The 142,539-nt window shown below is 47.6% G+C and overlaps 2 protein-coding genes across 8 annotated transcripts; both read left to right on the plus strand.

The window, feature by feature from the left end:
- The first annotated feature begins 31,950 nt into the window (after positions 1-31,950).
- Positions 31,951-96,174, plus strand: LEMD1 (LEM domain containing 1). Of its 5 annotated transcripts, XM_010362463.2 has the most exons (6): positions 60,507-60,603; positions 62,015-62,134; positions 63,239-63,361; positions 66,602-66,666; positions 92,253-92,329; positions 95,693-96,165. In XM_010362463.2, the coding sequence occupies exons 2-6, from the start codon at positions 62,053-62,055 to the stop codon at positions 95,889-95,891; spliced, it is 546 nt and encodes a 181-aa protein (XP_010360765.1). In that variant the 5' UTR covers positions 60,507-60,603; positions 62,015-62,052; the 3' UTR covers positions 95,892-96,165. The 5 variants fall into 5 exon arrangements, with proteins under 5 accessions (XP_010360767.1, XP_010360765.1, XP_010360766.1 ...); XM_010362464.2 differs by lacking the exon at positions 63,239-63,361 and having other exon boundaries at positions 60,537-60,603; positions 95,693-96,174; XM_010362465.2 differs by lacking the exons at positions 60,507-60,603; positions 66,602-66,666; positions 92,253-92,329 and adding an exon at positions 31,951-32,008 and having other exon boundaries at positions 95,693-96,169.
- Positions 96,175-121,101: 24,927 nt separating this feature from the next.
- KLHDC8A (kelch domain containing 8A) lies at positions 121,102-142,476 on the plus strand. Of its 3 annotated transcripts, XM_010362459.1 has the most exons (9): positions 121,102-121,204; positions 121,623-121,658; positions 129,524-129,738; positions 133,989-134,324; positions 134,665-135,229; positions 138,743-138,907; positions 139,142-139,357; positions 139,942-140,043; positions 140,951-142,476. In XM_010362459.1, exons 5-9 carry the CDS (start codon positions 134,854-134,856, stop codon positions 141,142-141,144), a joined length of 1,053 nt encoding a protein of 350 aa, XP_010360761.1. In that variant the 5' UTR covers positions 121,102-121,204; positions 121,623-121,658; positions 129,524-129,738; positions 133,989-134,324; positions 134,665-134,853; the 3' UTR covers positions 141,145-142,476. The 3 variants fall into 3 exon arrangements, with proteins under 3 accessions (XP_010360761.1, XP_010360763.1, XP_010360764.1); XM_010362461.1 differs by lacking the exon at positions 133,989-134,324; XM_010362462.1 differs by lacking the exons at positions 129,524-129,738; positions 133,989-134,324.
- The last annotated feature ends 63 nt before the right edge of the window (positions 142,477-142,539 follow it).

Below are 142,539 nucleotides of genomic sequence, written 5' to 3' on the forward strand. Positions count from 1 at the left end.
ACTGAACCTCTCCGTGCCATGGTTTTCTCACCTATGAAATCGGCATTTTAAGATTACCTGCCTCATAGACTCGTTGTGAAGATTGAATGAGTTTTTCTGTGTAGAAGCAGTTAGAACTGGGATTATTACCCCCCTACTCCTGCCAACCTGGCTTCTTCTCCTGCCCCTCTCTGTCTCACATGTTTGCGTCTGCGGCTCAGCTTTTCTTGTAATTCTCTCTCTAGCAATTGTGCCATTTCTCAGCTCGGTGTCTGGGCCCCTCAAAGGGATAATTTCACCCTGCAGTCTTCACTCCACCCCTAAGAGTCAGCCACTGGTCTCCCCCGTGACTTGGCTCTCCCTAGTGTGTGGCTGCCTGCTTTCTTCTTTATCTCCCCTGCTGCACTAGAGCTCCTTGAGGGCAGATCTGGGTTCCTGGTGCCTAAATCCTGCATGATACACAGTAGGCCCTTGATAAATATGTGTTGAATGAATGGATGCAACATTGTTCCCGGAGAGTTCTGGGAGCTCTCTGAGAGTTTGTAGTGAGGATGCTTATGTAGATGTAGGAGGATTTTTCCCGGGTATCACCATGGTCCTGGGGATACATGTTAACATTCGTGCCCTGGCCAGGTTTGATGGCTCATGCCTGTACTCCCAGCACTTTGGGAGGTCGAGGTGGGAGGATTGCTTGAGCCCAGGAGCTCCAGACTAGCCTGGGACACATAGCAAGACCCCACCTCTACAAAAATAGTCCTGGTTATGCCAGAGGCTGAGGTGAGAGGATCACTTGAGCCTGGGAGGTCGAGGCTGCCGTGAACCATGATTGCGCCACTGCACTGCAGCCTGGATGACAGAGTGAGAACCTCTCTCAAAACAAAAAACAGGGCCAGGTGTAGTGCCTCATGCCTGTAATCCCAGCACTTTTGGAGGCCCAGGCAGGCAGATCACGAGGTCAGGAGTTCAAGACTAGCCTGGCCAACATGGTGACACCTCATCTCCACTAAAAATACAAAAAATTAGCAGGGCGTGGTGGCAGGCACCTGTAATCCCAGCTACTCGGGAGGCTGAGGCAGGAGAATCCCTTGAACCCAGGAGGCAGAGGTTGCAGTGAGCTGAGACCACACCACTGCACTCCAACCTGGGCAACAGAGCGAAACTCCATCTCTAAAAAACAAAAAACAACCCCACATTTGTGTCCCCCAGGCCATTTGTCTGCTCCACTACTATGGGTTTCAAGCACACAGTGACGGGCCAGGCCAGGGAAAGGGACTACGGCCTCCTGGAGGACCCAGCAGAGGGAGGGGGCGAAAGGGAAGGAAAGTGGGAGCTGTCATAGTGAGAGGTCTCCACCCCCAACTTTGTTTGGGCCTTCACTGGTTCCTATGACGGTAGGGACCTGCCTCCAGAGTGACCCAACGATGTTTCCTGGACTAGAATCAGAACAGGGATCTGGTCCCATAGCTCTGCCATGCCACTGCCCAGGGCCCATTACATGGGGATAATAATACCTACTCCACTTCCCAGGGTGATTGGAAGGCTCACGTTCATCTATTCGTCCATTCTTCACCCATCCATCCATTCATTCGGCAGCTTCATTAAGTCATTATCTTCTATGCCAAGCATGGTACTAGTTGCAGGGGACACGACCTTGGTTAATACACACACAGCCCCTGCTCCCGGAGAACTTGGAGACTTAGGAGATAGACAGGCAATGAAGTAAGTGTGGCGAGTTATGATCAAGAAAGTATAGAGTGTAATGGAATGAATAAAACAAATGGGGGAGAGGCCTCATTAGGACCCCCAGGACTGCCCTCTGTTCATGTGGTGATATTGGTGCCAAAGACAGGGTGTCTTAGCCAGGAGTAGTGGCTCACTCCTGTCATCCCAGCACTTTGGCAGGCTGAGGGGGAAGGATTGCTTGAGCCCGGAGTTCAAGACCAGCCTGGGCAACATAGCAAGACTCCACCTCTGCAAAAAATTAAAAAATTAGACTGGCATGGTGGCACACACCTGTAGTCCCAGCTACTTGGGAGGCTGAGGTGGAAGGACAGCTTAAGTCCAGGAGTTTGAGGCTGCAGTGGGCCAGGCCTGTGCCACTGCATTCCAACCTGGGCAACAGAGCAAGATCCTGTCTCTGAAAAAAATTTTTTTTGCCGGGCGCGGTGGCTCAAGTCTGTAATCCCAGCACTTTGGGAGGCCGAGACAGGCGGATCTCGAGGTCAGGAGATTGAGACCATCCTGGCTAACATGGTGAAACCCTGTTTCTACTAAAAAATACAAAAAACTAGCCGGGCGAGGTGGTGACGCCTGTAATCCCAGCTACTCGGGAGGCTGAGGCAGGAGAATGGCGTAAACCCAGGAGGCGGAGCTTGCCGTGAGCTGAGATCCGGCCACTGCACTCCAGCCCGGGCAACAAAGCGAGACTCCGTCTCAAAAAAAAAAAAAAAAAAATTTTTTTTTAAAGACACGATGTCTTGTGGTTACAGATTCTTGGCACTATGGCCCTCCTCCTTCCCTGCCCTCCCATGTCAAGGGCCAACATTGCCGCTCTTTAGTACCTGGAAGGGCTTTACATCATTAAGGGCTTAATACTGTGAGGCCCCAAGGCCCCTGCCAGCTCACTGTGTTTACAGCCATATTTAAATCAGTTCAATGTCTCTGGGAAGAGAAAGCTAGCCGCCCGGTGATCCCTCATGACCTCTCCAGGTAGCTGAGATGCCCTCTGAGCTTCTTCCTCCTGGGTTCATCTGGAAGCAATCTAACGTTGTTTAAAAGCTAGGCTCAACAGGCAGATCACTTGAGGTCAGGAGTTTGAGACCAGCCTGGCCAACATGGTGAAACCCTGCCTCTACTGAAAAATACAATAACTAGCCAGGTGTGGTGGTGCATGCCTGTAATCCCAGCTACTCTGGAGGCTGAGGCATGAGAATCACTTGAACCCAGGAGGCAGAGGTTGCAGTGAGTCAAGATAGCGCCACTACACTCCAGCCTGGGTGATAGAGTGAGACTCAGTCTCAAATAAATAAATAAATAAATAAATGCTAGGCTCGAGCTGGACAGCTGGACAGCCTGGGTTTGAATCCTACCTCAACCCTGTAGTAGCTGGGTGGCCTTGGACAAATGTCCTCACCTCTCTGAGCCTCAGCTTCTGTATTTATAATGAGACCTGCACCATAGAGCTGCGCAACTACATGACCTAATGTACATAAAGTGCTTACAGCAGTGCCTGCACGTGGTTAGCTCTGTTTTATGAACAATGCCCTTGCTTTTACTACATTGCGTTCTGTGTTACTTACATTCCTCTCCCAAGTCCTTGTGGGCAGTACCCTCTAGCTTCCTCATTCATCTTGGTATCCCCAGGGCCTGGCACAGTGCCTGGCTCAGAGCAGCGAGGCCAAAAATATTTGTGGAGTGACGTCTGACTTAACTGTACGAATGAGCACTGGGATGGGCTGGGGCCAAGAGCCAGTGCTGCCCAGAGGTAGGCGGGGGGCACGCTGCCTGGGGAGGGGTCTGAGGGAAGCAGGCCAGGGCCAAGGGAGGCCCAGTCAGGGGACGCTTGGTGCTGCTTTTCCTTCTTGCAGATCCCAAGGTGCAGGGGCCATCTGCCAGGGGTGGGAAAGGCAGGCCCGTCCTCTGAAGCAGGTGCCCAGGCAGGTAGAGTCTGGAGCCAGCCTAGAGGATTTACAGTTCTGCCACTGAGCGCCTGGACCAGGGACAGCTAGAGGGAGTCCACATGGCCCTGCAGAATGGAGGGGGCAGCTGGCCAGGCCAGGCCTGGGGCAGAGGGCACCCCTGGAACTGCCAGGTTTGAGGAAGAGGGGCAGTCCTGATGGCTACCCCCTCATGGGGAAGGGCAGAGGATGTACCCTATTGGAAGGACTCAGAATGTCAGCAGACGGCCAGCCCCGTGCCTCACCACACTCCGAGGAGACCGGGGCCAAGGTGGGAAGGAGACTGCTCTGCACCTTACGGGGCCTCTACAGGCCCAGGGCTCACACCCTGCTCACCAGTGCACTCCTCACCCCACATACAGCCTCGCAGGGCATACATGGGGCCACGTGGTCTTCACCCTTGGAGCTCAGCTAGGCCATGGCGGGTAGGGGTAGAGGATGGGGGCAGGGACCTGACAGCCTCGCTCAGTTGAGGGAGATGTTGAGTGACAGATGTTGGGAAGCACATTCTAATGGTGACTGGAGTGTTCTAAGTCCCTCAAGGACTGGCTTTCTTGCTAACAGATGAGAAAGGGTCTGGCATGTTGGATCATGGGTGAGGGGTGTCCTCTGCTCTAAACCTGTTCAGAGTCGGGCTCCATTTTCTCTTCTCAGCCTTTGAACCCCGAAAGATGGGACTGGCCAATCAATGGACGACTGAGGAAGATGGCCAAACCCCTGTGGGTGGGGACACCCTGCAGAGTGACAGTGACCTGCTGCAGGAGCCCCATACCACACACATATAAACACACTACATGAATACACACACACACCACACATACACCACATACATATATACACCACACATGCATATGTACAGCATCATATATACACACCATACACACTGTATATACACACTCTACACATACGCGCACACACACACCACACTGCACACATATACACACACTACACATATATACACACACAACATTCACACCACACATACTACACACACATCACACACACACATCCCCAACCCCATACACAGCACACACATCCCTTTCCCTCCCTCAGCATCTCACTAACACACAAACACACCACTCCGCTCCTTTCGCAAGCTAACATAATTCCAAACAGACATGCCTGCAGACTTGATGTTTCCAGTAGAGAATGAGGTGGCAGTTGAGGCCTGGCTTATGGGAATGGAGGTATGGTTCTATTAGCAGTTGTGTGTGTGTGACATATTAAACCTGAGTTTGCTGTTGTTCAATATTCAGTCAGTCATTCAACATGTATTTCCACGTCGATTAAACACCTACTATGTGCTAGTCACAATTCTAGGTTCTAGGGAATCCTAGTTTAGATTTCCCAAGAAGTGAACCTTGAGACAAGGTCTTTAAAAAAATTTAAAAGCTGGCCGGGCACAGTGGCTTATGCCTGTAATCCCAGCACTTTTCGAGGCTGAGGCAGGCAGATCACTTGAGGTCAGGAGTTTGAGACCAGCCTAGCCAACATGGTGGAACCCCATGTCTACTAAAAATACAAAAAATTAGCCAGGTGTGGTGGTGGGCATCTGTAATCCCAGCTACTTAGGAGGCTGCAGCAGGAGAATCACTTGAACCTGGGAGGTGGAGGTGGCAGTGAGCTGAGATCGCGCCATTGCACTCCAGCCTGGGAGACACAGTGAGACTCTGTCTCAAAAAAAAAAAAAAAAAAAAAAAAAAAAAAAAAAAAAAAAAATTTAAAAAGCTTTATGAGCTATAACTCACATACCATATAATTTACCCCTTCAAAGTGTATAATGTGGTGATTTTTAGTATATTAAGAGTTGTGCAACCATCACCACGATTTTAGAACACTTTCATCACCATGTAAAGAAACCTCATACACATTAGCAGCTAGTCCCATTCTCCTCTTCCCCTGACCACTAGCAATCGCAAATATACTTTCCATCTCTATAGATTTCCCTATTCTGGACTTTCATATCAATGGAATCATGCAATATGTGGCCCTTTGTGACTAGCTTCATTCATCTAGCATAATGGTTTCAAAGTTCATCCATGTTGTAGCACATATCAGCACTTCATTCCTTTTTATGGCTGAATACTATTCCATTGTATGGATGTACCACATTTAGCTTATTCATTCACCATTTGATGGACATTTGGGTGGTTTCCACTTTTTTGCTATTATGGATTATGCTGCTCTAAATATTTATGTACAGGTTTTTGTGTGGACATATGTTTTCAATTCTTTCAGGTATAGATACCTAGTGGAAATGTTGGGTCATATGGTAGTTCCATATTTAACATTTTGGGAACCTGCCAAACTATTTTTCAAAGCAGCTGCACCATTTTACATTTCCACCAGCAATGTATGAAGCATTCCAATTTCAAATACAGTTTTAACTGTAGAATTTTACTTAGGAAGTGATCCCAGGAAATACCAGGAGTAGAATAGGGAAGGGAAACTGGGAAGGGAAGGCAGCCAATAAAGGATCATTATCAGGCAAATTACCCCTGGGAGTCATCAAAGCTCAAGGCCACTGAGTAACTCTGGGAGCCAGGTTAGAACTTGCACCACAGAGTCATTTTACCTGGGAAGCAAAGGGGCAGAGGTATGTTATACACCAGCTCCCAACAATGATTAGTTTCTACCCTAATCATCATCATCCACTGAGGCAACCAACGAGAACACCTCAATCCAAGCTCATACTTCTTATTTTACACACTAGTAGGATCCTTTCCTCTACTTGTAACACTTGTTTATACTCAAAATACCTCAGGTTCATGAAATATGCTATTAATAATACTTGCTACCCAAGAGCTATTAACCACCATTGGTTGAGGGTTTCTGGGGTGTGTGTTAGTTTCCTGAGAATTACCTTTTGCTGGATGCAAGGTGTATTAGTCCGTTTTCACACTGCTATAAAGAACTACCTGAGACTGGGTAATTTAAAAAAGAAAGAGATTTAATTGACTCACAGTTCCACAGGACTTGGGAGACCTTAGGAAACTTACAATCATGGCAGAAGGGGAAACAAACATGTCCTTCTTCACGTGGCAGCAGGAAGGAGAAGAATGAGAGCTGAGCAAAGGGAGAAGCCCCTTATAAAACCATCAGAGCTCTGGTGAGAACTCACTCGCTATCATGAAAACAGTATGGGGGAAACCACCCCCATGATTTGATTATCTCCACCTGGTCCAGCCATTGACACATGCGGATTATTACAAGTCAAGGTGAGATTTCAGTAGGAACACAGAGCCAAACCATATCACAAGGCAAGCAAAGCAGGCACAGCAGGAGAAAGCCATCTGGCAAAGAAATGCAGATGCTGGTGGATGGTTAAGCACAGCTCTGTAGTTAGAGCAAAGGAGGTGAGCAGAGTACCAACAGCACCTACTACCTGGGGTGAACCAAAGTTCCTGCCCTCATGGAGCTTACACTCTAATGAAAGAGCTACAAACAAACATAAGTACTATACAGTCAGGTAGCCCCAGAAGGGAAAAAGCAGGTCAGGGGATGGAGAGGGATGGGGGATGCTGTGTTAGCTCAGGTGGTCAGGGCAGGCATCTCTGAGGAGGTGAGATTCTAGCTGAGACCTAAATAGAATGAGGGACAGGCTATCTGAAGCCAGTTGCCTGCCTGTATTTTTTTTTTTCTGAGACGGAGTCTCACTCTGTCGCCCAGGCTGGAGTGCAGTGGCACAATGTCGGCTCACTGCAACTTCCACCTCCTGGGTTCCAGCAATTCTCCTGCCTCAGCCTCCCAAGTAGCTGGAATTATAGGCTTGCACCACCATGCCCAGCCAAAATAGGGCTCCCGAACAGGCACTTGAACCCTGGACCTTCAGATTGAAAGCCTGATGCTCTACTAACTGAACTCTCCGGGCTCACCTGCCTGTATTCAAGTCTGGGCTGTGGTGCTAAAACATTGAGTGGGGAATAACCTTGGTAGGTTGTGACAAGGGTTGGAGAAGCTGCAAGAGGTCCACAGTGGCTTCTGCAGAGTGAAAGAAGCAGAGCTTAGCAGGAAATGAGATGAAAAATGCAGCCAGGGGCCTCATAAAAGTTGGGCCAGGTTGGGAAATAGTTTGAGTTTTACTCTAAAGGTAACAGAGGCCACTGGATGGGTGAGAATCAGAGGAATTTTTAAATCTGGTTTCTGCTTTTGTTTCTTGGTAATGAAGCCATTGGATCTTAGTACTGAAACTTTCCTATCCCAGTCTTTAGTGAACCTGTTAGGCACCCATAAGGTGCCAACACTTTGCTGCTGGGCGTCCAAACCCAACACTGCAACACTCATTCATTCTACTTATGTTCCCAGCACTGTCCTAGGTGTGGGTATGCAGCAGTGAGCACATCTGACATAAGCCCCGCCCTCCCAGAGTATTCTACAAGGAGGAGACAAATAAACAACATAAATATGCATTATAGGTAATACATACAAAGTCCATACTAGAAAATGTTCAAGGGTTTAGACTAGAGAAAAATGAAGTAGATGCAAGGGATACCAAGTGCTGGGGGGTGCTTTGAAATTTCAAACACAGGGGTCAAGGATGGCTTCCCCATGGGGCTGACACACTGAGATAGCACCTCTCAGCCTGGCTGACTTGCGGGAAGCCTTCTTCCCAGCTCCAGGGAATGTGTCCATTTCCTCCCTAGCAGGGACCTTGCAGCCAGGAGGGAGGGTCATGGCTGGATCTGCCGAGGAGAGAGAGGACAGCAGGGACCCTGGAGTGGAGGACTGGGGTGTGCTCATCAGATGGTCCAGGCACATGGCCTGGGAGGACAGTGGAGGGGGGTTGGGGTGGGGGCAGGGGAGGAAGGGGGCTGGGTCTGACAAGCCACAGGGGAATATTGATGAGTTTTCTGGCAAGACGTGACGGGGCTGGTGGGGACGGTGTAATGAAGACAGATGATCCCAGGCCAGCTCTGCTCATCTTCCTGCGGGAGGAGGAGGGGCACAACCCGGGCAGGGGGTGGGGAATGGGTTTGCCAAGTGCCCACTGTGCCCTCTCCTCTGGTACCTTAGCGCTCCAGCTGCCCCAGCTTCTCCCTGCTGCCTCTCCTTCCTCCTCTCACCTCAGCCCACCCTCTTCTCTCCTTCCTGCCCTGCTTTCTCTGGAGAGAAGGCCCTTTCCCCTGCCCCACTTTTCTCTCTTCTTTCTTGTGTTTTACCCTGTTTCTCCCATTTGCCTGTCTCTCCACAGCTCCCTTTTCTCACTTCTTTTTCTCTCTGCCCCTTCTGCCCCCAGCCTCCTGACTGACCTCCAGAGCAATGAACTGTCTTTTCTCTGGGGATTTCCTACAATTCTCTAAAACAGCGGCCACTCCCGATTCTATCAACAATTTATTCCACGCCCCCTACGTGGTAGGTAATGCTGTGCCAGCCTGAGGACCGGGGCTGCACAGTACCAGGGAGGAGGGAACACGGAATATTTGATTTTCACTGACTTCCTTCCTTCCTTCCTTTCTTCCCTCCCTCCTTCCTTCCTTCCTCTTTCTCTCTCTCTTCTTGCTTTCTTCTTCTTTCCTTCTTTCCCTCCCTCTTTCTTCCCTTCCTTCCCTTCTTTCAATTGCAGTAAAATACACAGAACATACAATTTACCACTAGTGACATTTACTTTGTATTTATTTATTTGAGACAGAGTCTTGCTCTGTTGCCCAGGCTAGAGTCCAGTGGTGGAATCTCGGTTCACTGCAACCTCCACCTCCCAGCTTCAAGCAGTTCTCCTGTCTCAGCCTCCCGAGTAGCTGGAATTACAGACATGTGCCACCACTTCTGGCTAATTTTTGTATTTTTAATAGAGATGGGGTTTCACCATATCAGCCAGGCTGGTCTCAAACTGATCTTGTGGTCTGCCCACCTCAGCCTCCCAAAGTGCTGGGATTACAGGCATGAGCCACCATGCCCGGCCACTAGTGACATTTAGTACATTGGATGTGTGTCATCACCACCATCTAGTTCCAGCACATTTCATCCCTGCAAAAGGAAACCCCATTCCCCTAAGCAGTCACTCCCTATTGCCCGCTTCCTCTCAGCCCCTGGCGACCACTCATCTGCTTTCTTGTTGGTGGACTTGCCTATTCTAGATATTTCATATAAATAAACATGTGCTTTTTGTGTCTGACTTCTTAAACTTAGCAGAATGTTTTCAAGGTTCACCATGTAGCATGTATCAGTATTTCACTCCTTTTTCTGGCTGAATAATATTCCACCATAGGGTTATGCCATATTTTGTTTATCCATTCACCCATCAGTTGATGGAATTTCAGTTGTTTAGGACACTGAATTTTGAAGCAGAAGCCCTAGTGTTGAGTTCCACACCACTCCTACCTGTGTGGCCTTGAGCAGCCATGTTTGTCTTGGAGCACTGATAATTTCACCTGTGAAATGGAACTGTAAAATTTTAAGTCTCTATGCTCTTTTAGAGCATAAGAAAAATGACCTATGATCTTCTAGCTTGATAAGTTGGAAACTGCCTCTCATCTCTCTCCTTTTGTACCTTTCCCATTTGCTATTGAATTTGGGATCAATGTTGAGTAAAAGAATTCATGTGCCAGCCGGGCGCAGTGGCTGACGCCTGTAATCCTAGCACTTTGGGAGGCCGAGGCAGGCGGATCACAAGGTCAGGAGATAGAGACCATCCTGGCTCACACAGTGACACCCCATCTATACTAAAAATACAAAAAAATTAGCCAGGCGTGGTGGCAGACGCCTGTAGTCCCAGCTACTCGGGAGGCTGAGGCAGGAGAATGGTGTGAACCCAGGAGGCGGAGCATGTAGTGAGTCGAGATCGTGCCACTGCACTCCAGCCTGGGCAACACAGTGAGACTCCATCTCAAAAAAGAAAATTCATGTGCCAAAGTCAGGTGGACTAATGTTTATTGTTGTGTTCATTGTCACCTAAACCATTTTCCTGATTTATTTATTTATTTTTATTTATTTATTTATTCTTTTTTAGATGAAGTCTTGCTTGTTGCCCAGCCTGGAGTACAGTGGTGTGATCTTGGCTCACTGCAACCTCCACCTTCCAGGTTCAAGCAGTTCTCCTGCCTCAGCCTCCTAAGTAGCTGGGATTAGAGGCACCTGCCACCACACCCGGCTAATTTTTGTATTTTTAGTAGAGACCAGGCTTCTCCATGTTGGCCATGCTGGTCTTGAATTCCTGACCTGAAGTGATCTGCTTGCCTCGGCCTCCCAAAGTACTGAGATTACAGGCGTAAACCACTGTGCCTGGCCCATTTTACTGATGTCAACATGCATTATTTTTCAAATTTTAGTATCTTTGAAATTGGCACATAGTTTACAAGCAATGGTTGTATAGTAACTAATAAAGCTCTTTATTTTTCTAGTGGTTTGTAAAATGATTGTGCTTATTCCAATCAGCGGTTCAAGGTTAGTGTAATATGCTAGGAATAGGTCAGTGACCATCACCATGAACAATAAGAGAAATAAAAACTGACTTCCTAATGAAACATTTTTGATGTAAGTTAACTGATATCCTGGTATGTGAACTCCCAGCTAAATGAGCTGGTTGACATGGAAATATTGATTTACTTGAGCTGACATAATGTCAACATCATTTAAAACACCACGCAGGCACACCTTGCTGGCACAAGTGGTTCTAAACCACTTGGCCGCCGTGGTAAGGCCATAGATTCCATGAGAAAATACATGTGAATAGACTTTGTGAACTGAGACGCTAGATGGTAGTGCAAGGTGCGGTTATTAGTCTCTCATTCTCCCAAAGCACTGCCTCCCCGCCCTGCCCCCTCCAACCGTCTCCAACATGGGAGAAGTCGCATACAAATACTGAATATTTTTGCCTTCATTAAAACAGGCCAGATATTGTAATTACATCCCAGAGAGCAGAGGGTTTCATCTGAAGGGAGAAGAGGGAGGTGGATGAAAGTCAGTCAGACATGCAGAATTCATGAGCTTGGCTAATTGGGCACCTCCACTAAGAACAGATCTTAGCTGACTGGGGAAGAAAACTATATCCGGTTGTCCTGGCCCTGCTCAAACCTTGTCTCCTCCTGGAGCCTCGAGCTGGGCCAGCCTGCCTCTGAACTCCCATGGCAGCCCCTCGGTCAGGACCTGAGCACTAACTGCTCCTGTGGCTGTCCTCTTTCTCCAGCTAGACTGTGAATTAGTTGAGAGCAGAGGCGTTCTGTGAACTCTTTTCTGTGAGTTTTCTCATGGGTATGTGGCAGGAATGTAGTCGAAATATGGAGAGGAGTCAGGAATCAGGGCAGTGTTCCTCAAAGTGTCCACCCAGACCACCTGCATGGGCTATCACCTGCTGGAGCTAGTTACAAATGAAATTCCTGGGAATCCACCCAAGAGACTGTATTTCAGTAGGTAGGGCCCTGGAAAATGCAAAAAATTAGCCGGACATGGCGGCGGGCACCTGTAGTCCCAGCTACTCGGGAGGCTGAGGCAGGAGAATGGCGTGAACCCGGGAGGCGGAGCTTGCAGTGAGCCGAGATCACACCACTGCACTCCAGCCTGGGCGACTGAGCGAGACTCTGTCTCAACAAAAAAAAAAAAAAAAAAAAGAAAGAAAGAAAGAAAAAAAAAGGACTCTGCATTTAAACAATTTACTCCAAATAATTCTATGCTCAGTAAAGTTAGAAAACCACCAAGTCTAACAATTAAACTAGGTGATCCTGTAGGTGCTTTCCAACCCAACAGCCTGTGATGTACTTTGCTGTCTTCTAAGCATTCAGTCCTCCTCCTCCCTGTCCTTGAAAGCCTACTGTGTGCCTTGCTTCTGCCAGTGTAGGAAACTGATGCTCAGCCAATGTTCAGGAAGAGTCAAAGGGGAGACTAGCATTGCTGTCCCTGCTCCCAGCAAGAGAGCAAGGAGGGTGGAGGAGGACAAGACGGGGATGTGGGCTGGGGAAGGGAAAGGACCAGGACAGGAGGGGGCTGAATGAGCCAGCAGGAGGTGCCTTGGACCTTGGCAGTCACTGGGGGCCCTGCTGGTCCCATGCCCCCCGCACTCCCTGCTCACCCAACTAGCTTGCCCAGAAGGAGGGAAAGCTGCTAGCCAGACACTTCTCCGCTTTGATCACCAAGAGAACTTACTGCCACCCAGAAAATGGGCTGCTGAGGTTTAACAGGACTCACGTCAGAGGATGAGGAACAACTTGTGGAGCCTTTGGCTGCACTAAGCTACCACACAGAGCCAGTGGCTCTGGACCAATGCCATGGAGATCCCTGTCCTTGATCCTCCAGCCGTGTCCCTGATGCACCCCTTGTCTGAGGTGAGCATGCTCAGGGTTTAATAATGGCTGGTGCAGCTAACGTTTATTATGTCCGGCCCTGAGCTAAGCACTTTACATGCATTACCTCATTTAATCTCTATGCCAACCCTACTAATAAGCCCCTTTTGCAGATAGGAAAACTGAGGTTGTGATGTATGATGTAACTTGCACAATGTCACCTGGTTCTTTCTCTTTTTTTGGTGACAGATACTCTCCATTGCCCATGCTGGAGTGCAGTGGCGCAATCTTGGCTCACTGTAACCTCCATCTCCTGGGTTCAAGCAATTCTCCTGCCTCAGCCTTCCAAGTAGCTGGGACCACAGGTGCCCACCACTGCACCTGGCTAATTTTTGTATTTTTAGTAGAGACAGGATTTCACCATGTTGGCCAGGCTGGTCTCGAACTCCTGACCTCAGGTGATCCACCTGCCTCGACCTCCAAGAGTGTTGGGATTACAGGCATGAACCACCATGTCTAGCCTGGTTCTTTCAACTGGTGAGTGTTTTACCTCTTCCTCAGATGTCCATCTCTATCCCTGTCGCTCTCCTCTTTATCCTCTCTGGCCTGGCCCTGTCCCTCTTATAGCAAGGGGCCTGGAATTCAACCTAGCGCAAATGCTCTAAGTGTTCTGCCCTGGTGTGGGACACTTCCCTTCTGTTGATGCAGCCCTGTGGTGGGCTTTTCCGGAAGCCTCACCACGCTAGTGTTCAACCTGAGCTTGCTGTCAGGTGAAGCCCCTAAATTGATGCTTTTTGATCCTAACTCCCTATTCTATTTTTATATAATGGGGATTCTGTGCCCAGGTACAGGAATTTACATTCATCCCTATTAAGTATTTTCACCTACATGCTTCTTGGTTCTGTCTGTTACCTGTTACATCCCCTATGGACACACACACACACACACACATACACACACACACACACTCCTCTTTCCCAGAAGACAGATGTATATTTTGAACAATCTACTCCAAGGGGACTATCTGTTTTCCACTCTTATCCTTCAAAGGAAGGAAGCATGAGTTGTGTACATGTTTCCCCCAGGGTTTTCCTGGTCACATTGCATACTCAGGCAAGAAGGCTTCATGACCAAGCGTGCAGGCTCTGGGTCAGACCGTGTGAGTTGGAATCCCAACCTGAGCATGTAGCCCTGTGGCCTTGAGATATTAATGTAGCCTCTGCACTTCAGTGTTCTTCTCTGTAAAATGGAGATAACTATATCTATCTCACTTGTTATTCTGATAATTAAATGTGATAGTTGGCCGGGTGCAGTGGCTCACACCTATAATCCCAGCACTTTGGGAGGCTGAGCAGGTGGTTGGCTTAAGGCCAGGAGTTCGAGACCAGCCTGGCCAACATGGAGAAACCCCATCTCTACTAAAAATAAAATAAAATAAAAAAATAGCCAGGTGTGGTAGCATGTGCCTGTAATCCCAGCTACTCAGCAGGCTGAAGCATGAGCATCACTTGAACCTGGGAGGCAGAGGTTGCAGTGAGCTGAGATCGCATCACTGCACTCCAGTCTGGGAGACAGAGTAAGACCCTGTCTCTCACACACACACCCCAAAAAATGTGATAGTAATTAGGCAGTAAATGTGTCCACCTCCTTGTTGCCTCTTCTGGCTTCTCTGGGTCCCCCAATCTTGCTTTCCCATCCTGACACCCTCCCACATCTGTTTGACCTTAGTTACAAAGGGGAACACAGAATTTCTGCAATGAAAGGGCTTCAGACGCAGTCCAATCCAGCCCCTTTGTTGTACAGATGAGAAAACTACAGTCCCTCCTGCCATTCCTCTGCTGCTTCATTTTTGTTCCAAAGTCGTCGTATTTCCAGCACTCCAGTTACCACCTTTTCTCTCTCCAGCTCACATAGCAATCAGATCAGGCTGCTTTTCCCCAGTGCAATCAGTGAGCTCCCAGCCTCTAGCTTGCTGGATTTATGGCTCTCTGCTGGCTCACGGGGTCCTTAGGGGTCTGTGCAGCTCAGGAGTTATGGGCCAGCCGAGACAGGGCTTTCAGTGCACTTGGCCCAACTTGTCAGTCACCTCCTGGGGCCGGTTGCATAGAAAAAAGAAAATCAAATACCAAGGCCAATATGCTGACCACATTTTTATGCTCTTCATTCAAATCCAAAATGTTCCCCATGGGGCATGCTGGGAGATGTTCAGAAGAGAAAGGCAGAGATCATTCTCCAACCGGCCAGGAAAGGAGGACTACAGGGAGGATGCTGCATGTCTGAGCAGTTTGTGTCCCTTCTCAGAAGACATTGTGCCCATGTGCCAGGGCAGTGCAATGACAGAGGGTGGCAGGGTAGAGGCTCTGATTTCTCGGAATTCCCCATTAATTCCTTCAAACAAAGGTTAATAGTTATGTAACTAGCTTTTAGACAATTCCTCAACTTCCTCTTCCTAACCAAAGCACCAACTTTAGCCCCTCTAATACAGAAATTCTGGGGCCAGCCTTCTGCCAGAGATAAGGAGGGGCAGCCTACTTAGGCTGTTTAGGCAGTTTTGTAATGGAGAGGGTGGATGTTGTATAGCTAGCTTTCTTTCCACATAAGGAAAAACTACAACAATCATTTCTTGAGATAAAGAACATTCTAGGCTGGGCACAGTGGCTCACATGTGTAATCCCAGCACTTTGGGAGGCCAAGGCAGGCAGATCACTTGAGGCCAGGGGTTCAAGACCAGCCTGGGCAACATGGCAAAACCCCATCTCTATTAAAAATGCAAATAATTAGCTGGACATGGTGGCACATGCCTGTAGACTGAGCTATTCAGGAGGCTGAGGTGGGTGAATCACCTGAGCCCAAGGCTGCAGTGAGCCGAGATCGTGTCACTGCACTCCAGCCTGAGCGACAGAGTGAGACCCTATCTCAAAAAAAAGAGAGAGAGAGAGAGATAAAGGACATTCTAACAACACTAAGGGCGGTAGGGAGACGGGGAGAGAGAGAGAGAGAGAGAATGGACAAAATGTCAGACTAAGGAACAATCTTTAAATTGAATTAATTCACATTATTAAAATGCCAACAGATTGTCTTCGCATTTGCTTTTTACAGTAGCAGCGCGATCCCCTGGGGCTGGAGTCTGAGATATGAAATTAACTCAGGGCCTGTCACTTAGCAACATGTGACTTTGGGCAAATTAACTGACAGACTTGAACGTCAGTAGACTTGCCTTCAGTTTCCTCATCTGTAAAACAAGAAGGATAGCACTGATCTCATCAGGTGGCTGGGGAGAGAGGGGCAGAGAAAGGAATGGACCATTCACTGAGCAATTATGAAAAGACAGGCATGTTGATATAGGATGTTTCGTTTGACCCTCAAGACAACCTAATGAGGTAGGTGTTATCATGACCATTTTACAGATGAGGAAACTGAGACTCAGAGGTTAAGTAATTTGCCCAAGGTCACTCACAAACCCACCGTTAGCTCCTGTGTTTGCTTGAATGCAAAGCCCACACTCTCTCCAGAAGGTCAGGCAGAAAGGAGGAAAAGGAAGGAAATAGGTTGGAGCAACAGTTCCTGGTCCAGACCTAAATTTTCTCTGCAAAGTAGAAAGCAAGATCATCTACTGAGATGGGGAGGCAGGGAAGTGTTAGGAGTGGTGTAAGTTTGGAGAAGCTTCTGTGGCCCCAAGACAGAGAACTTACCCATCCTCAGAGATAATGTTGCTAACAAGTTGTTTGGCACCTGGTTTTCTCTGGGACATGCTCCTCAGCGGAAGGGTTGCTGTCTCAGTTTCTACAGAAGAAACATATTTTATTGTTTGCTTATTACAAAAGCAGTACCTAGTACAGTGCTTGGCATGTAGTAGTAAGTTTATGTATTTAATAAATAATATGGAGTCCCAGACCGGGCACGGTGGCTTTTGCCTCTAATGCCAGCACTTTGGGAGGCTGAGGCAGGCAGATCACGAGGTCAAGAGATCGAGACCATCCTGGCCAACGTGGTGAAACCCTGTCTCTATTAAAAATACAAAAATTGGCCGGGCGCAGTGGCTCACGCCTGTAATCCCAGCACTTTGGGAGGCCGAGGTGGGCGGATCACAAGGTCAGGAGATCGAGACCATCCTGGCTAACTCGGTGAAACCTCATCTCTACTAAAAACACAAAAAAATTAGTCGGGCGTGGTGGCGCTCGCCTGTAGTCCCAGCTACTCGGGAGGCTGAGGCAGGAGAATGGCGTGAACCCGGGAGGCGGAGCTTGCAGTGAGCGGAGATCACGTCACCGCACTCCAGCCTGGGCGACAGAGCGAGACTCCGTCTCAAAAAAAAAAAAAAACAAAAAAAAAAAACACAAAAATTAGCTGGGCATGGTGGTGCATGCCTGTAGTCCCAGCTACTCGGGAGGCAGAAGCAGGAGAATTGCTTGAACCCAGGAGGTGGAAGTTGCAGTGAGCTGAGATTGCACCACTGTACTCCAGCCTGGCAACAGAGTGAGACTCCATCTCAAAATAATAATAATAATAATAATAATAATAATAATAATAATATGGAGGCCCTGCTGTGTACTGACTCTGCTGTAGGTATTGGGGCCCCTTACATTCTAATAGGAGAGTCGGAGAGTAACACAGAAGCCAATAAATAAAACATTCTCAGTTAGAAATAAAACTACGAATAAAGAAAGATAGAGTAAGGGGATAGAGAGTGCCTGTTGCAACAGGGAGCTTCTCTCAGGGGGTAACATTTGAGATACACCTGGAATGATGAAACAAAGTTATCCATGCCAAGATAACGGAAGGGTGTTCCAGGCAGAAGGAACAACAAGTGTGAAGCCCTAAGTGAGAACAATCTTGGAATGTTCAGGGGAGCCAGAAGGAAGCCTTGTGCAGCTGGAGAGGAGGTGAGTGTGGGGGAGAGTTGTAGTAAACGAGAGAAGAAGGGTCAGACTGTGTAAAACCTCATAAGCCAAGTTAAGAAGCTTGGATTTTATTCTAATTCCAGTAAGAAGTCTTTGGAAGGTTTTAAGCAGTAGGAGGGATGTGATCTGATTTGTGTTTTAAAACACTCACTCTGGCTTTTAGATGGAAAGTAGACTGTAGTGGGAAGAATGAGTGGAAGCAGGAGGACCAGGGAGGAAGCTGGCATAGTCGTCCAGGAGAGGGGTGAGAACACTAGACTCAAGGGGCAGCCAGGGAGACAGAGAGAAGTGGTTGGATTTGAGCAATGGGTCTGGCTGATAGATTAGCTGTGGGAGGGTGAGAAAAAGAGAGGAATCAAGGATGTTATCTATGTTTTTGGACAGAGCTGAAGGTCCTATTATTGGAGGAGGAAAGATTGGGAGCAAAAGGTGTAGAAATAAAGAATTCCATCATGGACATGTTCAATTCGAAGTTCCTAGTAGACATCTGTTATGGGTTAACTTGTGTCTCTCCAAAAAAAGTCCTAATTCCCAATACCTGTCAATGTGATCTTATTTGGAAATAGGGTCTTTGCACATGTAATAAGATAAGGTCAGGAGGGTGGCCCGAATCCAATATAACTATCATTTTTATAAAAAGAGATCGGCCTGATGTGGTGGCTCATGCCTGTAATCCCAGCACTTTGGGAGGCCGAGGGGGGCGGATCACCTGAGGTCAGGAGTTTGAGACCAGCCTGGCCAACATGGCGAAACCCCATCTGTACTAAATATACCAAAAAATTAGCCGGGGGTAGTGGTAGGTACCTGTAATCCCAGCTACTCAGGAGGCTGAGACAGGAGAATCACTTGAACCCAGGAGGCAAAGGTTGCAGTAAGCCAAGATGGTGCCATTGCACTCTAGCCTGGGCAACAAAAGCAAAACTCTGTCTAAAAAAAAAAAAAAAAAAAAGGAAGAAGAGATCAATTAACTGGGCAGAGTGGCTCACGCCTGTAATTCCAGCTACTTGGGAGGCTGAGGCAGGAGAATTGCTTAAACCTGGGAGGTGGAGGTTGCAGTGAGTCGAGATCGCTCCATTGCATTCCAACCTGAGTAACAGGAGTGAAACTTTGTCTCAAAAAAAAGAGAGAGAGAGAGAGATCAATTTCAGCAAAAACACACAGAGAAGAACAGCATATGAAGACATAGACACATAGAGAAGATGATCTCACAGTGATGAAGATGGCAGAGACTGGAGTGACGCTGCTACAAGCCTAGGAACGCCTGGGGCTAGAAGAGGCAAAGAAGGATCCTCCCCTAGAGGGTTCAGCCTGGCCCTGCCAACACCTTCATTTTGAACTTCCAGCCTCCAGAACTGTAAGACAACACATTTCTGACATTTTAAGCCACATAGTTTGCAGTACTTTGTTAAAGCAGCTCTAGGAAGCTAATACAACAGCTGAGTGAAGAGGTCAAATGAGCATTTGGATATGCAAGCCTGGAGCTTAGGAGAGAGCTTGCTTTCTAAAGCCATAGGAATAAAATTGCCTACAGAGTGAGTTTGAGAGAATTGAAAGGAGAAAAGAGCCCAGGGAGAGACAGGAATGGCCAGTGAGGCAGGGGTACCAAGAAGTGTCTCAGGGGAAGAGTTGGAAGGAGGAGAGAGCAGTCAATTATGACGATCGGTGAAATGGAACTGGCTTCAGCCTTTGGATTTTGCAAGATGGAGACTGTCGGTGATTTTGACAAGAGAAGTGTCAGCAGGGTGGTGAAGACAGAGAAATCAAACTGGAGTGAGCTGAGGAGTGAATAAAGGTAAGAAAGTGTAGAGTAATTACAGAGAACTATCTTGAGTTTTGCTGTAAAATGACAAAAAAAAAAAAAAAAAAGGCTATTACCTAGAAAAAGGTGTGGGAGCCAAGAAAGGTTTTTTTATTTTATTTTAATTTTTATGAGACGGAGTCTCACTCTGTCACCCAGGCTGGAGTGCAGTGGCATGATCTCGGCTCACTGCAACCTCCGCTTCCTGGGTTCAAGTGATTCTTCTGCCTCAGCCTCCTAAGTAGCTGAGATTACAGGTGCGTGCCAACACGCCCAGCTAATTTTTTTGTATTTTTAGTAGAGGTGGGGTTTCACCATGTTGGCATGTTGGCCAGGCTGGTCTCCAACTCCTGCCCTCATGATCCGTCCACACCTCAGCCTCCCAAAGTGCTCGGATTACAGGCTTGAGCCACCGCACCCGGCTGTTTTTTTTAAGATAGGCAACATTAAGGAATGTTTTTCTGTATGTGAGGATGATCTAGGGTTGAAGGGGAAACATGATTCAGGAAAGACAGGGTATAATTTCAAGGAGCAAAGACACAGAAGAAGTGAGAGTGAATGGGATCCAGTGCAAAAATGCAGGAGTTGGCCCTAAGTAGGAATGGAGACTTTTCATCTATTACAGCTGCAGGGAAGGCAGAGAATATGAGCAGATATTATGTAGACAGGTTGGTGGATTGTGATGGCAACATGAAGTAATTCTCATCTGTTTGCATCCATTTGTATTTATTATATCAGTGAAGTATGGGTTGAGGGATGGTATTACCATGCTTGATACGGTCATCCAGGAAAGTGGATGGTCAGTTAAAGCTACACACAGTCCAAACTCTTAGGTGGCAATGAGGACTCTCCTGAAGAAAAGGATGAATGAAATGAATCGTTGTATTCATGAAGTGTCTGGGGCTGTGCTAGGTACATGACATATTCACTGATGAAAACTGTGGCTTTCTATCTGGGTCCCAGAGCTGATGCTCTGGTGACTGTAACAGGGACAGGCTCTAGTCCACTGTGCTACATACAACAGACTCAGGACGCTGTGAGTGACGGTAATTTATAAGTACTTCTGATTGCTTAGCAAGGAAAGCATTTGCATTTTGTCCCTTCTGATGAAAGTTATCCCTGTTTTCAAGACTGACCAGGGACTGGGTTACAGTGTGTTTCGTGTTAGTTAGGAGAAGGGGGACAGGAGGCAAAGGCAGGGGTCAGTAAGGTGACCTGTCCAAAGTTGGAGCTGCAGGATATCTCTGCCCCAGACTAAAACACCGCACCCTCTGCCTCGGAAGGGAAACAGAGAGCTTCCTTTCTCTGGAAGCTCAGAGCAGAAAAAGGAACAGCCATATTTTTTCTTTAGATGAAAATATGGCCACTCCAGTCCTGGGCCTTTGCCTTCCCTTTCTTTTCCTTCTTAGTTGCTTCTTCTCCAGAATAAATTATTTCTATTTCTTTTTTTTTTTTTTTTTTTTTTTGAGATGGAGTCTCGGTTGGTCGCCCAGGCTGGAGTGCAGTGGCGTGATCTTGGTTCACTGCAACCTCTGTCTCCCAGGTTCAAGTGATTCCCCTGCCTCAGCCTCCCGAGTAGCTGTAATTACAGACGCACACCACCACAGCTGGCTAAGTTTTGTATTTTTAGTAGAGCTGGGGTTTCACCAGGCTGGTTTCAAACTCCTGACCTCAGGAGTTCAAGACCTCAGGTGATCTGCCCGCCTCAGCCTCCCAAAGTGCTGGGATTACAGCCATGAGCCACCATGCCCGGCTATTTCTATTTCTTTTAACTCTTTTTTTTTTGGGAGGGGGGCGGGTGGAGACGGGGTTTCACCATATTGGCCAGGCTGGTCTTGAACTCCTGACTTCAAATGATCTGCCCACCTTGGCCTCCCAAAGTGCTGGGATTACAGGCATGAGCCACTGCGCCCGTCCAACTCCTATTTTTCTAGCTTTTCTGATTCCACCTGCCCTCCCCCATTTCACTGAAGCTGGGGCCTGTCTTTGCCTTTTCCTCCCCAGGATCTCCCACAGAATGCTTCGTTCCTGTCCCAACCCTTCCACCAATACCACTAGATGTGAGACTCCAAAGGTTTTTTTTTTTTTTTTAAGATGCCTCTAAAGTTCCCACTGATGTTATGCCCCAGTGTCTGAGGTGACTGGACCTGGTCTCCATGTGGCTGAGAGTGTCTCTTTGTGCTGGCTGATGAATGGCTGCCCTGCACCGTCCCAGGACCTCAATCCCTGGAGGGTAACAGGAGAAAGCCCACTCCCCTCCTTAGGCTCTGCACCTGCTGCTCTCAGCTTTCTTTGGGGCCGCAGGGTGGCTGGGCAGGGAGCTAACTCACTAAGCCACAAAAGAGCAGTACCAGGTCAGCAGATCAGGAGTCTCTCTCTGACTTATCCTCTCTGGACAGAATGGGGCCTGCTGAGGGGTTGCCCAGACCCACAGCCTTTCCTCCCCATGACTCCTGCTTTGTCCCCACACATCTCCTATTACCTGCAGGGATTTGGATCTCTCAATAGAAAGTGAGCCTGCTGGGATGCTATTTACCTCTGTGAGCGAGGGTTTGAACTGTAGAATTTCTGGGCTGGAAAACATCTCACCTGGTTAGCCATCTTCACCCTTGCCTGAAGACACGGCACTGTGCAAACCTTCAGGCCAGCATCACTTTCTGAAGGAGACTCTGTGATTTTCCTCGCTAATACATCTCGGTACTTCAAACTACAAAACTTCATTCAGTTCCACAAAAGTGTATGGAGTGCCTATTTTAGTATTGTTATTACATTGTTTTACATATTATCTTATTAAAGTATTTCATTATTTATTTTGAACAGGTAGTACATGCACATGGTACAACATCACAACTGCTAGAGGGAGAACCATGAAAGTAGATGCCCCATCCACTCAGGTCCCCTTCCAGAAGTACCTATCATTAGCAGTGTATTGTGTATTTTTCCAAAGACATTCCACACATATACAATTTCACTTTATCTTCACGACAGCCTTCTCAGATGGGTATCTTAAATCCCATTTGGCAGATGAGGGAACCATGGCTTACAGCGTGTTGGTAACAGCGGCAATTCCCATCAAAGTGCACGTTAAGTCCAAAGCCCAAACAGTTTCTGCTATCACATCTTCTCAAATCTACTATTTAATCATTTCCTTCCCTTCTACCATAGCCACTCACATCAGCTGGCCCCAGAGCCTGGGTGTGCAGGGCCCTGTCCTAGGTGCTGAAGGCTCTGGTAGAGGCAGGGGATTACTTAGCCCCTACCATCACGGGCTCATGGATAAGCTGGGAGGCTAGCAAATAACTGAAGTCTAGTAGAGAAAAGGCAGGGAGCCAAACAATTCTGCTAGCCAATGAATTTGTTCATGGTACTAAGCAAGCCACTGCCTCTTTCTGACTCTATTTCCCTATCTGTCCAATGGAGATAAACTTAACTCTCAGGGCTCTTGTGAGACTCTAGAGATAGTAAATGTATAGGAAAGCATACAATGCCAGAACATGTAAAAGAGTCTAGCCAGTGCTATTGATAGCTTCCCCCAGTTGAAGGCCAATGGTCACTAAATGAGGAGGTAAACAGAGTGGTGCAGGCCACTGGGGAGTGACAGGTTGAAACAGGGATGTCGTCATCTATGTTCTTTATTTTGGGGTTGTCTTCAGCAGGAACACAGTTGGCCCAGTTGCAACCATCAGACACTAGAAGTTAAAGGGGGCTGCAGTGTGGGGTTGGGCTCAGAAAGAGCAACACACAGCTGAGCCTCTTTCAAAACATTAGTCTTTGGAACCTGGAGAAGTCTGCCTGGATTACACCTGCAAATACTACTCTGGGCAGCTCTCTAGTTCCTGCAGGTCCTTCCCAGGCCCACCTGTGTTCCCTCTCTGCAAGTTGGATGATTCGCTGCCTTCTCACGAGCCAGTTACTAGCAGCTCAAGGGCCTCTCTACAGGTTCCTTCGGACCAGAACTCTTCCCTTGCCCCTCACCATCCCATCTTCACCCAGCTTTCATCCTTTAGATCTCATTCCTCAGAGAAGTCTTTCTGGGCTCCCCAGCGAAGAGTAAGACTCCGCATTATTCACACTCCCCAAATGTCTCCTGATTAGCTCACATTGCACTAGTCAGTGTCCATCTTGTCCACCAGACTGTGCACTCCAGAGGACTGGGCACCACACGCACTGGTTCCCCTGTGTATACGCCCAATGCCTAGCACAGAGCCTGGCATGGAAGACATGCTACATTATTATTGAATGAACGGCTGAAGTTACTCAATCCTGCCTCTTGGATTCAAATGTGGCCTGTACCTTAGTTTAGTACCTCTCACACTGGGATAGCACCTCTGACTCCAGTATTTCTTGCTTTTTTTAAACATGACTGTCTCATCTGGATCTTCTTCTTTTGCATTCCTGGCACCCAGCCCGTATCATGGCAGGGGTGGTGGTCGTGGGGGGTGGGGGGGGATCCTGCATATTTCTTGCTAAATGAATGAATTCTTGGCAGGAAGCTGCTTTGAACCAGAGGGCATTTCCTTCCAGACAGTTAATGAGCTGTCTGCCAAGGTGGGCCAAAGGAAGGTCCAGGAAATTAGTAACAAGATTGGACTGGAGTTGAGGGGACTGGAGAGAGGAGAAAAGCAAAGATCCTTAGTGCCATCTCTTCTTTGTCATTGTGTGTGGGGCAGGACATAGGCCGTGGTCACTGAAGGGATCCTCTCGAGGGCTCTAAAAGCCCTCTCTGACTGAAGCGGGTTGGGCTCAGGTGACTGACCCCTGCTGCCCTCCCTCCCACTTCCGCCTCCTTGGGAAGGGGGCGTGGCGGGAGAAGAGGAAGGATACTGGGATCTTTGGCCTTTGGGCCTCTTTTTCCTTGGTATCTTCGTCCCCAAGACCCAAGCCAGAACTGGGAGGGGAAGGGGCTGAGGCCGAGCCGGGTGGCGGGGGAGGGGCGGCGCGGCCAGCTGGCTGGTGTCCCCTGGTGTCTGGAGCCGAGGCCCCGGGCTCTCGGCCTCCACGAAGCGAGGCGAGCTGGAGCTGTGCGGTGAATGCAAAGAGCCGGGAGAGCTCCCAGCCCGGCGCCGCCGACGGCGTCCTCAGCCACAGCCCAATGAGAAGAGAGCAGATAATTTATTCTCTAATCCCGGTTCGGGTACCCGGCGCTGGCGAGTGGCGGGGGTAGGAGGGGTGGGTCTCCTCTTCCTCCGTCCCCCTCCCCCGCCCCTGCGGGCTCCCGGCCGCACACACACACATTTCCTGACAATTAGCGAACACACCTTGGCCGCGCGGCCTCCGGCGGCGGCGCCGCAGCTTTTGTCTCCCGCCCGCCAGGCTGCGAGGTGCGGGCGCCTAGGCGCGAAGTTGCAGCTCCGACGCGCTGCTCCGGAATGCCGGCCGCCCGCGGCCGTCGGGGGGGCGCGGAGGGCGGGGTGGGCCGGGCACGCCGGCCCTGGGGCTGAGGGGCTGCAAAAGAGAGAAGAGAGACAAAAGTAAGGCAGCCCTGGCCCCTTTTCCTTTGTTATAACCCTGAGTGTGTGCGGGCGTGAGCGCGCGCGGGAGTGTCTGTGTGCGCGAGGGTGTGCATATGTGTGTGTGTGCATGTGCGCGCATGTGTGTGCGCGCGTGTGTGCAAATGCCTGCATGTGTGTGCGGGTCGGGACCGACCGGGGGCGGCGGGACCCTAAGGCGCGAGGCTGCTTCACCCGATTGGGAGTTGAATCGCGTCCCGGTCTTTCTAGCTGTGCTCGGAACTCGGGCGTGCGGGCAGGTAGCCGTCCCGCTCTCGCCAGTTCCTCCGAGTACTGAGCTCGGAGTTTGTTCACAGGCTGAGCCCGTGCTGGGGGTGTCGCAGACTGGGCCCCGCCTGCAGGGGTGGGGGAGGAAGAAGCTCCGGCTGAGGGTCTGCCCCGACCGCAGAGGGCGCACGAGGGGGGTCTCCCGGCACCTGCGCAGCGTCCATGCCGCCACGGGGGCCCCCTGAAGCCCGGGTGGAAGCTTGTGATAGGCGTTGCGAGCCCGGGAAGGCGCGAGGCTGTGGAAGTGGCTCGTGGGGCCGTGGAGGGAGTGGGGGGCGGCGAGACGGAGTCCGTCTAAATGCCAATTCCCTGAAGTTCAGCGCATCGGTTGTCATTTCCTATCTTAATGCATATTTATGCCGCGCCGAAATAGGCTTCATAATTAACTCCCGGAGTCATCCGCAGAGGTTAAAGGGACCCCGAAGATTTGTGCATTGATTGGGTACCTCGGCGGGGTGTGTGTGCGCGCGCGTGTGTGCGTGCGCCCTGTGTGAACCCATTGAGAAGAATAATTATTTTTCTCCACTGGAAGCTACAGCAGAGAATCGGACAAGGAGGGGAGAGAGAGATTGGTGAGGGGGAGAGAGAAAGAGAGAGAGACAAAGGAAGTGAGTGCGAGAGGAGCCGGCTTAGCATCTAAACTGTGAGTACTGAGCGAAAACAAATAGGCAGAAAGTGCTGCGAGTTGGCGACCCCTTGGCCGGGTTGGGGACCCGACAGCGGCTGAGGGGGACTTGCCTCCCTGCCCCGGGCTTGGCTGGGAGAATAGGGGACCCTGAGGCATGGGCGGGATGCGGGTTCAGGCACTCACCTGAAAGCTGACCGGCGGCAGGCGGCGTCAACCGCCGCCCTAGGTCGACCAAAGAGGAAGCCCCCTCCCCGCCCCCATTGCCTTTGTTCCTTTTAAAGGATTTTGCCGCTGGTGGGATTAGGGGGAGTGTGAGAGGGAGCCTTGGCTCCGGAGGTAGCCAATCCTCCTGTCCCCGCTGAGTGAAACCCACTTGCAGTGCCTCCACTGTTTCCTTTATACCCCATTGTATGGAGTGGTATGAGGAAGGGGCTGCAAAGGGGATAGGGATCAGGGCTTTGTGACACCTGTGCCTATGTTTGTCTGGTACCCTTGGAACAGAGGGCCCCAGGAGACCCCAGTTTGGGGCCTGGGAGAAGCCATGTCTGTGGGCAAAACCACCAACTCCAGTGTATGTGGAGGCAAACATGGTCCCAGGCTTAGAGGGGACACCAGCTACTCCCCACAGACATCAGAGTCCTACCTAGCCTTTGTGTCTGTGGGGTCTAGGTCTGGCGGGACCTCTTGGCCATAAGCCTGCCTCCCACCACCTCCCCATCCCTGGGGCCCTTGCATACCTCAGAAGGGCTGGAGCTGGGAGCCCACCTGGAGGAGGAGCTCTGGCTGGGTGGGGGCCCAGGAAGGCAGCTAAACGAGGATAGCTGCCCCCTTTTCTGAGAAAGGGTCCATAACAGGGTGCCCCCGGGGAACAAGAGCTGGCCAGCCCTGCCAGTACTGAGCTGGTCAGGAGAGGGCGTCTGGGGGCCCAAGGGAGAGCCCTCCCTTCCGACCAGCATTCCACAGCCTCCGTTTGGAAGTACTTGTATACTGCCTTCCTTTCCTTAACCCTCATTAACAAATTCTTCTTTTGGTCTGATTTAATCTTTCCTGATGATTTTTTTTTTTTTTTTTTTTTTTGCATACCTTCATCTGCCAGTGAACAACTTTTCTCAACTTGAGCCTTAAAAAGGGCTAACTTTGGAGGAAAGTCAGCTCTTTTGAGGCTGGGATGGGAACCCCTGTTCAAAGAGCTCTGAATTGAGGGGAAAGGGATTGTCCTCTAAGAAACCCCCTTCAGAGGTAATTTTGGTGGCTTATGCCCTCCAGGAGGCCTGGGGCTGCAAACAACTTCTGTCTCTCAGTGACTCAATTCCAGCTTTCCGTTGCCCCACTGGGGCTGCCACAGAGGTAGGCAAAGAGGATCTCTCTCAAACACACACACACAAACACACACTCACACCAGGTAACACTTCCTCCAAGTGGCATTGGGCACTCTATGAGACTCAGGGCCCCTCCCATTGCCCATACACCACCCCCACCCCACCCCCACCCCATGTACACCCCCCCACACAAAGAGAACATCCAGGAGTCTCAGAGCTGGGGACTACTGTCCTAAAGGCATGAAGAGGAAGGAGAGACCCTCAACTAGGAGGATCCAGTTCAGTGTAACCCTGGAAGAGGTGACAGGAAGACTGGGTGGCGGGGGAGACCACAGTCCTGCTGACATGACTGCTCTGAATTGCAGTCATATGCAGATGGGCCTGTCTTCCCACTGGACTGCCTGCCAGGCCTCAGTGAGTACTGTCTCCTGGTGCCTAGCACACTGCCCATCCCACTGTGTGTGCTCAGTGCGTGTTTGATACATGAGTGGCTGTCCCTGAAGCCATTCTCCCCATCCTTCTTCTCTGTCTGCCTCCTCCTCCAAGAGGTACTCCACAGGGGCTTGGGAGAGCCCAGCTCCATAGTTCTTCAGGCTGGGGCACCATCACCCCTTGGGGGTTGAGGAGGGGCATGGAAGAAAACGGGTGGGGGCAGGAATAGTGCTTGGGCAGACACTGAGACATTTCGATATTCATAAATTGCTTAGGTTGAAATGCATGTGAGTTTGCCAGTGACCCATTCTTATATTTTTCTTTAACAGCTTTATTGGCTGAGAGGCAAAACCGTGGCCTGGGTTCTGGACTTGGGGAGGCTAGATTCTTGTAACACAAGAACCTCCCTGTGTCCTCCCTCCCACAGCCCAACCTTGGAGCTTAGTGGAGATCAGATGCAGAGGCTGGGGGTACCCAGGCTGCAAAGACTCCCCCACCTTCTGCCTGTGTTTGCTCTCCTGCCCCTGGGTCTCTTGCTATCTTCATTGCCTGGGACTACTGCCAGGTCTCCCGTCTCTCCCTTCCCTAAGAGCCCAGGGCTGCCAGGCTAGGACCTCCCTCTGTTTGCCTGGGAAGGCTCAGAACTGAGGCTCCTGGAACAACTAGAGAAAGGCCTTGGGGGAAAAAATTGTGCTTTCCTGCTCAATGGAGCAGTGCCCACCCCGCTTTACCTCAGGGAGTTGGGGGCTCCCAAGCTGTTAAATGAGAGGGAACCTGAGCTGTCTGTCCATGCTTTGGAGTAGAGATGGAACCTGGGAGCAGAGGGGACCGGAGTCATGGGGAAAGGCTACCTAGTGGCCTAAAAATAAGGAGGTCATCTTGTTCTTCGTAGCAAGCACACTGCTGGTCTAGTGCAGGTCTGGAGGACAATGTATGTGGGAGCCTGCTGGGTCCATCTTCATGAAACTAGCCTTTTCTTGTCTTGGTTCTGGGCCAGGGACTGAACGCACAGATCTGTCTGAACCGCAACTCCAAATCTGCAGGCTTGTTTGGGGCAGATAGCAGAATCAGATCCCCTGAGTCTCTCTGAAGTTTCAGCAGTGCCTTCCCACCCCCATGTGAGTGGAATTAGATTTCCAGGCTTTGCTCTCCACTCACACCCCACAACCTGTTCCAGCCCAGGAACTCTCTTCCCTTAGGGAACAGGCATGAAGGAGCTCCAAGCACACACCAGGCCTGAAATATAGGAGAGCTTAGATCTCTTGCTCGTTTCCAAGCTTCATCAGCCATTCATTCATTCATTCATTCATTGAATGTATACCTATACCAATCAGCCAACATCCATCGAATAATGTGAAATGCTTCTGATTTAGTCTTTTTGGATTGGAGTATATGTGGGGTGGTAAAGGCAAGTGGCTTAATACCCTGGTTCCCTTCCACCATGGGCAAAGGCAGGTCTGCTGAGCTCTAAGTCCCTGCAAAGGGTACGTAAGTCTATGAAAGGCTCTGAGAGGACGAGTCAGCTCCAATGTAGACTCATGAAATTTTGGAGTTGTTGGGACCTTAGGTTTTATCTATCTAACTTACTTCCAGGTGCAAGGATCCTTTCTACATTAGCTTACCATTTATTGAGCAGCTACTGTGTGCCAGGCAGTGGGTCTGAGAAGTGGCTGTGTTCCCTGTGTTTGATGATCTCCAGTGACAGGAAGCCCACTGGCTCCTGTTGGAAATGTCCTACTTCTTTCCTTTCTTGGACTGATCCCAGTTTGCCCCCCTGGCCCTTCCCTCTGTGTCTTTCTCTGCTGGAGGGGTAATGGTTCACTCTTCTTGCAAAGGAGTTCTCCTCCTGGCTTAGCCTCAACCAGAGCGATCTCCAACCACTGCCCTGATGTGGGCTGAGGTCCAGGGTGACTGTGTGCCGTTGAAGGAAATGGTGGGACTGGGGCTCCCTAAAAAGGGAGTTGCTGCACCCTGCTCCCTAGTGAAACAGGCTTTAGTTTTCATGCTGGACCTGGCTTCTGTAGCTTGTGCTAAGATTAAGGGACTCCTAGAGAGGAGGGGAGGGCACACCCACCAGCCAATCAGGCCAGGGACACCTGAGGTCTTCTTCCCAGACCTCCCTCCACCTCTTCCCCCAGGCCCCCTCATCTCTCCCTGCTGCCTCTGGTTCTGCCTGCGTTCCACCTCTGCCTCCACTTTCTCTTTGTCAGCATTCTTCTTTTCTGGCTCTCTGCTTTCTCTTTCTCTCAGGCTTCTCCTCCCCTCTCCTCTAAGAACAAAAAAATGTCCATCCAGGCAAGTTGTAGCCTCCATCAACCTCAGTTTTCTCATCTACCAAATGGGAATAATAATAAATATTTGTGTTACTGAAAGATGATCATTAAGGGGGACCTAGATGCATGACACGGTTTTCACTTAAAAAAAAAAGGTTTCTTTTCCCCTTCTCTCCTTTTTTCTCCTGTTGAGTTTCTTCTACATTTCCATCTGCTATCACCTCTGTCCTCTTCTTCACAATTTATCTCAGTGTCTATCTCTGTGTCTCTCAGTTCCATCTCCCCCTCACTCCTGTTTTGTCTCCCACCTCTTTTTATTCCCTCCTGGTTACCCCCCTGCCCACTCCCCCCAACTCCTGCCACAGGCGGCAGGGCCCAGGCTGTGCTGACAGCAAGGGCAGGCCGGCAGGGTGGGTGGCTGTCTCCACTTCTCATTAGAGGCCCAAGAATGTGTGGAGTCATGAGGGACAATGGGAGCCTGCGGCAGGAAGAATGGGGCCTCTGTTGGGGCAGAAGTTTCCCAAATCCAGCTGAATGGGAGTACCTGAGGGCCAGGGAGGGGTGGAAACTCCTGAAGTGGAGAGGAGGCCACAGGTGGTAGGTGTGGGGGATGGGCAGGGCTCTAGAGTTGGCCACCATGGGAATTCTTAGCATCTGTTGGCATTTCTGGGAAGAACTCAGACCTCAAAGGTGACTGCCTCTCTCCCTGGAGTGGCCAAGGGGGAAAGGGATCCTGGGGGATAGAGCCAGGGGAAGCTAAAGAGAAAATGTTCCAGTGGCCCTGTGAGGTGGCCCTTATATACAGGGGATGTCCCTTGGGCCCCTTGGGCTGCTGGGCCCCAGTTCTCACCACCAGCAAGCTACAGAAAGGTTGTGGTGGGCACAGAGGAGACAGGAATCGTGGGCATGGCCCCAGCTTGAGGAGGGGGAGTCCTTGGGGTTCTTGCCCAGCAGTGGCCTTTCACTGCCCAGGTTCTTGGATTGGAGGAAGGAGGGTTTCCTCAGGAAAGGAGGTGAGGCTTGACCTGCTTCCTCTTCCTCCATATTCCAAGTGAGGTTCAGTCCGGCCTGAGACATGATGGCTGTCCCCACCTCCATCCCCAGCCCAGTCCCTCTGGCCCAGACACCTTAGAGAGAGATGCCCCGCTTCCAGAGCTTACTCGGAGCTCGTCAGGTGGGCTGAGTTTGGTAGGCAGGCCAGGGGCTGAGCCCTTCCTGTGCCCAGGGATAGGCAGCTGGGATTGGCAGGCTATGGCTAGGAATCCGAGCACAGGACTGGGTGAGGGTGGGTGGAGGGGGCCAGGCTCAGGCAGGTCTGAGAAAGGAAATGGAAGGACAGACAAGTGCTGACCTTGTCCTCCCAGGGCAGGGGAGTGGTAGGAGGAGAATAGGGGTATGGGTGAGGAGAGGAACCAGGGCTGCGGAGAAGGGGAGGGGGCCAGGCAGGAGAGGGGGCCTGCAGGGAGCCATCTCAGGTCTCCTGCCAAAAATTAAACTATAAAAAGGCTGGAGGGGAGCGGCAGGGGAAGGAAGGAGAGAAAGGAGATGGGGAGGGAGGGAGGGACCAAACAGCCCCTCCGCACCAATGGCCCGGCAGGGGGACGTGAGTAATACATGGCTGGTTCAGAGGGAGTGAGATCAAAAGCCAGAGATACAAGAGGTTTGTGCTTCACCGACCAGACAGCCAGAGGCTCAATGAGACCTTTGTTACTCAGGCCCAAGTCAGGGTTGAAGGAATACCTGACCGCCCCGCCTGCCCAGCCCGCCCCCACCCCCACTGTCCTCAGGGCTGGGGGAGGGGCGGGTCACAAGTGAGTCAAGTTGAGTTGGGTACAGCTCAGCCCAGGCCGGTGGTGGGCGGGCAGGGGGAGGGAGGAGGCCTGCCCTCGCTGGGGCGTGGAGCTTCTCGGGGTGAGTGGAGGAGTGAGTGGCTGCCTGGAAGGCAGGAAGTGGCTCTGCGGGGAATTGTGAGGCGGACTGCGAGGGAAAGGGGGCCTTGTTGAGTCCGCCAGGTGAGCAGCCCCTGGGACCCCCAGCCCCTGGCCCAACATCCCCTGGGAGGGAGCTGAGGGCATTCTGCCTAGAGTCTATGGCTTTATGCAGGGCCTGGGTCTGGGGTTCTGGGGGCCCATGAGAAAGGATGGAAAGGAGAACCAGACGGGGTTGGGGCTGGGATGGATGACCCAAAGTTCAGGTGGGAGGCTGCAGGATGCCTGGTTGTTTGGCCCTTAAGGTTGGGCATGGCTGGAGTGTGTGGAGGGGCGTGCTGTGCTGTGCTGTGCTGTGCTGTTGGTGGGGAATGCAGGATTCCTGTCCAGTGAAAGCAGGTTGCTTCAACCAGGGTCGTGCAGAGAGCTAGCAAGTGTGGCCCTGGGGCCGAGGGTACAGCTGGGGTGGTAGTGGCAGCTACTCCCTGGCAGAGGCAGGGCCTGATCTGGGCCTGAGGCCTCTTACCATCTTCTTGGGGGTCCCTGGGAGAGGTCTGAGGCCCCTGGGGCTTTCCTGAGCCTGGGCTAGCAGGAGCCCTAGAGGCCCACTTCTCTGAAGCTGATGCCTGCAGCTGACCCATCACAGGGGAGGGGCTGGGAAAATGGTACTTGTGATTAGAACACATCTTTTCCAGGGCCCTGAGACCTTGGTTCCCCTCAACTCAGCTCTTCTAATCCATTCCTGGAGATGTCTGTGCTAACCCCCATGTCCTGCCAATGAGAGCGGCAGGGCACTGCGCACCCCTCCCACAGCCTTGTCAGGGATGGCTCCAGAGTGAGCTGCCCTCAGCTTGGGGAGGTTTCAGCTGCAGCCCTCTTTCTGCCTCCAGCCAGGTCTGGAGATGGAGATCTCACTCTCCTCTGAACTATGCAAGAATGGGTGTTGTCGGTAACCACCCAGACTGGTCTGGGTAGGGTGGCCCAGCCGCCACCCCTGGGGGCACTCAAGAAACCTATTTACCCCTCTAAACAAAGGGCAGGTCCTCATCACTGCCCTCCTTTACCCAGACCCTCCTTTGCCCACTGTGCTTCCAGTGGTTGGACTAGAAAGAGTTAAGCTTTGCAAGGAGGGAGCCTAACTTGGCCCCCCCCCCCACCCCCACCCCCAGTCCTGGGTACTGGCAGCAGCACAGCCTTGAAAAGATCCGGCCTTATTCTCTAGGGGAGGGGTAGTTAAGGACCCTGGGCAGGGGGCTGGAAGCTAATTAAGGGAATTTGAGGAGGTCCTTTATGGCCAGGAAGCCACCCCTCCTCATACCCTGGAGTGAGGACCATTGTGTGAGGCCTTTGTAGGGCAAGAACTGGAAACTCATTACTGGGATGGCTTTAGTGCAGGTGGTAGAGGATGGTGAGAGAATTTAACCTGGGGGGCCGCATCCTGGAGGGAGGCAGTGTGGGTGGGTCTGGTGTGTGGGGTGCTGAGAAGGGGAGTGAGGGCTTCTCAGGTGCCTCAGCTTCTCACCTCCCTGTGAGATTCCTGCCGCTGGACCCCTCCACTCTGCTGTGGCCTATGGCTTTTCATTCCTATGTGATTGCTGTCCCAAACTCATGTAGGGCTAAAAGCCATGGGCTACAGTGAGGGGCGAGCTCCTTCTCCTGCAGCAACTGCACCTCCCACGGGACCAGGTTCGGAGCCAGCCACCAAGGGGCACCAGAAGGAGGCTCTGCTTGAGGGTGGGGCATCACGGGATCTGGTAACCTGGGATCGGGGCTAGGCCGTGTGACCTTGGCCCAGTCACTTCCCTTCTGGCCCTATTTCCTTACTCTGGAATGAAGAGCCTGGGCTGGTAATTCCAGAGGGAGATTCCCTCTGAGGAAGGAAGGAGACCTTCAGGGTGTGCTGAGCTTTCTGAGTGGGTTCCTTCCCCCTTGCCAAGTTACTGAGGCCTGGCTCATGGCCAGAGATTTGGGGGCTGGAGTCAAGGGCCTCAGGCCATGAAGACTTGGGCCTGTGCTCAGTGCCTCACTCCTTCACGCCTTTCTCCGAGGTCAGCTTGGAATCCGCAGCCTTTTTTCTGTGTAAGGAGACCTCTGGGCTCTTTCTGAGGCTGAAATGGGAACACTCCATGCTGGCCACGAGGGAAAAGGAGGTTTCTGCAGAGTGAAACTAGGAAGGCAGGCGCTCCCCCCGGGCGGCAGGCTGTGTTCCAGGGCCCCTCGCTCCTGCTGTGCTACTGTCTCCAGGAGCTGCCCCCTCCCGCAGTGTGTGAAGGGCACCAGCCCTCCCTGCCCCAGTCCTGCTTGTCACTCTGCTTGCGTGGCTCCTCCCTATGCCTGTCTTTACTCCCACATTCCTTCCCCTGCCCCCTTTTAAATCGGCCTGACTTTATCCCTACCATCCTGGAAGATTCCAACAGGTGGCTGTGGTGGAAGAGGAAGCATCCTTGTGTCCTGCCTTCTACCCCCTGTTGCAGTCCCCAGTCTGTCTAAGACAGACCACTGAAGAATTATAGAAAGCGCTACATTTGGTATTGACAATCAGAAGGCAAGTTTCTTATAATATCTCAGAGCCCTTAATTTCACCAACCAACATTTACTGGGTACCTACTATGTACCCCATGATTCTAACCACCTTATCTGCACTAACTCATTTCATCCTCCAGACAGTCCTATCTACTATTAGCCTATTTTACTTATAGGAAGTCTGAGGCATAGGGAGCTAAGAAATTGGCCCAGGTTCATATGGATAGGAAGAAGCAGAACTGGGGCTTGAACCCACATGGTCAGGTGCCAAAACCCATGCTCTTAGCACATCATGCTGCATATTGGGAGAGCCAACACCAGTGCATGGGAAAGTACTCTGAAAACCAGGGAGTGCTGTACCCACACGGGAGGTTGTTCTCACGAGGTCTCTATTGGAGGTCTCTATTGGATGCACGTCCACAAATTGGCCCCATGGCCCAACTCCAATCACCCTTTGTCCATCACTGGTTTTCCTTTTCCCACAGGAGGTTGCGGGGAGGTGGGGGAGGGGGGGAGGGGGGGGGAGGGGGGGCGGGGATCAGAACAATAGGAGAAGCAAAGAGAAATCCCAAGCCAGCTGGGTTTTTGCTGGGGCTGATCCAGGCTACTTCCCCTCCTGCCCCAGCTTAGATGGTGAAAGGAACAAGGCATGAGAATTGGCCAGGGTTTCTTACTTGCCCTCTGGGTTCTCTCACCCAGAGTTCAGAGATGGCTGGCACCTTCCTCCACCTCCCTCCTTGTCCAGCTGCCCTGGGCCCACAGTGAGCCTATCCTATTCCCTACCCTGCTCTGAGGCTGTCCAGGCACCTGATTTGCTTCCCTTAACTCCTGATGTCCTAACTGGAAAGCCAGGTTAGAGCCATGCTCGCTTCCTGCCCCCTGCAACTGGGTCCCTCCCAGGAATCCTGTTGTTCAGTTTGCTGGGGTAGTCCCCAGCACTGGGCTGGGCCTGGGAGGACGGGTACAGATGAGCCATTCCAGAGATTATACCTCTGTAAAGCTCTAGCAAGGCAAGGCACTTTGTAGGGATGGCTGAGTAAATGTTTGTTGAATGAAGTGTGAACTGGGAGAAAAGAGGTAAGTTGCCACCAGCAGGGACATAGAGCAAACCCACAGCTCAGCAACTCACCCAAGACAGTCCTTGCTTTGCTGGGGCTGGGCCTGGATTGCTTCTGGGGTTACAAAGGTGGATCTCCATTCTATTCTTTGTCTCCTGTGGCTACTGCCCATGGGACAGGCCCGGAGAAGATACGCAATTGTGTATTTCACGTAATTGTTCAACTGCATTGAATAAGCAAGTTGCCCTCATGCCCTTTCTCCCTGGAGGATTCACAGATCAGAGGGCTGCGTATGTCCTGTCCCCTGCCTGCAGATGGCTGAAACTTTATTCCCAGCAATCTAAGTCTTTTTTACAGTCCTCAGATATACCCAGCATAAGGCCTCCCTTGCGAGAGTGGGCCCGTGTTTAACAACACTGAATTCAGATGACTCTCTCTTATTGTATTTGTTCCATTTTTAGTGGAAATAGAGTTTGACTGCTAAGCCCTACTCCTTCCTAAATATAAAGACTATTGGGGGAAAAAAGTCTCTGTCCCCAGCTTTCAAAAGTTTGACACTAAAGTCAGACCTTTGGGGTTCATTCTGGCGCTGATGGTCTGGTCTACCAGGTTCCCAGCTGCTGCTGCCTGTCATGTTGCCCACTCTTAGGGTGGGCCAGCCTCTGCCAGGCCAGGCTGGAAAACCCTGGGTGCGGGCCACAAAGACATTTCAGGACTATTGCTGTCCTGACCTCTCCAGCTCCCGAGAATCTCAGAACCACTGAGAATGCCTGGCTGCCCTTGCAGTCTGGAAAAGTGGAGGGAGCTTTCTCCATAGGTGGGCAAGTAAGATACAAGGGGGGCTGACCCGGCAAGCTAGGGTCTGTGGCCTCTGAAGGCCATTGGAGGCAGAGGCCTTGGCCTGTGATTCCAGAGAGCATGGTGAACCAGAGGCTGGAGCTCAGGCTCAAGCAGGCCAAGAAGGAGTTAACCTCCAAGGATAATGCGGGTTTCTCCCAGACTGGAGGCCTGTGCCCAGTTTTGCTGCTGCCAACTCCAGGAAGAAGTCCTGGGATCTGTAGTTTGTGCCACTACCCACCCCTGGCCTGCCTGTTTATCAACACGGTCTTGTAGACTACAGTTCCCAGAAACCTGCAGAGGCTAGGCTTTGGGGGAAGGGGTGGGATAGGAGGCTCCGTGGCGGCCAGAGGGAGAGGGAGAGGGAGGAGGTGGGGAGAGAAAACCCAATTCACCCCCTTTCTTTTTAATTCTTTCTCCTGGTGTGTCTGCTCCACCGCCTGAGCTAATCCCCCAAATCCGGTCTCCTAAGCCGCAGCTGCTTCCCTTCGCAGTGATGAATGGCTCAGGGAGGGAAGGTGAATTCATATTTTAATTACTGAGGCGCGGTGCTAAGGGAGCCGGGGAGGGGGCGGAGGGCTCAGCTTTGTTCTAGAGGCGCCGAGGGCACACCCTCCTTACTGGGTCACTTCTCTTTTGCCCTTTACCTGGGGTGGGGGGTGGCAGGGAGTGAGGGTGGCGGTTGCCTTGCGGAGAGCGCCTCTGCTCTCTGTCTTGGGAGATGAAGGGATGGGTCGTGGAGGGCGCAATATCCCTCTTCTTGTTTATCAGAGAATTCCTGGCATGTCCCAACACCTTTAAATAGCTTCCTAGGCTTCCACCCCCGCTGCTGCCCACTTTGATGAAGGACATTGCCAAAATTCGAGACACTTAGGAGTTTGTGGTCTGCAAGCCTGGGGCCCTGGATTTCTTTTTATCTTACTTTCTGGCCTGCTCTGAGTCTCCTCTTTCTCTTGGTTCTTCCACATGTTCATACTGTCTCTGACTTACTGCCCCATTTTTGCCAGAGGTGCAAGGGTTGGAGGACCCTGGGAGAGTATCTGGCACAGAGAGATGCGGGGGTCAGGCCAAGGGAAGGGATCAGGAGGGAGGCCGAGGAACCTCCTAGTGGTGGTGGAGGATGGATTGGCATCTCTTCAGCTTGGCTCCCTCAAAGCTGGCTGGGCAGAGCATCGTCTATGCCCCCAGACCGTAAACCATCTTGGACCTGAGCTGGGAAAAAGCCAGAGAGGAGGATGGTGAAGAAGCCAGGGCCAACAGCTTGCAGTCAGATGCAGCCAACTGTGTGATAGCAGGAGGTTTGTCCAGTGTCCACCCCACCTCTCTGTCCTATTCTGGGCTTCTGGGGGCTGTTTTTCCATTCCTTAGTCCCTCCTGGACTATGGGCATGGAAAAGGAGCGGGAGGGTGGGAGGGGAGTTCCCATGATGAGCTCTGATGAGTGGGGAATGGACCCAGGCACTAGTCCAGACTCCTCCCCCTCAAATAGACGCAGCAAAGGGACCTGACTTCAGGGAGCCTCTAGCTGATACTGGAGCCCTCTGCCAAGGGTGAAGGGGTAAAGACAGGGAAGAGAGTCGACAGGACCCCTGCCCGGGCAGAGCAGAGAGGAGCAGAGACCACAGCCTGGCAGAGGGACTCCCCAGGTACCTGCTGCTGGGGACTCTGAGGGAGGAGTGGGGTTCACAGCGGGCAGGGACACTGAAATGGGTTGGAATTCTCTGCCCCATGTGCCCCCACTTCAGGGGCCGGCCCAGCAATCTGCCTGCTGCAGACAGAGCCCAGACAGCCTCCCGGGCTTGGAGTTGTGCACTTGCAGTGAGGACCCTTTTAGAGACCCTGTTAGAGAAAAGGAAGGATATCTAGAGCACTTTAGAGCAAAGATCTAAGCAGAATAACCAGGCCCCGTTTATTATACTTTCTGCTCTTAGATACAAGGACCCAGGAATCCCACTGAGGCAGCCAGCCCTCGAACACCTCTTGGGAGCCGGGCTGCAGCCCCTAGCCCAGCTCCTGGCCGGCTTCATTAGCTCTCCTTTCCTCTGATGTGTAGGTTCTGGTTCCTGTGACTTCACATCCTATCCTTCCCTACAGTGACAAGCAGAGCAAAAAAGCCAGGATTTTCTTAAATTCCCCAAAGGACCCTGAGGAGGAACGGGTTGCTTAAGGGGGTATATTTTGCTGTTTTTAAGAAAGAACAGTCATTGAAAAGGAAGTGAGGTGAAAAGGGAAGGGATCGATGCACCCTGAGGCCAGAGACCCTGAGCTGCACCTTGACCCGTTTGTGGGGCTGCTACATGCCTGGCTTGTTTTAGTTGTGAGTTCCTTCCCAGATCAGCCTTATTGTGCCTGTCAGTTTCTCCCCATATATTTTTCAATAATCATGGGAATGCTTTGTTGATCGTACCCTTGACTTACACCCCCAGCAAGAGAAGTGCACACATGACAATAACTGATTACAAGGGAATCCACCTACCCACCCTCCCTTCTTCCTGATCAAATTAGGATTCCACCCCCTTAGGTTTGGGGTCTCAGTGTTAAACCTTGCCTAACCTCCTGGTACTCACTGAAATGAGGTAATGAAGGCCCAGAGAGATGTAGCCACTTGCTTAGGATGACACAGCATGTTAGCATCAGAGCCAGGAATAGAACCCAGGCCACCCGAGTCCCAGATTGGATCCCTGTCTCTCTCTAGGTTTGTCACAGGAGGGATCCAGAGATAGCTGCAGTGGATAGATCTAGAAATATAGTAGTTGTGTCTCGGCTCTATATATATCCTGGAGGTTGCTCTCTGCTAACTATATATACTCTGCCAGAGTGGGTGTGTAAATGATGCTGGAAATCGGGTTATTAAATAACCAGCCTACCTACCCATGCTGACTCAAGCTGGGCCTCCTGCCCATCCAGCTGGCCAGTGGAAATGCATTGCACCTATTAATTACAGCTAATAGCTGTATTACCGGGATGTTGAGAGGCTGAGGCAGGGGAGAATCTTGACAGGACTTGGCTCCACCGGGCACCGTGCTTGATGTGGGCCTCAGCTCTGTCTGGAGAAACACAAAGGAAGTTTTTCCAAAAGGGCAAGGTTGGCCAGACCAGTGGAACTGTCCAGAGAGCCACCACCTGGGCCATGCCACATTCCTCAAAGGCAGTGAAACCACTTTGCACATGTTCCTTGCTAGGGTAGCCCAGGACATCCTATGCAATCTCTATTGCTTGAGGGGCTGGAGAAGGGAGGCGCCTCATGCTTCTCTATTCCTAACCTCTCCAGCATAGCCCTGTGCCTCCCTCCTTCCCCGCGGCACTTGGGCTTCACTCACCTGCTTGTCGTCATGTTCTTCCTGGAGAGAGGAGTGATTCAGACCAGGCCCGGGCCTGACCTCCATGCAGGACGCTTTCCTTCCTTTGTTCTCAGCTTCTCCGCTTGAGTGGCTTGAATGTACTTCTGCTCCCTTTCCATAGGCCCAGGGGCAGAGGAAGGCCAGAGAGGTGAACTGGAAAAATCTGCAGGTGGCTAAGGCTAGGGAAACCTAAATGAGCCTTTGTAGAAAGGGATACTCTTGCAGACTGAAGCTGAGCTCCCGAAGCTCCCTCTCTTCCCCAGCCAGACTGCCACAGATACCAGAGTGGCCCCTGGCTCCTGCTGAGGGCCTGGTTAGCCAGAGGTGGGGGACGACATGTCCAGTTGGGGCAGATCCAGCCTCAGCCTCTACCTCAGACTTATGTGCCAGGGAAGAACCATGTCTTTACCCTTTTGTATCTACCTCTCAACCCCTTTGCCCAGTATAGGTGCTAAATAAAAGAGCCTGTTGGCTAAAAGAACCCTCTTCGCTGTCTGTTCTCTGCATGGTGAGGATGGGATTTGCATTGCTCTGAGCAGTCAAAGGAAGGGCATAATCGCTCCCTATAGGCTTTCCTAGGGTGTCAGACAACTTGGGGTTGTTAAGCAAGGGAGGAATCTGACTCGGTCCCAGGTGTCAAAGTAAAGCTACACTGGATGAAGGGGTCTGCATTTGGATGGAGGAGGGCCTGTCGTGTGCGACCTGCAGAAGCGAGTGAAAGCCCCCAGCTGGAACCTGTGTAAGGTGGCACAAGCCAGAGTCTATTTTAAGCCAGCTTGCTTCCTGTTCCCCAACCAGGTATATGGTGATGAGGTGAGGCAGAGCGGGTGGGAGGGGAAAAAAGGAGGCAGCAGCTGGGCTTTCTCTTTCCTCCCTTGGACTCACCCAGTCTCCAATGTGAGGAATGACATCAGCTCCACACAGATCAGGAAACACTGAGGTTTCAAAGAGCTGTTGTTTGGAGGCCTGACTCCTCCCCCAGCCGGTGTGAGAGACCTAGTGGGCCGCCTCAGGGAGTGGCAATGACTGGGCCAGACCCAGAGGGTTCTGGGAGCATTAACCCCAGCTTGCTTCTCTCTTCCTGCCTTTCTCCTGCCCCATCTCCCTCCCCTGCCTTTCCCTGCAGATCTCTGGTGAGTGTTCTCCCAGCCTCGTGTAGGGCATGCCCCAGTTCACTTTCGCCTGCTTCTGTGGTCTCCATGGCTTCTGCAAAATGAAGAGGAAGAAGGAGGAAGTTCACAGAGAGCGGGAGACGGCGGTGTGAGCAGAACCAGGGCCCCTCCATCAAGCCCCCAGCAGGTCCCCGGCCTGATGGTGCCCGCTTCTGACTGGGGCTTGGAGCAGGAAGCCGTGTGTGTATCTTAGGTCTTGATTTAGCCGATGCTCTTCTCAGCCTGACTCTCACCAGAGGGCATCAGCCTCCTGTATGCCTCTCATCCTTCTCATGCCCACACCCATTAGCTTCCAATTCTCAGACCTCCTTGGAGAGAGGCCCCAGCCACACAAAGGGGAACCCCAGGACCTGCCACATGCCTTCCAGAGACTGAGAAGCCCCAGGGAGGCCAAGGGGCGAAACTTCTTTCCTGCCCTGAGAGCTTCGGGGGACTCTTCTCAGGGTAACCGCATGAGGGATGTGCCGCCTTGGGCTAGGAGAGCTGTTGCTGAATAGGAAACTGGCTGCTCTAATAGGAAACCTCTGCTAAGTTTCTCTAGCAGAGAACCTCCAGCAGCCCTGACCCTGGGAGGCCTCTGGGGCGGAAGTGTGAGACTCTTCTGGGATTCCAGGAACCGGGGCATGAGTCCTTTTCCAGCCCCCTCCCAGCATCCTTCTGGGCCAGGTGGGGCCAAGCCTGAGGTGGTCATCCCAGTGAGGAGGAGGGCAGAGGTGGCCGGTGGCTCTGTGGTTCCTTCTGTTCTTGCTTTCTAGAAAGCAGTGTTTCCTCCAGCCCTGGCCATGACCCACCCATGTTCATGATGCCAGTGCGTCCTTGCCAGCGGCACACATGTGGGGAGGCCTGTTCCCCAGGCCCTGACTCCCCTCCTCAGGGACTGTCCTGCCGTGGCCAGACCGAGGGACCCCTTTCCTGCAGTAAGCCGTGCCGTCCCTCGATTCTCCTGTCTCCCCTGCCTTTTTCTTCTCTCCTCAGAAGCCATAGAGGGGACCGCGTTTGTATGTGGTGCCTTCAGGGGAAACTCTTGGGGTGGGGGACCTCTAGGACTTTCCTTGACTTTTTCCCTCATCTCCCACGCCCACCAACCTTCCAGCTTCAGTCTCTGCCCTTACCCCCGGCCCATTTCCAGGAGGTAGAAAGCAAAAGAAAAAAACATTTCCTTCCCTCTTTCCTTCTTCCTTCCTTCCTCTCTCCCCCTATTTTGGTATAACTTAGCCTTTTGCCTTTGATCCTGGAGTTCTCCAGGGCTAGAAGACATGCAGACAGGAATGGCAGCGGCAGAGACGCTTCAGGCAGATTCTGTAAGCCTGTTCTCCCTCATCGGGGAACAGCTCAGCCAAGGAGCAAAGTCAGAGCCCCTCTAGCTCCCCAGGGACAGAATAGCCCTTCTGACAGGTAAACAGGTGACCTGGGTAGACAGGTCAAGGCCTCAAGACAGCAGAGTCTGGACTCCCCTTTCCTTGGAATGTGGGCCTCTCTGGGCAACCAGGGAGGGCAAAAGGCTTCCTCGGCTGGTTCGCCCAGGACCTGGGAGAAGCAAGGGTACATTCTATGCTGGCAGCCTCTGCCTGCCCAGCTCATACCCACACTCAGGGCCCTTTCCTGGGCTTTGGGCAGATTTGGTGGGATCCAGGTTCTCTTTATGAGGCTTGAGCACAGCTTGAGCTCCTCCTCCCATCCTCCATCCCCTTCCTTTGCCCCTACCTCCCAGCCCCCGCCTTCTACAATCTGTTCTTTCCTTTTATATCCAAAGAATTATAAACAGAAGTCCTTCCCTCAAGGGAACAACAAGATTCAGCAATAAAGGCCAGTGGGGTCACAAAGGAGAGGAGAAAAACTCCCTGGTTATTTGTCCTCTTGGATAGTAGAGGCCTTGGGTGAGGAAAAGAGATGGGCAGAAAAGTTACCTTGAAACAGAGGCCAGAGAGCTGCCTGGAGGGCATGTGTGTCCCTAGCGGTCACCTGCGAGGCTGCAATCCTAGAGAAGTCACTTCTGTGGCAGAGGATGAAATTGTATCCCCGGAGACTCAGAGATATTGGGTGTTATGTCCTGACCACACGGGCTCACCAGGAGGAAAGGTCAGGAAAGTGGAGAAAGTACGTCCTGGGGAGTGGGTGGCCGAGGAGAACTTTCCCCATGTGTGCCTCTCAGACCTTGGCAGGGATTGCAGCTGCAGGGGTTTGGCAGGGAGCCCATCCAGAGAGCTTCTTCCCCCAGAACTCCCTTGGCTCCAGAGGGATACTAGATATCTTGAGCCCTGGCTTTGGGAACACGGGTGGGGTCCCAAGGTCAAAATGTTCTGAGTGGAGGTCCAGTTGTCCTCTGCCGCCAAGCTGGCAGTCCCTTCTTCACCCAGGGCTGAGGTTGGGGCCAGCACTGCAGCTGGAATGGTCTGAGTAGCAGGTAGCAGCTTCTAGCCAGGCACACCCCAACCCCACATTCTGTTGTCCCTCGGTTTCCTTCTCAGGGAAATGGGGACTTTGCTCCTTTTAGCATCTCCGGAAGCAGTCTGGAGACCTGTGCCCTCCTCTAGGCCCTTGAATGAGCCCAGGGAATAGGGAAAGACCAAAGCAGCTTCAGCATTCACAGACCCTGCACCCCGGGCCTCTGACTTCGGGCCAGGCTTCTACTCCTTCTGGGGTGGGCCTTGCTGCCCTGCCGTCCCATCCTCTCTCCATGGTTCTCTCCCAGAGACTCCACCTTGAGGTGGGGGAGATCAGGCCTCTTGTTCTTGCTGTGTGGCACTTATTCCTCCTTGCAGACAGGTTGGGGGGTCAGTTTTCCCCATCTGTAAAGCGAGGACTTCCCATGGCCATTTTCCCTCTTGGGCTTCAGGCTGTTGAATGGAAGATCGAGAAGTGTGAAGGGTGCTTGGGGTCCCTGTGACTTGAGTGTTGCCTAGGACCCTGGCCCACAGGACCCAAGGGGCTTCTTGTCTCAGGTTGAAACCTTTTTATTAGAATGTCATTTCCTTCTCTGCTCCCAGGGAAGGGCTTTTTGAATGTAGCATATGGGCTCATAGAAATATATAGGGAGATTGTTACTTTTAGAAAAAAAGAGCAATAGGCCGGATGCGGTGGCTTAAGCCTGTAATCCCAGCACTTTGGGAGGCCGAGACGGGTGGATCACGAGGTCAGGAGATCGAGACCATCCTGGCTAACATGGTGAAACCCCGTCTCTACTAAAAAATACAAAAAACTAGCTGGGCGAGGTGGCAGCGCCTGTAGTCCCAGCTACTCGGGAGGCTGAGGCAGGAGAATGGCGGGAACCCAGGAGGCGGAGCTTGCAGTGAGCTGAGATCGCGCCACTGCACTCAGCCTGGGCCACAGAGCAAGACTCCGTCTCAAAAAAAAAGAGCAATAATTAACTAACTGAAATACACATGAAGTGTTAGAGTGGGATGTAAGGAGCACTGAGCTGGGAGCCAGGTCTCCTGGCTTCTAGCCCTGCTTGGAAACTAATGACCATGTGACCTTAGACTAGTCATGTCTTATTTCTGAGACTCAGGTTCCTCAACTGTAAATAGGGGATTACATGAATTTCCTCTTAAGTCTCCTTTGGAGTCCAGGGCTCTGTGAGTCTGGGAAGTTGAGCCTCAGTGGGGCATAGGGTTGTGGAACCAGAGGGTCGCAGGTTTCCTCTGCCCTCACAGATGCACTCTGTGCAGACAACAGACATGTAGGGAGGGTGGGTGGAAGTGGTATGGTGGTGCTGAGAAGTGAGAGGGGGAGCGAGAGGGAAAGGCAAGTCACCCAGAGCTTCTGCTAGTATCTTCCTCTAGCCAGGGCCCAGGGCTCCCTGCAGTTCTGCCTCTCTTCCCTCCTACAGCCAGGCCCAAAGGGAGTAAGTCAGTTGGCCTGGACTCTGACTCCAGGTCCTGTCTAGGCCATGACAGGTGCCACTCTTATGTACGCTCTCATTTTCTCTCCGTTACATACACATACCATCACCACCACCACCACAACCACCTGCGGATAGATGCTCAAGTGATTCTAGAAGAGATCTCAAGGACTGGCACCCTGCTCCAGTTTTGTAACCCATGGGCTTCCCTTTGCACAGCTCCTCACATGCCCATCTCCATGCTGATCAAACTACCCCACCTCATTCCTTGCCTTCTGCAAAGGGAAGTGCCTCGGGCTAGAGTTTGTCCTGTCTACAGACTGAATGTGCATTTTGCCCAGTGGCTGGGGATGTGCTGGTGGAATGTGCTGGTGATTGTTTCTGGATGGAGAGCCACAGCCCCACAGTGTTCTGCCATGACTGACTCCTGACCTTGGCAAATTGCCTCCTCTCTCCCAGCCTCCTCCATAACAGGTGGCGATGAGTCCCATTTCCTCCCTACCTCACAGGAAGGCATGCATGATAAAGGGCACACTTATCAGATGTGCCCAGATGTGGCTGGAACTTTTGGAGACAGATACTTGGTTCACAATTGCAAAGGTGGGCTTTTGCCAGAGAAGAAACTCTGGGCTGCTGAGTTCAGTGGGCTCCTTGCAGACTGGTCCAGGAAGTTTGGTGTTCCTCCTGAAGGTGGATGCTGTGCCCAGCAGGCGATCAAGCTGACAATACCACAAGAACCAAGAAATGGAATCTGTTCCCAAGGAATGAACGTTCTATCTCTCTGACCCAAAAGCAAGAGCAAGAGAGAGCCGTCACCATCATCACCCTGCTCCCAACACAAACACAGCCCCTCAAGTCCGTATTGCTGACAAGGGTGTCTGGCTCGTCAGGGTGAATCCTCTGGACCCCCAGGCCATCCCTGGAGTGGTCAGTGCACACTGTGTTGGGGTTGTTGTGGCCAGTCCACCTGGGTTCCCTTCTCTGAATTTCCATGGGATGGGAGCTATAGATCATGAAGAAGAAATAGGAACCTTGACTCTTCACAGAGGAGCCCAGGAGGTCAGGACTATCCACCAGGAGGGTGAGTGGTAGCTGCCCAGGGCATCCCTGGAGGAAGCTGTCATACTGAGGAAGAAACTGCAAAAGCCAAGAGCTCCTAGACCTGGGCAGCTCAGGAGCTGGCAGAAACCCCTCAAGTATGGAGTTCAAGGGTTTTCCTCGTGGGCTGCTGGTCTGTCTTTTTCCCTTCTGGGGCAGCCGTCTCTCCTCCTTCAGCTTATTCCCGTGTTCCATCCAAGGGGCGGGAGGAAGGCAGGAGGGGGAGATGGCAGGACCCAGACAGATCCTCAGGACTCTCCCAGCCTCTGTTGCCATGGCAACACTGCTATTTTTATCCCGTTGTTCATGATGCTCAAAGCTCTAACTTTCTCTGTTCCAGAGAGGCCAGGCTGGCTTCTGCCCTCATCCTTCAATACAGCATCTTCTCCCAGAGGCTTGAGGATGGGAAAGAGTGATGGAGAAAAGGGGAGCCCCTTAGGTCACCCCTCAACCAGAGGGAACTGTTTAACAGGGGTTTGTCTCTGCCCTTTTAAACCTTTGGTTTTCTACCTGGCTTAGGCACCCAGGTTTATGTTTTCTAGATCAAAACTCCCCATGGTCTCCGTGAGAGGCTGCTCCAGAGAAAAAAGAGCTGCCAATCAGGATGGATTTTTCCTACACACGTATGACACTGCGGACACTTCCCTTCTTGGGAAAATCAAACTTCATTCTGAAGAATGTCCTGTTGGTGGTATAAGCCAACCCCTGCCCTCCTAAAAGGGGATAGAGAATTAAATTTGGTTAATTAGCAATCAGATTCACTGGGGAATTGAAACTAGTACTTCCCTTTCTTCTGTCCCTCCACCAAAAAACTGGAACAAATGGCTTCATGTCTTTGTCCAGTCTTTCTGCCTAAAGCAAAATAGCATACATTCTCCAGGCTGAAAAGCAGATTCCTCCCCACACCTACTCAAGATGGCCACATTTCAATCCAGGCTCTTGAAGACAGGGTCTAATGAAAGGATTTCTCTTCCTTCTCTGTCTGTTCCCTCTGACCCAGCTTCTAGTCCTCTCTTTATGTCCCCACCTCCATGGCAGTGGCAGGAGACCCCTGAGAGTCAATGGTGCTAACATTCCCCATCGATATACCCCTATGTAGTTTATCAAGATTTGAACCCAGCACCTGGGTGGATACATTTCACATGTTGGGCGGATACATTTCACATCCTCAAGACCACAACCCTGGCGACAGGTCTGGATTAATTCTGTAAACTGGGAATCTATATCATGCTGAACTCCCGCACTGAGGTTCTATCTCGGCTGAACTGACTCGTGGATGGTTAAGTTTCCTGGGGTGGCTGGGACCCATTTACTAAGCCTCTAATTGGTTTCATTTTGGCTCAAGTTGCATGGTTTCCCGAATCTATGCACCTGGAGTAAGCACTTTTCTGGTTGCCACTGAAAAGCATGCCGGCAAACGCTGCTCTGTTAATTGCTGTAATAAACAGACTTTATTATATCCCTTTGCAGTAAATGTATTATGTTGTCAGGGTAGAAGGGGCATCCATGTTTATTTCACACTGTAATACACTGCAGCAGCAGAAGCTAAACATTTATTTCCATCAAATCTGCTGAGAAGAGGAAGAATGGAGACTTGGAGGAAGAGTCAGGAGTATGTACATAAAGTGAGGTGTTGAGGCCAAGAAGGAGGCTTTGGGAGACACCCCAGGTCCCCTGGAACTCCGTGAGCCTCACTTGTGCTATCTCTAAACTGAAGGAAGCCAGGCCTCGTGCCTCTTACCATCTCAGAAATAATAGTGAGATAAAGCCAGCTAGAGTGGGTGGGTGTGGGGAACAGGGAAGGTGGTTTAGGACTACAATGGGATCACATAGTCTTAAGGTGCTTTTAAGAAAGAGAAAGGGCCAGGCGCAGTGGCTTATGCCTGTGAGGCCGAGGTAGGAGGATCACTTGAGCTCAGGAGTTAAGACCAGCCTGGTCAACATAGCCAGACTTCGTCTCTACTATATATATATATTTTTTTTTCTTTTTTCTTTTTTTTTAATTAGCCAGGCATGGTAGCATTCACCTGTAGTCCCAGCTGCTTGGGAGGCTGAGGTGGGAGGATCCCTTGAGCCTGGGAAGAGATCATGCCAGCATTCCAGCCTGGGCAACAGAGCAAGACCCTGTCTCAAAAGAAAAGAAAAAAAGACAGACAGAGAAAGAAAGAGAGAGAGAGAGAGAGAGAAAGAAAGAAAGAAAGAAAAAGAAAGAAAGAAAGAAAGAAAGAAAGAAAGAAAGAAAGAAAGAAAGAAAGAAAGAAAGAAAGAAAGAAAGAAAGAAAAAAGAAAAAAAGAGAAGAGAAGAGAAAATAAAGAAGGGAGGGAGGGAGGGAGGGAGGAAGGAAGGAAAGAATCCTTAGTTGGGCTTCTCAGAACTGAAGATGTGTTAACAGAATTTTCAGACTTATAAAAGAGAGAAAGATGCTGTAAGATGGCATAACATTAGGAACAAGAATTATATCATGTCTGTGATTATATATCCATAAAACTGTTTGAAAAAGAATTATTGTGTCATAACCCCACTTGGATTGGGGGAACAGATATTCCAACGATCTCTGAAGCAGGAAGCCCTGAGAGGGCAGAGAGATCAGGCCATCAAGTCTAACCCCAAAGCCAGTCTCCTGTAAGGCAAGAAGTGATTTGGGGCAGGACAAGATTCAAGTATCACACAGGCAGCTGTTCTTTAGAGCTGTGGATTGACTGCTCCTGAGAGGGCTGGCTGCCTCTTCTGCAGGCTCAGCCACCATTACGCCTAGTGCAAAGCGCTCACTAAGTGTTAAGTGGTCTGGGGCAGATATGACCCCAAGCCTTTCCATCTTCAGGAATTCGCCGAGATGCCTGCCACAGCCCCTCTGCTGTCTGCACCCCAGCCTTCACCCTCTTGCGTGGGGAAATGTGTGCCGTGCACTGCTGTTGACTGAATCTATTCTATCAATATTGAGTCCTGGCTCTATGCAAAGCTCTGCAGGAGGGGCTGAAGGAGAAATGTAGGAAAGTCAGACATTGCTCCAACCCTGGAGAAACTAACAATTTCATTTTTTCTCCCCCGAGACAGAGTCTCGCTCTGTTGCCTAGGCTGAAGTGCAGTGGTGGGACCTTGGCTCACTGCAACCTCTGCCTATTGGGTTCAAGTTATTCTCCTGCCTCAGCCCCCTGAGTAGCTGGGATTACAGGGGTGTGCCACCACGCCTGGCTAATTTTTGTATTTTTAGTAAAGATGGGGTTTCACCATGTTGGTCAGGCTGGTCTCGAACACCTGACCTTGTGATCCCAAACTGCCTCCCAAAGTGCTGAGATTACAGGTGTGAGCCACCACGCCCAGCCAATTGAATAATAATTTAGAAAACAATGTGGCAAGTCTCAAAAATGCCTCAGCTAAAGTACAAGCAAAGTGCTCCAGGGCTTCAGAGGCCTAAGAGAACACAACTGTAGAGGAGGGAAGAATCAGAGAAGGCGTCACAGAAGAGGTGGAATTTTTTTATTTTTTGAGGCAGGGTCTTGCTCTGTTGCCCAGGCTGGAGTACAGTGGCGCAATTATGGCTCACTGCAGCCTCAACCTCCCAGGCTCAAGCGATCTTCTCACCTCAGCTTCCTGAGTAGCTGGGACTACAAACACGCACCACTATGCCCAGCTAGTTATTTGTAGTTTTTGGTAGAGGCAGGGTCTCACTATGTTGCCCAGGCTGGTCTCGAACTTCTAAGTTGAAGCTCTTCTCCTTCCTTGGCCTTCCAGAGTGCTCGGATAACAGGCAAGAGCCACTGTGCCTGGCCGAGGTGGAATTTCCCAGGGACCCTTCTCTCTTCTTTGCTGGCGTCTACAGACTTCTGCCCATGGCTGTATGTATGCACGGACAGAGTTAGCAATGATTCTGCCAGCAGGTATGATAGGAAGCCTCTTCTGTCACAGGTGAGCCATATTGTTCCCAAATTCCTCTCCTCTCCAAAGTCTGACATCTGAAATTTCATGAGTGCTTCCTCTCTTTGACTTCAGGTTTTGATCCCTTGGGGTTTGTAATCCAGAAGGGGAGCAAACACTGGTCAGTTTTCAGGCACTTGTCCCACAGCATCAGTGATTACCTCAGATTTCCTCTTGGAGCAGGTTTTGTTAGGATGAGGGGAAAGAGCATGAGCAGTGTACACCTGGCCAAGGAGGGCGAGGCCCCACCCGGTGGGAGACAGGGAGCACAGAAAGGAGGAGTGGCTGGGGGCTCTCTGAACTTCCCCATCTCATTGCACTACCTGGCCAGGCCATGCATGTCTACACACACTTATGCTTGTCCACTCTTCAGCCTTCCTCCCTCCTTTTCTCTTCCTCTTCCTTTCTCTAACTCTTCTCCTGCTACCTTTTCCCTACCCTTCTTCCAAAGAGGCAGTGAAAACCTCAAAGACATCACATGGCGTCTGTCGTGCCCCACCACATTGCCTGGGGCCAGAAGATTGGGAAGGGATGTGGAGGCTGGCAATCCTAAAGCTTCTGTGTTGGCCCCACATGGTGGCTTACACCTGCAATCCCAGCACTTTGGGAGGCCGAGGCGGGTGGACCACGAGGTCAAGAGATCAAGACCATCCTGACCAACATGGTGAAACCCCGTCTCTACCAAAAATACAAAAATTAGCTGGGTGTGATGACGCGCAGTTGTAGTCCTAGCTACTCTGGAGGCTGAGGCAGGAGAATCGCTTGAACCCGGGAGGCGGAGGTTACAGTGAGCCACGATCACACCACTGCACTCCAGCCTGGCAATAGAGCAAGACTCAGTCTAAAAAAAAAAAAAAAAAGCTTCTGTGTTGTTGTCCTGGCTTTGCCCCAGCTAAAATGTGTTTTGGTGACCAGACAGACATGCAGCTTTTTCTGTCTGGACTTCAGTTTCCCCTACTTATAGAGTGAGTGGAACTCTGCCTCCACCACCCTTCCACTCAACTGGCTATGGAGGGAAGAGCACAAGACTTGTTGTCTTTACTATCTGTGGCAGCCTACAGAAGTCACTCAATCTCCCTAGACTTCTGCTTTTCATATGGAAAATGTAGATAATAATAGCCACAAGTTTTTGCAGGGGTCAAATCAGATAGCCTGTGCTCAGGTGCTCACCTAGCTCCCAGCCTGGCACAAAGCAGGTGTTCAATATGAGTTAACTGAAAGGTTTGTTGAAAAAATTAGGAATCTGGCCGGGCGCGGTGGCTCAAGCCTGTAATCCCAGCACTTTGGGAGGCCGAGACGGGCGGATCACGAGGTCAGGAGATCGAGACCATCCTGGCTAACACGGTGAAACCCCGTCTCTACTAAAAAAAAAAAAAAATACAAAAAAATACTAGCCGGGCGAGGTGGCGGGCGCCTGTAGTCCCAGCTACTCGGGAGGCTGAGGCAGGAGAATGGCGTAAACCCGGGAGGCGGAGCTTGCAGTGAGCTGAGATCCGGCCACTGCACTCCAGCCCGGGCGACACAGCGAGACTCCGTCTCAAAAAAAAAAAAAAAAAAGAAAAGAAAAGAAAAAATTAGGAATCGCAAGTGTGCGTGTTGCACGTGTCACATGTTCCACTGCATCTAGCACGGTGTCGGGTACAAAGTAGACATTCGGTCAATATCCACAGGTCAAATTGAAAACAGGGTGTGGAGAGGTCAGGAATGATTAAATTAGCTCACTTGTGTGTTGGCTAACGTCTCCTTTTTCAGGTAATAGACAAGAAATAGTGTGTAAATCTGCTTATCCCCAAAAGGCGTGTGACGTGTGCGGTGAAAGTGAGCTGGGGTCCTCTTCCCCACCCCCAAGCTCGCTGGGCGCTCTAGGACGAGTCTCTTCCTCCTGCTGCATTTTGGGGAGCATCCTGCAGACGGCGCTCTCCCATCATCTCAGCCTCAGCCGAACTGGGCTGGGGTAGGGAGCGAGGGGTGAGGGGAAGTGTGAAGGAAAAACAGCCCCACGCGTCACTCACATATTTACATCTGAACTGTCAAAATAGTTATTTTTAAGTCGAGTTCCGTCTGCTGCGGGTTTAAAACTGAGCGGCGCGGAGGCGGGGGCGCCCTGCTGTGCAGGGAAGGCAGCGGGCGCGGCGGCCTGAGTGCGCGTGCGCAGTGCACCTCGCCGGCTGCCTCAGGGGTCCCCTGGCCGAGCGGGAAGCTCCTGGGGCAATGTGGGCGCGGAGATGTGTATGTGGAAGACCGGCTCTTCCTTTGGCCACTTTGCACGTAGCTGGGGAGCTGCGTAAACTGTTGGCGTCCGCATGGTCTGCCATTCCTGGTTCTCCACGGTGATGGGCAGCTTTCTCCTGAATCATAGGAAGCACGCATGCCATTCCAGGAGGGAGATCTGCCCTGTTCTTACCTCCTCTGACTTTGGTTCTCTACCCCTACCCCACTCTCCCACCCCGTCCCTGACAACCCTCCGTCTGGAAGTTTTCCATAGCCTCCCTCTATACTTCCCAGTTACAACTGGGGTCCGTGCCCATCTCTAAAACAAGACTTCATGGGCTCCATTCAGATCCGGGTCTGATTTGGGGATGCTCCTCCCGCCCAGCCGTCTGCAGCACAGCCCTTCCTAAGAGGGAAGGAGCTGGGGGCTTCTACGGGAGCTGGTCAGCGCTTGGGCGGGCCTGAAGCTGAGGACCCTTGGGTGTGCAAGCAGCAGAGAGAATTCTTGCCTTCTATGTGGCAAGGATTCATGTTTCTCTGCAAAGTGAGGAGCCTGCTGGTTTGACACTCAGGATGCTTCTTTCTCGGTCTCTCGACTGCTCTCTCAGGGGCAGTGGGATTTGAGACAGACGCTGGCTGGCCCTGTTGCCATTAATATGTGTCCCAGCCTTGTCCAATGTCTGCTCTGTAATGAGTAGTGTTTCGGAATGTCACCTCTGTTAATGGGGAAGCGGCACCTGTGCACAGCCGGAACCACCTCTCTGTCTTCATTAGGCAGTCCGCGGCCTGGCTGCCGGCTGCCCTCGCTGGGTGACAGATGATGGGGATGAGGAGTGAGAGCAGCAGCCTCCTGCTGTCCAGGATTCATTCCCAGACAATGACCCCAAATGCCTGTCCCTGCTTCCCCCACCCCCCAACATCAAAATAGACAGCCGAGAAAAATGCCCTGCTCGGGCAAGGTGCGGCAAGGACAGATAATAGCTAAAAAGCATGCTAAGGAGGGTAGAGGAGTCATTTCCAGAAACAGAGACCTGCGCTAGCCATTGTGATCTCTGGTTTGGATTGCATTTGGGGGTCTCTTCCTCCCCCTACCCCAGCTATCTCCACAGGCCACCTTTTATGCCTCTTCTAATAAATCTGTCCACCATGCAAAAGTCACAGTGTGAGGGCATAATGGTTGTTCTAATTCCAGATTTCCCTCTAGCCCAGACCTGCATATTGCCTCCCAGCAAAATCCTGATCCTTTTAAATCTCAGCCCTCATATCTGCCTGACACAATGCAGCATCGAAATGAGCCAAGCCACAAAAGGGTCCTGAGACATTGACAGGGCTTCAGAGGACCCCTACCATCATGATAAGATCAGTCTTTGAAACACCACCAGCATGGATATCATATTCCTCTGGTTCAGTTCAACGTACCCACCCTCCCCACAAGGCTGTGTTAAAATAGTTGTAGCATCTCCTTCATCTCCTCCGCTGCCCAAGCAAATTAAACTGGACCAGAAGTGTCCTTCCATACTCTCTAGGTCATTGGAGGTGGAGGTGGGTTGGGGCCACCTGTGGAGGGTAGGGGATGGTGGTGATGATCACTTGGAATTGCCTGAGGCAACTATCTGATCCAGAAGCTGCATGGATAGCTGGTTACTTGACTGGGGTTGGTGGTGGAAGTGGCTTCGCGTTGCCAGGCCCTCACTTTGAAAGGCTCTGAGGGAGCCATATGGAGATCTGGACTTTTCCCATGACCTCTCTTCCCTGTCTCAGGGAAGGGCACCTCTGTCTACTGAGATATTCAAGCCAGAAATCTGACTCATTCCTGACACTCTCCACTCTCCACCCCACCCTTGATCGGTCACCAAATTCTCAAATCCTGTTGGCTCTCCCTCCTAAATCTCCCTCAAATCTATTTCTCTTTATCCCCACCTAGTTACTTAGTCCAAGCCAGCATCTTTTCTCACCTTGCTTTCCAGTCTACCACCCTCTCTCTCATGCTATGCCAGCCTCCCTGACTTTCTTGCCATTCCAGGAACACACACATGGTCCTCCCTGACTATCCAGTCTAAATCAAAGTGCTTTCCTCCCAAGCCCTTCCCTGTCACATCAGTCTGTCTCGTTATCACATTCTGAAAGGTTCTTGTTCACTCCATTTGCTTGTTTGTCTGCTTTTCCCTCCTAGGACATAAGCTCCAGGAGGGCAGGAACCTCATTTGCTTTATTTAACCTTGAATTCACAGCACCAAGAATAGTGCAAGGCATGTGGTAGGGTTCAGGAAATATTTGTTGAATGAATGAAGGAATGGTTTGCTGCAACCTAACGATATTCCTGTACCCAGTCCTGCACCCTTCCTCTCATCCCCTCCATAGCACCTCGAGGGCTCTTTCTGAAAGATAACTGTCATGGCATCACTCCCTAGCTCCAAGCTTTTTGGTAACAGGATTGGCAAAATGTTGACAACAGTTGAAGCAGGGCGAGGAGTATATGTGGGTTTCATTATGCTTTGACTTTACTTGCTTGTAATTGACTTATGTTTGTTTTAAAAGTTTTAAAATTATGGAAACAAAAAACCACCATAAAACCTTCAGTGGCTCCTACTGTCCTTAAGATAAAGCCTAAGAGCTCCTTATCCTGATTCCTAGGCCTTTTGCTGTCTGGCCCTCTGCCAGTCTTCCAGCCTTACCCATTGCCAGTCACCCAATTGCCTTCCACACTCAGGATCCTCAGGAAACATCCACACTTCTCCTTAGTACCAGGAACTGTTATAATGCTCTGGGACAGTTGTTTGTTTCCAATTCATGAGTATGGAATTGACTAGACAACTGTATGGCTGCTAGAAGACCAGGTCAATTTGGAGATCCTCCTGTAAGTACAGTCTATGTATCGGCCATGAGGATTTCCATCTCAGTCTCATTCCTTCTCCATTTTATGCTGTTACTTTTTCTGTCTTCTTTTGCTTCCACTTTTATTATCTTTCTGTGACTGTCTTCAGATCCCTGCTGGTACAGAGTCTCCTTTAAGCCATGGGAATTATACACTCCTGTATTTTAAGGACAGGAATGGATGTCCCACAATGTCCTCGCCATCTTGGTTTGTGTGGTCTCCTATTTCATGACATTGCTCCTTACCATGTGTACTGCAGTGGAACCCCATTCCCTTGAGTGTGCACTCTGTCTCTCTCTCTCTCTCTGTCTCTGTCTCTGTCTCTCTCTCTCAAATGTTCTTTTGAGAAAAAGCAGATCCCGACTGGCCTTTATTATGAGAAGCTGCTTTCAGTTTCCCTGAGTTTCCAGGTAAAGGGGTGAGCTATGATATCAAATGAGATGGGAAGATGCCCCAATCATGAGTGATGTCCCCTCATTAGCAAGAATCCCAGTGCAGGACCCCAGAGCCATTTTGTCGTACTGGGGCCTTACTCACAGTTCACACTTGTGAGCACTTACTGTGAGCACTTACAGAAAACAGTGTTTTTAGCTCCTGAGATGTGTTAACTCAGTCCTTAAAAATTCTGGAAGGAATGTAGTGTTATGACTACATTTCCATTTCACAGATGTGAAAGCCAGAGTCCAGCTAGTAAGTGACACAAATAGAGGCAGTGATACAAAAACCCAAGATACAACCAGAGGCAGTATGACCCTGGAACCTGTTCTCCCAACCACTCTGAAATTGCCTCTCAAGGTCCCCTGGGGCTTCCTGAGCTCCTGGTTAATGACTCTGGTAATCGAAAGCCTCCCAGCATCTCCTCCACTACTGTTCATTATCATTTCAGAGACCCACCTGGTCTCCCTCCCTGCCTTCTTTCTCCCATCCTGCCCTGCCTTGCTAGATTATTCTTGCTGACAGCCCTGAACAACCTCCTTCAGAGGCCTGAAGGGTGGCAACCCATCGTCAGCTGCAGAGGGCCCCAGACCTGAAGGGTCCTGGAACCTGAAGGCATCTGTGGGCCTAAACACCCTCAGGGAAATCCTGGAGCTGTCTGCAAGCTAGTTCCACCATATCCATCCACTTTGCTGAAGCCAGCCTGGTCTCATCCCCACTTCTACCCCCAAGCCTTGTTCACGATATGCCTTTGCCTACAATGCCCATCCTTCTGCTTCCCGCCAATCCAGACCTTACCTGTTCTTTAGGTCCCACTCTGAGTTCTACCTCCTCCAGGAAGCTTTCCCTGAACAACACCACTCCCAGCCAGGGGAGATTTTTCTCTGTTTCTGATCTTCTTCGGCATTTATGGCCACCACTGTATTGGTATTAGATTATGAACTTTCACTTCTTACCTTTGCGCATGTGTGTTTCTGGTTGGTTTCTCCATCTAGAATGTAATCCATTTGAAGAACTGCATCTTATATGTTTATCTATCCCTGTGGGTTGTCCAAAATTTCCTGCATGTGGTTTATGTATCATAAATCTCTGTATGCAGGACTCACAGGATACCAGGAAAGGAGCCCCCAAGCTCTTGATTTACCGGCATCAAAGGTCTGATTTGCCTTCATGTCAGGACAGGAGGCTAGGACCATTTAGGTTTTAAGCAGCAGCTCAGAAAATAGGGCAGATGGATATCTTCCTAACTTTGTATAGCAGGGAAAGTGTTCCTTTAAGTGTACTCTTCATGGCAGTCCAGTGTGTAAAGCAGGTGAGGGTGGAGTCGTTCTGGCTCCCCTGGAGTGGAGCTGCTCTGTGTCCCCCACCCCTCCATGGCAGCTCCAGGCACTGCGGAGGAGACCTTGGGACTGGAGTATCATAGTTCTAAAAATTGCTAGGAAAAATCACGTCTGACTCCAGATTAAAAGAATTTATTAATTTGGATTATTGAAAGGAGAAATTATAGGCACTCATTTTATTAAAAGCATTTTTGCTATTATGTTTATAGAATGGCAATTAGGCAGCATTTTCCCCTTTGTTATACACATTTGTTGGTTTTTTTCCCTCCATCAACCTTGTTCATGCCTCATGCTTTTGAAGGGAAGATGCTTCTGCCAGAACCTTCAGTGCATTTGAGTAAAGGTTCTGTTTACTCTTTAATTTACCCCATTACACCAGCAGCTCCTTGAGAGTGGAGTCTACTGGGCTCTACTCGTTTCCTCATCTGCAGCCTTGCAGGGTGCCTGGTATGTAGTAGGTGCTCAGTAACTGAACTCCCAAGGGGTTTGAGTCTTTAATTATACAGCCACCTCTCAACGAGCTAGACCCGGCTCACAAGCTCTGCGGATGATCCATGGTGAATTTTAATGTGGCGTTGGCATCCTCCTGCTGCTCAGCTTAAGCCTGAGCCACTTCCCTGTCCTCCCCCTCCCCACCTCCCCGCTTCCCCTGCCCAGCTGGCGTGGGCTCAGAGAATATTAGTTAATTTTAATATTAGCCTAGGAAAGATTAATTAGGAAAGCAAATTTGCTCTAAAAGGTGTAATTAATTCCGAAGCCAAACAGAAGAGAGTTATGGATTATCTGCATTGCTGCTGCCTTCAAGTAGTGTGGATAATCAAGGGTTGACTAGACAAGTGCAGAATAATTTTTAAAGTGTCAGTGCTGTGTAGACCAAACTCCATATGGTTCCTTATGTAAGCAGGCTCATGCCTGAGACAAAAGATTTGTACTGAGATGGTGCCTATGCAAGTGAAGTGAAGAGGAAACACATAATCAGCCATCCTGTTGTGGCTATTCTGCCTTCTAAATCATTCATGAATTGTGTATCTTCCTCTCTAGTCCTCCCCCAAATGGAATCATCTCCTTTCTAGACTGTTGTAATAACCTCCAAGGAGTCCTGTAGCCTCCAGACTGTTCCTTACCAATTCATCCTCCACTCAATATCAAACTAGGTGTCATTATACCATGAGCTACTTACAAACCTCTACGTGTGTCCAGAGGTGAAGACAGAGCCCTTAGCATGGCACACCAGATCCTTCACAAATTGGAAGGATCCACCTATTCAACCTGACTCATTTCTCATCTCGCTTACCACGTCCTAGAATGTCTGTCCCCAGCCCGTTGTTTATAGGGCAAACTGTTGCTCATCCTGGAAGTCTCAGCTTCAATGTACCTTTGGACCCTTACGGTTCAGATGCTGGGCTCCTGCAGCATTCCTTTAACACTTTATCTTATTTTTTGTAGCTATTTTTTTCCTTTTCTCTTTAAGGAGACAGTGAGCTCCTTGAAAGAGGGGCTATAGCTTTTGCATCTTTGTATTCTCCTCTACCTCTCCTTGATTTAGGCCAAGCATAACCCCTATCCCACAGGAGATGATCAATAAATAATTTTTGAAAGAAATTGATCAGCTAATGAGTTCAACAATGATGCCAACCAGATCAGCTCAGTGAAACCCAAACTTCTCCCTTTTCCCTCCAGTCAGTAGTAAATTCGGCCTGAAATATCTGGGGAAATGCCTCCGCTTTCCACTTCCTTTTGCCTGCATAGTGGAGACTCAGAGGTAGGTGGCTTCAGGAGGAAAGTTATCTGAGAATGGTGAGTGATGCGGGATTTAGACTGACAGCTGCTGATCTTTGCTTTAGTTGATTTCTCCTTTTGCAAATGGTTATTGGCAATTGAAACTGCAAATCTACTATCTTCTCCCCTATGTAAATTGCATTTACATTTAAATTGTGCATTCTTCCAAAGAATGGGGTTAGTAAATAACTTGAAGATTAAATTTGAGGAGAGGAAATTGTGCCCCACGTCAAACCTGAGACTGAAGTGACATCTGGCTTTTACTATTTCCGTTATTTCAGTTTAATAACAGCATGTGGCATTAAGGGAAGAGAAACTGGATCTACATTTTAATGAAAGGAGGAAGCTCTCAGGGTTTAGATACCTTATCATGTTGAATACGTAGTCAATTGGCAATTAAAACTTGCTTCCCTCAAGAAATGGAATAAAATATCTTTGCAGCCATGGGGAGAGTGAAAAACAAAAAACAAGCTAATGCTCAGGACTGCACAGATAAAACTGAGGGAGATGGTGTGCTGCAAACAATTAAATCAAATATTTCAGGATAGCACAGAGTACAGGAATTCATAAATGGAATAATGCTGACAATAGAATCATAACTATGCTGGTGGATTTTCAAGAGAATAATTTCAAGCAGAATAGTTTGCACATGATATAGGGTTCAACCCACAGATGTTGATTGAAATCATCTGCTTTAATCCTTTTCAACCTAGCTTGTTTTAAACCCCAGAGATTTAACCAAGAAAATATTCTAGAAATGTCTGTTTCATCCCAATAGTCTAACTGTTTAAATGGAAGCAGTTCCACCTGCTGGCTGCTTTTTTGTTGAAAGCAATTCTGGGAAATGTAAACAAAATGCTTGTGCATCCTAATAACCCAAGCCTATCATTTATTTGCTTTGACGGAAACAAATGTGTCAATTTTCAAAGTCTTTGTTTGGTGAATGCAATGTTTGGATGTTGGTAAATGTTTGCATTACATGTTTGTTTGAAAACTGATGCTCTATTCAGAAACTGGAGCCATAGCCCTCAGAGCCACAGCCTGGGAGGCTCAATAGCTTTCATAATCATCCACCCAAAGACGTTCAGCTTTTTCCCAGAATCTGGAAAGGACTGCAACTATAGACTCCCATGGGCAAGTGTAAATGAGATGAAGCCTCCTGAGGAAGATACTGGATGTGGGAACTTTCTGGGGCTAGGGCTCATGAGTAGAATAATGGAAAACATTTATATAATGCTTTCTATGTGCCAAGTGCTTTATGTGTATTATAACTCATTGAATAACATAGCCCTTTGAAACAGGTACCATTTTTATTACCCCTCAATATGGACAAAGAAGAGGAGACACAGTGAAATTAGTAACTTACCTGATGTGATGTCACCCAGCTGGGAAATGACAGAACTGGGATTTGACTCTAAGCAGGCTGGCTCCCCTGTCCTCTTCACCCCTTTCGGATCATTCCCTCTATCCCTGCAATTTAATGAAGGCATTGCTTTTTCTCACAGTTACATTTTGTCTTGCACACGTCTTTAAAATCTAAGCAGACTTTCTTGAAAGATGCAGGCGAATAGTCTCACAGATCTTTCCTTAAACAAAATAAGGCAACACCAAGTAGGTTTTTGCAATGTAGATGATAATATCTGTCTCAGCTGTCTTATAAAAGTGTCCAGAGGATGAAATGAGATGATACGAAAATGCTTTGAAAAGGGCAAATCCATCAAACTTCTGCAATGTATTATTATTTATCTGCCTTCCATCCTGATTTCTTGTTTTCTTAAATGAATAATCCTTAACAAATTAATATAGGTTTCTTCCACTCTCCTATTTTCCCTGGAGTATATGGTCAAATTGCCCAACTACTAGTATGGGCCTTTTGATGGGTGGTCTAGACACTTGAGTTTGTTTGATTTCTCCTTTCTCTTCCTGGTTTCTTGACACCATTTGGTTTGGTAGCAGCTCCTTACTTGCTGTGCATAATGATAACTTCTCTGCATCTCTTGACAGTTTATCATGGCAGTGTGCCTATGAAGTCGACCAGTACCTCCTTCTGTTTGAACTTAGGTTCAATTAATCATCTGATTTGCACATCAATCTGTTGCTATGGGGGTTACTGATGTCACACTGTCAGTATTATGATTACCATAATATCTAACAGGCAAAAAGGGACTGGTTGCTAGTGGAAACCTCAGGGTGAAACTCACCCAGCTTTAGTAACCAACTCGATTGCATAGACTTTAGATAACCATGTGAAGGGGTAAGTGAATTAATCATCCAGTTGGATTCCATTTGAATATTTTTCTTCCATATGTGTGTTCCCTCTAGGCAATTGTCTAGTGTCACTTGAAATTGATGAGGGCTCTATTGGAGGTTATTTTTGGGAAGCTGGTGAAACAACAGACAGCTGTTCTCAGGAACAAATGTCACAGGATCTGCCGAAGCTAGCTTCCAGTGAAAAAGAAAGAAAAAAAATTCTGAGGTGCTGAGGTGCATTGTCCTTTTTCTTCCTAGCATTAGTTTGTTTCCCACTGGCCTAAAAGTGTTAACTCAGTTTCCCAAACACATAGAAAAGGAGGAAACTAACATTTACTAGGTACCTACTATGTGTGCTAGAATGTGACTCTCTTTAAAGCATCGCTTTGAAGTAGAGAACTGTCAAACTAGGTATTCCAGAACAACCCTATTATATATAACAATTCATGACTTTTTCTAGCTTGTATACAGTGTTCTTCCTAATTGGACATTGATTGATCACCAACAAAAGCAAAGTCATTATTTAAAATTGGTCTAGATCCTCCTACGCTGAATAATTATCTTGCTGTTGTTTTCACTGCAGTATTAAAAAGCCTTGAAACATGATAGAAATGTGGTACAATAAACTCCAAAATTAAAAAATCTCTGTTAAAAGGTTTGACAAATGGGTCTGTCTTTTTGCGGATTTTGTTACGTAGGTAGAAGGGTCAACTCTGGGAGATCAAGGGATCAACTGGATAAAACTGATTGAACTTGAGGTTGTGCAGATTTGGAAAGCCATATCAAGATTTGCATAAATCTATATGAATCAATTTGTGTGCCAGAGAATGAACAGCTGACTTTTTTTCAAATGCCAATTCAGCAATTACTAAGTCTGCTGGCGGTTAATTAAAAACTACCATCTTGTTATGTTCAGAGTTAAATTACAAGTGTGAAAGCTGCTACTGTTTGCAATAACTGAAAGCTCTGTACTCTCTGTCCTGTCATCAAAAGGAGGGCAGGGATAAATAACTTTTATTTAACTCAAAAAAAAAAAAAAACCTCTCAGCTCTTTCATATTTAATTAAGTTCTTATCTTCTCAGAGCTTGAGTTTTACTCAGAGTTCCTGAGCAGTAACCGAAATATCTGTTTATTTTGTCCAGAAGATTTTTCTCATATTCATTGAACAGAACAGTTATAAATAATTGAGCCCTAAAGACACTGGGGAAAATGACACCCATCCAAAGTTTTATATTGGAGGCAACTAATCCCAGCAGGGATTTATGGCAGAAGTAGAAAGTGCTGATTTTTGCTTTATTGCCTGTGCACCTAGGAGGTTGGGGAGATAGGGTTATAAACACTTACATGGATTGGTAACATTTTAGTACTTATTTGTAAGGTTGTCTTAATGCATTTAATGTTTTGCTATTTCAAGGATTCTATCATCAGAAAAGAGGCCAAACTTCTATCACCATGGTGGATGTGAAGTGTCTGAGTGACTGTAAATTGCAGAACCAACTTGAGAAGCTTGGATTTTCACCTGGCCCAATACTACGTATGTACAGTATGCAGCAAATATTAGAGACTTGTCATTTATGGTTTATAAACAACTTACAATAGAAGGAACATATGCAATAAAACCATTAAAGTAGAAATAGGAACATAGAGAAAACAGAAAACCACAAAGAGGGAAGAGGCAATAAATATACCCAAATCCTATTTACAAATTAGGATTGGGTGTTTGTCTTACTGCAACCTCTGCCTCCCAGATGCAAGGGATTCTCCTGCCTTAGCCTCCCAAGCAGCTGGGATTACAGGCATACCCCCACCACACCGAGCTAATGATTTTGTATTTTGTAGAGACGGGATTTCACCATGTTAGTCAGGCTTATCTCGAACTTCTGACCTCAAGTAATCCACCTGCTTGGCCTCCCAAAGTGCTGGAATTACAGGTGTGAGCCACCACACCCAGCCCATGGATTGGGTGTTTTTCATCAGTGAAAAACCAGTTACTCTTTATTACGTGGTTCAATTTTTTTGTTTTGTTTTTAGTTTGTAGACCTTGTTAACTATTTATTTATTATCTGTATTCCCCATAGATAGGATGCACAGCCTTGTCAGTCTTCTCAGATGTGTCCAATGCCTGACTTGTGGTTAATCCATACAGGTATCACCTAAGTGTTTGTGGAAACGAAGGAAGGAGTTGAACAGCTGCGAGTCTACCTCGTTTAAAAAGTCATAATTGGGCAGGGCGCAGTGGCTCATACCTACAATCTCAGCACTGTGGGAGGCTGAGGCGGGTGGATCACTTGAGGTCAGGAGTTCAAGACCAGCCTGGCCAACATAGCAAAACCTGTCTCTACTAAAAATATACAAATTGGCCGAGTGTAGTGGTGCACACCTGTGGTCCCAGCTGCTGGAGGGGCTGAGGCAGGAGAATCGCTTGAATCTGGGAGGCAGAGGCTTCAGTGAGCTGAGATCATGCTACTGCACTCCAGCTTGGGAGGCAGAGTGAGACCCTATCTCAAAAAAAGAAGCCATAATTAACCAATAATGTAAGGGATAAGAATAAAAATCTGAGTTACGAAATACCTTGAACCCAGTAGGCTCATGTACAAAAAACAGAACAATTTAATTTGTTCTCCAAATTCTTCCTCAGCTTCCACCAGAAAGTTGTATGAAAAAAAGTTAGTACAATTGTTGGTCTCACCTCCCTGTGCACCACCTGTGATGAATGGACCCAGAGAGCTGGACGGAGCTCAGGACAGTGATGACAGCGAAGGTACCGTCATAAGCTGTACTGGTAGATAGCAACTTTGCACTTATTAATACCTTGTCCGGCATGATTTATGCAGCTTTAAACGGTGTGCAGCCTGACCCGTGAAATAGCCATGTGGCCTCTTTGCACAGAGAGCCTGGAAAATAGGCCCCTGGGCTGTAAAAGGAATCTGTAACTTCACATCTGTATTCACGCCAGTGACTTGACTGGGTGGCAAGTTGGGGGAATGGCTGCTCAACGTGCCTGTCCTTTTACTAACTAGAGCCAAATGTGTGGTGATGCCTTAAAATCAGAAATTCCTACAGGTAAATTCTGGGCCTCCTTTGAGGTCTCAACCTCTGCTTTGCGTCAGTCGATAAATCTCACCATTATTTTGGGGGGATTAAGTGATTTTATGCCTATTAAGAAAGATGAACCACAGTGATGGCTCCCACCTACATGTAATCCTAGCACTTTGGGAGGCCAAGGCGGGTGGAGCACCTGAGGTCAGGAGTTTGAGACCAGCCTGGCCAACATGGTGAAACCTCGTCTCTACTAAAAATACAAAAATTAGCTGGGCGTGGTGGCACGCACCTTTAATCCCAGCTACCTGGGAGGCTGAGGCAGGAGAATCACTTGAAGCAGGGAGGCGGAGGTTGCAGTAAGCCAAGATCACACCACTGTATTCCAGCCCAGTGGACAGAGCAAGACTCTGTCAAAAAAAGAAGATGAACCAGATTATATCTCCCTGAAACCCCTCCTATGCTGACTGCCCTCCTGATTTATACAACAACTGACAGCAGCTGGTCTCTTTCAGGTCACAGAAAGTGTAGGGACCGGGGTCTCCAGGATCTCTGCGCTTTGCTGACAGTGGCCTCTGCTCTGGGTACACCATTCTCCTGCAGTGGTTTCTAGCTTCAGGGATCTTAGAGGAAGGGCTTGGAGATTCCCACAGTACATTCAAGGCGTTTCCATTCAACAAATATTTATCAGGAGTTCTCTATGAGCCACAGTAAAATGACAGGAACTACCATTTATTGAAGGCCACCAGTGCAACCTGGGCCAAATGCCCATTGTCCCATTTAACTCTCACAGCACTTGGCAGAAGCTCAGAGAGGCCAAGTGACTGGCCCAGCATCACTGAGCTCAGAAGCAGCCCCAGAAGATAAGCATGCATTAGCATGGGCCATGCAGAGCAGGACCAATCTGTCTTCATCACCACTCTGTGTCCAGCTCCTGGAACAGTTCCAGGCACATACCGGAACTCGGTGTATGTTTGTTGGATGAAAGAAAGTGAGAGAACTGAGATTTGTACCCAGTCTGGCTCTCCAAATGTTGCTCTTTCCACTCCATTCCCTACATTTTTCTCATAATTTCTATTGTGAGGATGAACACATTACATTTTTTTTTTATTGTGTCGTGTCTGATCTACAAAAAAAAGACGGTATCATATAGTTCAAATTAAAAACTGGATAAACCATGCAAGTGCCTAGGGCCCTCTGAAAAATCCCCTTATCCCAACATTGGAGGTGGCACAGATACTGAAAGCTTTCCCCAGGGGTTTAGCACTGCTGGCCTCACTTGAAAAGGATGGCAAGGTTTAGGGATAAACTTCACTGGCCGTTGAGTAGGCAGTTAGCACGGGGGTACCTCAGGGAAAATGGCTACCCCAGGCCTCTCCTGGTTGTAGATTGTGTTCAGAGTCCTGTCCCAGATCCAAGCCTGCTTCTGTTTCCTGCCCTGGGGAGGGCCTCAAGAGACCAAACCAGCACTCTGGTGAAAAGCAGTGCCAGGTTTAAGATCTCAAAACTGCTCACGACTGCCCAGGACTTCAGGTTAAAGCTATAAAACCAAGCTGTTGTGGTCTCAGTCCCCGCCATCCTGGGTCCCAGCATGTAGCCCTCCACAGAATTGCGTTGATGCTAGGGCTAGGAGAAAATTGGTCCTTCCGTTTGTAAGGTTTGCCACTGCTTTAGATTGTGCCTCCCTGATCTGAGCCAACTACAGGCCATCACGTCGAGGTGGAAGTGCTGATTCAGTCCTACCTTTGTAATGCAATTCTGTGGTTGCCACACGGAGCAAACCTAGTTCACCAAGTTAGGTTTGAACCAGATATTTGAATTTGTTCATTGGAAAAGTCTCATAGCCACTGGTACCATTAGAGTGGAGGAGTTGTAATGAACTGGAATGGGGCATCCTATGGACTCAGGCTTCTCCTTTCATGGAAACACCTAGTCCTGGAATAGGCTTGTAGTGGGGGTGGAGGTGCAGGGAGCCCTAGACCTGAGGCTGAGCATGAGGTCATTCAAACAATCAGTGGGTTTGATTTTTCTCATTTTCACTCATTGACTGTCTTGTCGGTGGGCAGACATAACTTTAATTATCTAACTGCTTTCAAACTTTCCAATTCTTTTTTTTTTTTTTTTTTTTTTTTTGAGACAGAGTCTGTCTCCCAGGCTGGAGTGCAGTGGCATGATCTTGGCTCACTGCAAGCTCGGCCTCCAGGGTTCACGCCATTCTCCTGCCTCAGCCTCCTAAGTACCTGGGACTAGAGGCGCCCACCAAGCCCAGCTAATTTTTTGTGTTTTTAGTATAGACGGGGTTTCACCGTGTTAGCCAGGATGGTCTCGATCTCATGACCTCGTGATCCGCCCGCCTTGGCCTCCCAAAGTGCTAGGATTACAGGCATGAGCCACCGCGCCCAGCCCAAACTTTTCAAATATTTTTTACTTGGAGAGCTCATTTAAAATGGATGTGTAACTCCACCATTCTTTCAGGTTTATCTAAATGCTTCTTTGCAGGCTAATTAACAACATCCTTTTCTGTCCCTAGCAGTTCCCCCGATTTTAAAGTCTTTTAGCACAGGTCTGGCCTTGCCTTCCCTGGGTGCCTTTTTGGATCCAGAAGGAGAAAATCCTCGCTTCCTATCTTGGCATTCAGGAATGCATGGGGCTTACAACTGGTTCAAAGGGACAATGACTAGACTGCAAACAGCCACCCAGATGAGCAGCCAGCTTGTGTATTTCTCTCGGAGGCATGCAAATATGACAGGCCTTATTCCCAGAGGAAGGCCGAAGTCTGTTTCACGAAGGCTGCTGCAGCTCAGAAGAAATGTCCTTTTCCATCAAAAGGACCACGTGAATTTTCATCCCCTTGCAAAAATGTCCTCTGATTGAGAGAATTCACCCTGACGATTGACGTTTATTCTGTTTGCTAGCTCAAATGTTCTCATGGCCTATTTTCCTTTTGTTTCCCATGATGCAGAGCTTAATATCATTTTGCAAGGAAATATCATACTCTCAACAGAAAAAAGCAAGAAACTCAAAAAAGTATGTACCATTCTAATGCTTGAATACTTAATACCCATATATCAAAAACAGGAAGTAGCTCTGTTCATCTGTTTTAAGAAAGGGGATAGCAAGTTACTACATTCTGTTATAGTGGTAAAATCCTAGTTTAAAGAGGATCATTTTAATGCAGCTTTCTGTATGATGAAATGATTTCCATGATCTAGCAGAGGACCCAGAACGACAGGGTCCCTCCTGCCCCTTCTTGAAAAAGCCACCATTCTGCTTCCCCCAGCTGTCACCCCCCTGCTCCCCATCTTCACTATCTGTTGTCTACGTTCACATATAGCACTGAGCTCGGTTCTGGGCCCAGAGCAAACACAGATTAAATGTGAGTTTCCATCCCGTTCGCTTTTCTAGCCCCTGAGATCTGGCTTCTACCCCCAGCACCGTATTGAAGCACACAGCCAAGTGTGTGAGGGCTACAGGTTTTGGGGTGAGGCCTAATTGGCTGAGGATTTCTGCCCTCCACTTCCTGGAAGCGTGACTTTGGGGAAGTCAGTGAACAGATCTAAGCCTCCTAGCACAGTTTAACAGCAGTGCCTACCTCACAGGGTGGATGTGAAATGAAAGGCAGGCAAAGCTCTGAGCATCAAACACAGTCCATCATTCGTGCTCAGTAATAAACTCCAAGGTGCCAACTCTAGTGACTTTTTCTGTGTTTTGACCTCTGACCCTTTTTATTTGGAGATGGCTGCCTTCTTAGATTTCAGAATTCTGCCACTCCTTGGTTCTTGGTTCTGTATCTCTGTTTCTGTTCTGACTTTTTGTCTTCCTCTTGGCCCCTGATGTGCCTGTGCCTGAGACCTCCTCCTTCAGCCTCTGCTCTGTGTCATTCACTCACCCCCTCTTTGTGGCCCCCACACATGCTTCTCTCCTGAGGCACAGGTCTGCATATCCAACTGCCTACTGGGAAGCGCCTCCCTTTTCCTTCTCTTTCCCTTCCTTCCTCACTTCTTCCTGTGTTCATTTGACAAATGGTTACCTAACATCATGAACATTTTGTGGGTTATACAGACGTGTTCACGCTTCTCCCCATGGTTATCCCCCTGTACCTCAGGCTCAGGATGTCCAGGACTGATCAAGCACATTTCAGGCTACCCTGAACCTGCATCTATGGTTTGGGTTTATCCTGATGGTTCCAGCATCTCCCCACTGTCCAGGCTCAAAGCCTTGGAGTTATTGGACCACCCCCTCCCTGCAGCTCTTCACATACAAAGAGCTGCCAAGTCTTAGGGATTTGAATGATTTAAAAAAATCCATCTCTTCTCTCTCTTCCCCCTACTGCTATCCTAGCTTGCAACCACATTATTTATTTATTTACTTTAGAGACAGGGTCTCATTCTGTCACCCAGGCTGGAGTGCAGTGGCACCATGATAGCTCACTGTAATCTCGAACTCCTGGGCTCAAGCAATACTCCTCCCTCAGCCTCCCAAGTAGCTAGGACTACAGGTACACTCCACCACACCTGGGTAACTGAAAAACAATTCTGGCCGGGCACGGTGGCTTACCCCTGTAATCCCAGCACTTTAGGAGGCCAAGGTGGGAGGATTGCCTGAGCTCAAGAGTTCAAGACTCAGCCCGGGCAACCTAGGGAGACCATGTCTCTACAAAAAAAAAAAAATAAAACTGGCTGGGTGTGGTGGTGCATGCCTGTGGTGCCAGCTACTTGGGGGGCTGAGGTGGGAGGACTGCTTGAGCCTGGGAGGTTGAGGCTGCAGTGAGCCATGCATGATCACACCACTGCACTCCAGCCTGGGCAACAGCATGAGACCCCATCTCAAAATAACTTTTTTTTCTTTTTTTGTGTAGAGACTCACACTGTGTAGGATCTCACACTGTCGCCCAGGCTGGTCTCGAACTCCTGGCCTCTAGTGATCCTCTTGCCTTGGCCTCTCAAAGCACTGAAATTACAGGCATGAACCACCTCGCCCAGCCTCCGTATTATTACTTTATTTGAACAATTGCAAAATCCTCCTGTGTTTGCCTCTAACTTTTCCCAATTCCAGTTCGGATCTACAAGCAGAGATTTAATCATGTCACTGACTTGCCCAGAGACTTTCAAAACAAGATGCAAACTTGCTATACACCATGAATCAACTCCAGTATCTCCTGTAACCTAATCTCACTCGTCATCCAACCCAACAAATGCTCACCTTGTTTCTGCACCTCTCAAACTGTCTTCCCATGAACCATTACTTCAACTGTTCTTTATGCCTGAAATTCTTTTCACTCTTCTCACCCCCTACCGCGTTTTTCTTCCTGTTAAAACCCTGTGATCTTTTAAGGACTATCTCAATGGCCACTTCTGTGAGTCCTTTTAAAATGGCATTAAGGTGGGTGGATCACTTGAGGCCAGGAGTTTGAGACCAGTCTGGCCAACATGGCGAAACTCTGTCTCTACTAAAAATACAAAAAATTATCTGGGCATGCTGGTATATGCCTGTAGTCCCAGCTACTCAGGAGGCTAAGGCACAAGAATCACTTGAACTCGGGAAGCAGAGGTTGCAGCGAGCGGAGATTGTGCCACTGCATTTCAGCCTGGGTGACAGAGTGAGAGGAGACTCTCAAAAAAAAAAAAAAAAAAAAAAAGACATTTTATCCTGGGCAACATAGTAACACCTCATATCTACAAAAAAAAGAAAAAAAAAATTTAGCTGGGCATGGTGACACACACATGTGATCCCAGCTATTCAGGAGGCTGAGATAAGAGGCTGGCTTGAGCCCCAGAGTCTGAGACCAGCCTGGGAAAGATGGTGAGACCTCGTCTCTACAAACATTGTAAAAATTAACTGGACATGTTGATGCGCACCTGTGGTCCCAGCTACTCGGGAGGCTGAGGTAGGAGAATCTCTTGAGGCTTGGGATGTCGAGGCTGCAGTAAGCCGTGATGACGCCACTGCACTCTAGCCTGAGTGACAGAGCGAGACCCTGTCTCAAAAAAGTAATACAAATAAAAATTAAAAAATAAAATGGTATTTTATCCTCATTTAGTAGCTATCACAGGGTCTTGCACATAGTAGGAACTCAAAGCTCACCTCACCAAATCTACCAAACAGCTCCAATGGCAAAAAGGTTAGTCTACAAATATGGTCTAGTATTTAAACCAGTTGCTAAGTTTAAATAAATGAAAAGAAACCTTCAAGTAAACATTGCCACATATGCTATAGCTTCAGCTTCCCATTTAAACATAATTCAAATTTGATGAAGTAATTCTGATATCATACCAAATTTTCTGAAAGTATTTTTTAACTTCCAAATACCTCATTAAAGGAATCCTTTCCATTCGGTAAACCTCGGTTCTGCAGAAAACCCTTTAATATAGTTCCTGCAAAGTTGCTACAGCAGTAAAAGCAACCTGAGTATTGAAAATGCATCAGGTAGGACCAGTGGCCTTCAGTCTCCGCTTTACATAAACCTGAAATAAAACCACATCGATATTTTGAATTGGCAATAGAATTAAATAGGAAGTTTGTGATGGCCTAAAATGTTTTGGTTTGAAGGATTTATATAAGCCATTTTCATTCTCAGAAGGGCCTCAAGACATCTGTTCATCCTTAAATCTGAAAGTAAATGTAAATAAGCATTCGCATTTCCATGTAAAAGGTGGTAGAAGGTGTGTTTATTGAGGCACTTGTCTAACACTGTAGACTTTAATTACTTAAGAGCATTTGTTTGTACCTGACAGTATTCTGAGTGCCTAGCTAGGTAGTATTTGCATTTCTTTGAAATACCACATTTTCCTCTCATTTTTAGTTTTCCTCTCATTTACTCCTGAGCCCTCCTGTGCCACCTGGGTGTTTCTTTACCCTCTCCCATGCTCATCCCTGCCGGAATCTCAGTTTACTCTGTTCTCCCAGCCCGCATGCTCTCTTCTCATCTTCCCACCCATCCTGCACATTCTGCAGGTCTGAGCCCAAGAATCAATCTTTCTTTTCCTTTTCCTTCCTCCCTTCCTTCCTCCCAAGGAGGAAGGAGAAAGGGAAGGAAGGACGAAAAAGTAAGGAGAAAGGAAGAAGGAAGGAAAACGGCAGGGAGGGAGGGGAGGGGGTAGGGATGGAGGGAGGGGGTGAGGGAAAGTGAGGAGGGAAGGGAAGAGAGGGAGGGGGAGGACGAAGGCAGGGAGGAAAGGAGGAAAGGAGGGGAGGGATGGAAGTTTTTGAGGGAAGGGAGGACGGAGGGCTTCCGGGAGAGAAAGGACTTCATTTCCTTTTTTAGTAAGTGGATTTGGAGGGGGGGTAACCAAAATACCCTCCGGCTTCCTCTTTCCTTCTTTCCCTTCCTTCCTCTCTCCCTCCCTCCTTCTTTTCTTCTTTCTTTCTCTCTCTTTCTTCCTTTCTTTTCCTTCCTTTCTCTTTTCTTTTCCTTCCTTCCTTCCTTCCTTCCTTCCTTCCTTCCCTCCTTTCTTTCCTTTCTTTCTCTCTTTCTCTCTCTCTCTCTCTCTCTTTCTTTCGTTCGTTCGTTCGTTCATCTTTCTTTCCTTTCTCACAGAGTCTCATTCAGTTGCCCAGGCTGGAGTACAGCGGTATCATAACTCAGTGCAGCCTTGACTTCCTGAGCTCAAGTTAACCTCTGGCCTCAGCCTCACAAGTAGCTGGGACTACAGGCACGGGGCGCCATGCCCCACTACTTTTTCATTCAGCCTCCACCCCACCCTCTGCCCAGGAGCATTTGCTGCAGGCTGTAAAATGTTGAAGATGAAAACCCATGCTTTGACTCCTCTGCATTGAATTCCATGCCAGGCATTTGGGGCAGGGTGGGGCGAGGGAGTTACTCAGTCCCTATTGGCTGAACTGAAAGGAGCTTTCCTCTACTGATGTTGATGATCTCTCTCTTTCTGGCTTCCTATTATGTACCATATACTTTGTCTCTTAGACGTACCTTGATGTAGTCTCTTGAGAGATGATGCTTAGATCATTGTGAATAGATGACCATTCAGGGAATGGTTGCAACAGAGTTTCCACCCCTGGGTCTCAGCCTGTGAGTCAACTACTATTGAATACAGGATATTGTGCTAGATTTTCTTGAGGAAGAATATAAGTGGGGAAAAGGCATATATCTTATCATGAAGAAACTTGAAAATGAGCTCTGGACGCAAAGAATATGTGTATCAAAAATAACAAAGAATATGTGTAACAAAAATATGGACTGTGCTGGGTGCAGTGGCTCATGCTTGTAATCTCAGCGCTTTGGGAGGCTGAGGCAGGAGGATCACTTGAGCCCAGGAGTGCAAGACCAGTTTGGGCAACATGACAAGAACCCATCTCTACAAGAAAAATAAAAATAAATGAACTGGGGGCCAGGCGCATTGCCTTACGCCTGTAATCCCAGCACCTTAGGAGGCCGAGGCAGGCAGATCACCTGAAGTCAGGAGTTCGAGACCAACCATGGCCAACATGGAGAAACCCTATCTCTACTAAAAACACAAAAAATTAGCTGGGCGTGGTGGTGCATGCCTGTAATCCCAGCTACTCTGGAGGCTGAGGCAGGAGAATCACTTGAACCTGGGAGGCAGAGGTTGCAGTGAGCCGAGATCGTGCCATTACACTCCAGCCTGGGCAACGAAAGTGAAACTCTGTCTCAAAAATAAATAAATACATAAATTTATTTAATTAATTAACTGGTCATAGTGGCATGCAAGCCAAGCTACTCAGGAGGCTGAGGCAGGAGGATTGCTTGAGCTTAGGAGGTTGAGGCTGCAGTGATCCAAGTTCATGCCACTGTACTCCAGTCTGGACAACAGAGTGAGGCCTTCTCTTAAAAAAAAAAAAAAAAAAAAATTAAAAAGGCTGTAGAGCCAGACTGCCTGGGTTCAAATTTCAGCTCTGCTACTAACTTAGACAAGACACTCAACCTCTCTATGTCTTAGTTTCCTCATCTATAAATAAGCTTAAGAACAGTCTCAACCTCACAGTATTGTGAAGATTGAAATATGCAAAACAGAGTAGTATATGTATATGTGATATAAAATATGCAAAGCAGAGTAGTATATGTATATGTAATAAGAGGCAAGTACAAATAAGAGCTATTATTATCATTAACATTATTGTTACATAAAAAGCATGTTATTTAATTACCTGCAGTACAAAACAACATACTTAGTGAAAAATAACACTGGAAAACGAATCTTCAGTATTGAGCTTCTAAGTGCCACAGAATGTGATTTATCGAGTGCCTACAGATAAGATATATTTATAGAAGTAAATATACAGATATAATTAAAGATTACTTTCTGTAAGCCCTGCGTATTGAATGAGGCAGACTGAACTTTAAAAAACAATCATATGCTGCCCAGGCTTGGTGGCTTACGCCTGTAATCCCAGCACTTTGAGAGGCTGAGATGGGTGAATTGCTTCAGTCCGGGAGTTGGAGACCACCCTGGGCAACATGGTGAAACTCTGTGTCTACTAAACATACAAAAAATTGGCCCGGCATGGTGGCACACACCTGTGGTCCCAGCTACTTGGGAGGCTGAGGTAGGAGGATCACCTGAGCCCAGGATCTCAGATCACGCCACTTTCACTCCTGCCTGGGTGACAGAGGCCTTGGTTTTTGTTGTTGTCGTCTGTTTGTTTAAGTCATTGTGCCCTCCCAGGATTTGAGACTCCTCTTTCTTAATCTTACACTTAAATTTAGCTGAGCTTGATGGCTTGCTCCTTTAATCTCAGCACTTCGGGAGGCCAAGGAGGGAGGCTCACTTGAGCCCAGGAGTTCGAGACTAGCCTGGGCAACATGGCAAAACCCCATCCCTACAATTATTACAAAAAAATTAGCCGGGCATAGTGGTGTGCCCCTGTGGTCCCAGCTACTCGGTCCTTTCACCTGAGGTGAAAGGATGGCTTGAGCCCAGCTTGAGGCTGCAGTGAGCAGTGATGGCACCAATGCACTCCAGCTTGGGTGACAGAGTGAGATCCTGTCTCCAAAAAGAAAAAGAAAAAGAAAGAAAAAGAAAAAGTTATTAAATCTTTCTCCACACCTCTTGAAATATTTTCAAACTTACAGAAAGTTGCAGGAATAGTACAAAGAGCACCCACATTCCTTCCGCTCAGGTTCCTCAGTTGGTACCTTGTATCACATTTGAGGAGTGTGTGTGTGTGTGTGTGTGTGTGTACCCTACCATTTTCTCTTTCTGAATGATTTGAGAGCAAATTGCAGACATGAAGTCCCTGGGCTCACCAGTAAGTATTCTGCCCACCAAAGGACACTCTACTACAGGACACTCTACTACATAACCACCATATGACCCTCCAGATAAGGAAATCCACGCTGATTCAATGCTTCCAGCCAGTACTGAGACCCCATGCAAGTTTCACCAACTGTCCCAGTGGTGTCTTTTTGCTTTCTCATCCACAACCACTCCAGGAACACATGCTCCCTTTAGTTGTCGTCTATTCCTTCTCCTTCAATCTGGAGCCATGATGCCTCAATCTTTCCCTGTCATTCCTGCCCTTGACAGTTTTCAAGAGTACAGTCCTTTCATTCTGTAGGGTTACTAGGAACTATCTCTACCCACAGAACACTTCTGATGCAAATGTGTGGGTTTTTTTTTCTCATGACAACCAGTTCTCCAACTCTCCAGACACCAGCCAGGTGTCCAACAATTCAGTAGAATTCTGACACTATAGACCTGGAGTTAGCGTTAGATCCCACAGGTTAAAGGGCTCAGTCTCACAAGATGGCCCCCATTTAAAATGCCAATCTCAAGTCCTGGGTCTCCCATACTTCTAATTGACTCACAAAAAATCAAGGGTTCCCACAACACCTTGGATTTGCTAATTTGCTAGAACAGCTTACGGAACTCAGGAGTGCTCTTTCCTTACTAGTGTATTTTAAAGGATACAGCTCAGAAACAGCCAATGGGAGAGATGCAGGGGGCAAGGTCTAGGTCAAGAGACGCAGAGCTTCCATGCTTTCTCTGGGCGCGCTGCCCTCTAAGTACCTTAATGCGTTCACGCAACTGGGCACATATACACCATGGAATACTATGCAGCCATATAAAAGGATGAGTTTGCATCCTTTGTAGGGACATGGATGCAGCTGGAAACCATCATTCTTAGCAAACTATCACAAGAACAGAAAACCAAACACCGCATGTTCTCACTCATAGGTGGGAACTGAACAATGAGATCACTTGGACTCGGGAAGGGGAACATCACACACTGGGGCCTATCATGGGGAGGCGGGAGGGGGGAGGGATTCCATTGGGAGTTATACATGATATAAATGATGAATTGATGGGTGCTGACGAGTTGATGGGTGCAGCACACCAACATGGCACAAGTATACATATGTAACAAACCTGCACCTTATGCACATGTACCCTAGAACTTAAAGTATAATTAAAAAAAAAAAAGAAAAAAAAAAGAAATTCTCTAAACTCTGTCTTTTAGGAGTTTTATGGAGGTCCTGTTACTTAGGTATGATTGACTAAATCATTGGCTATTGGTGATTAACTCAACCTTCAGCTCCCCTCCTCTACCTGGAGGTCAGGGGGTGGGGCTCCAAGTTCAAATCTTTTTTTTTTTTTTTTGAGAAGGAGTCTTGCTCTGTCACCCAGGCTGGAGTACAATGGTGCGATCTTAGCTCACTGCAACCTCCCTATCCCAGGTTCAACCAGTTCTCCTGCGTCAGCCTCCCAAGTAGCTGGGATTACAGGCACGTGCCACCACACCCAGCTAATTTTTGTATTTTTAGTAGAAACAGGGTTTCATCATGTTGGCCAGGCTGGTCTTGAACTCCTGACCTCATGATCCACCTACCTCGGCCTCCCAAAGTGCTGGGATTATAGGTCTAAGCTACCGTGCCCAGCTCCAAGTTCAAATCTTCTAATCACATGGTTGGCCTTTCTGACCACCAGACCCCATTCTGAAGCTATCTAAGGGTCTTTGGGCACCAGTCAACTCATTAGCATATAAAAAACATAACTCTTGTAGCTCCAGAGATTCCAAGGGTCCTTAGAAGTTCTTATGTCAGGAACCTGGGACTGAGACAAAAATAGTATAATAAAAGATGCTTCTATCACACCTATCACTGAGGAAATTATAAGGGTTTCAGGAGCTCTGTGCCAGGAGAGGGGACAGAAGACCAGGTGTATGTTTCTTATTGTATCACAACATCACAAGGGTGAACCTCAAATTGGATTTGTCTGATTTTTCCTTTTGACTAGTATTAGAAGCCATGCGTTCTTGGCCGGAATTCTTTAGAAATAGCGCTGTGCTCTTTTCATTACATCGCCACGGGACAAACAATGTCACTGTGTCCCACTGCTAATAATGTTAACCTTAATTACCTGGAAAAGTTGATGTTTGTCAGGTTTCTTGGCCAGGCACAGTAGCTCATGCCTATAATCCCAACACTTTGGGAGGCCAAGGCAGGTGGATTGCTTGAGCTCAGGAATTCAATAGTGGACAACATAGTGAAATCTCTTCTCTACAAAAAAACACAAAAATTAGCTGGGCATGGTGGCACGTGCCTGTAGTCCCAGCTACCTGGGAGACTGAGGTAGGAGGATGGCTTGAGCCTGGGAGATTGAGCCTGCAGTGAACCTAGATTGCGCCCCTGCACTCCAGTCTGGGTTGACAAAGCGACCCTGTGTCAAAATGAAACAAAATAAAAACCCTCAAACATTATTTTTGCCTTTGTAATTGAACAGCATTCTGTGGGGAGATATTTTGAAATGACACCAACATATTGTTCCTCATGGCCCCTCACTCGTTAGCCTTAGCATCTGTAGAACCCTCTGCCTGAATCAGCTTCCACTGTGGTGATGGCCTATTGAGATTTTCTATTTCTATCAGTCCTTCTACATTTGTTAGTTGGCATTCTACTGTAAGAAGCATTTTCCTTTCTCCCTATTCATTCAATAACTCACTCATTCACTCAGTCACTCACTCACTCCTGTAAGTATGAATTCATTGATTTCTTTTCTTCCAATGGGTTGTATCCATTGACATCACTATTTTCATACTCAAAATTTCCCAGCTTTGGCTAGTAGGAGCCCCTTCAAGATAGATACTGGGTCCTTTTGACATGTCCTCATCATTATTTGAGCACTTCCTTGGTTTCTGGCACGAAAAGATGCTTCAGACTCATCTTGTACTTTTCCTGCCCCAGGAGCCTTGATTCCTTTCACAAGATGGTGTTTGGAAGCCGAGATCTAGGCCTTCAGTGAGCACCTTTCCACTGGGTATCATTGCTTCTAGGCCGTTTTCAGTGGACAGAGCTAGAAAATAAATGTATGCATCTGTGTACACACACATACATACGTCTCTATTTTTATGTAGGTATACATAAAATAAAAAACTATGAGTTTCTATTTATCTCCAATTGCAATCTAACAATCCAATGTTCTTTCTAATCATTCACTTTTATAAAATCACTTCTCTGACAGTAATTCCATTATCCTCTGATTATAGATTCCATTAGCCTCACTGTATTTACATTTTCACTCAGTTTTCTAATTTTTTTTTTTTAGATGGAGTCTCGCTCTGTTGCCCAGGCTGGAGTGCAGTGGTGCAATCTCAGCTCACTGCAATCTCCGCCTCCTGGATTCAAGAAATTCTCCTGCCTCAGTCTCCTGAGTAGCTGGAACTACAGGCACGCACCACCACACTCGTCTAATTTTTGTATTTTTAGTAGAGATGGGGTTTCACCATGTTGGCCAGACTGGTCTTGAACTCCTGACCTCAGGTGATCCACCTGCCTCGGCCTCCCAAAGTGCTGGGATTACAGGTGTGAGTCACCACACTCAGCCTCAATTTTCTAATTTTCTCAGTGTAACTAATCACCCAATCACAATAACCACTTCCTTCTCTTTATCACCCTTAACTGCCTCCTTGACCATGGAACATACCAGTATCTCCTTGCAGCCCCTACTACAAGAGGGGCCTCTTCCTTCCCCTCACTGTCCCTCTTCCTTGCCCCAGGGCACACTAATGTGTCCATGCTGGTCCCCCCACCCCTCCCAGTGTGCTAATTCTTCTACTACCAGGCAGGCGGAAACCCTCCACAACCTCGCTACTCCATTTCTTGGCTTCCAGGCATGCCAACACCTCTGCGTCCATGTCCCTTCTGCCTCCTTTCTCAGTGTGCAGAGCATACTGACACCCCGGGGGACGATAAAGAAGGGAAGGAAAACTGCATGTCTCATTTTTACTTCCAAATTTTAAGTTTATTTCAATGTGTTTCTGCCAAAACTTTAATGAGATTTTAACTCTCTGTGCCTCAATTTCTATTGTTGCTTATGAGATACCTTGTAAGCCTACATGAGCCTGTGCAGGGCCCACCCTAAAGGCTGCCACCAGCAGGCTTAGTGTATCATGGGAATATGTATTAAAGAACTACCGTTAAGTAGTGTGTGATTCAAGTAGTATATACAGGTTTTAGAAGACCTGATGTTAAACATCTCTCTAATAGTTTCTTAATTAATTGAAAAATATCCTTATTCCCAATAGTAGTTGTATATTCAAATTGGGTCAAAGTGAAGAGAAAATTACATAGTTTCTTAACTGCTTAATAAGCCCTTTCTTCTTACCTCTGATGTGTGCTAAGGGGGCTGCTAAATGCCATCTCTACAAGGAATTTAATTTAACATTCTTTCTGTAAAAATATTGACCTCCTGGTAGATATGATCAATATATCTTGATCTTATTGATTAAATGTTGATTTCTTTTCTGTGTAATAGAACCCAGTTTTTTTTTTTTTTTTTTTTTTTTTTTTTTTTTTTTTTTTTTTTTTTTTTTTTTGAGGCGCAGTCTCGCTCTGTCACCTGGTCTGGAGTGCAGTGGCCAGATCTCAGCTCACTGCAAGCTCCGCCTCCCGGGTTTACGCCATTCTCCTGCCTCAGCCTCCTGAGTAGCTGGGACTACAGGCGCCCGCCACCTCGCCCGGCTAGTTTTTGTATTTTTAGTAGAGACGGGGTTTCACCGTGTTAGCCAGGATGGTCTCGATCTCCTGACATCGTGATCCGCCCGTCTCGGCCTCCCAAAGTGCTGGGATTACAGGCTTGAGCCACCGCGCCCGGCCAGAACCCAGTTTTTGAAATTCAAGAGCGGCAAGAGGAAATAGTGGAAACAAACCCTGATTATAATGATTCCAAGATGATAATAAAGGTAAACTTACTTATTTTCATAAACCTGAATTACGAGCAGTGGTGTTCTCCTGTAGAAAAAAATATGGATTTGTTTAGAAAACTCAGCTTTCTTTTCTTTTTCATCTAAAAATATACCCATATTTAGCTAAATTATACTTTGCTTTGTGAGTATGGATCTATGTCTTCATTTTAGGAAGAGGAGTTTCCTGTTGTACCTCCCATATGAGCACCCCTGAGTTATTTTTAATCTCTTGAGACTTGTCAAGGCTTCGTAAGCACTAGGCATTATTCATTACAATTCTTGAGTCCAGGAATGATTTATTATAGATAATTTTTTTCTTGAGATAGGGTCTCACTCTGTCGCCCAGATTGAAGTGCATTGGTGTGATCACAGCTCCCTGTAGCATCGACCTCCTGGGCTCAGGCTTCTGAGCAGCTAAGACTACAGGTGTGTGCCATCACACCCCTGCTAATTTTTAAAATTTTTGTGGAGATCTTGCTGTGTTGCCCAGGCTAGTCTTGAACTCCTGGGCTCAAGGGACCCTCCTGCCTTGGCCTCCCAAAGCACTGAGATTACGGGTGTGAGCCATTGTGCCCAGCCTGTAGATAATTATGGATCATGGAATTTCGTATTTGAAAGGCATCTTGGAGGAGGCTATGTGATTTATCTTACAGATGAGGAAACAGGCAGAAAGGGAATATGACTTGCCCAAGACCACATAGAGGATTAGAGGAAAATTGGAAATAGAAACTAGTGTCCTAATTTCCATTCTGTTGCCCTCTCCATTATATCAAAAGGCCACAGGGGAGGAAAAACGACCAGGCACCTGAGTGATGAAATAGCTCCCCTCAGTGTCCTTTCTGTGGTATTACAGAAGGACTCGGGACATCTGTTTTCCCATGGAAGCAAAGGCTGGTCTTTCTGATGATTGCTGCGTAGCGTGAGTCCATGGGAGGCACTTCTTGGTGACCCTTCCAATCGCAAACTAAAACCGTGGCACAGAAATCAACACAGTTAGAAATGGGCTGACATATGCAGATTGGTAGCTGGAATTAGCCCAAGTGGGGAGGAAAAAACTGTCTGAAAATCTTTTAAAATAAAATACATTATGCATATGAAAAAGAATAAAGAATTACGTAATGAGAAGTTGGATTCCCACCCCAAAGATTAAAAAATAAATCATTGCTGAATCAGTTGAAGCCCCCAGTGTATCCCTCTTGGGACATCTTCCTGTTCCCTCATGGCAACCACTAACCTGAATTTGCTACTTATTCTTCTTTCTCTTTTCTTCATAGTATCCACAAACTTTAGTTTAGTTTTTCATGATTTTGTATTTTATTTAAACGATATCATACTGCAAGTTTTCTTCTGCAGCTTCCCTTACCATTCAGCATCATGCTGTGAGCTTACATGGTCATTACTGGTAGCTTTTGTTCATTTATTTTCACTGCTACATAGAATTATTGGAGAAGTATTTTTATTCATTCCCTCTTTGTTGGACATTTGGATTGTTTTCAGGTTTTTGTAACACAAACAATGCTGTTACAAACTTTGTGGTACAGGACCCAGTGTGTATATGTGTAAGAATATTTTTTCTGATTGCATGAAATGTACCTACAAGTAGGACTGTTGAATGGAAGGGGTCTACCCATGTTCAATTTAAGAGATTATATTAAATTGCTCTACAACATGGTTGCACCATTTTTTGCTTCCCCCAGCAATATATTAAGAACTCCAGGAGCTGGGCATGGTGGCTAATGCCTATTATCCCAGCACTTTGAGAGTCCAAGGTGGGAGAAGTTCAAGTAAGGAGTTCAAGACCAACCTGGGCAACATAGCAAGACCCTGTCTCTAAAAATAAAATTTAAGAAAAAAATTAGCTGAACAGTCCTCGCTTCTCAGGCGACCAAAGCAGAAGGATGGCTTGAGCCTGGGAGTTCAAGGCTACAATGAGATTTGATCCTGCCACTGCATTCCAGCCTGGGAGACAGAGCAAGATCCTGTCTTAAAAAAGAAAAAAAATGCTCCATTGTTCTAAATCTTCTTCAGAATTTAGCGTTGCTAGATTTATTTTTCTCAATGTGGTGGGTGTAAGATGGTATTTTATTATTGTAATTTGTATGTATTTTATTATTAATAAGTTTGAGCATCTTTTCACAATTATTGGTCATTTGTGTTTTCTCATCTGTGTAATGCCTATTCATGTCTTTTGCCCATTTTTTATTAGGTTGTTTATCTTTTTCTTGTTAATTTATAGGAGCTGCTTATATATTGTGGTTACCAATCTTTTGTCAGCTATATGTGTAGCACGTATCTTCTAGTAGTTTTGACTTTTCTTTTTACTCTCTTCTTGGTGCCTTCTAAAAATTAAATGTGCTTATATTTGTAGTTTTTATTTTGAAGTAATTTTTTTTTTTTTTTTTTTTTTTTTTTTTTTAGACAGAATTTCCCTCTTGTTGCCCAGGCTGGATTGCAATGGCATGAACTCAGCTCACCGCAACCTCCGTCTCCCGGGTTCAAGCAATTCTCCTGCCTCAGCCTCCTGAGTAGCTGGGATTACAGGCGTGCGCCCCCAAACCTAGCTAATTTTGTATTTTTAGTAGAGACGGGATTTCTCCATGTTGGTCAGGCTAGTCTTGAACTCCCGACCTCAGTTTATCTGCCCACCTCGGCCTCCCAAAGTCCTGGGATTATAGGCTTGAGCCACCGTGCCCAGCCTACTTTGAAATAATTTCAAACCATGTAAGAAGAATTCTTACATGGTCATATTGAATCTAACCATACCCAAATTCACCAATGGTTAAGATTTTTCCATCTGTGTTTTACAATTTTATCTATCTTTTTTCCTTGACCTATTTGAGATCAAACTGCAGACATCATGTTTTTTTGACCTCTGCCAAAATTTCAGTATGTATTTCTTAGAATAAAGACGTTATATCACTTCTATAATCACAGTACAATGACAAGAATCAAGATTTTTAAAAATTGAGGTGAAATTTACACAACATAAAATTAGCTATTTTAAAGTGCACAATTTAAGGCTGGGCATAATGGCTCACGCCTGTAATCCCAGCACTTTGGGAGGCCAAGGCAGGCAGATCATCTGAGGTCAGGAGTTCGAGACCAGCTTGGCCAACATGGTGAAACCCCGTCTCTAGTAAAAATATAAAAATTATCTGGGCATGGTGGTACAGCCTGTAATCCCAGCTACTCGGGAGGCTGCGGCATGAGAATCACTTGAACCCAGGAGGTGGAGGTTGCGGTGAGCCGAGATTGCACCAATTCACTCCAGCTTTGGCAACAAGAGGGAAACTCTGTCTAAAAAATAAATAAATAAATAAATAAACAAATAATATAGTTCACGATCCAGTGGCATTTAGTACATTCAAACTGCTGTGAAACCACCGCCTCTATTTTAGTTCCAAAACATTTTTGTCACCCTAAAATAAAACCAATACCCATTAAGCAGTTACTCCCCAGTCACTCCACCCCCCCACCCCACCCCACCCCTGCAGCAGCTATCAATCTGCTGTTTTAATGGATTTACTTCTTCTGGAGATTTCACATAAATGGAATCGTTCAATGTGTGATGTTTTGTGTTTCGCTTCTTTTGCTTAGTATAAGGTTTTTGAGGTTCATCCATGTTGTCCATGTATTTGCATCAGCACTTCATTCCTTTTTATGGCTGAATTATATTCCATTATATGTAAAAACCACAATTGGTTTATTCATTTATCCACTGATGGACATTTGAGTTGTTTCTACCTTTTGGCTGTTGTGAACAGTGCCACTATGAACATTCATGTTCAAGTATTTGAGTACCTGATTTCCATTTTTTTTGGCTAGGTACCTAGGAGTGGAATTGCTGGGTCATATAATAATTCTATGTCTGACTTTTGGAGAAAGTGCCAAACTGTGTTCTGCAGCGACTGGGCCATTTTACATTACCACTAGCAATGTATGAGGGTTGCAATTTCTACACTACACATCCTTGCCAACACTTGCTATTTTCCTTTTTTTTTTTTTAAGACAGAGTCTTGCTCTGTCACCCAGGCTGGAGTGCAGTGGCACGATCTTGGCTTGCTGCAACCTCTGCCTCTTGGGTTTAAGCGATTCTCCTGCCTCAGCTGGGATTACAGTTGCCTGCCACCATGCCCAGCTAATTTTTGTATTTTTAGTGCAGATGGCGTTTCACCATGTTGGCCAGGCTGGTCTCGAACTCCTAACCTGAAGTGATCCACCCACCTCGGCCTCCCAGAGTGCTGGGATTACAGGTGTGAGCCACTGTTCCCGGCCTTTTTTTTTTTTTTTTTAATAGCCATTCTACTGGGTATCAAGTGGTATCTCATTGTAGTTTTGATTTGCATTTCCCTAATGACTAATGATGTCATTATCTTATTATATCATTATATCAAGATATGTCATTATCTTATTATAAGGAAGTTTATGTGCTTATTGGCCACTTCTATATCTTCTTTGGAGAAATGTCTGTTTAAGTCCTTTGCCCATCTTTAGACTGGGTTTTCTTTTTCTTTTTGAGTTGTAAGAATTCTTTATATATTCTAAATAATAGACTCCAGATATATGATGTGCAAGTTTTTTTTCCAGTCTATACATTGTCTTTTTAACTATGCTCGTGGTGGCGAGTGCCTGTAGTCCCAGTTACTCAGGAGGCTGAGGCAGGAGAATGGCGTGAACCCAGGAGGCGGAGCTTGCAGTGAGCAGAGATCGCGCCACTGCACTCCAGCCTGGGGACACAGCTAAACTCAGTCTCAAAAAACAAAAACAAAAACAAAAAACTATGTTGCCCAGGCTAGTTTCAAACTCCTGGGCTCAAGCGGTCCACCTGCCTGAGCCTCCTGAATAGCTGGGACTATTGGCATGCATCACCACGCCTGGCTACTTTCTTGATAATGTCCTTTATTACATAAAAGTTTTCTGAAGTTTGATTATGATGTGTCCTGGCATGGATTTCTTTAGGTTTATCTGATTTGGGTTCATGCAGCTTCTTGATCTGTAGATTTATGTCTTTTGCCAAATTTGGGACATTCTCAGTCATTATTTCTTCAAAAAAAATTTTAGCCCCACCTCATTCTTCTCTCTTTTAGGAACTCTGATGACACAAATGTTAGGTCTTTCATTACAGTCTCATAAGACCCTGAGACACTGTTTATTGTTTTCTGTTTTCTGTCTGTCATTCAGTTTGGGTGATTTATATTGTTCTATCTTCAAATTCATTGATTCTTTTCTCTGTCTTCTCTATTCTGCTGTTGAGCCCATATTTTGGTTGTATTTTTTTCAGTTATATATATATTTTTAAGGCAGAATTTCACTCTGTCACCCAGGCTGGAGTACAGTGGCACGATCATAGTTCACTGTAACCTCAAACTCCTGGGCTCAAACGATCCTCCTGCTTCAGCCTCCCGAGTAGCTGGGACTACAGGCACACACCATCATGCCTGGCTAATTTTTTTTATCTTTTATTTTTAGAGATGGGATCTCGCTTTGCTGTGCAGGCTGTCAGTTCTAAAATTTGCACTTGGTTCTTCTTTATATATTCTACTTCCCTGCAAAGAGTTTATATTTTTTCATTTATTTCAAACATGTTCATATTGTTCTTTGAAACATTTTATGATGGCTGCTTTAAAATCTTGGTGAGACAATTCCAACATTTGTGTCATCTTGGTGTCAGTGTCTATCATTGTCTCCCCTCACAAGACTCTGGGTGGTTTTGGTTTTTGTTTTTTGTGTTTTCTTTAGATGGAGTCTCGCTCTGTCACCCAGGCTGGAGTGCAGTGGTGCGATCTTGGCTTACTTTAACCTCCACCTCCCAGGTTCAAGCAATCCTCCTGCCTCAGCCTCCTGAGTAGCTGGGATTACAGGTGCCCACCACCATGCCTGGCTAATTTTTTTTTTTTTTTTTTCAGTAGAGATGAGGTTTCACCATGTTGGCCAGGCTGGTCTCAAACTCCACCTGCGTTGGCCTCCCAAAGTGCTGGAATTACAGGCATGAGCCACCACGCCTGGCCTTCTGGGTGGCTTTTAAATCTTGTTTTAGCAGACCTTCTCTGACTGTACGTTGGTGGGAAAAGAGGGGCACTGCCTCTTTACTGCCAGGTGGAGTTTTGTAAAAGTCCAGGCTCCCACTGGGGACACTTTTGGGTGTATGTGGAGGCGGGGGATGCCTCCTTACTACTGGGTTGCTGGGAGGGCCTCCCATGTGGCCTCCATTGACACCACCCAGGCGGGGAGCAGGAGGGTTTGCCACATGGGGGTGAAAGTCCAGGCTTCTTATGCACCTTGGCTGGTGGGGGTGGAGGTGGGCTGTTTGGCTGCCACAAGGAAGTTAATGTCAAAAAGTTTTTTGTCTTACTAGGCTGCCTTTTTCCTTGTCTTTTGGCTTTTCCGGGAGCTTTTTTTTCACTTGCATTCCTTGGTGTTTCCAGGTTGTCAGCCCCTCCAGCTTCCAGTCCAGGATATATAAGGTAAAAAGAAAACCACGGGAACTCACCACCTTGTCTTCCCTGAGTCTCAAGCTCCCTGGCCCATCGACCTTCTCTCTATATCTTCCAGAGTCTTCATAGGCTTGTTTTAGGTATAATGTCCAGGGGGATTGGCTGTACTTAGCAGAATAAATTGGAAGAAGTACGTCTACGCCAATTTGTTCCCAATACCGTTTTCCAATGGTCCATTTTTTTTCTTCTGAGCTGCAATGTTAGCTCTTGTCATATATCAAGTTTCCATATAGACATTGGTATTTTTTAACGGATTATTTATTTATTTACTTTAAAATTTTAGATTCAGGGGGTACATGCGCAGGTTTGTCACACAGGTATATTGTGCGGTGCTGAGAGTTGGGCTTCTGATGATCCCATCACCCAGGTAGTAAACATAATACCCAATACTATGTTTTCAACCCTTGCCTTCTTTGCTCCCCCTTTCGGAATTCTCTGCTTGTTTCCATCTTTGTGTTTCTGTGTATTTAAATGGGTATTTTAATGTCTTTACATTTATTGAAATTTCCTTTAATGTCCTTCAGTAAGATTGTATAATTTTCTTAGTAAAGGACATGCTAATCTTTTGTTAGCTTTATTAGTAGATAGGCTTTTAATTTTTGCTTCATTGGGAATAGGACCTCTTTTAAAGCATATTTTAAAATGTTGCTGGTGTATAGAAATGAAGTTGACTTCTGTATATTGATTTTACAACAATAAACTTTTTGCAATTATAATACTTTTTCTGCAGATTATTTTGTAGCCTGGTTTGAATATCTTTAATTTCTTTTTCTTTTTTTTTTTTTTTTTTGAGACAGAGTCTCGCTCTGTCGCCCAAACTAGAGTGCGGTGGCCAGATCTCAGCTCACTGCAAGCTCCGCCTTTCGGGTTCACGCCATTCTCCTGCCTCAGCCTCCCGAGTAGCTGGGACTACAGGCGCCGGCCACCTCGCCCGGCTAGTTTTTTGTATTTTTTAGTAGAGACGGGGTTTCACAGTGTTAGCCAGGATGGTCTCGATCTCCTGACCTTGTGATCCGCCCGTCTCGGCCTCCCAAAGTGCTGGGATTACAGGCTTGAGCCACCGGGCCCGGCCGAATATCTTTAATTTCTTCTTGTTTTACTGTGCTGGCTAAGATTTTTCATTATACTAGTGTAGGAGAATGACGACAGTAGACATTCTTTCCTTTGTCCTGATTTTGAAGGAAATACATCTAATATTTTACCTTTGAGTATGACTTATGGTGTAGGTTTTTGAAGACGTCTTTTATCAAGTTAAGGAAGTTCCTATTCCTGGTTTACTAAAAGTTTTTTTTTTTTTTTTTTTTTTTTTTTTTTGAGACAGATTATAGCTCTGTCACCCAGGCTGGAGTATAGTGGCGTGGTCTCGGCTCACTGCAACCTCCACCTCCCGGGTTCAAGCGATTCTCCCACCCCAGCCTCCCAAGTAGCTGGGATTACAGGTGCACACCACCATGCCCGGCTAATTTTTGTATTTTTAGTAGAGGTGGAGTTTCACCATGTTGGCCAGGCTGGTCTCGAACTCCCGATCTTGATCCACCCGCCTCAGCCTCCCAAAGTTTTGGGATTACAGGCGTGAGCCACCTCCCCTGGTTGCTAGAAGATTTTTTAAAAATCAGGAATGGAGATGATCATAAGGTTTTTAATCTTTCTTTTGTTAATGTGGTACAGATAGTTTTTAAAGCCTTTTAATTAATTCAAAATCATTACTTGGGTTAAAAGAACACAACGCTTTAAATAAAGGCTTTATCAAATCAGGATTCAGGCAAAAACAATGAAGTAAAAGTCTGCTATGATTATAGATCTTTTACTAACTTAATAATTTTTAGTCAGTAAGAGGATTTGGAGTTAACTCAATTTTAAAGATCTATAAATCAAAAGGAGGTTTTCCTTTTTTTCTGTCTGTAAGCAGGTCATAACTTCCGGTTTGCTATGTCATTTGTAAAAGTGTCCAATTCTACATATAGGCCTTTAAGAAATAATTGCATTATTGAATTAGAGCAGTTGGAGAATGTATTATGTTTCAGTTTGGAGAGAATGCCATCCCCAAGCTTCAGGGACATCCCTGCCTTCTGACTTCTCCAAGTCCAGCGGTAAGGCGTATTGGGAGAATAAGAGAAAGAAAGGGTAGGAAACTGGGCTCTCAGCACCCTTTTCTTGACTTCCCTTAATTGTAGGTGTCAGCCCGTGAAATTTTGGCCAGCTTCAAGCCTACATGGTAAATATATGTCTTGTGGAAATGCAAACAAACTTGTATTTCTTTACGGACGGTTAGTGATGGCTTTAGTCAAGGTAGATTATTTTTAAAAAACCAAATGTAGGCTGGGCACGGTGGCTCATGCCTGTAATCCCAGCACTTTGGGAGGCTGAGGCGGGTGGATCACTTAAGGTCAGGAGTTCAAGACCAGCCTGGCCAACATAGTGAATCCCCATCTCTACTAAAAATACAAAAATTAGCCAGGCATGGTGGCGTGCGCCTGTAATCTCAGCTACTCAGGAGGCTGAGGCAGGAGAATTGCTTGAACCCGGGTGGAGGTTGCAGTGAGCCGAGATTGTGCCACTGCACTCCAGCCTAGGTGACAGAGCAAGACTCCATCTCAAAAAAACAAAAAAATACCTTTTGATGATTTTAATGAGAATACAAAATGATTATTGTTCTTTCTGGCTCTGGATGTTAGCCCAGTGTTTTGTTGTTAACTATAATGTGACACAATATGACATAAAATATCATATGCAATATTATTTCAGATTGACTATGATATACCTAAGTAGGCCAGAATTAGCACAAAATAGTCCACCTGGAAAAAAAAACCTTTATGAAAATGCCAATTCATCTGAAATAATTAAGAATGGAACTACTGGCTAAAAATGTTACTTCCATAGGAAATTAATGAGTTTGATAATTTATTAATTAATGAAAAGTTTTTAAAAACATGTTTTGACATATTTTCATTGATGAGTTCTTCTATAATAATATAAATATATTTTTTAAAGCATTGGAGCCAGAATATCTGGGTTTAAATTATAGCTATGCCTTTTATGAATTGTGTTATCTAGGGCAAGCAATTTAGCTCCCTAAGCCTCTACTTCCTCTTCTGTAAAATGGTGACTGTAATAATTACGTCCTAGAGTTGTTAGAAAGATTAAGTGAATTGGCCGGGCGCAGTGGCTCACACTTGTAATCCCAGCACTTTGGGAGGCCGAGGCAGGTGGATCACAAGGTCAGGAGATCAAGGCCATCCTGGTGAAACCCCGTCTCTACTAAAAATCCAAAAAAAAATTATCTGGGTGTTGTGGCTCACGTCTGTAATCCCAGCTACTCAGGAGGCTGAGGCAGGAGAATCACTTGAACCAGGGAGGCGGAGATTGCAGTGAGCCGAGATCACGCCACTGCACTCCATCCTGGCAACAGAGCAAGACTCTGTCACAAAAAAAGAAAGAAAGATTAAGTAAATTGAAGTATGTGAAATGCCCAAGATAATAGATGTCAGAACATGGTATTTCTAATTCCTTCCACTATCATGCTGCAGTACCATGTGGTGATTATGGGCAGGGACTGTGGGGCTCCACTGCCTCACCAGCTGTGTCAGTGTGGGAAAGCTACTTAAACGCTCTATGCCTCAGGGCTCTCATCTGTAAAATGGGCATAATAAAAGCACCTTTCTCATAGGGTGGTTTTGAGAATGAATTTAGTTTATTGATATAAAAGGCTTAGAATGGTGCCTGGTGCGCAGGGAATGCCATATGCGTGGTAGCTAGTGTTGTACTGAGACAGTCACAGTTTGTTGCATTGGCATATCTCTGACTTACTACTTTTATAACTAACTGCAGCTGTGGCCAGCAATATGCTTCAGGCCTTGGGAGTGTGGTGGAATTTTTGGACTTGAATGCCAAGGGTATAGCAAAGAGGGTGGAAAAGCAGAGGGGGCCACGTATTCCCCAGCTCTGGGCTCCGAATGCTTTGCTAAAACAGCCATCTTTGCAGATTCTAGCTCTGGGCCTAAGGAGAACAGAACAAAGATATTATGTGTCTCTTGGGTGCCATTTACCCTCACTGAGCCACTGCTTTAATAAACACCAATATTTTTTAGCTCCACTGTAAATGTTGTTTATAGTGAAAATCATATTATAACAGTATTAATGGAATTTTTTAAAAGATGAAATATAAATCAACTGTAAACACACCACTTGATGCAAAAACTGATTTTATTTTTTCAATTTACCTCTAGTTTTTGTTTACATGCATATCTAGTATATGTTTACACAGTAGATATCACTGTTCATGTACAATTATACCCTGTTTATTAATACTAATCGGTAACAGTTTTCCCTGTTATATGGTCTTTATAATAGTAATTATTGGTAACTGCACAGTCAGGTAGATAGGCCATAATTACTCCATTTTTGAAAATGACAATGTCCACCTTCTACATACTGCAGGAGAACTTTACATATGATTGATAGCAAAGAAAACAAATTGTAAAAGAAAAGGAAATCAAAGGCCTAAATCTCCTTATGGCACAAGGGGAGTATTTGATTGCTTAGGAGCTGTAAAATTCTATCATTTGATTTTGCAATGCATTTCTACCCCAAATGCTTTATTTCATGTATGTATTTTTAAATTTAAGAGAATTAAAAAGAAGTTGCATGTGATGGGTATGTGGAGGTTCATTATACTGTTGTCTATTTTTGTATATGTTTAAAATTTTCCATAAGTAAAAAGCTTTAAAAAATCTGCTTATAAATGATTTTTCCAATATCCTTGGAAATAGCTTGAAATATCTCTTGATGAACATGCCAACACTAGCCCACATGGCACCTTTGTGGGAAATTTCAAAGTATCTCTTCCTCAAGAGCTTTTGCTTCCCTGTTCCTGGAAGGGTATGTGGTAAGGGTATGTAAATCTACAGTGTCTACATGGGGAAAGGTGCTCCTTGCATGTGGCTCTCTTGCATGGTGCACAACTTCCCACATATGCAAGAGTTTTGCTTGGGTATCACTAAACCACTGTTGAGAACGTGTTTAAGAAGGGGGCACAGGGAGTACAAGGGAAGGGGAGGAGGCTGTAGCTGTTCCATCATTGGTGATCTGTACTGGGTAGAGGGTGACTAGCAGTGCGTGATGCTACAGCAAGTCATGCCCTCCCCAACCCACCCTGGGCTGGGACCCTTGGGCCTGCCGTAGGTCATAGTCCACACTCATTGGAGGGGTCCACTTTATGGTTGTGTCCTGACCACATCCTTGCTAAGACCCAGGCTCTCCTTTCTCCTGGTAGCTCCGTGATGAACACAAATGCCCCTCTTCTGTCGGACCCTCCAAACACTCCAATCCAGGCTACCTTGGGATTGAGGTCATTACTCTCCTCTTGACTTTCCTTGTGTTTCTTGTTCTGTCCTGGTCTCCGTCAGTCCTTTCCCTGTCTGATGCTAGTCCCAGCTCCTTCTCCCACTCCTGGGAATTCTCCAGTTCCTGACTCACTGCAGCCTACAGGCTCTGACAGCACGGCAGGTGTCAGAAGGCGCCTCTTATGTTCAAGGGTCCTGGGCTTCCAGCAGGGGAGTAGATGGCAAGTTACCAGTAGCCCCAAATGTTAGATGCTGTGGCTTGATTAAAGAGAAATAGGAGACAGCTCCATGAGATCCAACAGATGGTCTGATTAGGGAAGAAGGAAGCCAGTGCAGAACACTTACAAAATGGCCATGCTTGGTAGTGAGCTGTTTTGGACAGGGACGGTTTGGCAAGTCCTGAAATCTTCACAGCCGGCGTCAGACCTGGCACTCAGCAGCATGCAACAAATGTTTGTTAGATGAATAAATAAAACATAAGGGCTGGGCACAATGGCTCACACCTGTAATCCCAGCACCTTGGGAGGCTGAGGCGGGTAGATTGCTTGAGTCCAAGAGTTCGAGACCAGCCTACCCAACAGGACAAACCCCTGTCTCTACTAAAAATATTACACAAAAATTAGCCAGGTGTGGTGGAGCGTGCCTGTAATCTCTGCTACTCAGAAGGCTGAGGCAGGACAATTGCTTGAACCCAGGAGGCAGAGGTTACAGTGAGCCAAGATCGTGCCACTGCACTCCAGCCTGGGTGACTCTGTCTCCAAAAACAAACAAACAAACAAAACACTACAGTACAAAATGTATATATTAGGGCTGAAGAAATATAGCATAGAAGAGTGATCTAAGTGGATGAGAGTAATAAAGATTTCCTACAAGGGGGAAATTATTTTTAGAAACTGAAGGGTAGAGAGAAGTCTAGTGCAGTGGTCCAAGCACTGATAATAATACTGTGTAGCCTCTAGCAAGTTACTTAACCTTTCTGTCTCAGACTCATTTCCAAAACAGAATCGTGCTTACTAGATAGGGGTGGAGTGTTCCCTCGCAGGTGGCGCTCACTGGGAGGCCTCAGTGAGTTAATGGGTAAATGGAGCTTAGTGCTTGATCAATAGAATTAGCAACATCATCTGACATCCCATTTTCACATTCCTGGGAGTCCTCTACAATTGCTCCTACCTCTTTTACAAAGTAACATTTCATTTTCCTAAATTATTTTCTAGTCCTTGTTCATAGTCAACTTGCTTTGTTAAAATTACTTTATTCTTTGTAGAAAATGATGCATGCTCATAAAAAAGAGCTCCAAGCAATAAAGTACAAATAAAGAAGCAAAATAGAGTTGATATTTAAGAACAGAGTGCTGTTCTCATCACGTGGCCCTAGTCCCTTGCATGTGTATTGTTCTCATGCGAGTCACTGAAGTAAAATATTACTCCATGGAACTTGGATGTTTTTGCTAATTCTTGAATAAAGACAAACAAGTTTGTATTATAAAGTATCAAGCTACTTTATCTAGACTTTTTCTAAATAAGAAAACTGAACTGACTTTTTCTAGAATAAAAACCGAGGTCATTTGTACAAGACATTGGAAACAAATTCCTCTTGACATTTTCTTTCTGTTTATCAGTGGCCCGAGGCTTCCACCACTAAACCCAAAGCTGTAGATACCTATTGCTTGGATTATAAGCCTTCCAAGGGAAGAAGGTAATGATTTTTTTTTAGCATATGTGGAAATTGATATTGCATCCTGTAACTCTGGAAAAACTCATTGTTCAGATTTATGTGAAGGGTTTAGCCTGAAAATAATCTGTTGAGAAAGGAGAAAGATTTGTAATATCCAACAATTTCAAAGCCAAAGTTTCTAGTTCATTGCTCATATTTAGAGATAAGGAAGTAGGCCCAGGAGAACTGGGAGGACAGGGCAAAAATCACAGTGGACTGAGATCACAACCCAAGTCTCCTGACATGTAGCCATTTGGAAACATTTCTTTCTATTTGCGTCTTGGACGATGGGCAAGAGGCAAAAAAAAAAAAAAAAAAAAAAAAAAAAAAAAAAAAATTTAAAAGGATATAAGGGCGGGTGCGGTGGCTCTTGCCTATAATCCCAGTACTTTAGGGGGCTGAGGCAGGTGGACTGCCTGAGGTCAGGAGTTCGAGACCAGTCTGGCCAACATGGTGAAACCCCATCTCTACTAAAAATACAAAAAAATTAGCCAGACGTGGTGGCATGCACCTGTAATCCCAGGTATTTGGGAGGCTGAGGCAAGGGAATTGCTTGAACCAGGGAGGCGGAGGTTGCTGTGAGCCGAGATGGTGCCACTGCACTCCAGCCTGGGTAACAGAGCGAGACTGCCTCAAAAAAATAAATAAATAAATAGAAAGGATATAAATATACAGTTAAATAGGAGAAATAAGACCTAGGGTTCAATAGGTCAGTAGAGTGGCTTTAGTTAACAATAACCCATTGAACACTTCAAAATAGCTAGAAGAGAATAATTTAAACATTCCTAGCATAAAGAGAAGATAAATATTTAAGGTGGTGGATATCCCAATTGCCCTGATTTGATCTTTACACATTATATGAAGGTAACAGAATAGCACATGTTGGTTAGGCACGGTGGCTCATGCCTGTAATCCCAGCACTTTGGGAGGCTGAGGTAGAAGGATCACTTGAGGCCAGGAGTTTGAGATCAGCCTAAGCAAAATAGTGAGACCTTGTCTCTACAGAAAAATTTAAAAATTAGCCAGGCATGGTGGTATGTGGCTACAGTCCCAGTTACCTGGGAGGCTGATGCAGAAGGATTAGTTGAGCCCAGGAGTTCAAGGCTACAATGCAGTGAGCATTCCAGCCTGGGCGACAGAGTTAGACCCTGTCTCAAAAAATATATATGTAATATAAAATTACGTATACCCCCAAATATGTAAATCTATTATGTATCAATTTTTAAAAAGGAATAAAAAGAGTAGGTAGTTCAACTAAAAGCTCAAGACAGGCAATTGTATTAGTCAGAAAGTAAAGCTTTCTGGAGAGCTTCCTAACTTCTGAATAAACTTCAGAAGGTTTTGCAGAATTAGACTAGTGGAAACATAAGGCTCATGCTAAAAAATTTCAGAAAGTGCTCTTGCCCTTTTAAGTGCAAAATAAGCAGATTGCAAAGGCGCTTTTCGTCTCCCCCCTGAAAGGTGGTGTTTGTACCTGAGAAGGGAGGAAGGAGAGGGTCTGAGTACTGAGGCTTCCCATCCACTTATACAATTTCCCAGTGGGGACTTGGGGATCTGCAAGGCCTGTGCCAAGTCAGGCTTTATGCCGGCATTGAGAAGTGTTACACAAGTGGGCAGAAACAATGAAGAAATGCTTTGTGGGATTTGAGAGACCTCACATCCCCCAATACGCTATTAATATCACTTGTTGAAATTAGAGACTGGGCACAGTGGTTCACGCCGTACGTAATCCCAGCACTTTGGGAGGCTGAGGTGGGAGGATCCCTTGAGCCCAGGAGTTCGAGACCAGCCTGGGCAACATGGTGAGACCTTGTCTCTACAGAAAAAATTATTTTTTAATTTTTTTGGAGACAGAGTCTCATTCTGTTACCCAGGCTGGAGTGCAGTGGCACAGTCATAGCTCACTGCAGCCTCGAACTCCTGGGCTCAACTGATTCTCCCATCTTAGCCTCCATGCCCAGCTAATTTTTATTTTTTTTAGATGGAGTTTCACTCTTGTTGTCCAGGCTGGAGTGCAGTGGCACAGTCTCAGCTCACTGCAACCTCCGCCTTTTGGGTTCCAGTGATTCTCCTGCCTCAGCCTCCTGAGTAGCTGGGATTACAGCCGTGCGCCACCACACCTGGCTAATTTTTGTGTTTTTAGTAGAGTCGGGATTTCACCATGTTGGCCAAGCTGGTCTCAAACTCCTGACCTCGTGATCCACCCGCCTTGGCCTCCCAAAATTCTGGGATTACAGGCGTGAGGCACCACGCCCGGCTCGTTCTCAGCTAACTTTTATATGTTTTGTAGAGACAGGGTTTCAAATTCCGGGGCTCAAGCAGTCTGCCTGCCTTGGCCTCCCAAAGTGCTGGGATTACAGGCGTGAACCACCACACCTGGCCTACACATTTTTTTTTTTTTTTTTTTTGAGACGGAGTCTCGCTCTGTTGCCCAGGCTGGAGTGCAGTGGCCAGATCTCAGCTCACTGCAAGCTCCGCCCCCGGGGTTTACGCCATTCTCCTGCCTCAGCCTCCCGAGTAGCTGGGACTACAGGCGCCTGCCACCTCGCCCGGCTAGTTTTTTTTTTTTTTTTTTTTTTTTTTTTGTATTTTTTAGTAGAGACGGGGTTTCACCGTTTTAGCCAGGATGGTCTTGATCTCCTGACCTCGTGATCCACCCGTCTCGGCCTCCCAAAGTGCTGGGATTACAGGCTTGAGCCACTGCGCCCGGCCATTTTTTTTTTTTTTTATTAGCTGGGTGTGGTGGCATGTACCTGTGGTCCAAGCTACTCAAGAGGCTGAGGTGGGAGGATGTCTTGAGCCCAGGAGGTTGAGGCTGCAGTGAGCTGTGATTGTACCACTGCACACCAGCCTGACAACAGAATAAGACTCTGTCTCAAAAAAAAGGCTGGGCGCGGTGGCTCAAGCCTGTAATCCCAGCACTTTGGGAGGCCGAGACGGGCGGATCACGAGGTCAGGAGATCGAGACCATCCTGGCTAAAACGGTGAAACCCCGTCTCTACTAAAAAATACAAAAAAACTAGCCGGGCGTGGTGGCGGGCGCCTGTAGTCCCAGCTACTCGGGAGGCTGAGGCAGGAGAATGGCGTAAACCCGGGAGGCGGAGCTTGCAGTGAGCTGAGATCTGGCCACTGCACTCCAGCCCGGGTGACAGAGCGAGACTCCGTCTCAAAAAAAAGAAAAGAAAAAAAAAAAAAGAAGAAGAAATTAGCATAGGTTTTTAGTGAGGAGAGGCTATCTCTAAATCCCCACCATGACTGCACCCCTTGGGCTTCAAGACATACTTTAAGAGGGTGTTCAGGTACACCGGAGCTGTCCAATCCTAAGAGCCGCTGATGTTTTCACAGGTGGGCTGCAAAAGCACCAAGCACCAGAATCACATATGGGACTATCACCAAAGAGAGAGGCTACTGCGCGGAAGACCAGACTATTGAGAGCTGGAAAGAAGAAGGTTTCCCAGTGGGCTTGAAGCTTGCTGTGCTTGGTATTTTCATCATCGTGTTGTTTGTCTACATAACTGTGGAAAATAAGTCGCTGTTTGGTTAAGTAACTTAGGAGCAAAGCAATACTCCAAGCGAGGCCTCCTGCTTCAGGAAAGAACCAAAAAAGTACCCTGAAGGGCAAGCCTAGCCCGCAGCCCTCCCTTGCAGGGAGCCTTCCCTTGCACTGTGCTGCTCTCACAGATTGGTATCTGAGCTTAGCCAGGTGGAAGAAACCAATGGGAGAACGAGGCACCTGTGCTAAGAGCATGATGGTTAGGAAATCCCCCAAGTCATGTCAGCTCTCATTAAAGGTGCTTCCATATTTGAGCAGGTGTCAAACAAGGAAACTGTCTGACATTTTTCTTTCTCACTATGGTGACAAGCCATAGGTCGCATTTTATTCACTCTTCCAATTGTATAGCCAACTCTGGGAAACAGCTAATTTACAGCAGAGAAATGTGTCTAGTTTAGCAAACACAAAGAAGTGTCCAACATCATGGAAACAATTTAGAAGAGGACAGCATTTTTGCCTTTGAAACTTAGCAAGGTTCTAAAAAATTACCATCTGACAAAGGAATGTAATAACTATGGTCTCAGGGACCAGGCAGAGCTGTGTAGGCACCCGGCTCCTCTCTTTATCGGCCCTGTGACCTCGGGTGAGTTAATTGTCCTCCCTGATTTTTAGTTTCAACTTTCAAGGGTAGAATAGGCCTCTTAGGGTGATTAAGAATTTGAGGAAATAATGTGCGTAATGTACTTAGTGTGGTCCATACCTGACTTGTAGCAAGTACTCAATAAATGCTTAAGCAATGTTACACTTTGGCACAATATTGGAGGAGCTAATTCTAGGTACAAAAAAGCACCAGAGGCTGGGCATGGTGGCTCAAGCCTGTAATCCCAGTACTTTGGGAGGCCGAGGTGGGTGGATCACTTGAGGTCAAGAGTTCGAGACCGGCCTGGCCAACATGGTGAAACCCTGCCTCTACTAAAAATACAAAAAATTAGCTGGGCATGGTGGCACAAGCCTGTAGTCCCAGCTACTCGGAGGCTGAGGCAGGAGAATCACTTGAACCCAGGTGGCGGAGGTTGCAGTGAGCAGAGATCATGCCACTGCACTCCAGCCTGGGCAATAGCCTAGGCTCGTGATCCACCCGCCTCAGTCTCCCAAAGTTCTGGGATTACAGGCATGAGCCACCATGCCCAGCCTGAAAATGCTTATTCAAAAAAAATTTTTTTTGATAGCTTTATTGTGGAATTGCTTGAGTCCAGGAGTTCAAGGATGCAGTGAGCTGTGATCACACTGCTTAACTCCAGCCTGGGCCCTGTCTCTTAAAACATATGTAGAGAGAGAGAGATAAATAATTTATATGCCGTACAATTCACCTACTGAGAGTTACAATTCAATTATTTTTAGTATATTCATAGAGTTATGCAATCATTCCCACAATAAATTTTAAAATACTTTCATCATTCCAAAAAGAAATCCTTAAGGTACTTATTTTAATGGTAAACAAAAAAGGACACAAATTTGTTGTACCATATTATCACAACTGCACAACAGTGGAAGAAAATATGTCAAAATGTTAAGAGTACTTTGGTGACTGGGGCTCTAATTTTTCCCCCATTTCTACTTTTTAAATATTTTTAAAGATTTCTGTAAGCAGTGTATATCAGTTTGCTAATGAGAGAATATAAACATTAGTTTTTAAAAATTGCATTCCGTCTGGATGTGGTGGCACATGCTTGTAATCCCAGCACTTTGGGAGGTTGAGGTGGGAGGATCGCTTGAGGCCAGGGATTTGAGACCAGCCTGGACAACATAGCAAGACCCTGTCTGTAAAACAAAAAAAGAAGAAGAAATTTTTGAAAAACTGCATACTGTATTACAGTTTGAATGCAAGGATCATAAAACTCTAGTAAGGCTGGCTTAAACAGGGATTTATTTTTATCTCATAAAAAGAAGTCTAGGGCCGGGTGCTGTGGCTCACACCTGTAATTCCAGCACTTGGGGAGGCCTAGTGGGTGGATCACTTCAGGTCAGAAGTTTGAGACCAGCCTGACCAACATGGAGAAACTGCGTCTCTACTAAAAATACAAAATTAGCCAGGTATAGTGGCGCATGCCTGTAATCCCAGCTACTCAGGAGGCTGAGGCAGGAGAATCGCTTGAACCTGAGAGGCGGAGGTTGCAGTGAGCCGAGATCAGGCCATCGCACTCCAACCCGTGCAACAAGAGTGAAACTCGGTCTCAGAAAAAAAAAAGTCTAGAGTTTAAGATGTTCAGTATTGTTTAAAATGACCAAAAATGTAATATAATTCTGATTCAAACAAACCAACTGCAGAAAAAATTATGATCAAGGAGACGTGAAACTGAGCCGATTTTTGGTAGTATTCAGAGAGGTTTGTTTTGACCGAGTTGCAGCAGCTGTCTGACTCTCAGGGGAAAAAGCAAAAGGCAAAGAGAATCCCAGACACTGGCCTGGCACCTTGGAACTGCTGAAATTCCATGAAGAATCCAGATAATGGCCATCACATTATCATTTAAGGCAGGACACAAGGACTAACCATGTCTCTTCTCCAGCTCTACATATTTCATCCTGAGCAGCAAGGGAGGCTGAGACAGTGGGCACTGGACCCTTAGCAGCCTCTGTGTCAGACAGACGAGGGAGAAGAGGATTGGTCATAGGAGTAAGCAGAGCCCACCTACAGTGGTGGTCACATGCACTTAAAAAGGAAAACTTATGTTGTGTTGTTTTGTTTGTTTGTTTTGAAACAGGGTCTCACTCTATTACCCAGGCTGGAGTGTGGTGGATCACCGCAGCCTCCACCTCCCGGGCTTACGAACCTCCCACCTCAGCCTCCAGAGTAGCCGGGACTACAGGCCCGTGCCACCACACCTGGCTAATTTTTTTTGTAATTTTTATAGAGATGGGGTTTCACCATGTTGCCCAGGCTGGTTCTGAACTCCTGGGCTCATGTGATCCTCTCAAAGTGCTGGGTTTACAGGTGTGAGCCACCACGCTCCACCGAAACTTCTATTCTTAATAAAAACAAACGTTATAAAAAATAAAACTCCTAGAAAGTTTCCTCCATTATTTTCAACTTTTCCCAGTTCTTTTACATTAGGATTCTGGAATCAGTTTAAAGAGACTGCACAAGACAATTACTTTTGTGTCTGACCATTCAAGGTGTGAGTCTCCAACCAGCAGTATCAGCATCTCAGGCTCCATCCCAACTACTGAGCCAGAATCTGCATTTCAACAGGATCCCAGGTGATTCCTACCCAAATTAAAATTTGGGAAGCATTGTGGTGGCGCATCCCTATCAGATGCTGTGATATAATGATATAATAAAAAATTTATATTTTGTCTCTGCCCCTGGTTCCTGGCACACAGTTCCTAAAACCTTGGAATCTCCTGGGTGGTAAGCGTGTCTTTTGTATGCTATTTGAGATGACTGGTGGCTGGGGGCCACTAGATAGCTTCAGAATGGGGACAGGTCACCAGAAAGACCAAGGCAGGATTCTAGAGTTAGAACTTTCAGTCCCATCCCCCCAGCCTCCAGGAAAGGGAGATGAACTGAAGGTTAAGTTGGTCATGAATGGCCAATGATTTGATCACTCATGCCTCCATAATGAAGCCTCCATAAAAACCCAAAAGGACTGGGTTCAGAAGCAGGTTCTGGGTAGCTGAACCTATGGAGATGCCTGGGGGGTGGAGTGCTGGAGAGAGCACGGAGCTCCGCGCCCCTTCCCGTATGCTTCGCCCTGTGTGTCTCTTCCATCTGACTGCTCATCTGTACCCTTTATTATTAAACCAATACATGTAAGGAAAGTGTTTCCCTTAGTTTTGTGAACCATCCTAGCAAATTAATCTAACCCAAGGAGAGAGTTCTAGGAACTTTGATTTATAGCTGGTTGGTCAGAAGCACAGGCCACAATGTAGGGTTCATAACTGGCATTGGAAGTGGGGGGCAGTCTTCTGAGACTGTGCCCTGAACCTGTGGGATCTGATGCTGTGCTCAGGCAGACAGTGTTGGAATTGAATTGAATTAAATTATAAGGCATCTAGTTGGTGTCTGATGGATAATTTGGTGTCAGAATTGCTTGGTGTGTGGGGAAAAAACCCACACATCTGGTGTCAGAAGTGTTGTGGTGGGTGGGAGTAGGAAAAAACACTTTGGTTGGCCGGGCATGGTAGCTCACACCTATAATCCCAACACTTTGGGAGGCTGAGGTGGGCAGATCGCTTGAGCTCAGGAGTTTGAGACCAGCCTAAGCAACATGGCAAAATCCTGTCTCTATAAAAAATACAAAAATTAGGCATGTGTGGTGGTGCATGCCTGTAGCCTCAGCTACTTGGCTGACTGAGGTGGGAGGATCGTTGAACCCTGGAAGGTGAGGATATAGTGAGCCATGGTTTCAATACTACACTCCAGCCTGGGTGACAAAGTGAGACCCTGTCTCAAAAAAACAAAACAACAACAACAAAAACCCAAAACAAACAAATAAACAACAACAACAACAAAACACCTTTGTTTTTTTCCTGTATCTAATAGATCCATATATAGGAGGAGTCTCTAAAACTCAGGTCAGAGGACCAATGAGTTAAGTCTATCAGGAACCTAAGTGCAATGGGGGACACGTTCCCTCTTGGAGAAAAACTTGTCTTAAAAGAAGAGACTCAAGGCATACAAGTTTGGTCCTAGGCAATGTGTCACCATCCGTTCAACAATCGATTAGCACCTCTTGTTCCCTTGCAATAAAATGACAAATGAAACCAGTCAGGCGTAGTGACTCACATCTGTAATCCCAGCGCTTTGGTAGGCAGAGGTGGGAGGATCACTTGAGGCTGGGAGTTGAAGACCAACCTAAGCAACATAGCAAGACTCTGTCTCTACGAAAAGAAAGAAAGAAAGAGAGAGAGAGAGAGAGAGAGAGAGAGGGAGGGAGGGAGGAAGGAAAGAAGGAAAGAAAGAGAAAAGAAAGAAAGAAAGAAAGAAAGAAAGAAAGAAAGAAAGAAAGAAAGAAAGAAAGAAAGAAAGAAAGAGAGAGAGAAAGAAAGATAGATTAGCTACTCAGGAGGCTGAGCCCAGAGGATCACTTGGGCCCAGGAGTGAGCTATTATTGTGCCACTGCACTCCCCCTGGGTGACAGAGCAAGACCCTGTCTCTAAAAAGAATTTTTTAAAAATCAGTATAAGATATAGTTCCTGCTCTCAAGGAACACACAGTGTGACAGGAGAGATGAAAAGTCAACAGACATTATGGTGTTAAGTGATATTGTTTTGATGGTGGCATAGGGTACCCTGGAAGCACAAAAGAGCAACCTTCTCTGATATTGGGAGTAGACAGGGGTAGCTTCCTAGAAAAAGTGGTATCACAGCTGAAGCCAGAAGGATGGGTAGGACTCAGTCCAAATAAGGGAAAAGTGGGCAAGGCTAAAGGAAAAGTCTGCCAGGCGAGGGAGCAGTATTTACAAAGACTAGCATGTCAGAGACAGCATGGCAGGTTTAGGGAGACACAAGAGAGTGAAGGGGGTGGGGAGAGATGCGGCTGGGAAAGAAGATGGGATTCAGATCATGGAGGGTCTTGGGACCATAGGAAGGAAAATATGGTATGTGTTAAAGTTTGAACTTTAATGGAAGTCAATGCATAAGAAAAGCAACTCTTCTAAGGACTAACAGTGCCTCCCTGATTCTCTTCCATGTCAGTTGCCACAGCCTCCTGCCTGAGAGCTGGAGAGGCGGGCTTCTAAGGAGGGGCCAAACCAAGGGGCTGTGTGCTGAATTCCTTGAGGGACTTGGGACAAAGGAGAGGCAGGTCAGTTTGCAGTGTATTTGCAGCAACAGATGTGGGCAGCCCAACGTGGGTGCCTTTGACACGGGCAGTGAATGGGGCAATGCTACTGGAGCAAAAGCAGCAGAGAAGGAATGAGGAGCTGCTGGCCAGTGGCTGAGATAGCTCTGTGGGACTCCCAGGGATAACAGAATTGTGGCTGCAATTGCCCAGTGCAAATAGGGCAGGGGAATTGGGGGTGAAGAGGAATAGTTAAAACCTCTCTGCTTAGAAAACTCTAAGAATGCACTTGCCCTGTTTTGTGAGTATTTGTGATGTGACCCAAGTGTTTCCCGATCCTCTTTTTTTTTTTTTTTTTGAGACAGAGTCTCACTCTCACTCAGGCTGGAGTGCAGTGGCATGATCTCAGCTCACTGCAACCTCTGCTTCCCAGGTTCAAGTGATTCTCCTGCCTCAGCCTCCCAAGTAGCTGGGATTACAGGCACGCACCACCACACCCAGCTGATTTTTGTATTTTTAGTAGATATGTGCTTTCACCATGTTGCCCTGGCTGGTCTTGAACTCTTGACCTCAGGTGATTCACCTGACTCGGCCTCCCAAAGTGCTGGGATTACAGGTGTGGGCCACTGCACCCAGCCCATGATCTTCTTTTTAAGGCTCACCTTTCCCTGGTAATTTGGAGAAAACAGGTCCAGGGAATGGGGCTGACTGACGTCCCAGGATCACTGCCATCAAGCTGACCTCCGCAGAGAGCTGATGCAGGCCAGGCCAATTCTCCCATTGCTGCCCTGTCCCTACATTCTCCACAATACAGTGACACAGGCTGTGTTACGTGTAACAGGCTTTTCTGACATTTTAGATGGAAGTGAAAATGTATATGAAATTGAAATGTGGGGAGGGAAGAACCTTAACACCGAATGCTAAATGAATCATTCCCAGAATCCTAGGAAAATAAAAAGTGCTAACCCCATCAAAAGTGCATTGAAGCGGCTAGCTTTGCTTCCTGCTTCAGGATTCATCCTTTTCCAAGGGCCTCACCTTTAACCCTTCAGAGTGATTCTCCACCCTGAGACCCCTGTACAGGGCACAGTCATATCTCCCTCCCAGCGGCTTACAATGATTCAGATGTAGTTCTGGTCTCAGACGCAGTCCTGCCTGAATCTATATAAAGAAAGAGAAAAAACTCCCTCACTCCAAAACAGCATAATATGCCAAGATTTCTCCTGCTTCCAACGTGTGGAGTGTATTTGTTTGTTTTCAAATCTTATGCTTTGTTCTGTTTCTGCAATTTCTAGAGCACACCTGGGGACCTGGTACATAAAAAGCTGGCCTTACCTCAGTGCCTTCTCCAACAGCAGAGTCATTGACCCACCCCCAGCCCCCCTTCAGCTATACAAGGACCCATGACCTTGAGATTTTCTTGACCCTGGGCCAAATCAAATTCTAAGGCAGGGCTCTCTCCCCCACTAGTCTCAGCAGTAGGAAGAGAATCAGTCTAGAGATTGATTTCTTCTTGTCAAGAGCACACTCCCAGCCAGCGAGGTGTTTTATTTTTTCAATTTCAATGACTCGTCTGCCTCCCCTACAAATCTTGGCGCTCCTTGGGTCGAGGACTGTATCTTAATCATCTCTGGATCTCCTCTCGAAGTGATGTCTGTGCTACCTCCAGAAAGAGCCCGTTTCCATTTTGAGCCGTTTCCAACTCAAATAGACATTTGAAACCACAAAACCAATACCCCAGATTTTGCCTCCTGTTTATCCCTGTGACAAGAAGTCCCCAAAATGAGCAAACTGCTGTTGAAAGGCATTCCCAATCAACCTCATTATGTAGTGCTTAGCCTTCTAACACACTGTCATTCCCAGGGCATCCAAAGTGCTCATTCCTATAAATGTCGTTATTTACAGCAGGGTCAGTCCTGCCACCCAGCTAAGGTGTTCTCCATCCCATGGCCAAACAGTGAAGTGGTGCCCTGGCTGGAGAAACAGGATTGAGCTAATTGCATGTCACACAGACACGCTGGATTTCACCAGCTTGTGTTCTACAGATGGGGCAACGAGGCCAAATCTATCGCATGCATGCTGTTTAAATCTCTACCCAGTCAGTATTCAGGCTGGCAGATGGAAGAAATTCTTAAAGGCTCTACTTCTGTTCTTCGACATTCAAAGAAATACTGTGCTACCACCTCTTAAAAATAATTGGTTAAGTACCAAGTTATTTTCATTCCCATAGTCATAAATAAAGAAGTGCTAGACCACAATGTTTATATCTATAGTAGTTGATAATCTTACATGCAAGAAAAATGATTGTTGATGTTTAGGAGGTTGCTTTTCTTGCTTTTTTTCCTCCCTTCCTTTCCTCCCCTACCCCTACCTCCCAGCCAAGAAAAGTCTTGTTGATTAGAGTAACGAGAAGGGACTGATTTGGAAGTAAAATTAAACTTGACTCTTTCCTGAAGCAAGAACGTAATCTCAAGACTAAAATAAGAAAGTGCCTAACTAACTTGGCATTTTATTCTGAGGAAGATTCCCGATAGAAACTTGGATGGAAGAAAATGAAAGGGAAGCCAATTAGCCTGTGTTAAGCAATGCTAACTTTTAACAAGCTTGCTCAAGAAGAAATGAACCTGTTAAGAGGGTCATCCAGGGCTGGGTCATCCAGGGCTTCCTTGCCACCTCTGTGCACAGCCCAATCATGCTTCCTTCTTGTTCATTTTGACAAAGCAGGGGAGTGAGAAGCAGGAAAAAAAAAAAAAAATATGCGGAGGTGTTGCAGCAACTTGCTAATCAGCACTGCTACAGGATCGCCAGCATTTACAGGACCGCATTCACTGAGAAATGATGGCTCCTATGAATGCTCTCGTGTGTGGGCGTCACCTAAACACAACCCTGCCTAATGAATCTATCTCTGAAGAGCCAGAGGGGGCTATTCTAGGTACTGCAGATGTGGATGAGGACGGCTCTCCTCATTTCCTGGCAACGGGAGAGTGGTGTGACAACTCCAATTCCTAGAGAGCCATTGGTAAAATCCTCTTTGGGTTCAAGGGTTAGCTAAAAATACGTGGAGGGGAAATGATGAGTTTATCTTTTTTGTTAATTTATTGCTACTGGGCTTTTTAAAATTTGGCTCTTAGAAGGAGAATGGGTTATTAGTGTTCATTACTGTTCTGATTAGGAGGAAGCTCTTTTTTCCTTCCCAGATTAATGTCGGGCAACCCTTCAAATTGGCAAACAGAGAAGGGAAACTCTACAACGTGTATGAACAAGGATGGCTTTGCTGCTGTGACGAACACACTGCCTTCACTTGCATTACTAGAAAAGAAAGGTGAGATCTGGCCTAAGAAGGGCTGAGGCAGAAATTTAAAAATAAACAAACATTCATTCACTCCAGGAAAAGTAACAGGCAAGGCAAGGGTTAAAAAGAAAAGAAGCAAATTTTCCTCTGCTTAGCAGCTCACTTCAAGGACAGTTATAAGATAACGCTGTCCGAAAAGCCAAGGCCAAAGGAATGGGCTCCAGACACCCACTCCTCCCTCCAGAGCAAGGTTGAAAGGAAAAGAAAAAGAGAGAAAGACAAATTCCTTTCCTGTTACTCCTTTCCCTGGCTTCTAAAGCATAACTATGTTTTACACATGTCTGTACTTAGCCAGTTCTTGTTTTAATTTGGACTCAGCTACAAGGCCACCAGCTATGCAAGGCCACAAGTTATGCCCTATATGATTAACTGCCTTTATTTTGCTTTTGTAAGCCCGCTTATAAAAACCCCGCTCTGCCTTTGTTCAATGCTCAGCTTTTTGGATGTGAATCCACTGGGCCGGTGCATACCTCTCCGTTCCTCAGTTTACCTCAACAGGGCAACGTTGGGGAGAGCGTCCTGAGCAGGAGATCCAGGATCCAATCCTACCTCTGCCCTGGCAGGCTCCCTTGGGGCCTCAGCTTCTTCATCTGTAAAATGAGCACCAGAATGATCTGAGCCAGAAACTATGCAATGGGGAAACTTAAAGACATTATGCTAAGTGAAATAAGCCAGTCAGAAAAGGACAAATACTATATGATTCCATTTATATGAGTTACCTAAGAGTAGTCGGATTCACAGAGATAGAAAGCAGAATGGTGTTGCCAGGGGCTGGAGACTGTGGGGAATGGGAAGTTACCATTTAATGGGTACAGAATATCCATTTTGGAGAATGACAAAGGTTCTGAGATGGATGGTGGTGATGGTCGCACAGTAGCATGGATATGCTTAGTGCCACTGAACTGTACCCTTAAAAATGGTTACAATGGTAAATTTTGTTATGTACATTTTACCACTATTTTTTTGAGACGGAGTTTCGTTCTTATTGCCCAGGCTGGAGTGCAATGGCATGATCTCAGCTCACCGCAACCTCCGCCTCCCGGGTTCAAGCCATTCTCCTGCCTCAGCCTCCTGAGTAGCTGGGATTACAGGCATGCACCACCACGCCCGGCTAATTTTGTATTTTTAGTAGAGATGGGGTTTCTCCATGTTGGTTAGGCTGGTCTCAAACTCCCGACCTCAGATGATCCTCCTGCCCCAGCCTCCCAAAGTGCTGGGATTTCAGGCATGAGCCACCGTGCCTGGGCCTTTCACAATATATATTATAAAATAAACTAAGCAACTATCCACAACATTCACTCAAAGTATCAGCAGTCTCAAATTCAAGCACCCATGGGGGTCAGGCCATTTGTATGAGCAAGCCCATGGTCTTGCCTAGTGTACAGAGGGGATAGTAGCTCCCAGCCTAGCCAAGCCATGCCATGCAGGAATGTGATTTGACTTTTCAAGAGGAAGGGAAAAGTCTGGATATTTATGTGAAATGTCTTAATTATTTAAATTGGCAACTAATTCAAAATTTTAAAAAGCAATAAACTGTGGGCAAACAAAATAAATCTGCAGGTGAGATTCTGTTTTCTACCTCTCTGTAGGTAACCAGTCTGTATAATCTACTTTTCGTTTCTTCTTCTTTTGCCAGCATTCCCACCCCACACATCTCCCTTAATAACAGGTCCTGGCCAAAACAAACTATCTGGATAAATCCATTGATGTTCTACATTGTGTTCCTATGGGAGCCCAGCCAGAATATGCCAGCATAGGCAGGGCACACCCACCTGCAACCAGGCAGGTGCAATGGCATCAACACTGACATCGTTCTAGCAGAGCCTATCAGAGATCTGGGGTACATATGTGCATTTTCTAGCCCCAAACTCACTTTTACCTCAAGAATTCCACTAATTCTTATCATTATTTTCTTAGTTTTCTCAATGGAGACCTAGTGGAATAGTTCTCACCTCCTCTCCCATCACATCACCTTCCATGTCTTTGATCTCTTAATTTCTGGTGTAAAACCAGCTTCCTTATTACATCTGATGTCCACATTCACTACCATATTCAGAAGTCAGATGAGGCTGGGTGCAGGCCTGTAATCTCAGCACTTTGGAAGGCCGAGGTGGGTGGATCACTTGAGGTCAGGAGTTTGAGACCAGCCTAGCCAACGTGGTGAAACCCCGTTTCTACCAAAAAAACACAAAAATTAGCCAGGTGTGGTGGCACATGCTTGTAATCCCAGCTACTTGGGAGGCTGAGACAGAAGAATTACTTGAACCCAGGAGGTAGAGGTTGCAGTGAGCCGAGATTGTGCCACTGCACTCCAGCCTGGGAGAGACAGCAAGGCCCTATCTCAAAAAAAAAAAAAAAAGAAAGAAAGAAAGAAAAAGAAAGAAAGAAAGAAAGAAAGAAAGAAAGAAAGAAAGAAAGAAAGAAAGAAAGAAAGAAAGAAAGAAGAAGTCAGATGATATCATGCATCTCTCTTGATTTTTGACAAGTGTGGAAAATACATCCCAATGTGTAAGCTTCTAGAGTACAAAGGTTTTATACTTTATGGGAGTAGTAGCAGCCATGCAGATTCTAGAGGTCGCCTGTACTGTATTTCACTTATAAGCCTGATACTGCAACTCGGCAAAAGAACATAGGCAGCATTTCGCATTTGCTAGCAGCTTCATTTAAAGGTGGGACGTTGCTTGCAAAAGTAGGCTATTTGGAGAGGTGTGGGGAACATATCACCAATCATCTGCCAGTTCGATGCCTGCTTATACCAAATCTGGTAGCAAAAAGGAGAAACTTGAGCATTTCCTTAGGCTAGACTTTCTACAATTAATTCTCAGTGACAGCGCAGATGTCTCTTGCTTGTAAGAAGCCATCAAAAGGTTCTTTTGGATGTGCTATGCTCTCCCTAAGTGGGGAAGCAGAAGTACTGCTTAGATAAACAGATCTGCATTCTCAGGAAATTCTGCTCTGCTGGCTACGGGAAGGCTGTAGGCTGTTTTCAGTGAGTCTTTCTGCCCAACCACCCATGTGGTTCAGTGTGGCCCTATGCCCAGCGACGCCTCTTTCGATCAGCACTTTTCCCCAGACGACTACAATTTACCTGTTTGAGAGCCATGACAATTTTTCTCCTGTTTATCATTCTGCTGGCAAGTATAGAGAGTCTACTATGTGCTGGGCACTGTGCTAGGAGCTGGGATATAACAATAAGTAAGACACTCTCCCCTCCCTCAAGAAGCTCACCAAATAGTGGGGGAAGCAGAGCCATAAACAGATGATTGTAACCTGGCCTGACTGTTTGGATGGATGCAGTTTTGGTGCTCTGCCCAGATCCCCTTCCCTGGCTCAGCACACCCACTTCTGCGGCATGGGGGTTGGCTGCTAACAGCTCATGGGTGCCCCTCTCCTCCTGAGAGTTGCCCTCAGATGATGGGTGCTGCCTCTCCTACTCCCTTATACTCACCCACTCCCTTATATCCTTTGGCAGCCCACAGTCAAAGGATGGACTGATGTGGAAAAACAAAAGGTCAGCCCTGGGCACAGTGGCTCATGCCTATAATCTCAGCACTTTCAGAGGCCAAGGCAGGAGGATCACTTGAGGCCAGGAGTTCGAGACTAGCCTGGGCAACCTAGGGAGACCTCATCTCTACAAAAAATAAACAAAATCAGCCAGGCGTGGTGGTGCACACCTGTAGTCCCAGCTCCTCGAGAGGCTGAGGTGGGAGGATTGCTTGAGCCCAGGAAGTTGAGGCTGCAGTAAGTCAAGATTGTGCCACTGTACTCCAGCCTGGGTGACAGAGTGAGACCCTGATTTTTACAAGGAGGAGCACTGGCCAAGCTCGGTGGCTCATGTCTGTAATCCCAACACTTTGGGAGGCCGAGGCGGGTGGATTATCTAAGGTCAGGAGTTTAAGACCAGCTTGGCCAACATGGTGAAACCCCGTCTCTACCACAAATACAAAAATTAGCTGGGCATGGTGGCAGATGCCTATAATCCCAGCTACTTTGGTGGCTGAGGCAAGAAAATCGCTTGAGTCCGGGAGGCGGACGTTGCAGTGAGCCAAGATGGCGCCATTGCACTCCAGACTGGACAACAGAGCGAGACTCCATCTCCAATAAATAAATAAATAATACATAAATAAATAAGGGAGCATTAAGGTGGGGAGAGGATAATTCTGCAATAATATTTATGCTCCAGAAGACCCCACCCATCCACTGTGAATCTGGACAGGGCTAGACTTTACCTGGGACCACAGATCTGCTTGGCTCCTTCCCCTTATGCACTTTCAGACCCTTATAGATCTTTCTGGAGAGACTACTGCAATAAATCATATGCCTGGATCCCTGTCTGAGGCTCTGCTTCTACAAAACCCTACACATGACAGTCTTATGGGGGCAATATTTGGTGGAAATCTTCCTAAAATTTATACCTTTCTTTGAGGACATTGAATTAGATGATATTCCTACCAACTCTTTTTTTTTTTTTTTTTTTTTTTTTTTTGAGACAAGTTCTGGCTCTGTCACCCAGGCTGCAGTGCAGTGGCACGATCGTGGCTCACTGCAGCCTCGACCTCCCAGACCCAAGCAATCCACCCACCTCAGCTTCCTGGAGTAGCTAGGACTACAGACATGTACCAACACACCCAGGTAATTTTTAAATTTTGTGTAAAGCTGGGTTCTCCTTATGTTGCCCAGGCTGGTCATAAACCCCTGGCTTCAAGTGATCCTCCCTCTTTGGACTCCAAGTATTGGAATTACAGGCATGAATCACCTTGCCCAGCCCTTGCCACCTCTCAGGTGTTTTTGAAGTTATAACCATGAGCATCATTTCAGGGATAGAGTGGAAAGGGAGACAGACCTGGGTTCAAATTCTGACCCCACACCTAGCAGCTGAGGGCCCTTGCTGAGCTACAGGTCTTTCAACTGGAGTGGAGGAGTGACATCAGTCTCACAGGGTGGTTGTGAGGACTAAAGGATATAGTCTATCCTGAAGCACTCAGTACAGTACCCAGCAATAACTCTGACTGTAATTATTACAAATATTATTTTACAACCATATTAAAATAGGGATGTCTTCAGGGGACTACAGAGGCCTGTAAGACACTTGCCTCTACATAGCCGGTCCCAGGCTGTTGTGTTTCTGAGTTGTTGGTTTTGTGTTTCTTCCCCTCCTTCCAGGCTGTCAGCCATCTCAAACAGTTTTTCCCTGCATGTGAATTTTCTGACTCTAATCTGTTATTGGTTGGAGAAATCCTCTAACCAGACTTAGGAGAATCGATTGGGTTTTTATTGTCACTATTGTCTCTTGGCCTAGTCTGACTTGTCACGTGGTAAATTGCAGACGTGTAGCTTTCAACTGGATTGTGAGCTCTTAGGGCATGAGGACGATGTCTTAATTATCTATCAATCTCTTTAATGCCCAGCCCAGGGCCAGCAAATAATAGAGACCAATACAGGATATTTGGGATACGTTTAAAAATATAATTTTAATAAGAATTAAAAATGAAATGGGCCGGGTGCAGTGGCTCACACCTGTAATCCCAGCACTTTGGGAGGCAGGTGCCAGAGGATCGCATGAGCCCAGGAGTTCGAGACCAACCTGGGCAACATGGTGAGACTCTATCTCTACCAACAAATAAAATAAAAGAATTATCCGGGCATGGTGGCTTATCCGGTAGACCTAGCTATTCACGTGCCACTGAACTCCAGCTAAGGTGACAGAGACCCTGCCCCACCCCTTAAAAAAAAAAAAGAAAGAAATGTGAGAGACTCAAAATGAGGGCCTAAATGTTTGCTGCGTGAGTCAAAGTTCATAAATTTTAGTTCTGGATGGTTGAGGCTTCTGGGTAAGTTATTCTGAGATTAAAAATAGGTATGAATACATATGTGGGGTCAGGTCTGGTGGCTCATGCCTGTAATCCCAGCACTTTGGGAGGCTGAGGTGGGTGGATCACCTGAGGTCAGGAGTTCGAGACCAGCCTGGCCAACATGGTAAAAGCCCGTCTCTACCAAAAATACAAAAAATTAGCTGGGCATGGTGGCTTGTGCCTGTAGTCCCAGATACTTGGGAGGCTGAGATGTGAGAAGAGCTTGAATCCGGGAGGCAGAGGTTGCAGTGAGCTGAGATGGTACCACTGCACTCTAGCCTGGGTGACAGAATGAGACTCTGTCTCAAACAAAACAAAACAAATATGTGGATAGTGAAAGGAAAAAGGGAGGATGGATTTTATATTTTGATTTGTGTTAACATGAAGACTAAAACTCAGAATATTAAAATTCTTTTCTTTTCCATGATCCCCACAATGGGCAGAGTGTCTTAATATTGTGGTTTTTGCAAACAATAGAGGACCCCAGAGGAAAAGCCACATGGGTGTTTGTCTCCTGTAGCTCCTAATCATACTCCCGTCATTCTCCTTTGATGTCTTTCTTGTCTATTTCCTGAAATGACACTGATTCTCCCAGCCTGTTTTGGAGCTTAGCTATCTTTGGCTCCTGGAGGACCAGACAGGAGCCAGAGGAAAGAGCACTAGGATGCTTAATCAGCTATTTTTACTGTTCAGGCCACCAGGCAGAGGTGAGAGTAGAGCTGGTCCCTCTGAGATCAAATTCCAGAAACTGCTGCAGTGGTACATTTTGTTCACACAACAATTAAACTGGTTAAACAATCGCCTGACCCCGGGATTGCTGGCTTGGAGCCCGGGGTTTGGGTTTCTTATCTAACAGGAGCTTACAACAGGAGAGTAGGCTAGGATGCCTTAGGACTGGTAAGGGAACATTTTCCTTCTTTATCTTAAAGGCCCAGCGTCTTACGGGTGAATATGATCTGGCCAAAGCTAAGTGGAATCAGGGCACCTCCTCGGAGTCCTTCATGGTGCAGGTTTGGACTAAAGGCTTGGAATCATTACTGCACAGATTCTCCTAAGTGAATGGTTCTCAACCTGGCTGCCCATCAGAATCTTCTGGGGACCTTTTAATGCTCTCTGATACCCAGGCTGCAGCCCTGACCAATTAGATCAGCATCTCTGGGAGAGGGACACAGACATCAGTGTGCCTCGATGAAGACCACTTTAGAGAAGGTTAAACATTTTCAAATGAGTCTTGCTCAGACAAGAGGTGAGAGTGTGCCTTTAAGATTCTTCCTCATTGGTAAATCAGGCCAAGAATTACTGGGGCCTGGTAGTGTAATAAAAGGAGAAGCTTCTATATGGAATCAGACTCAGGGGCCTCAGGGTCTGGTGCTGCCACTTAATACCTCTATGATTTTGGAAAACTACCTCTAGGCTTCCACTTTCTTATCTATATAAAATGGGGGGACCAGGCATGGTTCACACCTGTAATCCCAACATTTTGGGAGACCAAGGCAGGAAGATCACTTGAGCCAGGAGTTCGAGGTCAGCCTGGGCAACATAGTAAGACTCTATCCCAAAAAAATGTGTTTTATTTTTAACTAGCAGGGCATGGTGGTGCATGCCTGTAGTCCCAGCTACTGGGGAGGCTGAGGCAGGAGGATCACTTGAGCCCAGGTGGTCAAGCCTGCATGAACTGAGATCACGCCACTGCACTTCAGCCTGGGCAACAGAGTGAGACCCCTTCTCAAAAACTAAATAAATAAAATGTGGATTAAAATATATCCCTTGCAGCTGGGTGTGGTGGCTCACGCCTGTAATCCCAGCTACTTGGGAGGCTGAGGCAGAGGTTACAGTGAGCCGAGATTGTGCCACTGCAATCCAGCCTGGGCGACAGAGTGAACTCCATCTCAAAAAAAAAAAAATATATATATATATATATATATTTATATATATGTTATACATATATGGCTCACGCCTTTAATTCCAGCACTTTGGGAGGCCGAGGTGGGTGGATTACTTGAGGTCAGGAGTTCAAGACCAGCCTGACCAACATGGTGAAACCCCATCTCTACTAAAAGTATGGTGGCACATGCCTGTAATCCCAGCTACTCAGGAGGCTGAGGCAGGAGAATCCCTTGAATCTGGGAAGCGGAGGTTGCAGTGAGCCGAGATCACACCACTGCACTCCAGCCTGGCCTGGGCAACAGAGTGAGACTCCGCCTCAAAAAAAAAAAAAAAGTAACTAGTCAAATAATAATAATAATATGGGCCACGCACAGTGGCTCACGTCTGTAATCCTAGTACTTTGGGAGGCCGAGGTGGGTGGATCACTTGAGGTCAGGAGTTGAAGACCAGCCTGGCCAACATGGTGAAACTGCGTCTCTATTAAAAATACAAAATTAAGCAGGGTACGGTGGCTCATGTTTGTAATCCTAGCATTTTGGGAGGCCGAGGTGGGCAGATCACGAGGTCAGGAGATCGAGACCATTCTGGCTAACACGGTGAAACCCCATCTCTACTAAAAATACAAAAAATTCACCAGGCTTGGTGGGGGGTGCCTGTAGTCCCAGCTACTCGGGAGGCTGAGGCAGGAGAATGGTGTGAACCCGGGAGGTGGAGCTTGCAGTGAGCCGAGATCACGCCACTGCACTCCAGCCTGGGCAACAGAGTGAGACTCCGTCTCAAAAAAAAAAAAAAAATTAGCCTGGTGTGGTGGCCTACACCTGTAATCCCAGCTACTTGGGAGGCTGAGGCAGGAGAATCGCTTGAACCCAGGAGGCAGAAGTTGCAGTGAGCTGACATTGCGCCCTTGTACTTCAGCCTGGGCAACAAGAACAAAACTCTGTCTCAAAAAATAATAACAATAATATGCAGTTACTACCTCAGTAGTTATTACTAATGCAGGTGATACTTTCTTATCTAGGTTCAGGCTCCTTTGGTTGTTTGTCTTCTCTTTACTTGTAAGCCTTTCCTCATTTAAGTTGGACAAGAGGATTAATAAAAGAAATTTAAATCGTGAAAGTTGCTACTTAAGCTTTTTTTACATTATTTTCCAATCGAACTAGTTAACAAATCTTTTCATATGTTTACAGGCAGCTGTGCTTTCACAGCATAACTTGTATGTGTAAATACAAATATTTAATTTTTACGGTTCACACTTAGATGATGGAAAATAAACATATGTGGAAGCTATGAAAATTGTGACAGAACTTTTTCCTACTGCTCTGGTCCTGATTATACTATCTTTTAGTCAATCACATATCTACCTAAGATATCTTCTTAGAATTCCATTCAAAGGATGTGAAGTTAATATAAATACTCCCTACTGAGTTTGGCTATCAAAGCCAGAATTGGTTTAACTCTGGGTGTCTTCTAGTTTTGGTTTTTAATTCTGAGGATTGTGTTTTGACAACTGAGAGGTCTATTTTTTGGCTTTGAAATGATATGTGGGATTGCACAGCTGTCACTTCCCTAAATGTATCTGTAGTCCCATGAAGTTTTCAGGGAATACCCTCGTGTAACTTAAGGTGCTAGAATTAAGGATGGTCTGTGGTCACACATTAAAGTTGCTAGTCATCCAACCTTCCTAGTATAAGTCACATTAATTAAAAGTTTATTATAGGCTAGGTGCTCTGGCTCATGCCTGTCATCTCAGCACTTTAGGAGGCTAAGGCAGGAGGATCACTGGAGCCCAGGAGATTGAGACCAGCCTAGGTAACATAAAAAAATAAATAAATAAAGCTTATATGCCTGGAATTGTGCTACGTATTTTGCACACATTATTTCATTTAATCCTCTCAACAGTCCTGTGAAATAGGTACTATAAAAATCTGATTTTACAGATGAAGAAACTGAGACTCAGAAAGTTGATTTATTCAGGGTCAAGCAGAGAACTAGGACATGAACCCATATCTATCTAATGCTCAAGACTTTGCTCTTTGCTGGGCGCGGTGGCTCAAGCCTGTAATCCCAGCACTTTGGGAGGCCGAGGCGGGCGGATCACGAGGTCAGGAGATCCAGACCATCCTGGCTAACCCGGTGAAACCCCGTCTCTACTAAAAAATACAAAAAATTAGCTGGGCGCGGTGGCGGGCGCCTGTAGTCCCAGCTACTCGGGAGGCTGAGGCAGGAGAAAGGTGTAAACCTGGGAAGCGGAGCTTGCAGTGAGCTGAGATTGCGCCACTGCACTCCAGCCTGGGCGACAGAGCAAGACTCCGTCCCCCCAAAAAAAAAAAAAGACTTTGCTCTTTAAAAAGAAAAACAGCTTTATTGAGATGTAATTCACACACCATATAACTCAACCATTTCAAGTGTACAATTCAATGGCTTCTGCCAAATGGATTTGTGCAACCCTCACCACAATCAATTTTAGAACATTTTATCAGCCCTAAAAGAAATCCTATCAACTGATGAATAGATAAATAAAATATGGAATATTCATACAATGAAATATTGTTAGGTGAAAAAAAAAAGTACTGATACATGCTACAACGTATCTATTTTTTCCTTTAGTTGCTTGTGCTTTGGTATCATATCTGAGAAACCACTGCCTAATCCAAGGTCATTAAGATTTATGCTTATGTTTTCGCCTGAGAGTTGTATAGTTTTAGCTCTTATATTTAGGTCTTTGAAGCTCTTTCTCGAAACCACTATGCTTTACTGTTTTGTGTGTTCATAAAAACACAAATACAGTGATAACCCATGGATGAGAGAGAAGCATGAAACGCCTGAGTAATTGGAATTTGGGGTTATCTCTGGATTTTAATGATCTGTTTTTCTCCTGCTCCAGCTATGCTTGTAATTAAGAGTCGAATCACTTGATCACGTCCTGAATATATTCTAAAATCTTGCTTTGCAAAGACATCATACATTCCCGTTTCCATGACCCTAATTTAGGTACTCATCTTCTCACCAGTAGGCTATTTTGATAATCTTCTAAGTAGGCCAAGTTCTTCTCTGATGAAATGCACCGCCCTTTATTGAAATCAATTGCTTGTTAATTTATTCAGTCATACGCTTCACTAGGACAGGAACTATTCATTTCTTTTTCACCATCGTGCCCTTGTGTCTGGCACATAGTAGGTGCCCCACAAATAATCACAAAGGAAGACTGTGTGGTCTCCTTATCACAAAACTCTTCTGGACTAAACACTGTTTACGCTGCTGTCAGATTAATATTCCAAACACTGCTCTGATCATTTCACTTCTTGGCTCAAAAACTTTCAAGGACTCTCTACTGCCTTCTGAGAAGCCTTGCCTTTTTTTTTTTTTTTTTTTTTTTTTAAGAGATATGGTCTCACTCTATCACCCAGGTTAGAATGCAATGATGTGTGATCATAGCTCACTGCAGCCTTGAACTCCTGGGCTCAAGTGATCCTCCTGCCTCAGGCTCCTGAGCAGCTAGGACTACAAGCACATGTAACTGTGCCTGGCTAATTTTTTTTTCTTTTGGTAGAGATCGGGGGCAGGGGGTGTTGCAGGTGTCTCTCTATGTTGCCCAGGCTTGTCTCGAACTCCTGGCTTCAAGCATTTTCCTGCCTCAGTCTCCCAAGTAGCTGGGATTACAGGTGTCAGTCACTGTGCCTGGTCCTCTAACATGACATCCATGCTAGGGCTGCCATTCCCAGTTCCTTTCAGAACTCACAAGGCAACTTTGGAGTTGGGCAGGCTGCAGGAGACTCCAGGTGTGAGAGTGGTCATTTGCTGTTGTCATGAGGTTGCCAGATTCAGGAAATAAAAATGTTGGGCCAGGCGTGGTGGCTCATGCCTGGAATTCCAGCACTTTGGAAGGCTGAGGTGGGAGGTTCAATCGAGTCCAGGAATTCCAGACCAGCCTGGGCAATAAAGTGAGATCCTAATTCTACCAAAAACAAAAAGAAATTTCGAGGAATAGTAGACAGTGGGTAAAAAATAAGATACTCACTTAAATCTGATTTTCAAACAACAATATCCTAGATATTCACATTTAACTGGGCAATCCCATGTTGTATCTGGCAGCCCTACAGTTAGTGTCAGCCACACTCCAGTCTGCAACATGGATCCACCGTATCTGCTTGGAATGCCCGCCCCCCACTCAATTTGGCCCAAATCTGACACCTCTTCGAAGGCCCCGCTCAAAGACCACTTCACTCACAAGCTCTTCTCTGGCATCCTCTGATAGTTATGATTATTTCTTCCTCGCCACTCCCAAAGCACAACGAACAGACCCATCATGTGTCCCATAGCACATGCTTCCTTCCACTCTGCAGAGGCGAGCCCTGTATCTTAACCCCGCCTGAGCCTGGAAGCTTCCTGAGCACCAGACCAAGGTGCTCTGCCAGCTCATGCTGCGTACTCAGAAGGTGCCATTAGCTGGTTGTTCAATGACTACGTAAGACTCGATTGTCCTGAATCAGAACTACTTTCTATTTTTATTTTCAGAGTGGACTTTTCTCCCTAAATTCTAGGATCAGTGGCACATGGGCATCACAGGCAAATTATATGGTTTCTAAGAGACTGAATCTGAAACCTTCCAATTTAGGAGAAAGGAAGGAAATGTGAATCTTTTTCTTCTCTGAACAAGGAAATGAGAATTTGTTAAAAAAAAAAAAAAAAAAAAAAGATTGAGCATTGACAATTACTGATTACAAAATAAAGTAATATTATAGTTTTAAATAAAAACATCTCCATGTGAACAAACTTCGCTTTGTATTTTAGCATCTGTTTGAGTACGTTTGTACTGCAAAGCGGAAAAATGAAATCTCCCAGGCACCATTTGCCAAGGGATTTGCTCCCCTTCTTTGTCTGTTCGGATTAATCTGAGAGTGGCTGAGAGCTGCCCATTTTATCTCTGGGTTGAGGCAAAAGGGAGAAGTGTTTTCCAAAATAGCCCATGAGATGGCTGGACTCCCTCAGACAGAATTTGGGGGAGGACAAAGGAACCATGTGGGCATTTTATGTAGAGTATCTGGACCGGGTGCCCTGTCATTTGGAAGGCATCTGTTCCTGCCATTTGCACATCTTCCGGTAATCCTCCATTGATCGCCACCCCGCGTTCCTTCCTGCCCACTTGTGCCGGCCCCCCCCCCGCAGTGTCCTCTGACGTGAGGCCCTTCTTTCACTGCTCTAATTCAATGGCTTCTAATTGGATGCTCTGCGGGGCTAATGGCGTCTACCCAATTGCAGGGCTGACATTTACTTATTTGATTTCCACCCCTCCCTCTGCTCTCTGGCCTCCTTTGTGAGCAGAGCTTAAATTAGGCAGGATTTTAGATGCAGCACCTTTTTATATTTCGGTGTGGGCCTCTTGTTTTTTGAGTGGGGAGGGGTGGCTGAGTAGAGAAGAGCCTTGGAAATACACACTGAGCTGATCAATCCTGACCCCTGCAGATAAACCCAGCTTTGTGACTTATCTCTGTCCCAGAATCCCAGCTGCCTCTGGCTGCTTTCTTTGTTTGGTTTTTAACCTGGACCCCAGCCTGCTAATTTCGGCTGGAACAAACTTTATTCTGTCACTGAATATCAGACCAATGCCAAAAGAGTTGTTGCTTGTTTTCATAATTGGAAAGGTTCTGGGCTAAATGTTAGACCTCTTCATCTCCAGGGTTTGACATTCAAGAATTGTAATGTAGGGCTACAACCATCTTAGTGATTATCTTAGTTATCACAATCTGAACTCGTCCTTCTTTCTCCCCTGTCCCTAGATATAAACATTTCTGGAGAGATGAGAGTCATGATCCTGAAAGGATTTCATCTTTGAAGCCTCTTCATCATCATCTTTGCATTTGTCTCTTTTTCAATCTTGTAACCCCAAACAAAACAGAAGAGCCATCGTCCATCCATATTTGCTTAGAATGGATATTTACAAATTGAGTTTAAATTGTTCTCAGATGTGGATTATCTTATTTATTTATTTATAGACTTCACCCCATAGAACAAACAGAGACAAACAGCAAGTTTCCCCTTTGTTTAGGACCACTTGGCAGCATGACTCCAATCTCCACTATCACCCAAGCAGCTATGGTTCAGGCAAGCTGTTAGCTTGAGGTCTATAGTCTATCTCCAGGGATTACCTTTACTTGATTCTTAATTACATACTATTCTCCATCCTCCCAGTCCCTTCACACACACACACACACACGCACACACACACACAATTCCTCTTTAATTAGGTTGTAGCAGTCTCTTCCATGTATATCTAACTCAGTTCATTGTGGACTATTCTGATAGATAGCTGTCTGCCCTGGCCAACACTTCATTAGGAGTGATACCCTGCAGCCAGTGGTCCCCAGGTCGCCTTGTTCAGGAACCAAAGTGCAGCCCAGAAGGGAGTCTGGGAGACAAAGGGATAATTGTGGTGGAGAAGTAATAGTGATGAAAAGGCTTCCAGAACAGATGTAGGAAGCATCCTGCAGTGCAGTTCACTTTCTTTTACCAGGTTATGAAATTAGGAGAGTGTTAATAAAGGCTACTCAGTTACCCAGGAGTTGCCTCTGCAGCTGACAGATTGATATACAAGCCTCAGGAAATAGCCAGAATATCTGAGTCTCAATAGGTGGCCCGTTACCTACAAAATCAATATGGCCTCTTGCCTATGCAATCCTCCTTTTTACTTTTTTTTTGAGACAGGGTCTTACTCTGTCACCCAGCTGGCATGCAGTGGCGTGATCTCAGTTCACTGCAGCCTCGACTTCCTCAGGCTCAAATGATCCTCCCACCTCAGCCTCCCAAGTAGCTGGGACCACAGGTACACACCACCATACCTGGCTAATTTTTGTATTTCCTGTAGAGGTGGGGTTTTGCCATGTTGCCCAGACTAGTCTCAAGTGATCCTCCCACCTTGGCCTCCCAAAGTGCTGGGATTATGGGCATGAGCTACTGCGCCCAGCAATTCTCTATTTTACTTCTTACTTCTAACATTCACTTTCTCTTTCCTCTCTTCCTGAAAAGATGGCTAGGGAAGAAGAAGGGAATAAATATTTCCTATGTTCTAGACTCTCATGGCTGCTTTAACTGGTGATATAAACCTATATTTTGGCCGGGCGCGGTGGCTCAAGCCTGTAATCCCAGCACTTTGGGAGGCCGAGACCAGGGGATCACGAGGTCAGGAGTTCGAGACCATCCTGGCTAACACGGTGAAACCCCGTCTCCACTAAAAAATACAAAAAGCTAGCCGGACGAGGTGGCTGGCGCCTGTAGTCCCAGCTACTCGGGAGGCTGAGGCAGGAGAATGGCGTAAACCCTGGAGGCGGAGCTTGCAGTGAGCTGAGATCCGGCCACTGCACTCCAGTCCGGGTGACAGAGCGAGACTCCGTCTCAAAAAAATAAAAAATAAAAAAATAAAAATAAAAAAACCTATATTTTAAAAAATTGAGGTATAAATTACACACAATAAAACCCACAGTTTGATGGGTTTTGACAAATGTATACACCCCTATAACCACCACTATATCAGTTATAACGGCATGATTCATCCTCACATTGAATCTCCATGAGAGATTGGTGTCACTGGCTCAATTTTATAGCTGAGGAAAGGGAGGATCAGAAAGATTAACAACAATAGCAATAATAACGACAAATACTATGAGCCAGGCACTGTTCTAAGCACGTTACACATATTACCTCATTTATTCCTCTCTACAACCCCATTGGTCCCATTTTACAGATGAAGAAACTTGCCCAAGGTCACACAGCTAAAGAGTTAGAGCAGGATTTCCGATGCTCAGATTACCTTACTTCCCTTACAGTACTTCCAGAGAATTTTTTTTAAGTTCCCTCATTAGATTTTCTTTTATCCCAGAGAGAAAAATCCCCCCAAACAGAACTAAAGGCCATTGGAAGGAAAGCCACATGTCCCATATCTATGCTAGCACCCACTCCATCCCCGGCTTTCTTTAAACTATGGGCAGTCAGCTTTAACATCATGGATAGAAAAGGTTGGGCTTGAAGAAAAGCCTTGTTTTGCTACCCACTAAACATGGGGATTTTCATCTAAGAAAGTCCTTCAAGCCATCTGCCCAAGGAAGGTAATCAAATCGCCCTGAGGTTCAGCTTGACCTGGTAAAACACGTTGCTTTGTGGAACGAGTTTCGAGTTTTGCTTTGCCAGCGGTGCTGAGCATTTCCTTGGGAATTTCGCACCCATGCTGGACCACTGATGCCTCCTCTGTGCATGGAAAGGCAAAGGTATGGGGTGGCTGTTTGGGACCTTCATATAATAAGGTCAACCCACTTCTCTGCTTTTTACCCACAGCCCCACCCCAGAGGAGGGAAAAATCTGCAATTGTTGGATTAGAGCTGAGGTGCATATTTGCCCTTTGCATAACTGGCAGCGTTGCAAAGGACAGCCCCTTTCTCTCTTCCCTCCATTCTCTCCCATCTGGCAGAGGAGTCCGGCTCCCTAAATCTTCTTTTTGTTGGTTAGTTTCCATGGTAGTTATTGTCTGTGTGTGTGAGCATGTCCGCCCCCTCACCCGCTCTCCTCACAGAGCGGGCCTTTGTAGCAGAGACTGGGTGGAGGGAGAGGCACGGAGACACTGGGGCTCTGACAAGCTGGCTAAGGCCCTCTCAGTAGGGGGGTCACGCCTCCTGGAACTCAGGGACCCCAAGTTTCTGTGCATTCAGGGCGGGGCTGGCCTCATGCCCTGTGCATAGAGGCCTGGCTGCATCCCAGTCGATCAGCCAGAGGCAGCAGCAGTGGATTCATCAATTGTGGAGGAAGCCCTGGGGACCCTGGGGACCTTGCCGACTCTATTCCCAGTCTGCTCCTAGGACAAGCCTCAGAGCCAACACCTGCTCGACCCTCTCCAGGGCCCTCCCCTTCTTTGTCTTTTGCAGATGATCGCCGGGTGTCCTCCTTTTCCCCCTAGTCAGGTAAGTTTTATTTCAATCCATCTATGCAGAGTGATGTCTTGGCATTCTGAGTGCCTGGTGGTGGGGAGATAGGCAGTAGTGTCCGTGAGAGGAGGGCTGCCCAGGTCAGACAGGCTGGCATGGGGGTCAGGAGGAGCAAGGGTCTTCAAGGGCTTTTTCTCCTCAGCTGGGCCTCTCTGGCTTTGAAGTTAAAGGTTTCTTCCCACCTGGTCTTAACCCAGCTAATTAACTCCAAAGATTGCTGTCCAGGGCACAGACTGACCAACATAGAGCCAACCTCCAGAACTTCTGGCTTCTGATCCGAATTCAGCTCAACTTTATGGAATATCAAACAGAAAACCAAATATTGCATATTCTCACTTACAAATGTGGGAGGTAAACCTTGTACGCAGATGGACATCAAGATGGGAACAATAGATGCTGGGGACTCAAAAAGGAGGGAGGGAGGGGACAAGGGCTGAGAAGCTTCCTATTAGGTTACTATGTTCACTATCCAGGTGACGGGATCAATAGAAACCCAAACTGCAGCATCACAAAATACACCCTTGTGACAAACCTGCACACATGTCCCCTGCATCTAAAATTAAGATTTTTAAAACTTATGGAGTATCTACTATGTACACACACATTGCTACACTTGGCTCTGAAGGGATTGTGCTTTGATGACCATGGCACATAACATGGTTCCTGCCTTCCATTGCTTACCACCTGGTAAGAAAGAATATCTCCATAGATAGGTATGGGGATTCTGGGGCCAGACAAGCTGGATTTCACATCCCTGTTCTGGTTGTGTGACCATGGGCAAGTCATTTAACTTCTCTAAATTTCAGTTTTCACCTTTGTAAAATGACAATAATAATAGTGCCTACTTTATAGGCTAAATTATACACACACACAACTCACACACACATAAAACTCTGATCAGTTCATGACACATAATGAGCACCATATACTTGTTAATGATTATTATTATTGACTTTTTATGCGGTTCAAATTATACAAAATATGTAAAGAATGTAGTGTGGTGTTGAGAATAATGGGTGGTGGTTATGATCATGCTAACACAGTTACAGAGGAAGTTCTATAGAAAAGGGAAAAATGGCCGGCCGGGCGCGGTGGCTCAAGCCTGTAATCCCAGCACTTTGGGAGGCCGAGACGGGCAGATCACGAGGTCAGGAGATCGAGACCATCCTGGCTAACACGGTGAAACCCAGTCTCTACTAAAAAATACAAAAACTAGCCGGGCGAGGTGGCGGGCGCCTGTAGTCCCAGCTACTCGGGAGGCTGAGGCAGGAGAATGGCGTAAACCCGGGAGGCGGAGCTTGCAGTGAGCTGAGATCCGGCCACTGCACTCCAGTCCGGGCGACAGAGCGAGGCAAGACTCCGCCTCAAAAAAAAAAAAAAAAAAAAAAAAAAAAAAAAAAAAAAGAAAAGGGAAAAATGGTTCTTGCCTGCAGGGATCATGCAAGGCATGGAGGAGGCGGCATTCAGGCCAAGCCCTGAAGGATGAATAGGATGTCAACAAGCAGGAAGGAGCATATGAAGCAGAAAGCACAAAGCCAAGCATGGAGGCAGGAAATGAAAGTCCTATTGGGCATCAGGCAATAGAGTGGTTTGGCTGGAGCCCAGACATTAAGCCTGGCTGAGAGGCTGGACTGGACTTTGGGCTCCCAGCATCTTGAGGACAAGGGCCAAGATTAGGGTGTGACACTGTGAACACTGGAATAACCAGCCCAGCACCAGGATGAGGGGGAGTGATACACTTTATAGAGAGCCAGGCTTAGAGCCTGAGACCAGCATTCAGGTCCTGGCTGAGCTTCAGATTGATCTGGGTGCTCTGAGGCTAATTGCTTCACCTCTCTGAGTTTGTTTTGTCACCTATGAAATCGGGAGGTAAAATACCAAGTGCAATTCTTCAGGAGAAAGGAGAATTTGTGTGTCATCTGCATGGTCCTGGGAAAAATCCAAAGGAATCAATCATTTAACAAAGTGACTTATGTAAATTATCAAGTGCAATGCCTGACTCACTATAGTAGTTGAATGAATGATCTTGCCCATCATGATTAATTGCCTTATTCATCCATTCATTCACTCATTCACTCATTCATTCAGCAAATATTTCTTGGGTCCCCATTGAATGCCAGGCATTAGTTTTGCTGATGGGAAAGAGTGGTGAATACAACAGGTATGCACCTGCCTTGAGACACTTATAAGCAACTGAGCAAACTGGCAACCTGAGGACTTCTGGGTGCTCCCACCCTACCCCCAGCAGCTTCCATCCCACTGGCCATCTTCCATCCCACTGGCCATCTTCCATTTTCTCTCAAGGATTACTGCTTTCGGATATTTATTTTTAGCAGATTTTAGGCTCCCAAGACATCTCCCACATAGGTCTTGAGAACATCTCCTGTCTGCCCTCTGCTGGTGGGGGATTGTAAGCACTTTGCAATAAACAGCTCAATATTCACGACACATCAATACCAAGCATTTCTGCTGCTGTCCATCACCCCTGAGATGAACTGAAGTGCTTTAATTTTTAAAGAGGAATAAATTTGTAATTAGTACCTTAACGTTACACCAGAGTCATTCAAGAGGTTTTCTATTTAAATGCAAATTTAATCTTCCCAAAGGAAAGCTAAAAGGTGATGAAAATAGATAGCAAAGGTTGAGGAAGAAGGCAAGAAAAGGGAGATGGCGCTGATGTGGAGCCGTCACTGTTGTTGACTTGCCTGTGGCCCATGCTCAGGACCAGGCTCTGAGGCAGAGGGAGCTGAGGTGGGCCCTGGGTCCCTAAAGCCTAAGTTCCAATTGCCCTGCCTGTTCATGGTGGCAGCCCAAACCAGCAGCCATTTGGGTGGGTCCTCGCTGGACTGCTGGTGGTCATCTTAGAATCTGGTGGCCTGGAGAGGATATGGGCTGTGGGGTTACGCAGATCTGAGTTTGAATCCAGGATCCTGTTCTGCCTAACTCTAATAGCTTTGGCGAGTTTCCTAATCTTCACCATTCCTTCATTATGTAAATAGACCTCTTAGTGCTTGTTTCTCTCAAGGTTGTTGTAGAGATTATGTGATAAACAGAGAAAATGTCCTTGGTATACAGGAAGGGCCCTCAAAATGTTCATTTCCTTTATTGCCACTAGATATTGCCGTGTCAACTTAACATGCCATGGTGGTGCGAAGTATGTTGTCAAGAACAAGGTGGCAAGCTGAGAGTGGTGCGTGTCTATAGTCCCAGCTACTCAGGAGGCTGAGGCAGGAGGATCGACTGGGCCCAGTGAGCCATGATGGTGCCACTGCACTCCAGCCTGGGCGACAGAGACCCTGTATCACGCAAACAAGAAAACAAAAAACGAAAAGAATAAGGTGGCATTCCCCTTGTTCCCTTAAAACAGCCTAAGGTGCGGGGGAGGGCACAAACATTTTCTGTAAAGGGCCAGATAGTAAATATTTTACGCTTTGCGGGCCATGCGCTCTCTGTTGCAACTACTCCACTCTGCTGTTGTAGTGGGAAAGCCGCCATAGACAACACGTAAATGAATGAGTGTGGCTGTGTTCCAATATAACTTTATTTATAGATGCTGAAATGTGAATTTCATATCACTTTCATGTATCCCAAAATATTTTTCTTTTGATTTTTTTCCCCAATCATTTAAAAATGTAAAAATTGTTCTTAGATTTCAGACCATACAGAAACAGGCAGCAGGCCAGGGTTGGCCCTCGTCATAGTTCGCTGTCTCCTGCACTGAGGTAGAACCTGTGATTTAGGGGGGACTTGTATCAAGGAATGTCTCAGAACATAACTTCCAAGACTGAGACCAAAGCAGAGAGATGTCATCCAAGGAAGAAAATAGTCCTTTCTGGGCCAGGACTAGAGAGGAACAAAGGACACACGGGATCCCTAGTGGTTCCTCGTGGGGGCAGTTGTTAGGTCTGGGTGTGAATAGAAGTGTCACTCTGTTTCTTGCCTAGTGATGTGCGGGGATGGACTGGCAGTTCCTGGGTGCTAAGCAGGCAGCCACATTCTCCTGGTGACAGACTATAGGAGGATGCTCAAGGGCCAAGGCCCTGCCACTCCTTCCTTCACTGGGAGAGAAGTGAAGGCAGGCTCCCTGCGACTCCTTAGGATCCTCAGGTACACATCCACCAGCCCTGGGAGTGCCGAGTGATGAGGACAGGCAGATCCTTTGATTCACCCAAAGCTTGGCCTGGTTCTCACCTTTCCAGACTCTCATGGCTTCTTAGACACACATACACACAACGCACTCGCAGCCAGCCCATCACAGGTCCCCCGCCTCTCCTGTCTCCAGCACAGAGAGCACAGGTCAGCATGCCAGATGGTAACCTTACTGCTGTGGCAGATTGCCATCTCCCTAGGGAGCGGGGTTGAAAGCAAAGCACTGGATGATGCCTGTGCTCCAGTCCCCACCCCCTCCTCTCCAGTGTGCCTCTGCCTGGTCCTTTCTCTGGGGACAAGGGGTGTGTGTGTGTGTGTGTGTAAAGTAAAGTGCCAGAGGTGAAGGGGAGAGGTGAGGAGAGAGCAAAAGCCACTCCCTACCTCTGTACAGGTCCTGCCCCAGTGACCAGGCACTTCCTTCCATCTGGAGAGTGAGCGGGACCTCCCTCTCTGGCGCCCAGGGAGGCTGGTGGGCTCTTAGAGGTGAGTAGAGGCATGGGACGGACAACAAGGCTGCCCCAAGGCCTGGTGAGAGAGGCAAAGAGGCCTGGGACCTTTCAGGGTGACTGATCTCACTTCCCAGCTCTTTGGAGGGCCCAGGCAGAGTGTCATGCCAGCCTGAACAGCCTAAACTGTGAACCTCATCATCCCCTTCTCAGCCCCATAAAGGGCCCAGAGTCTTGGATCCTGCTGGATGTCAGGGTCAGACAAAATTTGGAGTTAGGAGGGAGGCAAGGAAGGAGAGGCGGGAGGCGGGCCATGAGAAAGCCTCTTTTTTTTTTTTTTTTGAGACGGAGTTTCGCTCTTATTGCCCAGGCTGGAGTGCAATGGCACCATCTCGGCTCACTGCAACCTCCAACTCCCGGGTTCAAGCAATTCTCCTGCCACAGCCTTCCGAGTAGCTGGGATTACAGGCATGCACCACCATCCCCGGCTAATTTTTGTATTTTTAGTAGAGATGGGGTTTCTCCACGTTGATCAGGCTGGTCTCAAACCCCCGACCTCAGGTGATCCACCCACCTTGGCCTCCCAAAGTGTTGGGATTACAGGCGTGAGCCACCGCGCCCACCTGAGAAAGTCTCCTCTTAAAGTGAGCAGTGATGATCAAATAAAAGTCCAATATATGCTATGTACCAAGTGAGGAATCTGTACATGGAAACAAGAGGAATCTTCGGGGAGTGACCCCTTCTCTCCTGGGTGGGGATGAGACAACAAATGAGCTTTTGTCTTCTAGATAAGGCAGTTTTTGCTAGGAAGAGGGTGAGCGAGCAGGCCAGCCTTTTGTTTAGCCTTTTGTTTCTAGCAGGCCCTATCTCTAGGCTTACAGAGCTCCATGGGCTGGACTGTGGGTCTGAGGCCCTGCTCATTCAGAGCCTGCCAGCAGGAGAGCCAGCTCCCAGTGCCTCAGCACACACACACATGCACGCACACACACACACACATGCATGCACACACACACATGCACACGCAGGCACGCACGCCATCGTGACAGGCAGGCTGGCCCATCTGCCAATCAATCTTCCTTGCTGATTTCCCAGCTGGAAGCAGCAGGGCTGGTGTGTAAATCATTCAGAGCCCTCTCTCAGCTCTGCCAGGACATGGAGCTCTTTTTAATTAAGAAGAATGGAGGATGCTGCTGACTTTGGAAATGGCAATATTAACTTACTAATGGGCATTTAAAGAGCTGCATCTGAGTGGTCTGCTGCAGCCTTCCCCAGCCTATAGCCTCTTCTCTTCTGCAGAGCTGCCCCCATAAAGGCTCTGCTGTCCTCCTCATGAGATGGGGTGAAGATTAGGCCCCCTAAGGGCCCCAGCCTGATGACCTGGGACAAATGGGTGCATTTTCACTTTTAGAGAAAGAGCCAGGTCAGGATGACCTGAGCCCTTGCGTCCTCTGCAACCCTTGCATACTCTCCTGGAAGCAGGCACCCCAGAAAGGTCAGAACCCAACAGGAAGCATGATAAGGCATCCAGGTGGGTGCCCAAGGTCTACAGGGAGCCATTTGCCACAGCTGCAGCTGTCACAAGGCATCCCCTTGTCCTGGGCTGATTGGGGAGAAAGGAGGGTGGTGGTAGCAAGAGAGGGTGGCCAGGGGAAGCCCTGATAAAGTCCTCACTGGTGACTGGACCTGGGGTAGCTGGCAGCGCTTGTGAGAGCTGGTGGGGCCAGACCTCTGTGATTGTATCACCTGGTAGAATGTGAGGATGTTCGTTCTAGAATCTGCTGCTTTGTCACTATGGCTAAATGCTTCTTTCTCTAGGGCTCCCCAGCCTGTATAGCACCCCAGGAGTACAGAACACTACAGCTGGGAGGGACCCCAGCTGCTCTCTTCTTCACCTTCCTTCCTTCTAATTTGACAGGTACCAGAATGGATATGACTTGCCCATAGTTCACAGCCTGGTTACAACAAAACGTAGGCTGGAGGTCATAGCCTACATTGTAACACGATGTAGCAGAGGTCTTCTGACTGTCCTGTGTCTTTCTAGTATGCACCGGGTGGCAATAGAGGAGGAGGTGGCTCCGTGGCCTCTCACCTCACCTCATGCGGGTGTTTCAAGTTTCTGACACTGCTGGTCAGGAAATTCTTCCTTGTTTATAACTCAAATCCTCAGGCTTTATTGTAAGCCCCATTTCCTCTTACGACTTCCTCAATAAGCACAGGGAAGTAGCTGAGGTCTTTGAGAAGCATCCCTTCCCACACGCACTAAACAGCAGAGGAGTGTGCGGTTTTCCAACCCTTTCTTCTCTACATTGTGCAACTCCTGAATCTGAAAACGAAGATGACCCCCTCCCTTCACTCATCATCCCATATCTGGGGTCCACTTTCCAATGTCCCAATTTTACCTAAGTAGGCAGGAAGGTGCTTACAGATGAACAGATGCATTCTTTAACGGATATTCACTAAGCCTCTCTAGGTTCCAGGCACCAGCTAAGCACTGGAGCGGGAGGGAGCAGGGCAGATAGCTGAAGGAATGTGGCTGATTCAACTCTCCAATCAAGGCTGCGTGGTCAGGAAGGGAACTTGAATAGCTAAGGCCATTCTGCAGGACTCCAGCCCTCCACCTGCAGGGCAGCAGTGCCACGTGAACACATACAGATCCTGGTTCTGACTGCTGGCAACTGTGTCATGCCATCTCCCATCAAGTCCACGTGAGCTCTAAATCCTTCCTCTGGGCTGATGTTGGGACTGGTGGGGAGGAGGCCCTAATGAGTCTTCTCTACGCTGGGGGAGGAACTACCCTTTCCTTGGTCTGCTGGCAGCCTCAGTCCTAATTGGATGAGTCAGCCTCACTCCCCACTCCCTGAATAAGGACCACGCTTCTGGTAAGGAATGAGAAGGTGATTAGCTAAAGGAAGGGCACAGCTGTTCTCCAGATTAGAATGCAATTTAGGTTGCAGCAGATGAGATTTCAGCTAGCTAGGAGAAAAGATATCCGGTCTAAGACACAGGCCCAGAAGTGATTGGCTACAGGAGGGTGTGGGCCCTGGTAAGGCTGCCTATCTTGTGAAACCGGCACCTGCTTTGGGGGACACACTACCCTGAAAGTCAGAGGTACAGAAACTTGCCATCGCAAAGGGAAGAAAGACACTAGTCTTTATGAGGTACCTACCACATGCCCAGGAACTATGCCTGGCACCTCCTTCTTCCTACAACTCTAGAAAGTAGATTTTCTTATTCCCTTTTTCACAGATGAGGACACTCAGATTCAAGGACGTAAGTGACTTGTGCATAGTCACACAGCTAGGAGGTGGCTGCACCAGGATTCAGATCCAGCCTATCTGATGCTGATCTCATGGTCTGTGGGGTGCTGCAGAAAGAAAACTGCATAAAGAAGGTGATCCTGGCCTCGGGGAGTTCCTGGTGTGCGCCTCCAGCGAGCATGGTTCCCTGCAGAGCGCACTCCGGTACAGAGTATTTCTAGGGAGGGCTAAGGAGCAACTAATCACTAAACAACTCCTCTTTCCTCCTATCCCCCCAAAATGTTCCCTACACTTGAAATTCCACCAGACCTTGAAACCCTTCACACAGTTACTGCATCCATGGCCTGCCACACCGAGAATCTGCCTGGTTTATTGGGAAGAAACTGTCCCCCACAACACCCCCAATTTCCCCCTAAGGTACCGCAGTTTGGTGAAGGCAGGATCCTGCTGAATGCCTACCAGACAACAGAGACTGAGTAAAACTGCATTTCATTGTATGTAAATTAGACCTTAACAAATCCAAGACTTACTGAGCCTGTCAAGGTGGTGCATGTCTGTAATCCCTGCTACTCAGGAGGCTGAGGCAAAAAGATGACTTGACCCCAGGAGTTCAAATCCAGCTTGGGCAATATTGCAAGACCCCATCTTTAAAAAAAAAAAAAAAAACCAAAATGTACTGAGTGACTTTTTCTGGGGCTGAGCATCCCCAAGTTTGATTGATGCATCAATATCTATAATAAAGACTCCACAGCACCAAAGGCCTAATCTTTAGAGGCTTTTATGACTTTTCCCTCCCCTAATTCCCCAACCTCCCACCCTACCTTGTGACCAAGGCAAAAAATCTAACACTTTTTTTTTTTTTAAGAGAGACAGGGTCTTGCTGTGTCACCTAAGCTGGAGTGCAGTGGCACAATCTTGGTTCACTGAAGCCTCTACTTCCTGGGCTCAAGTGATCCTCCCACCTCAGCCTCCCTAGTAGCTAGGATTATGTGCCACGAAGCTCGGATAACTTTTATTTCTTATAGAGCCAGGGTCTCGCTATGTTTTTGAGGCTGGTCTCGAACTCCTGGGATCATATAGCCACACGTCTCAGCCTCCCCAAGTGCTGGGATTACAGGCATGAGCCACCTCATCCAGCCTAAAAACGCAAACCCCTTTTAAGGCAAAAGAGAAACACTGGCTCAATGTTATGCAAGATTTTAGAGCAAGAAGGATTTAGATTTGACATGAGGAAGAACTTCCTGCCCAGAAAAATGGTTACACACTAGAATAGGGTGGGGAGGGATCAAAGGAGTCACTGGACATTCTCCCTCTGCTTGGCACTCCTTTTTTTTTTTTTTTTTTTTTTTGAGACGGAGTCTTGCTCTGCCACCCAGGCTGGAGTGCAGTGGCCAGATCTCAGCTCACTGCAAGCTCCGCCTCCCGGGTTTACGCCATTCTCCTGCCTCAGCCTCCTGAGTAGCTGGGACTACAGGTGCCCGCCTCGTCGCCCAGCTAGTTTTTTGTATTTTTAAGTAGAGACAGGGTTTCACCGTATTAGCCAGGATGGTCTCGATCTCCTGACCTCGTGATCCGCCCGTCTCGGCCTCCCAAAGTGCTGGGATTACAGGGTTGAGCCACCGCGCCCGGCCCCCTGCTTGGCACTCCTTAAGGCCCCATCTTGGTGCACTCAGCCCAGGCAGTGGAAACCACAGGTGACTCAGGGAATCTTAAGTGGCAGTTGCTAGGTTACAAGCTTCCTCGATGTGCACTCAGTGTAAGGACTAAAGGATGTTACCTGGCGGAGAGGAAGAGAGATGGGGGAGATGGAGAGAAGCCAGGACTTCCAGAACAAGCAATTAGGTCATGGTCTGGAAGACATCCTGTTCTTAGTACTTTTCCAAGGGTCTGAGTCCCTAGATCCCATGGTCTGCATAGAAGATGGTGCCTGTAGGATATGAGCCTTAGTTTAGAATGGGGGCCTATTCTAGGGCTGGATTCCAGCACTTCTTTACCTGCACTGCCTGGCACAAACAGTATGGGCAGCCGCTGGAATATCCTTGGGAGCCTGGGCTCCTTTCTTCACCGCAGTGGAATAAAGACCAGAAGCCAAGTGGAGAGTGGACCTGCTTGGTTTCATTCATAAGGCACAATTCTTTCATTTGTGATTTAATTGTGATAAAGTGAAGGAGTACTGGATTTGGAATTCATACCTTGGACCCACCCTGAATGGCCTGCATGGTCCTAAGTAAGTCACTTCATCTCATTAAGGCTCAAATTCCTCATCTGTCAAAAGTGGATACCGATACCTACCTGGCAACCCCTCCCAGGGCTGTTTTAAGATTACGAGAAAATGGACATGCAAGGGCTTAGATGATCTCAACAGCTGACACAAATATAACATACAGCGTGGAGCTCTATCTGTCTGCTTATTAAGCTGCCCCAGCTGGGGTGGTGAGGGCTCATTTAAGAAGCCTGGCCTCACTGCTTTGGTAGAAGGCTCAGTGGGCAAAAGAGGCTGAGGATGGACTCCAACAAGCCCTTTTGAGGAAGGTCTATGGCTTTAAATCTTTCCGATCACCCATTCTGATTTTGTGAAGACAGTTCATGCTGAGGTAAATGTCCGTTCCCTATTTCTCCAGGCAGTTAGAGACTCCTAGGACGAAAGGGAAATGTTCAGTGTTTCTGTGAAATTTCATTAATTCACACCCCATGCTTTTGGAATTTATGAGTTCTGATTGAATAGGGAAAACAGACACAGCTTTCCTCTGTGAAGGTTCTAGAGGCGCTTACTTTGTAAGCACAGAGAATTCAAACTAACAAACAGTGGAATTTTTAAGCCAAGAACTCAAAGTAGTAAAATGGGCCCGTTGGATGGAGTGCAATGCTGCAATCTCTGCTTGCTGAAACCTCTGCCTCCCGGGTTCAAGTGATTCTCCTGCCTCTGCCTCCTGAGTAGTTGGGATCACAGGTATGCATCACTGCACCCAGTTAATTTGGTATTTTTAGTAGAGACGAGATTTCACCATGTTGACCAGGCTGATCTTGAATTCCTGACCTCAGGTGATCCACCTGCCTCGGCAACCCAAAGTGCTAGGATTACAGGCATGAGCCACCAAACCCCACCTCGACTATATAATTTTGAGGGTGGAAGGTTTGTTTTGTTTTGTTTTTTTGAGACAGAGTCTTGCTCTGTCACCCAGGCTGGAGTGCAGTGGCACAAGCTTGGCTCACTGCAATCTCCATTTACCAGGTTCAGGTGAACCTCCTGCCTCAGCCTCCCGAGTAGTTGGGACTACAGGTGCATGCCACCATGCCTGGCTAATTTTTTTGTATTCTTAGTAGAGATGGGGTTTCACCATGTTGGCCAGGCTGGTCTGAAACTCCTGACCTCAAGTGATCTGCCTGCCTGGGCCTCCCAAAGTGCCTGGATTACAGGTATGAGCTACCTCACCCGGCCGGAACTATTGTACCTTGACTGATCAATTTCAAAACCCTGGTTGTGATATATACTGTACTATAGTTTTGTAAGATGTTGCCATTGGGAGAAACTGGGTAAAGGGTATTCTTTCTTACAGCTGCATGTGAATCTAAAATTTTCTCAAAATTATAACTGTAGTTTAAAAAATATATAGATATAGATCTATCAAAAATATATAGATATAGATCTATTTATCTATCTGTATAAGAAACTGAAGCTTAGAGTAGTTAAACAAGTTTCAGAGGCAAGATTCAAACCCAGGTCTTCCAGCCTTCCAAGCCTGGGTCTTTCAAGACTTGGCTACATTTGAGAGAACCAGGTAGGAGGAAGATTCCATCAGCCTTGCAGTCCACCAGACCAGGTGGTTCTCTGGCCTCATGGGCACCTTTGTTACTGGGGGCTACTGTCCTGTAAAGGGTATTACAGGGTGGCTTGCAAGGATTGTTTGTCAAGCCCTGTGGGTTGGTGCTGGGGACAGAGATTTGATCATCAGGTTTTCCCTTCCTAAAGCTTGTGAAGGGTGATGGTGGCGGTGGTGGGTTGTGCATGTGTGTGGCAGATGGAAAAACTGCCTGTGTGTGTCTGTCTATGTTGGTGTCTCTGGCTGTGTCCACATGTCTGTCTGTGCATCATTGGTCAGTGTCTCTGTGGATGTGTCTATTTCGGGGGGGAGGGTGATGTGTAAGTTACGCATCTATGTGCAAGTGGGTGTATATGTTATATTTGAAAGTACCTGTGCCAGGTCTGCGTGCATCGCACCCACATAAGTTGTTTCCATGAGGTTAAACTATATGATAATACCTCCCCCCAAGCAAAGCTGGCTATTGAGTCAGCCTGTCACGAACTGAGTCTGTGTACTGTAGATAAACTGGGTAATTGGACTCTCTGCCTCTTCATCCAAAACAAACACAAAAGCCCGCCCCCGCACCGGAGGGAGTCTGTGCCCGTCATCTGGGTGCTTGGTTCTAGTGCCCTGCTTTCCTTGACCCTGTAGACAAGGTGAGCGCTTCCCCGGGGGCCCGGGCGGCGGGGCTTCTGTAAAGAGGTCACAGCACGCTATGTCCCGGGACGCACGTGGATTCCTGCACAGGTGTGGTGGCTGCGGATGGGGACCGAGCGGAGCGGGCTCGCCGGCTTCCTCCCCGGCGGCGGCTCCGCTTCTCCTTCCTGCTGTTCACTTCATCTCCTCATCTGCATGTGTGACAGCGGCGCGCGGACTGGGAAGGACAGAGCGCCCTCTCCCCGGCTCCCGTGCAGCCGGGCGGGGGCTCCGGGCTCCCCGGTGATGCGTCGTCTGCGCCTCGCCGCAGCGCTCCCCGGGCCTGGCAGTGTAAGTGATGCGAGGGCGGGGGCGCCGAGACTGCGGGGAGGGGGCGCGGGGGAAGAGAGGCGTAGACGCTGAGAGACGCTAACTCCTTCCTCCGCCCGGGGACTGCCCGTCGCCCGGAACCCCTGAAAGCCCCAGCCCGCGGATTGCTCCGGCAGTGTCCGAGCAGCGGGTGGGGAGGGGGCGGGGACCAAGCGGTGCAGGGCGTGGTGCCGCCGCCGGGGGGCGCCCTCCGCCGCCGCGTCTTCCCGGTGAAGCTGACCAGGGGCTGCGGAGCCCGCCTGGTGCCCGCCGGAGAGCGCGTGGCCCCGGCTGCCCTTGATTCGCCGCGTTCCTCCCGCAGGGCCAGGCGTGGACGCCGCCGGACCGCTGAGACTCGGAGCACAGTGAAGTACTGGCCGGCGTCTGGCTGGGGCTGGCGCTCGAGAGCCCGATGGAGGTGGCGAGAGGGGCCGTGGGAGCCGGCGCCGAGTAGCCGGTGGACCCCCGCGCTCGCGCCTCTCCCGGCGCCCGGGCACTCCCCGAGGCTGCCATGGAGGTGCCTAACGTCAAGGATTTCCAGTGGAAGCGCCTAGCGCCACTGCCCAGCCGCCGGGTCTACTGCTCCCTGCTGGAGACCGGGGGCCAGGTCTATGCCATCGGGGGATGTGACGACAACGGCGTCCCCATGGACTGCTTCGAGGTCTACTCCCCCGAGGCCGACCAGTGGACTGCCTTGCCCCCGCTGCCCACAGCCCGGGCGGGGGTGGCCGTCACTGCCCTGGGGAAGCGGATCATGGTGATTGGGGGCGTGGGCACCAATCAGTTGCCCCTGAAGGTGGTGGAGATGTACAGCATCGATGAGGGCAAGTGGAAGAAGAGGAGCATGCTGCGTGAGGCCGCCATGGGCATTTCTGTCACGGCCAAAGGCAAGTGGGGCCAGGGCTGAGGGCGGCCAGAGAGAAGGAAGTGGGGGGCCACGAGGGAAACACGCATTTGCTGTGGGCTGTGGAGTTTAGTGCCATGTTTCTGCAGACCGCATGCGTTCAGCAGAATGCCTGCACCTCCCGCCGCCACACCCCAGCCCCTGAAACCTGCCTTGCAGGTGCCACCACCCCCAGACACCTATTTGGGGTCCTGACAATGCTCACTCCATCCTTTAGCGTCACCAGGCCCCACTGAGAGGGCTTTGGGACCTGATTCCAGGGGCCTCTTCCACCTTCAACCTCCCCCTCTGCCTCCCAATCTCAGAGATGCTTAATGGAGACCAGAATGTTCCTGGGGGTTGTGCTCCTGAAACGTCTTGCCCCATTTCACTAAGTCCTCAGCGCATGTATGTCCTCACTACATGGTTTTGTGATTCCCATTTTCCTTTCTCAAAGCCCCTCATTTCATTCTTTTCACGCCTAGTACAGCCCAGAACCTAGAGCCCTGAAAGCTCTTTTGCTAAAACACAAAGGGTTTTGTGGGAGATGGTTCGATGGGAATGAGGAGACACCAAGTTCAGACACACCTGAGCAGCACAGGCTTGCAGTGGGGTGCAACCTTCCCTCCGTCTCCTTTTCCTCCCTCCCTCTTCTGCTAAACCATACTAGCTGCATGTCAAATCTACTGTAGATTGGGAACCAGTATTTCTTGAGCACCTGCTCTGTCCCTGGCACAGTGCCAGGCTCAAGGAAGGAAGGAAAGAGGCAGAAGATCTGTTCCCTGCCTTCAGGAGTCTGGATCTGACCAATGAAGGTGACCAGAGAGAAACTCTAGTGCAGAATCCCCCAGGGCAGCACAGCCCGTGGGGCTTCTGTAACCTCCCAGTAAGAAGGATGGAAGGCCTGGAGGCCTACAGAGAGCAAGGGAGGGAAAAAGTACATCTTCATCCCAGGCCTCAATAAATGGTCTTGAAAGATTAAGAACTAACGTTCATTGAATCCTTACCATTGGTGCTTTGTATACATTAACCCCTTTGATTCTCACAACCTATCCAATGAGGTAAGTGCTGGTATTACTCTGATTTTAGAGACAAGCAGTGTAAGGCCCAAAGAGTGAGTTAAACCACTGGTCTGAGGTGACACAGATAGTGATGATTGAATCTGTGCTCTTACTATGGCACTGAATGAGTTCAAGAGTTAGTTTAATAAGCATTTACATGCCTGTGTGCCAGGCATTGTGCCAGATGCTGGGGCTATAGATTTAACAGATTCTCAAGGGCCTACAATCCATTGAAAGAAACAAAGATTATTCAGTAACATGTGGCAATTAGGGTGATGGAATAGGGTGACAGAAGAGCCATCATTCAGGAGGCACTGAGCCGGTGCTGTCCACCCAGCCTTGTAGTTCAGGGACATCCAGATGGGTCTGAAACGATGAGTAAGAATTGGGCACAAAAATAGTAGTGAGGAGTGGATGGGAGGATTCCCAGGAGGAGGTGTTTCAACTAACACAGGATGGGATGGGTGGAGCTCGTGCAAGGTGAATTCCTCATTAGCAGGCACCGTCTTCCAGCCTCAGGCTAGGGTTGGCATTTTTTTTTTTTTTCCAGTAAGATTGGAAAGTAGGAGGAAATAGTACTCATCCCTACAATCACCTTAAGAATAAAGGCGTCAGGCCGGGCGCGGTGGCTCAAGCCTGTAATCCCAGCACTTTGGGAGGCCGAGACGGGCGGATGACGAGGTCAGGAGATCGAGACCATCCTGGCTAACACGGTGAAACCCCGTCTCTACTAAAAAATACAAAAAACTAGCCGGGCGACGTGGCGGGCGCCTGTAGTCCCAGCTACTCGGGAGGCTGAGGCAGGAGAATGGCGTAAACTCAGAAGGCAGAGCTTGCAGTGAGCTGAGATCTGGCCACTGCACTCCAGCCTGGGCAGCAGAGCGAGACTCCGTCTCAAAAAAAAAAGAATAAAGGCGTCCTGGAGCCAGAAGCAGTGAGGACTGGCTGCTGGCAGACAGAATCCCGGGCAGGGGTGGCTCCCTGAGAAAGAGAGGCTCGGGAGGTCCTGGGGTGAGACCCAGGGAAACACAGATGCCTTGCCCATCCTCTCTGGTGTAGTGAAGTCCTTTGAAAGGCCACCTACAGTCACGAGTAGTAGAGAATGAGAGGAGACTCACTTCTCAAAGTACCCCAGCTCACTTCCTAGGCACGGTTTCTTAAAGGGGCCAGCACTCTCTCCAAAGCTTCACCCTCATTCGCCCCTAGCCCTATATCATTTAGTTGAAGTGACTCCTGGATCCCACAAGTCTCCCAATGTGTGAAGGAAGATGGCATTTCCCCATGGGGCTGGCAGACACAGACCAGCAGCAGTCCAGTGTCCCATAGGCCAGTGACAGCATGACTCATCTTATTTCTAAAGGCCCCTGCCATATCTAAAAAATTCCAGTTTGTGAATGCCTGGGGAAAGGGCATCAGAAGAATATCTCTACTCGTTGAGGCCAGGCGTGGTGGCTCATGCCTGTAATCTCCACACTCTGGGAGGCCAAGATCCGCCCAAGATCTGGGCGGATCACCTGAGGTAAGGAGTTCAAGACCAGCCTGGCCAACACAGTGAAACCCTGTCTCTACTAAAAATACAAAAAAAAGTAACCAGGTATGGTGGCAGGCATCTGTAATCCCAGCTACTCTGGAGGCTGAGGCAGGAGAATCGCTTGAACCTGAGAGGCAGAGGTTGCAGTGAGCTGAGATCATGCCATTGCACTCCAGCCTGGGTGACAAGACAAGACTCTCTCTCAAAAAAAAAGAATACCTGTCCTCTTTGGCTTGCCCTCTGGCTGCCCAGGGAGGAGGACAGTGAAGGGGACAAGATCTGCAAAGGGTTTTCCAGGCCTAGACTTCATGCAGTGTTTCAGGCTTAGCCAAAGGGCTGGACACTAAGGAAGACAAAGGCATGTAATCATACCATGGCTTCAAAACACCCAGGCAGCTGGGCGCAGTGGCTCACACCTGCAATCCCAGCACTTTGGAAGGTGGAGGCAAGAGGATTGCTTTAGCCCCAGAGTTCGAGACAAGCCTGGGCAACATGGCAAAACCCTGTCTCTACAAAAAATACAAAGATTAGCTGGGTATGGTGGCATGGACCTGTAGTACATGCCACCATAGCTACTTGGGAGGCTACTTGGGAGGCTGAGGTGGGAAGATCTCTTGAGCCCAGGAGGTCAAGGTTGCAGTGAACCATAATTATGGATTATGCCACACTCCAGCTTGGATGACAGAATGAGATCATATCTAAATTAAAAAACAAACAAACAAACAAACAAAAACAGGCTCTCAGGCTCAGCTGTAGCAGGGACTTCTTTGAATGGTGCTATCAACCACACTGATACAGATATGACTCACTCTGGCTGAGCAGTGGTTGAAAGCTTGGCCTGGCCATGGGAGGCAATGGATGCTGGTGGGCCTGCTTTGCTGTACTTGTGAGCTAAGCCAGGGGCATGTATGACCTTTCTTCTTAGATTACCGAGTATACGCGGCAGGCGGGATGGGCCTAGACCTACGTCCACACAGCCACCTCCAACACTATGACATGCTCAAGGACATGTGGGTGTCACTAGCACCCATGCCCACCCCGAGATATGCTGCCACCTCCTTCCTCCGAGGCTCCAAGATCTACGTGCTGGGTAAGGATGAGTTACTGTTCTATACCTACCCTCCTTCCTTCCCTTGGCTCAGTTCCCATGGGAAGCAGTGCCTGTGTGCTGAGCATCTCGTCGGTACTGGGGATAATCACACTGCCCAGCCCACCGGGAGCTTCCTGTATGAATGAGTAACTGTCAAAAGGGGAAACCCTTTTCGCTGTCCCTGTCCTCAGGGACAACCCTTCTGCCCAACCTCTATCCTGCTCTGGCCCCCAGGGGGACGACAGTCCAAGTACGCAGTCAACGCTTTCGAGGTCTTTGACATCGAGACTCGCTCCTGGACCAAGTTTCCCAACATTCCCTGTAAGAGGGCCTTCTCCAGCTTTGTGACCCTGGACAGCCACTTGTACAGCCTGGGAGGCCTGCGGCAAGGTCGCCTCTACCGGCAGCCCAAGTTCCTGCGGACGATGGACGTGTTTGACATGGAACAGGGTGAGCTGGTCACCTTCCCCAGGAAGCTCTGGCTGCCCACTGCCCTTCTGGCTGGCTCCCCATCCCTTACACCCATTCCAACCATCTTCCAGGGCCGTTTACCCAGCTGAGCAAGCTTCTTGGAAGTCTCAGCAGCCCTCTCCACTCAGGGCTACTCTTGGAATCAAATTCCTTCATTGCTATAGTTACCCTTTTTGCTTGGTTGGTTTTTTTCAAAGCCCCTTTTCTACCTATATTGTCTTTTCTTACAATATTCACACAGCACCAGGTCAGAGAGGGATTTTTCTTACTTTTTACTGATGGAGAAACAGAAGGATCCTGACTCCTACCCTCACTGCCTTTATTAGCCTCCTAAGCAGAAGTCAAGGTGATGATGATGCCTTACAGAGCAGCAAGCATGGGAGAGGGGGAAGCCGCGGAGAATTTCAAACAGCAGGAGGAACTGTGTACTCCCCAAGCATAAAGGATAAATAGAGTGAAGACACTGCCCAGGGTGAAAGCTATTTGGGCCACAATCTGTATTTGGTGGGAGTGGTCTGTATCTCATTCTCTCTATATAACCCACCATTATCCATGGCCTATAGGGGGATGGCTGAAGATGGAACGATCATTCTTCCTCAAGAAGCGGCGGGCAGACTTTGTGGCTGGCTCTCTGAGTGGACGGGTCATAGTGGCTGGGGGACTTGGTAAGGATGGCGCTTTCAGGCTGGAATTTATTGTGGTTCTGGTGCTCGGTGGATCCTTGGCACTTTGCATATGCAGGAAAGGGTACTGGCTCCTTGCAAACCACCTGCCTACCACTTTACTCCAAAAATTTCAAAGCACTCCGTTTCTTCCAGCCTGGATATTACCTATCCACTATGGGCCCCAGGTGTGGCCTTTCTGTCCTCCTACACGGGGGAAACTGTGACGCAGAGAGAATAAGGGACACCCATAGCTGTGCAGCACAGGCTTGCTGAGCACAGATCCCTAAACGGGCATGACTGGAGACAAAATGTGGAGGGGATTAGCCTTGGTCTTCCTCTGACCAATCTCTTCTCCTTGGATACCCAGCCCAATCATGGAACAGGAAAGCAATCTGATTAAGTTCAACAGATGAATCTTGAATTTGATATATTAACTCTGCCAGAGATTACTGGTATTTTGAAGGAAGGACTCTAAAGTGAGAAGTCCTCCATCATCAAGGAAGAGAAGTCCAGGCAGCAGGGCTTCCAGGTACCCCAAGTCTACTTAGTGTGGACAAACTCCCACTTTACTCATGCATGAAGGAACCATATGAGCTAGACCATGTCGGTAGCTTTTTTAAGAAAGGATAGCAGTGAGGCAGTAGTGTGCTAGAAAGCTCTGGTGAAAAGCAATGGGTAGGGAAAGAAAGCTTACTCTTAAAGAGACAGAAAGGAAGAAGGTAGGAGGGACAAAGTGGCTGCTTGACAAAAGCCACTGGCTTAGTAAAGGGAGTAATCCTGTAGCCAAGGAAGCTGACCTTGCTTGGCTTCTGCTTGTGGGTGCCCAAGGGAGGAAGGTGGGGTGACTGTGGGGCATGGATTGGCGGTTGGACTCCTTTGTAAGGTCTGATTCCCTTGACACTTTCAGGGAATCAACCCACTGTCCTGGAGACGGCGGAAGCATTCCACCCAGGGAAGAACAAATGGGAGATCCTCCCTGCCATGCCCACACCCCGCTGTGCCTGCTCCAGCATAGTCGTCAAGAACTGCCTCCTCGCCGTGGGAGGTGTCAACCAGGGTCTGAGTGACGCAGTGGAGGCCCTGTGTGTCTCTGACTCCTAGCTGTCTTCTGGGTCCAGTACCTTTGCCCTGGACCATATCACTTCACTCTTGACATGAGGAATGATCTTGTCCAAGCAGTCAGGGCTGCTTCCCAGAATGTCAGCTCCTGTTAGCAGCCAGTGGAGTCTGGCCTTGGGGCTCTAAGTGACCTCTCTATAGCTCCAAATCCTACCAATCTCAGAAAACTGTAAGAGGCACAGATGACTCAACCAGCTGCAGAGCTGACTCTGAAGAGAGTCTCCACTTACTGCACAGGCACAGAAAGGCACAGGAATATTTCCTACCTCTCCCTCCTGTGAGTCCCACCTCTCCCGACCCCCATCTCCAGGAGGCAGGTAGAGCAGTTCTGACAGAGAGGATAATCTGCTGTTGCTGTCTTTCCCCAGCTCTAAATTAGTTTTAAGGTTGCTTAAGATGAAAAATGGAGAATGATTGGGGGTTCCAAACCCCTTTCTTCTCCCTTGGTTTATATCTCTTCACCATTTGGTGGTCAACTGTGGGCCTACCCTGGACCTCATCTACTCAGCGAGAATTGGACATGAAGCTAGAGGCAGCTGCCTTGGAAGGGAAGTCAGGCTCACTTGGACAGCCCAGGCCATGGCAGGAAGAATCCCTTCCTCTTGGGGTCCTTGCTGGGCATGTGATGATGGAGAAGCAGCAGTCTCCCAGCCATGGGTCTGCTCCCCACATCTCTCCTAATTCCACTTCACCTTCTTCCACCCCCTCCCCACCAGAGGCCTAGCCCTTTTGTCACCGAAGGCCCCCAGAGGGTTTCTGTGTGAAACCTTCTCATTTACACTGTGGCATCAAAATCCACAAAAGATGGATTAATTGCACTCTGGTTAATAGCAGCAGCACAATGATTAAAATCTATATTCCTAACTTCTCTAGCACCCTGGTGTGGGAGTGGGGCAGAAGGGTGTCTTGAGGGGCAGGGAGGACCCCATAAAACAATCCCTCCGGCATTCTCAGGCTAAGGAGGGCCCGCAGTGACCACCTGTTCTTGGCTGTCCCCTCTGAAGTGCCCTGCCTTCTCACAGCCACCACCAGTTACCCCAATCCCAGGAAAACAGCACATATTCTTCTTCTCCTGCCTTGAGACTGCATGTTAATCTTCCATTCAGAACTCATCAGCAGCTCAGTCCTTCTTATGTCTAGTCTCAGTTCATTCAGCCAAAGCTCATTTTTGTCCTATCCAAAGTAGAAAGGGTTATTTTAAAAAACTCGAAGAATGTGCCTCCTCTTAGCATCTGTTTCTGACTCCCAGTTATTTTTAAAATAAATGATGAATAAAATGCCTGCCCTGAAGGGTTCTGGAGGAGTCAGGTATCACTCATCAGGTGATAGTGTAATTCTTTCTCCAGGAGGCAGGAACAGAGGAGGATCACCTATCTG

The sequence above is a fragment of the Rhinopithecus roxellana genome, chromosome 8, assembly GCF_007565055.1.
Source record: "Rhinopithecus roxellana isolate Shanxi Qingling chromosome 8, ASM756505v1, whole genome shotgun sequence".
NCBI lineage: Eukaryota > Metazoa > Chordata > Mammalia > Primates > Cercopithecidae > Rhinopithecus > Rhinopithecus roxellana.

Bases quoted from the DNA above. Each gene is read 5' to 3' on its own strand.
- LEMD1 (XM_010362463.2), top strand. From the start codon at position 62,053: ATGGTGGATGTGAAGTGTCTGAGTGACTGTAAATTGCAGAACCAACTT. The intron at 62,135-63,238 runs GTATGTACAGTA...ATTCTTCCTCAG, and splicing joins TTCACCTGGCCCAATACTAC to CTTCCACCAGAAAGTTGTAT. The intron at 92,330-95,692 runs GTAATGATTTTT...ATGTTTTCACAG, and splicing joins AAGCCTTCCAAGGGAAGAAG to GTGGGCTGCAAAAGCACCAA.
- KLHDC8A (XM_010362459.1), top strand. From the start codon at position 134,854: ATGGAGGTGCCTAACGTCAAGGATTTCCAGTGGAAGCGCCTAGCGCCA. The intron at 135,230-138,742 runs GCAAGTGGGGCC...CTTTCTTCTTAG, and splicing joins CATTTCTGTCACGGCCAAAG to ATTACCGAGTATACGCGGCA. The intron at 139,358-139,941 runs GTGAGCTGGTCA...CATGGCCTATAG, and splicing joins CGTGTTTGACATGGAACAGG to GGGGATGGCTGAAGATGGAA.